Raw genomic sequence first — 120,334 nt, forward strand, 5'->3', positions numbered from 1 at the left:
AATGGGGAAAGAGAGAAGAGGAGGACGGGGAGGAGAATGGGGAAAGAGAGAAGAGGAGGACGGGAGGACGGGAGGAGAATGGGGAAAGAGAGAAGAGGAGGATGGGAGGATGGGAGGAGAATGGGGAAAGAGAGAAGAGGAGGATGGGAGGACGGGAGGAGAATGGGGAAAGAGAGAAGAGGAGGATGGGAGGACGGGAGGAGAATGGGGAAAGAGAGAAGAGGAGGATGGGAGGACGGGAGGAGAATGGGGAAAGAGAGAAGGGGAGGATGGGAGGACGGGAGGAGAATGGGGAAAGAGAGAAGGGGAGGATGGGAGGACGGGAGGAGAATGGGGAAAGAGAGAAGAGGAGGACGGGAGGACGGGAGGAGAATGGGGAAAGAGAGAAGAGGAGGACGGGAGGACGGGAGGAGAATGGGGAAAGAGAGAAGAGGAGGACGGGAGGACGGGAGGAGAATGGGGAAAGAGAGAAGAGGAGGATGGGAGGACGGGAGGAGAATGGGGAAAGAGAGAAGAGGAGGATGGGAGGACGGGAGGAGAATGGGGAAAGAGAGAAGAGGAGGATGGGAGGACAGGAGGAGAAAGAGGGAACACAATCCATAGAACCAGCTATGTTGTTATGTGTCAAATAAGACAGAAAAAGTCTTAAATAAATATTATCTAAGGTTTTTATGTTGTTTTTTTTTAAATTATTTTTATTTAAATACAATTCTCAAGTATTTTCCTCTTCCTGCATCACTTGAATGTAGTGTTAGGGAATAATTAGCGAGCGAATATGTGGGTAGTAACAGGGCTGTAGTCTGTAGTTATTGTGGGTAGTAACAGGGCTGTAGTCTGTAGTTATTGTGGGTAGTAACAGGGCTGTAGTCTGTAGTTATTGTGGGCAGTAACAGGGCTGTAGTCTGTAGTTATTGTGGGGTAGTAACAGGGCTGTAGTCTGTAGTTATTGTAGGGCAGTAACAGGGCTGTAGTCTGTAGTTATTGTGTGGCAGTAACAGGGCTGTAGTCTGTAGTTATTGTAGGGCAGTAACAGGGCTGTAGTCTGTAGTTATTGTGGGGCAGTAACAGGGCTGTAGTCTGTAGTTATTGTGGGGCAGTAACAGGGCTGTAGTCTGTAGTTATTGTGGGGCAGTAACAGGGCTGTAGTCTGTAGTTATTGTATGGCAGTAACAGGGCTGTAGTCTGTAGTTGTTGTGGGGCAGTAACAGGGCTGTAGTCTGTAGTTATTGTGGGGCAGTAACAGGGCTGTAGTCTGTAGTTATTGTGGGGCAGTAACAGGGCTGTAGTCTGTAGTTATTGTGGGCAGTAACAGGGCTGTAGTCTGTAGTTATTGTGGGGTAGTAACAGGGCTGTAGTCTGTAGTTATTGTATGGCAGTAACAGGGCTGTAGTCTGTAGTTATTGTGGGGCAGTAACAGGGCTGTAGTCTGTAGTTATTGTGGGGTAGTAACAGGGCTGTAGTCTGTAGTTATTGTGGGGCAGTAACAGGGCTGTAGTCTGTAGTTATTGTGGGGCAGTAACAGGGCTGTAGTCTGTAGTTATTGTGGGGTAGTAACAGGGCTGTAGTCTGTAGTTATTGTGGGGCAGTAACAGGGCTGTAGTCTGTAGTTATTGTGGGGTAGTAACAGGGCTGTAGTCTGTAGTTATTGTGGGGTAGTAACAGGGCTGTAGTTATTGTATGGCAGTAACAGGGCTGTAGTCTGTAGTTATTGTATGGCAGTAACAGGGCTGTAGTATAGTTATTGTGGGGCAGTAATAGGGCTGTAGTCTGTAGTTATTGTGGGGCAGTAACAGGGCTGTAGTCTGTAGTTATTGTGGGGCAGTAACAGGGCTGTAGTCTGTAGTTATTGTGGGGCAGTAACAGGGCTGTAGTCTGTAGTTATTGTGGGGCAGTAACAGGGCTGTAGTCTGTAGTTATTGTATGGTAGTAACAGGGCTGTAGTCTGTAGTTATTGTGGGGTAGTAACAGGGCTGTAGTTATTGTATGGCAGTAACAGGGCTGTAGTCTGTAGTTATTGTATGGCAGTAACAGGGCTGTAGTCTGTAGTTATTGTGGGGCAGTAACAGGGCTGTAGTCTGTAGTTATTGTGGGGCAGTAACAGGGCTGTAGTCTGTAGTTATTGTGGGGGCAGTAACAGGGCTGTAGTCTGTAGTTATTGTGGGGCAGTAACAGGGCTGTAGTCTGTAGTTATTGTGGGGCAGTAACAGGGCTGTAGTCTGTAGTTATTGTGGGGCAGTTACAGGGCTGTAGTCTGTAGTTATTGTGTGGCAGTAACAGGGCTGTAGTCTGTAGTTATTGTGGGGCAGTAACAGGGCTGTAGTCTGTAGTTATTGTGGGGCAGTTACAGGGCTGTAGTCTGTAGTTATTGTGGGGCAGTAACAGGGCTGTAGTCTGTAGTTATTGTGGGGCAGTAACAGGGCTGTAGTCTGTAGTTATTGTGGGGCAGTAACAGGGCTGTAGTCTGTAGTTATTGTGGGGGCAGTAACAGGGCTGTAGTCTGTAGTTATTGTGGGGCAGTTACAGGGCTGTAGTCTGTAGTTATTGTGGGGGCAGTAACAGGGCTGTAGTCTGTAGTTATTGTGGGGCAGTAACAGGGCTGTAGTCTGTAGTTATTGTAGGGCAGTAACAGGGCTGTAGTCTGTAGTTATTGTGGGGCAGTAACAGGGCTGTAGTCTGTAGTTATTGTAGGGCAGTAACAGGGCTGTAGTCTGTAGTTATTGTGGGGCAGTAACAGGGCTGTAGTCTGTAGTTATTGTGGGGGCAGTAACAGGGCTGTAGTCTGTAGTTATTGTGGGGCAGTAACAGGGCTGTAGTCTGTAGTTATTGTGGGGTAGTAACAGGGCTGTAGTCTGTAGTTATTGTGGGGCAGTAACAGGGCTGTAGTCTGTAGTTATTGTGGGGCAGTAACAGGGCTGTAGTCTGTAGTTATTGTGGGGGCAGTAACAGGGCTGTAGTCTGTAGTTATTGTGGGGGCAGTAACAGGGCTGTAGTCTGTAGTCAGTCATATCTACAGTATAGTAGTTAATTGGTCAGTTAATTGTGAACTGAATTGACCGTAGCTAATTGGTCAGTTAATTGTGAACTGAATTGACAGTAGTTAAACAGCCAACAGAAGAACGATGTCTCAGCGGTGGTAGGAGACGATACGGATATTTGAGAGAAGCTTTTTATATTTTTGCTTAATTACAAAACGGGTACATTTTGATAATGTGCTAATCACATCAGATTCCCCCCCAAAATAAAGAAAACATTTTCATTAGCATAACCTGAAGCCTGCCTATGGTTTCATTGGTATAATCCACATGCATCAATTGTTTAGGGGATAGACTACAGTATATGGGATCATTTGGGTTAATGATAAATTAATTTATTACCCTCCCCCCCCCTTCACACACACTAATAAATCCCCCCATCTGTATTTATTTATTTGTAATCCAGAGCACATCATGAGCATCCTGGTGCTGCTTCCATTCATTCCATGTCCAGGATTTTCTTCAAATAAAAACTCATCTGTATTCATAATGCTGCTGCATTACGTTTCCTACCCCACTAGTGAAATTTCATTTTCAGATCATTCCCAGAGACCCACGTTGTGAGATAAGACGTACAGTATTGCGTGGATGTTTTTGGAGTCTAGTTCATCCTATGTGAGTATGGAGGTAGGTGCGTATCAGTGGCGGCTGGTGGCAGGGGCTATAGGAGGACGGGTTCATTGAAATGTCTGGAATGGAATACATGTAACAGAGTTTTGATGTGTTTAATACCATCCAGTGAGCACTTCCTCCTATAGTTCCTCCCACCAGCCTCCTCTGGTGCATATCGTCGTTATAATCTAAAGTAGCGTCGTTAGAGAAAGTAGCATAGCACTTTATCACCGCCTGCTGGTCAAAGAAAAAGGCCAATCTAATAGTGTATGAAATCAACCGCTAGAGGGAAGCAGACACCTGTTCAATCACAGAGAGACCCGGGCAGTACCGAGCAACACACTGACAAGGAACGGACACCTGCGTCATAATATCCCGGAAGTCAAGCCGCACCGGGAGCAGGATTTGAAATGGTATACGTTGAATATTATGGAGCAGCGTGTTTTGTTTTGTTGTTGCTCACCAGTGCAGTTCTTCTAAAGAAGAAACAACGATACAATGGAGCCTAAACCACATTGTTTGCAAACTGCACGGATGTGAGGTTTGTTTCCCTATAGAAGCACTGGTTCTCTTACCTTTATATTCCAGGTTTCATGTCATATTTAAGGGCATATCGGATGGTCTGCTCCTCCTGTAATAGTAACGCCAACCAGGGTTATACTATAAGATTGAAATGGGGGGGAAAACTATGAAATAGCTCCTCAATAACCGTCTGATGTATATATTTAATGTATTAAATTAATAGTGACCACAACCCTTCCGAAAGTACATTTTAAATCGTGTTTAAAATGCGATTTTTATCCATTTATTCCATTTCCAATTTTAACTTCCAGTGCAGTGCGGCTTTAACTTTCTGGGTTATAGTGACGCATCTGGCAATGCCTTCTCTGTATATTCCCAAAGCTCAGAGTGCTTTCTGGGGAAAAAAACTGGGGAACTCGGAAACATACCACGTTCAATCGTGACGTCAGTCAATTCCCGATTTAGAAACGGATGAAAGTTTGAAACGATTTTCCCCCCTGTCGGAAAAAAATAAATATATAATAAAAATAATAATAATAATAAATAAATAAAATCCCGAGTTCCCATTTTGTCGTGAACGTCTGAATTCGGTGATTTCCGAGTTCCCAGTTGTTTATGAACGCAGCATGTGACGTCACCAGCACGAAGCGTCCAACTTGCGAACTACACGAGTTGGCAACACTCAAAATGTGTCACTTTTTTTTGTAAAGCGACACGCTTTTTAAATGTTTTCTGTTGAAGTGTGTTTTTTTCCCCCTCCCAGTTTAAAGAAGAATTGGCTCTTTTTTTGTTGTTGTTGACGAAGACGTGTCGCGTTCAAAGCCACAGTGACTTTTCGTCAGTTTTCAGAATTTCAACTTGGTGAGTCTGATTTTTTTGTAGTTTTCTCCCACCGAGCTAACATTATTAGCACGCTTTTCATAAAAAAAATGTTTTGTCAACAAGCTATTTTATTTATTTGACAACAGGTCAAAAACACAGGTAGCTAAAGTTGTTTATTTCCATGATAACTCACAATTTTTAAGTAACGTCATTGATAGTTTTTATAAAAACTATCTGGTCTACAGGCTAACGGTACTAGCTAGCTGGCTAACTAAATACTGTTAACGTTAGCTAGCTGGCTAACTAAATACTGTTAACAGTAACTGGCTAACTAAATACTGTTAACGTTAGCTAGCTGGCTAACTAAATACTGTTAACGTTAGCTAGCTGGCTAACTAAATACTGTTAACGTGCACATTAACGTGCTAACTGGCTAGTAAATACTGTTAACGTTAGCTAGCTGGCTAACTAAATACTGTTAACGTTAGCTAGTTATGCTATGTTATATCCATTTAACCAACACGTTGTTCTAAGCGGCTGTCTTTATAACTTGATAATGTGATTTATGAATTGGTGTAAGTTACAGCAGAAGTGTTTAGTTAACAGGTTGTGTAGTGTGAGTTAGCTAGTTAGCCACATTTTGAACTGGGTGGTTAAGGCCAGTATTGACTGTTGAGTCTGCAGACTGTTATATTCACATAACCTTATTTATTACCAGCTTGTCACTGTTATAAAGTACTTAAGTAGAAATACTTTAAAGTACTACTTGGCTAAGTAGTTTTTTTGAGGGGGGGTGTATCTGTACTTTAATTGTATTTTTTTTTTTTTAAGGATTTTAGTTTTTCTTTTGATACTTAAGTATATTTTAAAATAAATACTTTTTAGACTTTTACTCAAGTAGTATTTTACTAGGGTGACTTTCACTTTTACTTGAGTCATGTTCTATGAAGATGTCTTTTGCTGTTACTCAAGTATGACGACTGGGGGCTTTTTCCCACCACTGCAGGTCGTTGGTCGTTAGAGGGTCGATGCACATGATTTGATGATAACCTGTTAAAAAACGTTAACCTGGGGTTGTCTGCAAAGATGACAACCACTGGGCCTTTTTTCATTTGGGCTGATCTCGTTCCCCAGACACGTCCGTCCATCTGCAGTTAAACCCCTGGGGACAAGGTTAGAGTCAATATAATAGATAGTCTTTGGTTCTAGCTAGCTACATGCTTAACACATGCCATGCTGTTATCATAGCAGATGGACACCAGTAGGGATGGCTGGTCTCATAGCAGATGGAGACCAGTAGGGATGGCTGTTCTCATAGCAGATGGAGACCAGTAGGGATGGCTGTTCTCATAGCAGATGGAGAGCAGTAGGGATGGCTGTTCTCATAGCAGATGGAGACCAGTAGGGATGGCTGGTCTCATAGCAGATGGAGACCAGTAGGGATGGCTGGTCTCATAGCAGATGGAGACCAGTAGGGATGGCTGGTCTCATAGCAGATGGAGACCAGTAGGGATGGCTGGTCTCATAGCAGATGGAGACCAGTAGGGATGGCTGGTCTCATAGCAGGTGGAGACCAGTAGGGATGGCTGGTCTCATAGCAGGTGGAGACCAGTAGGGATGGCTGGTCTCATAGCAGATGGAGACCAGTAGGGATGGCTGGTCTCATAGCAGATGGAGACCAGTAGGGATGGCTGGTCTCATAGCAGATGGAGACCAGTAGGGATGGCTGGTCTCATAGCAGATGGAGACCAGTAGGGATGGCTGGTCTCATAGCAGATGGAGACCAGTAGGGATGGCTGTTCTCATAGCAGATGGAGACCAGTAGGGATGGCTGGTCTCATAGCAGATGGAGACCAGTAGGGATGGCTGTTCTCATAGCAGATGGAGACCAGTAGGGATGGCTGGTCTCATAGCAGATGGAGACCAGTAGGGATGGCTGTTCTCATAGCAGATGGAGACCAGTAGGGATGGCTGGTCTCATAGCAGATGGAGACCAGTAGGGATGGCTGTTCTCATAGCAGATGGAGACCAGTAGGGATGGCTGGTCTCATAGCAGATGGAGACCAGTAGGGATGGCTGTTCTCATAGCAGATGGAGACCAGTAGGGATGGCTGTTCTCATAGCAGATGGAGACCAGTAGGGATGGCTGGTCTCATAGCAGATGGAGACCAGTAGGGATGGCTGGTCTCATAGCAGGTGGAGACCAATAGGGATGGCTGTTCTCATAGCAGGTGGAGACCAGTAGGGATGGCTGGTCTCATAGCAGATGGAGACCAGTAGGGATGGCTGGTCTCATAGCAGATGGAGACCAGTAGGGATGGCTGTTCTCATAGCAGGTGGAGACCAGTAGGGATGGCTGTTCTCATAGCAGGTGGAGACCAGTAGGGATGGCTGGTCTCATAGCAGATGGAGACCAGTAGGGATGGCTGGTCTCATAGCAGATGGAGACCAGTAGGGATGGCTGTTCTCATAGCAGATGGAGACCAGTAGGGATGGCTGGTCTCATAGCAGATGGAGACCAGTAGGGATGGCTGGTCTCATAGCAGATGGAGACCAGTAGGGATGCCTGGTCTCATAGCAGATGGAGACCAGTAGGGATGGCTGTTCTCATAGCAGATGGAGACCAGTAGGGATGGCTGGTCTCATAGCAGATGGAGACCAGTAGGGATGGCTGGTCTCATAGCAGATGGAGACCAGTAGGGATGGCTGTTCTCATAGCAGATGGAGACCAGTAGGGATGGCTGGTCTCATAGCAGGTGGAGACCAGTAGGGATGGCTGTTCTCATAGCAGGTGGAGACCAGTAGGGATGGCTGGTCTCATAGCAGATGGAGACCAGTAGGGATGGCTGGTCTCATAGCAGATGGAGACCAGTAGGGATGGCTGTTCTCATAGCAGATGGAGACCAGTAGGGATGGCTGGTCTCATAGCAGATGGAGACCAGTAGGGATGGCTGGTCTCATAGCAGATGGAGACCAGTAGGGATGGCTGGTCTCATAGCAGATGGAGACCAGTAGGGATGGCTGTTCTCATAGCAGATGGAGACCAGTAGGGATGGCTGGTCTCATAGCAGATGGAGACCAGTAGGGATGGCTGTTCTCATAGCAGGTGGAGACCAGTAGGGATGGCTGTTCTCATAGCAGGTGGAGACCAGTAGGGATGGCTGTTCTCATAGCAGGTGGAGACCAGTAGGGGATGGCTGGTCCCATAGCAGATGGAGACCAGTAGGGATGGTTGGTCTCATAGCAGATGGAGACCAGTAGGGATGGCTGGTCTCATAGCAGATGGAGACCAGTAGGGATGGCTGGTCTCATAGCAGATGGAGACCAGTAGGGATGGCTGGTCTCATAGCAGATGGAGACCAGTAGGGATGGCTGGTCTCATAGCAGATGGAGACCAGTAGGGGATGGCTGGTCTCATAGCAGATGGAGACCAGTAGGGATGGCTGGTCTCATAGCAGATGGAGACCAGTAGGGATGGCTGTTCTCATAGCAGATGGAGACCAGTAGGGATGGCTGTTCTCATAGCAGATGGAGACCAGTAGGGATGGCTGGTCTCATAGCAGATGGAGACCAGTAGGGATGGCTGTTCTCATAGCAGATGGAGACCAGTAGGGATGGCTGGTCTCATAGCAGATGGAGACCAGTAGGGATGGCTGGTCTCATAGCAGATGGAGACCAGTAGGGATGGCTGTTCTCATAGCAGATGGAGACCAGTAGGGATGGCTGGTCTCATAGCAGATGGAGACCAGTAGGGATGGCTGTTCTCATAGCAGGTGGAGACCAGTAGGGATGGCTGTTCTCATAGCAGGTGGAGACCAGTAGGGATGGCTGTTCTCATAGCAGGTGGAGACCAGTAGGGATGGCTGGTCTCATAGCAGGTGGAGACCAGTAGGGATGGCTGGTCTCATAGCAGGTGGAGACCAGTAGGGATGGCTGTTCTCATAGCAGGTGGAGACCAGTAGGGATGGCTGTTCTCATAGCAGGTGGAGACCAGTAGGGATGGCTGGTCTCATAGCAGGTGGAGACCAGTAGGGATGGCTGTTCTCATAGCAGATGGAGACCAGTAGGGATGGCTGTTCTCATAGCAGATGGAGACCAGTAGGGATGGCTGGTCTCATAGCAGATGGACACCAGTAGGGGATGGCTGGTCTCATAGCAGATGGAGACCAGTAGGGATGGCTGGTCTCATAGCAGATGGAGACCAGTAGGGATGGCTGTTCTCATAGCAGATGGAGACCAGTAGGGATGGCTGGTCTCATAGCAGATGGAGACCAGTAGGGATGGCTGGTCTCATAGCAGATGGAGACCAGTAGGGATGGCTGTTCTCATAGCAGATGGAGACCAGTAGGGATGGCTGGTCTCATAGCAGGTGGAGACCAGTAGGGATGGCTGTTCTCATAGCAGGTGGAGACCAGTAGGGATGGCTGGTCTCATAGCAGGTGGAGACCAGTAGGGATGGCTGGTCTCATAGCAGATGGAGACCAGTAGGGATGGCTGGTCTCATAGCAGATGGAGACCAGTAGGGATGGCTGGTCTCATAGCAGATGGAGACCAGTAGGGATGGCTGTTCTCATAGCAGATGGAGACCAGTAGGGATGGCTGGTCTCATAGCAGATGGAGACCAGTAGGGATGGCTGGTCTCATAGCAGATGGAGACCAGTAGGGATGGCTGGTCTCATAGCAGATGGAGACCAGTAGGGATGGCTGGTCTCATAGCAGATGGAGACCAGTAGGGATGGCTGGTCTCATAGCAGATGGAGACCAGTAGGGATGGCTGGTCTCATAGCAGATGGAGAACAGTAGGGATGGCTGGTCTCATAGCAGAGCTGGTTCCCCACCTGGTTTTCTGTTTAACTCCAAGACAGCAGCGTTTTAAAAGGTACATCCCAAATGGCACACTATTCCCGATGTCGTGCACTACTTTTGGCCAGGCTCTGAGAGTCAGAAGAAGTGCACTAAATTTATAATAGTGATAAGCTAGTAGAGGTGTGTTCTGTGGTGCTTGTGTTGGCATCGAGACACGATAGGCTCACCTGTCTTTTCACAGAACGTCATCCTGTGATGTTTGACTGGGGTTGGTTGGTGCTCTCTGCTCTGTCCTCCTGTCGTAGCCTGACCCGGCCTGACAGGGTTATTGGTGACTGATCAGTCTGGCTGACAGGGTTATTGGTGACTGATCAGTCTGGCTGACAGGGTTATTGGTGACTGATCAGTCTGGCTGACGAGGGTTATTGGTGACTGATCAGTCTGGCTGACGAGGGTTATTGGTGACTGATCAGTCTGGCTGACGAGGGTTATTGGTGACTGATCAGTCTGGCTGACAGGGTTATTGGTGACTGATCAGTCTGGCTGACGAGGGTTATTGGTGACTGATCAGTCTGGCTGACAGGGTTATTGGTGACTGATCAGTCTGCCTGATGAGGGTTATTGTATGTGACAGTCCAGGGCAGGTTAGGGCTCCAGGTCAATAGGTCACAGTCTGACCTAAAGGCCCATCTGACCTGGACCTCGCTGTATCACTCACTGGCCAGGACCCAATGGCACCCTATTCCCTATATAGTGCACTACTTTACCCGGGACCCTGTATAGGGCACTACTTTAGCGTTCCATTAGCCAGGAGGGATTGGGGTTCTGTACTGTATTACCAGGAGGGATTGGGTTCTGTGCTGTATTACCAGGAGGGATTGGGGTTCTGTGCTGTATTACCAGGAGGGATTGGGGTTCTGTGCTGTATTACCAGGAGGGATTGGGGTTCTGTGCTGTATTACCAGGAGGGATTGGGTTCTGTATTGTATTACCAGGAGGGATTGGGGTTCTGTGCTGTATTACCAGGAGGGATTGGGGTTCTGTGCTCTATTACCAGGAGGGATTGGGGTTCTGTGCTGTATTACCAGGAGGGATTGGGGTTCTGTGCTGTATTACCAGGAGGGATTGGGTTCTGTATTGTATTACCAGGAGGGATTGGGGTTCTGTGCTGTATTACCAGGAGGGATTGGGGTTCTGTGCTGTATTACCAGGAGGGATTGGGGTTCTGTGCTGTATTACCAGGAGGGATTGGGGTCTGTGCTGTATTACCAGGAGGGATTGGGTTCTGTGCTGTATTACCAGGAGGGATTGGGTTCTGTGCTGTATTACCAGGAGGGATTGGGTTCTGTACTGTATTACCAGGAGGGATTGGGGTTCTGTGCTGTATTACCAGGAGGGATTGGGGTTCTGTGCTGTATTACCAGGAGGGATTGGGTTCTGTATTGTATTACCAGGAGGGATTGGGGTCTGTGCTGTATTACCAGGAGGGATTGGGGTTCTGTGCTGTATTACCAGGAGGGATTGGGGTTCTGTGCTGTATTACCAGGAGGGATTGGGTTCTGTGCTGTATTACCAGGAGGGATTGGGGTTCTGTGCTGTATTACCAGGAGGGATTGGGGTTCTGTGCTGTATTACCAGGAGGGATTGGGGTTCTGTGCTGTATTACCAGGAGGGATTGGGGTTCTGTGCTGTATTACCAGGAGGGATTGGGGTTCTGTATTGTATTACCAGGAGGGATTGGGGTCTGTGCTGTATTACCAGGAGGGATTGGGGTTCTGTGCTGTATTACCAGGAGGGATTGGGTTCTGTGCTGTATTACCAGGAGGGATTGGGGTTCTGTGCTGTATTACCAGGAGGGATTGGGTTCTGTGCTGTATTACCAGGAGGGATTGGGGTCCTGTACTGTATTACCAGGAGGGATTGGGGTTCTGTGCTGTATTACCAGGAGGGATTGGGGTTCTGTGCTGTATTACCAGGAGGGATTGGGGTTCTGTGCTGTATTACCAGGAGGGATTGGGTTTCTGTGCTGTATTACCAGGAGGGATTGGGTTCTGTATTGTATTACCAGGAGGGATTGGGGTTCTGTGCTGTATTACCAGGAGGGATTGGGGTTCTGTGCTGTATTACCAGGAGGGATTGGGGTTCTGTGCTGTATTACCAGGAGGGATTGGGGTTCTGTGCTGTATTACCAGGAGGGATTGGGGTTCTGTGCTGTATTACCAGGAGGGATTGGGGTTCTGTGCTGTATTACCAGGAGGGATTGGGGTTCTGTGCTGTATTACCAGGAGGGATTGGGTTCTGTGCTGTATTACCAGGAGGGATTGGGGTTCTGTGCTGTATTACCAGGAGGGATTGGGGTTCTGTATTGTATTACCAGGAGGGATTGGGTTCTGTGCTGTATTACCAGGAGGGATTGGGGTTCTGTGCTGTATTACCAGGAGGGATTGGGGTTCTGTGCTGTATTACCAGGAGGGATTGGGGTTCTGTGCTGTATTACCAGGAGGGATTGGGTTGCCATGGTAATTTCTGAACCAGGACACCTGAGGAATAAGGTGTGTCTCTTCCTCCACCAGGTGCTGTTGTCTGTAACATCCAGGTGAGCTCACCTGTGGCTGTGGGAGGACATCACTTACCTGACCCATCAGACTCACCTGCAGGACAGACAGAACCACGCCCCCAGAGCAGACACAACTCACCTGCAGGACAGACAGAACCACGCCCCAGAGCAGATACAACTCACCTGGACAGACAGAACCACGCCCCAGAGCAGATACAACTCACCTGGACAGACAGAACCACGCCCCAGAGCAGACACAACTCACCTGGACAGACAGAACCACGCCCCAGAGCAGATACAACTCACCTGGACAGACAGAACCACGCCCCAGAGCAGATACAACTCACCTGGACAGACAGAACCACGCCCCAGAGCAGACACAACTCACCTGGACAGACAGAACCACGCCCCAGAGCAGATACAACTCACCTGGACAGACAGAACCACGCCCCAGAGCAGATACAACTCACCTGGACAGACAGAACCACGCCCCAGAGCAGATACAACTCACCTGCAGGACAGACAGAACCACGCCCCAGAGCAGATACAACTCACCTGCAGGACAGACAGAACCACGCCCCAGAGCAGACACAGCTCACCTGGACAGAAGACCCAGCTCACCTGGACAGAAGACCCAACTCACCTGGACAGAAGACCCAGCCCACCTGCAGTCCTGAAGGTATCCCAGAGTTCCACCAGGTAAGGACTAGACACACAGATCTGTAACCACCAAGCTGTGGGTTTGCCTGTCTCTCCTCTGAGCCTCTACTACTGTGGGTTTGCCTGTCTCTCCTCTGAGCCTCTACTCCTGTGGGTTTGCCTGTCTCTCCTCTGAGCCTCTACTCCTGTGGGTTTGCCTGTCTCTCCTCTGAGCCTCTACTCCTGTGGGTTTGCCTGTCTCTCCTCAGAGCCTCTACTCCTGTGGGTTTGCCTGTCTCTCTGAGCCTCTACTGCTGTGGGTTTGCCTGTCTCTCCTCTGAGCCTCTACTCCTGTGGGTTTGCCTGTCTCTCCTCAGAGCCTCTACTCCTGTGGGTTTGCCTGTCTCTCTGAGCCTCTACTACTGTGGGTTTGCCTGTCTCTCCTCTGAGCCTCTACTACTGTGGGTTTGCCTGTCTCTCCTCTGAGCCTCTACTGCTGTGGGTTTGCCTGTCTCTCCTCTGAGCCTCTACTACTGTGGGTTTGCCTGTCTCTCCTCTGAGCCTCTACTCCTGTGGGTTTGCCTGTCTCTCCTCTGAGCCTCTACTACTGTGGGTTTGCCTGTCTCTCCTCAGAGCCTCTACTCCTGTGGGTTTGCCTGTCTCTCTGAGCCTCTACTACTGTGGGTTTGCCTGTCTCTCCTCTGAGCCTCTACTACTGTGGGTTAGACTTTCTCTCCTCTGAGCCTCTACTACTGTGGGTTTGCCTGTCTCTCTGAGCCTCTACTCCTGTGGGTTTGCCTGTCTCTCTGAGCCTCTACTACTGTGGGTTTGCCTGTCTCTCCTCTGAGCCTCTACTACTGTGGGTTAGACTTTCTCTCCTCTGAGCCTCTACTACTGTGGGTTTGCCTGTCTCTCTGAGCCTCTACTACTGTGGGTTTGCCTGTCTCTCTGAGCCTCTACTACTGTGGGTTTGCCTGTCTCTCTGAGCCTCTACTGCTGTGGGTTTGCCTGTCTCTCTGAGCCTCTACTACTGTGGGTTTGCCTGTCTCTCCTCTGAGCCTCTACTGCTGTGGGTTTGCCTGTCTCTCCTCTGAGCCTCTACTACTGTGGGTTTGCCTGTCTCTCCTCTGAGCCTCTACTACTGTGGGTTTGCCTGTCTCTCCTCTGAGCCTCTACTACTGTGGGTTTGCCTGTCTCTCCACTGAGCCTCTACTACTGTGGGTTTGCCTGTCTCTCCTCTGAGCCTCTACTACTGTGGGTTTGCCTGTCTCTCTGAGCCTCTACTACTGTGGGTTTGCCTGTCTCTCCTCTGAGCCTCTACTACTGTGGGTTTGCCTGTCTCTCCTCTGAGCCTCTACTCCTGTGGGTTTGCCTGTCTCTCCTCTGAGCCTCTACTGCTGTGGGTTTGCCTGTCTCTCTGAGCCTCTACTCCTGTGGGTTTGCCTCTCTCTCCTCTGAGCCTCTACTCCTGTGGGTTTGCCTGTCTCTCCTCTGAGCCTCTACTACTGTGGGTTTGCCTGTCTCTCCTCTGAGCCTCTACTCCTGTGGGTTTGCCTGTCTCTCCTCTGACTCTCTACTGCTGTGGGTTTGCCTGTCTCTCCTCTGAGCCTCTACTCCTGTGGGTTTGCCTGTCTCTCTGAGCCTCTACTACTGTGGGTTTGCCTGTCTCTCCTCTGAGCCTCTACTCCTGTGGGTTTGCCTGTCTCTCCTCTGAGCCTCTACTACTGTGGGTTTGCCTGTCTCTCTGAGCCTCTACTACTGTGGGTTTGCCTGTCTCTCCTCTGAGCCTCTACTACTGTGGGTTTGCCTGTCTCTCCTCTGAGCCTCTACTACTGTGGGTTTGCCTGTCTCTCCTCTGAGCCTCTACTACTGTGGGTTTGCCTGTCTCTCTGAGCCTCTACTACTGTGGGTTTGCCTGTCTCTCCTCTGAGCCTCTACTCCTGTGGGTTTGCCTGTCTCTCTGAGCCTCTACTACTGTGGGTTTGCCTGTCTCTCTGAGCCTCTACTACTGTGGGTTTGCCTGTCTCTCTGAGCCTCTACTACTGTGGGTTTGCCTGTCTCTCTGAGCCTCTACTCCTGTGGGTTTGCCTGTCTCTCCTCTGAGCCTCTACTCCTGTGGGTTTGCCTGTCTCTCTGAGCCTCTACTACTGTGGGTTTGCCTGTCTCTCTGAGCCTCTACTCCTGTGGGTTTGCCTGTCTCTTCTCTGAGCCTCTACTCCTGTGGGTTTGCCTGTCTCTCTGAGCCTCTACTACTGTGGGTTTGCCTGTCTCTCTGAGCCTCTACTCCTGTGGGTTTGCCTGTCTCTCTGAGCCTCTACTACTGTGGGTTTGGTTTCCCATCAGCCTGTTGTCCTGATCTATTTGTTAGGGTCCGCCTCTCGATCTCCCTTTCCACCAATGCCGTTGGCCGTGTTAGGGCCCGCCTCTCGTTCTCCCTTTCCACCAATGACACTGACCCAGTTAGGGTCCGCCTCTCCTTCTCCCTTTCCACCAATGACACTGAGCCAGTTAGGGTCCGCCTCTCCTTCTCCCTTTCCACCAATGACACTGAGCCAGTTAGGGTCCGCCTCTCCTTCTCCCTTTCCACCAATGACACTGAGCCAGTTAGGGTCCGCCTCTCGTTCTCCCTTTCCACCAATGACACTGACCCAGTTAGGGTCCGCCTCTCGTTCTCCCTTTCCACCAATGACACTGACCCAGTTAGGGTCCGCCTCTCGTTCTCCCTTTCCTCCAATGGCACTGACCCAGTTAGGGTCCGCCTCTCCTTCTCCCTTTCCACCAATGACACTGACCCAGTTAGGGTCCGCCTCTCGTTCTCCCTTTCCACCAATGACACTGACCCAGTTAGGGTCCGCCTCTCGTTCTCCCTTTCCACCAATGACACTGAGCCAGTTAGGGTCCGCCTCTCGTTCTCCCTTTCCACCAATGACACTGACCCAGTTAGGGTCCGCCTCTCGTTCTCCCTTTCCACCAATGACACTGACCCAGTTAGGGTCCGCCTCTCCTTCTCCCTTTCCACCAATGACACTGACCCAGTTAGGGTCCGCCTCTCGTTCTCCCTTTCCACCAATGACACTGACCCAGTTAGGGTCCGCCTCTCGTTCTCCCTTTCCACCAATGACACTGACCCAGTTAGGGTCCGCCTCTCGTTCTCCCTTTCCACCAATGACACTGACCCAGTTAGGGTCCGCCTCTCGTTCTCCCTTTCCACCAATGACACTGAGCCAGTTAGGGTCCGCCTCTCGTTCTCCCTTTCCACCAATGACACTGACCCAGTTAGGGTCCGCCTCTCGTTCTCCCTTTCCACCAATGACACTGACCCAGTTAGGGTCCGCCTCTCGTTCTCCCTTTCCACCAATGACACTGAGCCAGTTAGGGTCCGCCTCTCGTTCTCCCTTTCCACCAATGACACTGACCCATTTAGGGTCCGCCTCTCGTTCTCCCTTTCCACCAATGACACTGAGCCAGTTAGGGTCCGCCTCTCATTCTCCCTTTCCACCAATGACACTGACCCAGTTAGGGTCCGCCTCTCATTCTCCCTTTCCACCAATGACACTGAGCCAGTTAGGGTCACTGCTTCTAATAATAACAATGCAGGTCTATCGATACACTTTTCACCTCATTCATTACTGTTGACAGCTCTGAGTGGGACAAAGGACAAAGGCACGTGTTGACAGGGCTGAGTGGGACGAAGGACAAAGGCACGTGTTGACAGGGCTGAGTGGGACGAAGGACGAAGGCACGTGTTGACAGGGCTGAGTGGGACGAAGGACGAAGGCACGTGTTGACAGGGAGGAGTGGACGAAGGACAAAGGCACGTGTTGACAGCTCTGAGTGGACGAAGGACGAAGGCACGTGTTGACAGGGGAGGAGTGGGACGAAGGACGAAGGCACGTGTTGACAGGGCTGAGTGGGACGAAGGACGAAGGCACGTGTTGACAGGGATGAGGAGGGACGAAGGACGAAGGCACGTGTTGACAGGGATGAGGAGGACGAAGGACGAAGGCACGTGTTGACAGGGGAGGAGTGGACGAAGGACGAAGGCACGTGTTGACAGGGCTGAGTGGGACGAAGGACGAAGGCACGTGTTGACAGCTCTGAGTGGGACGAAGGACGAAGGCACGTGTTGACAGCTCTGAGTGGGACGAAGGACGAAGGCACGTGTTGACAGCTCTGAGTGGGACGAAGGGACGAAGGCACGTGTTGACAGCTCTGAGTGGGACGAAGGACGAAGGCACGTGTTGACAGCTCTGAGTGGGACGAAGGACGAAGGCACGTGTTGACAGCTCTGAGTGGGACGAAGGACGAAGGCACGTGTTGACAGCTCTGAGTGGGACGAAGGACGAAGGCACGTGTTGACAGCTCTGAGTGGGACGAAGGACGAAGGCACGTGTTGACAGCTCTGAGTGGGACGAAGGACGAAGGCACGTGTTGACAGCTCTGAGTGGGACGAAGGACAAAGGCACGTGTTGACAGCTCTGAGTGGGACGAAGGACAAAGGCACGTGTTGACAGCTCTGAGTGGGACGAAGGACAAAGGCACGTGTTGACAGCTCTGAGTGGGACGAAGGACAAAGGCACGTGTTGACAGCTCTGAGTGGGACGAAGGACGAAGGCACGTGTTGACAGTCTCTCTCTCTCTCTCTCTCTAGTCATGGGTTTTAAACGTTTTGGCGATGGACCAGTCGGCGACCACAAGCTCTATAGGATCTAGCAGCACCTTCATCCACAACTTTCTGGAGTTTTTTTTTCTCCCACTTCTTTCTCTCTGACGTTCTCTATTCGCCGCAGAGCTCTCGCTGCTTAGCAACAGCCGCCAGACAGAGTGCCATCGGGGAGTGCGGTTATGAACTTCTCCTTGAAGCGTATAGGCTTGTCCTGCTGTGGACATAATCTCAACCGAGCTTTCAGAGGATCCTTTCTCAGACTCTGTAGAGTTAAAGGGTTGAGTTATGACATAAAGGACCGATTGGTGGGGGGGGAAGAGAGAGTCGATAGGTTAGAAGGAAGGACAAGAATAATTTTTAACGCTGCTTTAGGTTATGTATGATATATTAGGAGAAGTATATGCCACAAATTGAAACTGGAAACGCTTATCTCCCTCACTAGCTTTAAGCACCAGCTGTCAGAGCAGCTCACAGATCACTGCACCTGTACACAGCCCATCTATAATTTAGCCCCAAACAATTACCTCTTCCCCTACTGTATTTATTTATTTAGCTCCTTTGCACCCCATTATTTCTATTTGTACTTTGCACTTTCTTCCACTACAAATCTACCATTCCAGTGTTTTACTTGCTATATTGTATTTACTTTGCCACCATGGCCTATTTATTGCCTTTACCTCCCTTATCTCACCTCATTTGCTCACATTGTATATAGACTTATTTTTCTACTGTATTATTGACTGTATGTTTGTTTTACTCCATGTGTAACTCTGTTGTTGTTGTATGTTGTCAAACTGCTTTGCTTTATCTTGGCCAGGTCGCAATTGTAAATGAGAACTTGTTCTCAACTAGCCTACCTGGTTAAATAAAGGACTTGTTCTCAACTAGCCTAGCTGGTTAAATAAAGGACTTGTTCTCAACTAGCCTACCTGGTTAAATAAAGGACTTGTTCTCAACTAGCCTACCTGGTTAAATAAAGGACTTGTTCTCAACTAGCCTAACCTGGTTAAATAAAGGACTTGTTCTCAACTAGCCTACCTGGTTAAATAAAGGACTTGTTCTCAACTAGCCTAGCTGGTTAAATAAAGGACTTGTTCTCAACTAGCCTACCTGGTTAAATAAAGGACTTGTTCTCAACTAGCCTAGCTGGAGTTAATCTATTCCTGGGTCGCATGTTTCGTCATTATATTGTTTTGAACGTTTTGTTTTGGACTGATGCCCGACCTGAGCATTCTACTCAATGCATCGTCAATGAGCGCTGGTGAAGATTTCATTAAAAGTGTGTATTAGTGGCTTGGAAATACAATGACATTCAAAAGGAAGCAAATAATTAGTAAGAAAAACCTTTTGTCATTATTTTTGATGTTGCCAGATTAACTTTAGATGCAGTATAATGTTAGCTAGCTATCGAAGATTGAGGGGAGGCCACCAGATTGACTTTAGATGCAGTATAACGTTAGCTAGCTAGCGAAGATTGAGGGGAGGCCACCAGATTGACTTTAGATGCAGTATAACGTTAGCTAGCTAGCGAAGATTGAGGGGAGGCCACCAGATTGACTTTAGATGCAGTATAACGTTAGCTAGCTATCGAAGATTGAGGGGAGGCCACCGGATTGACTTTAGATGCAGTATAATGTTAGCTAGCTAGCTAGCGAAGATTGAGGGGAGGCCACCGGATTGACTTTAGATGCAGTATAACGTTAGCTAGCTAGCGAAGATTTAGGGGAGGCCACCAGATTGACTTTAGATGCAGTATAACGTTAGCTAGCTAGCGAAGATTGAGGGGAGGCCACCAGATTGACTTTAGATGCAGTATAACGTTAGCTAGCTAGCGAAGATTGAGGGGAGGCCACCGGATTGACTTTAGATGCAGTATAACGTTAGCTAGCTAGCTAGCGAAGATTTAGGGGAGGCCACCAGATTGACTTTAGATGCAGTATAACGTTAGCTAGCTAGCTAGCGAAGATTTAGGGGCGGCCACCAGATTGACTTTAGATGCAGTATAACGTTAGCTAGCTAGCGAAGATTTAGGGAGGCCACCAGATTGACTTTAGATGCAGTATAACGTTAGCTAGCTAGCTATCGAAGATTGAGGGAGGCCACCAGATTGACTTTAGATGCAGTATAACGTTAGCTAGCTAGCTATCGAAGATTGAGGGGAGGCCACCAGATTGACTTTAGATGCAGTATAACGTTAGCTAGCTAGCTAGCGAAGATTGAGGGGCGGCCACCAGATTGACTTTAGATGCAGTATAACGTTAGCTAGATAGCTAGCGAAGATTGAGGGGCGGCCACCAGATTGACTTTAGATGCAGTATAATGTTAGCTAGCTAGCTAGCGAAGATTGAGGGGCGGCCACCAGATTGACTTTAGATGCAGTATAACGTTAGCTAGCTAGCTAGCTATCGAAGATTGAGGGGAGGCCACCAGATTGACTTTAGATGCAGTATAACGTTAGCTAGCTAGCGAAGATTGAGGGGAGGCCACCAGATTGACTTTAGATGCAGTATAACGTTAGCTAGCTAGCTATCGAAGATTGAGGGGCGGCCACCAGATTGACTTTAGATGCAGTATAACGTTAGCTAGCTAGCTAGCTAGCTATCGAAGATTGAGGGGAGGCCACCAGATTGACTTTAGATGCAGTATAACGTTAGCTAGCTAGCTAGCGAAGATTGAGGGGCGGCCACCAGATTGACTTTAGATGCGGTATTCAGTGCATTCGGAAAGTATTCAGACCCCTTGACTTTTTCCACATTTTATGTTACAGCCATATTCGAAAATGGACTAAATACAAAATATTATCAGCAATCTACACACAGTGCCTCATAATGACATAAACAGGTTAAGAATCGAACCCACAACGCTGGCGTTGCAAACACCATGCTCTACCAACTGAGCCACAGGGACTCTAAACTGAGCTCAGGTGCATCCTGTTTCCATTGAACATCCTTAATGTTTCTACACCCTGATTGGAGTCCACCTGTGGTAAATTCAATTGATTAGACATGATTTGGAAAGGCACACACCTGTCTATATAAGGTCCCACAGTTGACAGTGCATGTCAGAGTAAAAACCAAGCCATGAGGTCAAAGGAATTGTACTTAGAGCAGTATTGTGTCGAGGCACAGGTCTGGGGAAGGGCACCAAAACATTTCTGCTGCATTGAAGGTCCCCAAGTACACAGTGGCCTCCATCATTCTGAAATGGAAGAAGTTTGGAACCACCAAGACTCTTCCTAGAGCTGGCCGCCCGGCCAAACTGAGCAATCGGGGGGAGAAGGGCCTTGGTCAGGGAGGTGACAAAAACCCGATGGTCACTCTGACAAAGCGCCAGAGTTCCTCTGTGGAGATGGGAGAACCTTCCAGAAGGACAACCATCTCTGCAGCACTCCACCAATCAGGTCTTTATGGTAGAGTGGCCAGACGGAAGCCACTCCTCAGTAAAAGGCACATGACAGCCCACTTGGAGTTTGCCAAAAGGCACCTAAAGGACTCTGAGACCATGAGAAACAAGATTCTCTGGTCTGATGAAACCAAGATTGAACTCTTTGGCCTGAATGCCAAGGGTCACGTCTGGAGGAAACCTGGCACCATCCCTATGGTGAAGCAATGGTGGTGGTGGCAGCATCATGCTGTGGGGATGGTTTTCAGAGGCAGGGACTGAGAGACTAGTCAGGATCGAAGGAAAGATGAACGGAGCAAAGTACAGAGATCCTTGATGAAAACCTGCTCAGGACCTCAGACTGGGGTGAAGGTTCACCTTCCAACAGGACAACGACCCTAAACACACAGCCAAGACAACACAGGAGTGGCTTCGGGACAAGTCTCTGAATGTCCTTGAGTGTCCCAGCCAGAGCCCGGACTTGAACCTGATCGAACATCTCCGGAGAGACCTGAAAATAGCTGTGCAGCGACGCTCCCCATCCAACCTGACAGAGCTTGAGAGGATCAGCAGAGAAGAATGGGAGAAACTCCCAAATACAGGTTTTCCAAGTTTGTAGCGTCAAACCCAAGAAGACTAGAGGATGTAATCGCTGCCAAAAGGTGCTTCAACAAAGTACTGAGTAAAGGGTCTGAATACTTATGGAAATGTGATATTTAATTTTTTTCTCTAAAAATCTTTTTTTGCTTTGTCATTATGTGGTATTAAATGATTTAATCAATTGTATGGTCCTATCCAAGCTTCAGCCCACGGACCCTTATGGTCCCGGCCGAGCTTCGCCCACGGACCCTTGTGGTCCCGGCCGAGCTTCGCCCACGGACCCTTGTGGTCCCGGCCGAGCTTCGGCCCACGGACCCTTGTGGTCCCGGCCGAGCACACGTGAAGCCACAGCCTGTTGTTACTGGCTGGGATAGACCTGTAGCTGGGAGGGTTCTATCTAGTGCACTATATAGGGAAGAGGGTGCTGTTTAGGACGCTGGCTGTGTTTGTCTGGCCTCTTGGTGACTGATCCCATACAACAGCTGCTTAGCATCACTAGGAGGCCTGTGGAGCCCTGTCAGTCCTCTCCCTGAGACTGCAGCCTCTCCCTCCCACACACTGCAGCATTTAAACACTCTTCAAATGCTGCAGAGAGCCCAGGTTAAAGGCTAAACGCCATCAGATTCCATCTGCCCGTCTCTCCATAAACACTACGATAGCTGATGTCTGCTTGGGAGTGCTTTGAGTTCACTGGTCTGTAACAGACTAGACCAGGGCTGGGTAGACTAGACCGGGGCTGGGTAGACTAGACCGGGGCTGGGTAGACTAGACCGGGGCTGGGGTAAACTAGACCAGGGCTGGGTAGACTAGACCGGGGCTGGGTAAACTAGACCGGGGGCTGGCTGGGTAGACTAGACCGGGGGCTGGCTGGGTAGACTAGACCGGGGGCTGGCTGGGTAGACTAGACCGGGGGCTGGCTGGGTAGACTAGACCGGGGGCTGGCTGGGTAGACTAGACCGGGGGCTGGCTGGGTAGACTAGACCGGGGCTGGCTGGGTAGACTAGACCGGGGGCTGGCTGGGTAGACTAGACCGGGGCTGGCTGGGTAGACTAGACCGGGGGCTGGCTGGGTAGACTAGACCGGGTGCTGGCTGGGTAGACTAGACCGGGTGCTGGCTGGGTAGACTAGACCGGGTGCTGGCTGGGTAGACTAGACCGGGTGCTGGCTGGGTAGACTAGACCGGGTGCTGGCTGGGTAGACTAGACCGGGGCTGGGGTAAACTAGACCGGGGCTGGGGTAAACTAGACCGGGGCTGGGGTAAACTAGCCCGGGGCTGGGGTAAACTAGACCGGGGCTGGGGTAAACTAGACCGGGGCTGGGGTAAACTAGACCGGGGCTGGGGTAAACTAGACCGGGGCTGGGGTAAACTAGACCGGGGCTGGGGTAAACTAGACCGGGGCTGGGGTAAACTAGACCGGGGCTGGGGTAAACTAGACCGGGGCTGGGGTAAACTAGCCCGGGGCTGGGGTAAACTAGCCCGGGGCTGGGGTAAACTAGCCCGGGGCTGGGGTAAACTAGCCCGGGGCTGGGGTAAACTAGCCCGGGGCTGGGGTAAGCTAGACCGGGGCTAGGGTAAACTAGACCAGTGCTGGGTAGACTAGACCGGGGGCTGGCTGGGTAGACTAGACCGGGGGCTGGCTGGGTAGACTAGACCGGGGGCTGGCTGGGTAGACTAGACCGGGGGCTGGCTGGGTAGACTAGACCGGGGGCTGGCTGGGTAGACTAGACCGGGGGCTGGCTGGGTAGACTAGACCGGGGCTGGGGTAAACTAGACCGGGGCTGGGGTAAACTAGACCGCGGCTGGGGTAAACTAGACCGGGGCTGGGGTAAACTAGACCGGGGCTGGGGTAAACTAGACCGGGCTGGGGTAAACTAGACCGGGGGCTGGGGTAACTAGACCGGGGCTGGGGTAAACTAGACCGGGGGCTGGGGTAAACTAGACCGGGGCTGGGGTAAACTAGACCGGGGGCTGGGGTAAACTAGACCGGGGCTGGGGTAAACTAGACCGGGGCTGGGGTAAACTAGACCGGGGCTGGGGTAAACTAGACCGGGGCTGGGGTAAACTAGCCCGGGGCTGGGGTAAACTAGCCCGGGGCTGGGGTAAACCAGCCCGGGGCTGGGGTAAGCTAGACCGGGGCTAGGGTAAACTAGACCAGTGCTGGGTAGACTAGACCGGGGCTGGCTGGGTAGACTAGACCGGGGGGCTGGCTGGGTAGACTAGACCGGGGGCTGGCTGGGTAGACTAGACCGGGGCTGGCTGGGTAGACTAGACCGGGGCTGGCTGGGTAGACTAGACCGGGGCTGGCTGGGTAAACTAGACCGGGGCTGGGGTAAACTAGACCGGGCTGGGGTAAACTAGACCGGGCTGGGGTAAACTAGACCGGGGCTGGGGTAAACTAGACCGGGGCTGGGGTAAACTAGACCGGGGCTGGGGTAAACTAGACCGGGGCTGGGGTAAACTAGACCCGGGGCTGGGGTAAACTAGACCGGGGCTGGGGTAAACTAGACCGGGCTGGGGTAAACTAGACCCGGGGCTGGGGTAAACTAGACCGGGGCTGGGGTAAACTAGACCGGGGCTGGGGTAAACTAGACCGGGGCTGGGGTAAACTAGACCGGGGGCTGGCTGGGGTAAACTAGACCGGGGCTGGCTGGGGTAAACTAGACCGGGGGCTGGCTGGGGTAAACTAGACCGGGGGCTGGCTGGGGTAAACTAGACCGGGGCTGGCTGGGGTAAACTAGACCGGGGCTGGCTGGGGTAAACTAGACCGGGGGCTGGCTGGGGTAAACTAGACCGGGGGCTGGCTGGGGTAGACTAGACCGGGGGCTGGCTGGGGTAGACTAGACCCGGGGGCTGGCTGGGTAGACTAGACCGGGGCTGGCTGGGTAGACTAGACCGGGGGCTGGCTGGGTAGACTAGACCGGGGGCTGGCTGGGTAGACTAGACCGGGGCTGGCTGGGTAGACTAGACCGGGGGCTGGCTGGGTAGACTAGACCGGGGGCTGGCTGGGTAGACTAGACCGGGGGCTGGCTGGGTAGACTAGACCCGGGGCTGGCTGGGTAAACTAGACCCGGGGCTGGGTAAACTAGACCGGGGGGCTGGCCGGGTAGACTAGACCGGGGGCTGGCCGGGTAGACTAGACCGGGGCTGGCCGGGTAGACTAGACCCGGGGGCTGGCCGGGTAGACTAGACCCGGGGGCTGGCCGGGTAGACTAGACCCGGGGCTGGCCGGGTAGACTAGACCGGGGCTGGCCGGGTAGACTAGACCGGGGGCTGGCCGGGTAGACTAGACCCGGGGGCTGGCCGGGTAAACTAGACCGGGGGCTGGCCGGGTAGACTAGACCCGGGGCTGGCCGGGTAAACTAGACCGGGGTTGGGTAAACTAGACCGGGGGCTGGCCGGGTAGACTAGACCCGGGGGCTGGCCGGGTAGACTAGACCCGGGGGCTGGCCGGGTAGACTAGACCCGGGGCTGGCCGGGTAGACTAGACCCGGGGGCTGGGTGGGTAGACCGGGGCTGGGTAAACTAGACCGGGGCTGGGTAAACTAGACCGGGGGCTGGGTGGGTAGACCCGGGGCTGGGTGGGTACACCGGGGGCTGGGTAAACTAGACCGGGGCTGGGTAAACTAGACCGGGGGCTGGGTAAACTAGACCGGGGGGCTGGGTAAACTAGACCGGGGGTTGGGTAAACTAGACCGGGGGTTGGGTAAACTAGACCGGGGCTGGGCGGGTAGACTAGACCGGGGGCTGGGGTAAACTAGACCGGGGTTGGGTAAACTAGACCGGGGTTGGGTAAACTAGACCGGGGTTGGGTAAACTAGACCGGGGCTGGGGTAAACTAGACCGGGGTTGGGTAAACTAGACCGGGGCTGGGGTAAACTAGACCGGGGGCTGGCTGGGTAAACTAGACCGGGGGCTGGCTGGGTAGACTAGACCGGGGGCTGGCTGGGTAGACTAGACCGGGGTTGGGTAAACTAGACCGGGGGCTGGGTAGACTAGACCGGGGGGCTGGGTAAACTAGACCGGGGCTGGGTAGACTAGACCGGGGGCTGGGTAAACTAGACCGGGGGCTGGGTAAACTAGACCGGGGTTGGGTAAACTAGACCGGGGGCTGGGTAAACTAGACCGGGGGGCTGGGTAAACTAGACCGGGGCTGGGTAAACTAGACCGGGGTTGGGTAAACTAGACCGGGGGGCTGGGTAAACTAGACCGGGGCTGGGTAAACTAGACCGGGGGCTGGGTAAACTAGACCGGGGGTTGGGTAAACTAGACCGGGGCTGGGTAAACTAGACCGGGGCTGGGTAAACTAGACCGGGGCTGGGTAAACTAGACCGGGGGCTGGGTAAACTAGACCCGGGGCTGGGTAAACTAGACCGGGGGTTGGGTAGACTAGACCGGGGGCTGGGTAAACTAGACCGGGGGTTGGGTAAACTAGACCGGGGGTATCTCAGTCTCCTCTAGATGGACGTTCTGTTCTCTGTTCTGGGTTTGCTGGTGGTTTCTAAACGTTGCAGTTTGGGCTGGGTTTGCTGGTGGTTTCTAAACGTTGTAGTTTGGGCTGGGTTTGCTGGTGGTTTCTAAACGTTGCAGTTTGGGCTGGGTTTGCTGGTGGTTTCTAAACGTTGTAGTTTGGGCCGGGTTTGCTGTTGGTTTCTAAACGTTGCAGTTTGGGCCGGGTTTGCTGGTGGTTTCTAAACGTTGCAGTTTGGGCTGGGTTTGCTGTTGGTTTCTAAACGTTGCAGTTTGGGCCGGGTTTGCTGGTGGTTTCTAAACGTTGCAGTTTGGGCGGGTTTGCTGGTGGTTTCTAAACGTTGCAGTTTGGGCCGGGTTTGCTGGTGGTTTCTAAACGTTGCAGTTTGGGCCGGGTTTGCTGGTGGTTTCTAAATGTTGTAGTTTGGGCCGGGTTTGCTGTTGGTTTCTAAACGTTGCAGTTTGGGCCGGGTTTGCTGGTGGTTTCTAAACGTTGCAGTTTGGGCTGGGTTTGCTGTTGGTTTCTAAACGTTGCAGTTTGGGCCGGGTTTGCTGGTGGTTTCTAAACGTTGCAGTTTGGGCGGGTTTGCTGGTGGTTTCTAAACGTTGCAGTTTGGGCCGGGTTTGCTGGTGGTTTCTAAACGTTGCAGTTTGGGCCGGGTTTGCTGGTGGTTTCTAAACGTTGCAGTTTGGGCCGGGTTTGCTGGTGGTTTCTAAACGTTGTAGTTTGGGCTGGGTTTGCTGGTGGTTTCTAAACGTTGTAGTTTGGGCTGGGTTTGCTGGTGGTTTCTAAACGTTGTAGTTTGGGCTGGGTTTGCTGGTGGTTTCTAAACGTTGTAGTTTGGGCTGGGTTTGCTGGTGGTTTCTAAACGTTGTAGTTTGGGCTGGGTTTGCTGGTGGTTTCTAAACGTTGTAGTTTGGGCTGGGTTTGCTGGTGGTTTCTAAACGTTGTAGTTTGGGCTGGGTTTGCTGGTGGTTTCTAAACGTTGTAGTTTGGGCTGGGTTTGCTGGTGGTTTCTAAACGTTGTCTTGTAGTTTGGGCTGGGTTTGCTGGTGGTTTCTAAACGTTGTAGTTTGGGCTGGGTTTGCTGGTGGTTTCTAAACGTTGCAGTTTGGGCTGGGTTTGCTGGTGGTTTCTAAACGTTGTAGTTTGGGCTGGGTTTGCTGGTGGTTTCTAAACGTTGCAGTTTGGGCTGGGTTTGCTGGTGGTTTCTAAACGTTGTAGTTTGGGCTGGGTTTGCTGGTGGTTTCTAAACGTTGTAGTTTGGGCTGGGTTTGCTGGTGGTTTCTAAACGTTGTAGTTTGGGCTGGGTTTGCTGGTGGTTTCTAAACGTTGTAGTTTGGGCCGGGTTTGCTGGTGGTTTCTAAACGTTGTAGTTTGGGCTGGGTTTGCTGGTGGTTTCTAAACGTTGTAGTTTGGGCTGGGTTTGCTGGTGGTTTCTAAACGTTGTAGTTTGGGCTGGGTTTGCTGGTGGTTTCTAAACGTTGTAGTTTGGGCTGGGTTTGCTGGTGGTTTCTAAACGTTGCAGTTTGGGCCGGGTTTGCTGGTGGTTTCTAAACGTTGCAGTTTGGGCCGGGTTTGCTGGTGGTTTCTAAACGTTGCAGTTTGGGCCGGGTTTGCTGGTGGTTTCTAAACGTTGCAGTTTGGGCCGGGTTTGCTGTTGGTTTCTAAACGTTGCCTTGTAGTTTGGGCTGGGTTTGCTGGTGGTTTCTAAACGTTGCAGTTTGGGCTGGGTTTGCTGGTGGTTTCTAAATGTTGCCTTGTAGTTTGGGCCGGGTTTGCTGGTGGTTTCTAAATGTTGTCTTGTAGTTTGGGCTGGGTTTGCTGGTGGTTTCTAAACGTTGCAGTTTGGGCTGGGTTTGCTGGTGGTTTCTAAACGTTGCAGTTTGGGCTGGGTTTGCTGGTGGTTTCTAAACGTTGTCTTGTAGTTTGGGCCGGGTTTGCTGGTGGTTTCTAAACGTTGTCTTGTAGTTTGGGCCGGGTTTGCTGGTGGTTTCTAAACGTTGCAGTTTGGGCCGGGTTTGCTGGTGGTTTCTAAACGTTGTAGTTTGGGCTGGGTTTGCTGGTGGTTTCTAAACGTTGTAGTTTGGGCCGGGTTTGCTGGTGGTTTCTAAACGTTGTAGTTTGGGCTGGGTTTGCTGGTGGTTTCTAAACGTTGCCTTGTAGTTTGGGCCGGGTTTGCTGGTGGTTTCTAAACGTTGCAGTTTGGGCTGGGTTTGCTGGTGGTTTCTAAACGTTGTAGTTTGGGCTGGGTTTGCTGGTGGTTTCTAAACGTTGCAGTTTGGGCTGGGTTTGCTGGTGGTTTCTAAACGTTGCAGTTTGGGCTGGGTTTGCTGGTGGTTTCTAAACGTTGCAGTTTGGGCTGGGTTTGCTGGTGGTTTCTAAACGTTGCAGTTTGGGCCGGGTTTGCTGGTGGTTTCTAAACGTTGCAGTTTGGGCCGGGTTTGCTGGTGGTTTCTAAACGTTGTAGTTTGGGCTGGGTTTGCTGGTGGTTTCTAAACGTTGTAGTTTGGGCTGGGTTTGCTGGTGGTTTCTAAACGTTGTAGTTTGGGCTGGGTTTGCTGGTGGTTTCTAAACGTTGTAGTTTGGGCTGGGTTTGCTGGTGGTTTCTAAACGTTGTAGTTTGGGCTGGGTTTGCTGGTGGTTTCTAAACGTTGTAGTTTGGGCTGGGTTTGCTGGTGGTTTCTAAACGTTGTAGTTTGGGCTGGGTTTGCTGGTGGTTTCTAAACGTTGTAGTTTGGGCTGGGTTTGCTGGTGGTTTCTAAACGTTGTCTTGTAGTTTGGGCTGGGTTTGCTGGTGGTTTCTAAACGTTGTAGTTTGGGCTGGGTTTGCTGGTGGTTTCTAAACGTTGCAGTTTGGGCTGGGTTTGCTGGTGGTTTCTAAACGTTGTAGTTTGGGCTGGGTTTGCTGGTGGTTTCTAAACGTTGTAGTTTGGGCTGGGTTTGCTGGTGGTTTCTAAACGTTGCAGTTTGGGCTGGGTTTGCTGTTGGTTTCTAAACGTTGTAGTTTGGGCTGGGTTTGCTGGTGGTTTCTAAACGTTGCAGTTTGGGCCGGGTTTGCTGGTGGTTTCTAAACGTTGCAGTTTGGGCTGGGTTTGCTGGTGGTTTCTAAACGTTGCAGTTTGGGCCGGGTTTGCTGGTGGTTTCTAAACGTTGCAGTTTGGGCGGGTTTGCTGTTGGTTTCTAAACGTTGCCTTGTAGTTTGGGCTGGGTTTGCTGGTGGTTTCTAAACGTTGCAGTTTGGGCTGGGTTTGCTGGTGGTTTCTAAATGTTGCCTTGTAGTTTGGGCCGGGTTTGCTGGTGGTTTCTAAATGTTGTCTTGTAGTTTGGGCTGGGTTTGCTGGTGGTTTCTAAACGTTGCAGTTTGGGCTGGGTTTGCTGGTGGTTTCTAAACGTTGCAGTTTGGGCTGGGTTTGCTGGTGGTTTCTAAACGTTGTCTTGTAGTTTGGGCCGGGTTTGCTGGTGGTTTCTAAACGTTGTCTTGTAGTTTGGGCCGGGTTTGCTGGTGGTTTCTAAACGTTGCAGTTTGGGCCGGGTTTGCTGGTGGTTTCTAAACGTTGTAGTTTGGGCTGGGTTTGCTGGTGGTTTCTAAACGTTGTAGTTTGGGCCGGGTTTGCTGGTGGTTTCTAAACGTTGTAGTTTGGGCTGGGTTTGCTGGTGGTTTCTAAACGTTGCCTTGTAGTTTGGGCCGGGTTTGCTGGTGGTTTCTAAACGTTGCAGTTTGGGCTGGGTTTGCTGGTGGTTTCTAAACGTTGTAGTTTGGGCTGGGTTTGCTGGTGGTTTCTAAACGTTGCAGTTTGGGCTGGGTTTGCTGGTGGTTTCTAAACGTTGCAGTTTGGGCTGGGTTTGCTGGTGGTTTCTAAACGTTGCAGTTTGGGCTGGGTTTGCTGGTGGTTTCTAAACGTTGCAGTTTGGGCCGGGTTTGCTGGTGGTTTCTAAACGTTGTAGTTTGGGCTGGGTTTGCTGGTGGTTTCTAAACGTTGCAGTTTGGGCTGGGTTTGCTGGTGGTTTCTAAACGTTGTAGTTTGGGCCGGGTTTGCTGGTGGTTTCTAAACGTTGTAGTTTGGGCCGGGTTTGCTGGTGGTTTCTAAACGTTGTAGTTTGGGCCGGGTTTGCTGGTGGTTTCTAAACGTTGTCTTGTAGTTTGGGCTGGGTTTGCTGTTGGTTTCTAAACGTTGCAGTTTGGGCCGGGTTTGCTGGTGGTTTCTAAACGTTGTAGTTTGGGCCGGGTTTGCTGGTGGTTTCTAAACGTTGTAGTTTGGGCTGGGTTTGCTGGTGGTTTCTAAACGTTGCAGTTTGGGCTGGGTTTGCTGGTGGTTTCTAAACGTTGCAGTTTGGGCTGGGTTTGCTGGTGGTTTCTAAACGTTGCAGTTTGGGCCGGGTTTGCTGGTGGTTTCTAAACGTTGCAGTTTGGGCCGGGTTTGCTGGTGGTTTCTAAACGTTGTCTTGTAGTTTGGGCCGGGTTTGCTGGTGGTTTCTAAACGTTGTCTTGTAGTTTGGGCCGGGTTTGCTGGTGGTTTCTAAACGTTGTAGTTTGGGCCGGGTTTGCTGGTGGTTTCTAAACGTTGCAGTTTGGGCTGGGTTTGCTGGTGGTTTCTAAATGTTGCCTTGTAGTTTGGGCCGGGTTTGCTGGTGGTTTCTAAATGTTGTCTTGTAGTTTGGGCTGGGTTTGCTGGTGGTTTCTAAACGTTGCAGTTTGGGCTGGGTTTGCTGGTGGTTTCTAAACGTTGCAGTTTGGGCTGGGTTTGCTGGTGGTTTCTAAACGTTGTCTTGTAGTTTGGGCCGGGTTTGCTGGTGGTTTCTAAACGTTGTCTTGTAGTTTGGGCCGGGTTTGCTGGTGGTTTCTAAACGTTGCAGTTTGGGCCGGGTTTGCTGGTGGTTTCTAAACGTTGTAGTTTGGGCTGGGTTTGCTGGTGGTTTCTAAACGTTGTAGTTTGGGCCGGGTTTGCTGGTGGTTTCTAAACGTTGTAGTTTGGGCTGGGTTTGCTGGTGGTTTCTAAACGTTGCCTTGTAGTTTGGGCCGGGTTTGCTGGTGGTTTCTAAACGTTGCAGTTTGGGCTGGGTTTGCTGGTGGTTTCTAAACGTTGTAGTTTGGGCTGGGTTTGCTGGTGGTTTCTAAACGTTGCAGTTTGGGCTGGGTTTGCTGGTGGTTTCTAAACGTTGCAGTTTGGGCTGGGTTTGCTGGTGGTTTCTAAACGTTGCAGTTTGGGCTGGGTTTGCTGGTGGTTTCTAAACGTTGCAGTTTGGGCCGGGTTTGCTGGTGGTTTCTAAACGTTGTAGTTTGGGCTGGGTTTGCTGGTGGTTTCTAAACGTTGCAGTTTGGGCTGGGTTTGCTGGTGGTTTCTAAACGTTGCAGTTTGGGCTGGGTTTGCTGGTGGTTTCTAAACGTTGCAGTTTGGGCTGGGTTTGCTGGTGGTTTCTAAACGTTGCAGTTTGGGCCGGGTTTGCTGGTGGTTTCTAAACGTTGCAGTTTGGGCCGGGTTTGCTGGTGGTTTCTAAACGTTGTCTTGTAGTTTGGGCCGGGTTTGCTGGTGGTTTCTAAACGTTGTCTTGTAGTTTGGGCCGGGTTTGCTGGTGGTTTCTAAACGTTGTAGTTTGGGCCGGGTTTGCTGGTGGTTTCTAAACGTTGTAGTTTGGGCCGGGTTTGCTGGTGGTTTCTAAACGTTGTCTTGTAGTTTGGGCTGGGTTTGCTGGTGGTTTCTAAACGTTGTAGTTTGGGCCGGGTTTGCTGGTGGTTTCTAAACGTTGTAGTTTGGGCTGGGTTTGCTGGTGGTTTCTAAACGTTGTAGTTTGGGCTGGGTTTGCTGGTGGTTTCTAAACGTTGCAGTTTGGGCCGGGTTTGCTGGTGGTTTCTAAACGTTGCAGTTTGGGCTGGGTTTGCTGGTGGTTTCTAAACGTTGCAGTTTGGGCCGGGTTTGCTGGTGGTTTCTAAACGTTGCAGTTTGGGCCGGGTTTGCTGGTGGTTTCTAAACGTTGTCTTGTAGTTTGGGCTGGGTTTGCTGGTGGTTTCTAAATGTTGCAGTTTGGGCTGGGTTTGCTGGTGGTTTCTAAACGTTGTCTTGTAGTTTGGGCTGGGTTTGCTGGTGGTTTCTAAACGTTGCAGTTTGGGCCGGGTTTGTGTTAGAATGTTTTTTCAGTCGTGAGTCATGCAGACACTCGCTTTCAGATTTCAATCATGGACGGAGTGGTTCTTCACGTGTGTGTGTGTGTGTGTGTGTGTGAGACAGCTCCATACTGTACATAATAGACTGTGGAGCACATGGAGAGTAGGAGAGAGCTGACAGCAGCCTGGAGCGACGGAACCAGTGGGAGGAGAATCGTGACAGCCGGTCTGCCGCAAGTAATATGGAGAGGGAGCTGGAGACGGAGAGAGACTGAAATGAGAGAGGGAAGGAAGGAGACTGGAGGAGAGAGGGATGAAGGAAGGAGACTGGATGAGAGGGATGAAGGAAGGAGGAGAGGGAAGGAATGAGACTGAATGATGGAGGGAAGGAAGGAAGGAGGCTGGAGGAGAGAGGGATGGAGGAAGGAGAGCAGATGTAGGAGTGCATGCAGAATCCATCACGCGCTGCCAAGCTGAGGCCCATCCAGTCTGTTTCTGTGTCTACGCGACTGGTGTCTCATGTCCTCTACACCAGAGTGGGGGAGACTGGTGTCTCATGTCCTCTACAACAGAGAGGTACGAGTCCTGTTGTCCTCATTCTGACACCTCATATATCTACCCCAGAGGGGGACGAGTCCTGTTGTCCTCATACTGACGTCATATATCTACCCCAGAGGGGGACGAGTCCTGTTGTCCTCATTCTGACACCTCATATATCTACCCCAGAGAGGTACGAGTCCTGTTGTCCTCATACTGACACCTCATATATCTACCCCAGAGAGGCACGAGTCCTGTTGTCCTCTCATATATCTACCCCAGAGAGGGACGAGTCCTCTCATACTGACACCTCATATATCTACCCCAGAGGGGGACGAGTCCTCTCATACTGACACCTCATATATCTACCCCAGAGAGGGACGAGTCCTCTCATACTGACACCTCATATATCTACCCCAGAGAGGTACGAGTCCTCTCATACTGACGTCATATATCTACCCCAGAGAGGTACGAGTCCTGTTGTCCTCATACTGACACCTCATATATCTACCCCAGAGAGGTACGAGTCCTGTTGTCCTCTCATACTGACACCTCATATATCTACCCCAGAGAGGTACGAGTCCTGTTGTCCTCTCATATATCTACCCCAGAGGGGGACGAGTCCTCTCATACTGACACCTCATATATCTACCCCAGAGAGGTACGAGTCCTGTTGTCTCTCTCATATATCTACCCCAGAGAGGTACGAGTCCTGTTGTCCTCTCATATATCTACCCCAGAGAGGTACGAGTCCTGTTGTCCTCTCATATATCTACCCCAGAGAGGTACGAGTCCTGTTGTCCTCTCATATATCTACCCCAGAGAGGTACGAGTCCTGTTGTCCTCTCATATATCTACCCCAGAGAGGTACGAGTCCTGTTGTCCTCTCATATATCTACCCCAGAGAGGTACGAGTCCTGTTGTCCTCTCATATATCTACCCCAGAGAGGGACGAGTCCTGTTGTCCTCTCATATATCTACCCCATAGAGGTACGAGTCCTGTTGTCCTCTCATATATCTACCCCAGAGAGGTACGAGTCCTGTTGTCCTCTCATATATCTACCCCAGAGAGGTACGAGTCCTGTTGTCCTCTCATATATCTACCCCAGAGAGGTACGAGTCCTGTTGTCCTCTCATATATCTACCCCAGAGAGGGACGAGTCCTGTTGTCCTCTCATATATCTACCCCAGAGAGGTACGAGTCCTGTTGTCCTCTCATATATCTACCCCAGAGAGGTACGAGTCCAGCCTTTTTTCTCTGCATCTTTCTCCTGTTTTTATTTGAAGCTCTGATTTCCTGTTTTCTCCGACCTGTTGCACGAACACCGTGCGTTACCATGGTATCGGCTGGTTCAGTTATTTATTTATTATTGCGTACGACTCTGGGGATAAATGTTCCAGTCCGTACAGGGCTGATGGTTCAGGAAACCTCTCTCTCTTAGCAGGCTGAATGTTCCAGTCCGTACAGGGCTGATGGTTCAGGAAACCTCTCTTAGCAGGCTGAATGTTCCAGTCCGTACAGGGCTGATGGTTTAGGAAGCCTCTCTCTCTTAGCAGGCTGAATGTTCCAGTCCGTACAGGGCTGATGGTTTAGCCCATAACCTTCAGTCTGGATCTGCTCTAATCTCTACAGTAACCTTTAGTCTGGATCTACTGTAATCTCTACAGTAACCTTCAGTCTGGATCTACTGTAATCTCTACAGTAACCTTTAGTCTGGATCTACTGTAATCTCTACAGTAACCTTCAGTCTGGATCTACTGTAATCTCTACAGTAACCTTCAGTCTGGATCTACTGTAATCTCTACATTAACCTTTAGTCTGGATCTACTGTAATCTCTACAGTAACCTTCAGTCTGGATCTACTGTAATCTCTACAGTAACCTTCAGTCTGGATCTACTGTAATCTCTACAGTAACCTTCAGTCTGGATCTACTGTAATCTCTACAGTAACCTTTAGTCTGGATCTACTGTAATCTCTACATTAACCTTCAGTCTGGATCTACTGTAATCTCTACAGTAACCTTCAGTCTGGATCTGCCGTAATCTCTACAGTAACAGTAACCTTTAGTCTGTATCTACTGTAATCTCTACAGTAACCTTCAGTCTGGATCTACTGTAATCTCTACAGTAACCTTCAGTCTGGATCTACTGTAATCTCTACAGTAACCTTCAGTCTGGATCTACTGTAATCTCTACAGTAACCTTTCATTGTGAAGTCTTCCCCGAAGAGGACAATAACAGATTTGATGTTTTCAATTATCTTTCATCCCCTTTTAATAATATCACATTTCTGACGCTCGAATTTCCCATTTTACCAAACTGCTATTCTGACCAGCAGGCCGTATAAAGCCTCCCTCTCTCACCCTTTTGGTTTCTGGACGCAGGATATGCCTGTTAACCTGTCATGGCTATAGGGGGCAGCATTTATGTCTAAGATGTAAGAGGTTAAACAGGGAGAAGAACATTCAATCGTTCGGTGTCTTACTGCGACTTGGACAGAGACACCGCTGCCTGCTAGGACTGACTTGAGACGGACAGAACTTCCTGCCAGCTGAAGTAGGCAGGCAGGCAGGCAGACAGGCGGGCAGGCAGACAGGCGGGCAGGCAGGCAGACAGGCAGGCAGGCAGACAGGCAGACAGACAGACAGACAGACAGACAGACAGACAGACCAGCGTGTCTTGGCGACAGGCTGGGGGAGACAGGCAGACAGGCGGGCAGGCAGACAGGCAGGCAGGCAGGCAGACAGGCAGACAGACAGACCAGCGTGTCTTGGCGACAGGCTGGGGGAGACAGGCAGGCAGACAGACAGACAGACAGACAGACAGACAGACAGACAGACCAGCGTGTCTTGGCGACAGGCTGGGGAAGACAGACAGGCAGGCAGACAGACAGACAGACAGACAGACAGACAGACAGACAGACAGACAGACCAGCGTGTCTTGGCGACAGGCTGGGGAAGACAGGCTTAGTGATGAGGGCGTTAGAGGGCACACCGGCCCTGCCAGTCCTCGCCCCCAGCAGCAGGCCGTGGCATATAAGACCATTAGCACCTCACAGGTTGTACATCCTGTTGTCACTGTGTCTCTGTCTGTCTGTCTGTCTGTCTGTCTGTCTGTCTGTCTGTCTGTCTGTCTGTCTGTCTGTCTGTCTGTCTGTCTGTCTGTCTGTCTGTCTGTCTGTCTCTGTCGTCTGTCTGTCTGTCTGTCTGTCCACCTGGTCCTTTTTCTGTCCAGCTGTTTAAGCAGAGTAGCAGGAGGCTCTCTCATTTGTCCTAGTATGGCCTTTAACAAGCATTTTCCCTCCCTTTTTCTGTCTCTCTCTCTCTCCTTCCTCTGCCCTGGCCCCTCTCTCTCTCTCTCTCTCTCTCTCTCCTACCTCTGCCCTGGCCCCTCTCTCTCTCTCTCTCCTTCCTCTCCCTCTCTCTCCTTCCTCCCCCTCTGCCCTGGCCTCTCTCTCCTTCCTCTGCCCTGGCCCCTCTCTCTCTCTCTCTCCTTCCTCTCCTCTCTCTCCTTCCTCCCCCTCTGCCCTGGCCTCTCTCTCCTACCTCTGCCCTGGCCCCTCTCTCTCTCTCTCTCTCTCTCTCTCTCTCTCCTTCCTCTGCCCTGGCCCCTCTCTCTCTCTCTCTCTCTCTCTCTCTCTCTCTCCTACCTCTGCCCTGGCCTCTCTCTCCTTCCTCTGCCCTGGCCCCTCTCTCTCTCTCTCTCTCCTTCCTCCCCCTCTCTCTCCTTCCTCCCCCCTCTCCCTCTATTCAGCAGGCCAACGATGCTATTCTTCTATTCTAATGACTCATATGGAAGAAGTGTCTATCTAGTTGAACCTGTCTGGGTAGGGGGATGGGGACAGAGAGGGGGATGGGGACAGAGAGGGGGGGATGGGGACAGAGAGGGGGGATGGGGACAGAGAGGGGGGATGGGGACAGAGAGGGGGGATGGGGACAGAGAGGGGGGGTGGGGACAGAGAGGGGGGATGGGACAGAGAGGGGGGGGATGGGGACAGAGAGGGGGGATGGGGACAGAGAGGGGGATGGGGACAGAGAGGGGGGGATGGGGACAGAGAGGGGGGATGGGGACAGAGGGGGGATGGGGACAGAGAGGGGGGGATGGGGACAGAGAGAGGGGGATGGGGACAGAGAGAGGGGTCCCTAAACACACGTCTGATGTGACCTCTTTTGTTTGGTGTATTTATTTGAAAAGCGGTGTGTCCTAGAAAACCCTGAGCCAACAACACCACCATATAGCTGTCTGGGGTATACAACACCACCATATAGCTGTCTGGGGTATACAACACCACCATATAGCTGTCTGGGGTATACAACACCACCATATAGCTGTCTGGGGTATACAACACCACCATATAGCTGTCTGGGGTATACAACACCAACACCACCATATAGCTGTCTGGGGTATACAACACCAACACCACCATATAGCTGTCTGGGGTATACAACACCAACACCACCATATAGCTGTCTGGGGTATACAACACCAACACCACCATATAGCTGTCTGGGGTATACAACACCAACACCACCATATAGCTGTCTGGGGTATACAACACCAACACCACCATATAGCTGTCTGGGGTATACAACACCATCACCAACATATAGCTGTCTGGGGTATACAACACCACCATATAGCTGTCTGGGGTATACAACACCAACACCACCATATAGCTGTCTGGGGTATACAACACCAACACCACCATATAGCTGTCTGGGGTATACAACACCAACACCACCATATAGCTGTCTGGGGTATACAACACCAACACCAACATATAGCTGTCTGGGGTATACAACACCACCATATAGCTGTCTGGGGTATACAACACCAACACCAACATATAGCTGTCTGGGGTATACAACACCAACACCACCATATAGCTGTCTGGGGTATACAACACCAACACCAACATATAGCTGTCTGGGGTATACAACACCAACACCACCATATAGCTGTCTGGGGTATACAACACCATCACCACCATATAGCTGTCTGGAGTATACAACACCACCATATAGCTGTCTGGGGTATACAACACCAACACCACCATATAGCTGTCTGGGGTATACAACACCAACACCACCATATAGCTGTCTGGGGTATACAACACCAACACCAACATATAGCTGTCTGGGGTATACAACACCAACACCACCATATAGCTGTCTGGGGTATACAACACCATCACCACCATATAGCTGTCTGGAGTATACAACACCACCATATAGCTGTCTGGGGTATACAACACCACCACCACCATATAGCTGTCTGGGGTATACAACACCAACACCACCATATAGCTGTCTGGGGTATACAACACCAACACCACCATATAGCTGTCTGGGGTATACAACACCACCATATAGCTGTCTGGGGTATACAACACCAACACCACCATATAGCTGTCTGGGGTATACAACACCATCACCACCATATAGCTGTCTGGGGTATACAACACCAACACCACCATATAGCTGTCTGGGGTATACAACACCACCATATAGCTGTCTGGGGTATACAACACCACCATATAGCTGTCTGGGGTATACAACACCACCATATAGCTGTCTGGGGTATACAACACCACCATATAGCTGTCTGGGGTATACAACACCAACATATAGCTGTCTGGGGTATACAACACCAACACCACCATATAGCTGTCTGGGGTATACAACACCAACACCACCATATAGCTGTCTGGGGTATACAACACCACCATATAGCTGTCTGGGGTATACAACACCACCATATAGCTGTCTGGGGTATACAACACCACCATATAGCTGTCTGGGGTATACAACACCAACACCACCATATAGCTGTCTGGGGTATACAACACCAACACCAACATATAGCTGTCTGGGGTATACAACACCACCACCACCATATAGCTGTCTGGGGTATACAACACCACCACCACCATATAGCTGTCTGGGGTATACAACACCACCACCACCATATAGCTGTCTGGGGTATACAACACCACCACCACCATATAGCTGTCTGGGGTATACAACACCACCACCACCATATAGCTGTCTGGGGTATACAACACCACCATATAGCTGTCTGGGGTATACAACACCAACACCAACATATAGCTGTCTGGGGTATACAACACCAACACCAACATATAGCTGTCTGGGGTATACAACACCACCATATAGCTGTCTGGGGTATACAACACCACCATATAGCTGTCTGGGGTATACAACACCACCATATAGCTGTCTGGGGTATACAACACCACCATATAGCTGTCTGGGGTATACAACAACAACACCACCATATAGCTGTCTGGGGTATACAACAACAACACCACCATATAGCTGTCTGGGGTATACAACACCAACACCACCATATAGCTGTCTGGGGTATACAACACCACCATATAGCTGTCTGGGGTATACAACACCAACACCACCATATAGCTGTCTGGGGTATACAACACCATCACCACCATATAGCTGTCTGGGGTATACAACACCAACACCACCATATAGCTGTCTGGGGTATACAACACCACCATATAGCTGTCTGGGGTATACAACACCAACATATAGCTGTCTGGGGTATACAACACCAACACCACCATATAGCTGTCTGGGGTATACAACACCAACACCACCATATAGCTGTCTGGGGTATACAACACCACCATATAGCTGTCTGGGGTATACAACACCAACACCAACATATAGCTGTCTGGGGTATACAACACCAACACCACCATATAGCTGTCTGGGGTATACAACACCACCATATAGCTGTCTGGGGTATACAACACCAACACCACCATATAGCTGTCTGGGGTATACAACACCAACACCAACATATAGCTGTCTGGGGTATACAACACCAACACCACCATATAGCTGTCTGGGGTATACAACACCATCATATAGCTGTCTGGGGTATACAACACCATCATATAGCTGTCTGGGGTATACAACACCAACACCACCATATAGCTGTCTGGGGTATACAACACCACCATATAGCTGTCTGGGGTATACAACACCAACACCACCATATAGCTGTCTGGGGTATACAACACCAACACCAACATATAGCTGTCTGGGGTATACAACACCAACACCACCATATAGCTGTCTGGGGTATACAACACCACCATATAGCTGTCTGGGGTATACAACACCACCATATAGCTGTCTGGGGTATACAACACCAACACCACCATATAGCTGTCTGGGGTATACAACACCACCATATAGCTGTCTGGGGTATACAACACCACCATATAGCTGTCTGGGGTATACAACACCACCATATAGCTGTCTGGGGTATACAACACCACCATATAGCTGTCTGGGGTATACAACACCACCATATAGCTGTCTGGGGTATACAACACCAACACCACCATATAGCTGTCTGGGGTATACAACACCAACACCAACATATAGCTGTCTGGGGTATACAACACCATCACCACCATATAGCTGTCTGGGGTATACAACACCATCACCACCATATAGCTGTCTGGGGTATACAACACCATCACCACCATATAGCTGTCTGGGGTATACAACACCATCACCACCATATAGCTGTCTGGGGTATACAACACCATCACCACCATATAGCTGTCTGGGGTATACAACACCAACACCACCATATAGCTGTCTGGGGTATACAACACCAACACCACCATATAGCTGTCTGGGGTATACAACACCACCATATAGCTGTCTGGGGTATACAACACCAACACCACCATATAGCTGTCTGGGGTATACAACACCAACACCACCATATAGCTGTCTGGGGTATACAACACCATCACCACCATATAGCTGTCTGGGGTATACAACACCACCATATAGCTGTCTGGGGTATACAACACCACCATATAGCTGTCTGGGGTATACAACACCAACACCAACATATAGCTGTCTGGGGTATACAACACCACCACCACCATATAGCTGTCTGGGGTATACAACACCAACACCAACATATAGCTGTCTGGGGTATACAACACCACCACCACCATATAGCTGTCTGGGGTATACAACACCAACACCACCATATAGCTGTCTGGGGTATACAACACCAACACCACCATATAGCTGTCTGGGGTATACAACACCACCATATAGCTGTCTGGGGTATACAACACCACCATATAGCTGTCTGGGGTATACAACACCAACACCACCATATAGCTGTCTGGGGTATACAACACCACCATATAGCTGTCTGGGGTATACAACACCACCACCACCATATAGCTGTCTGGGGTATACAACACCAACACCACCATATAGCTGTCTGGGGTATACAACACCACCATATAGCTGTCTGGGGTATACAACACCACCATATAGCTGTCTGGGGTATACAAACACCACCATATAGCTGTCTGGGGTATACAACACCACCATATAGCTGTCTGGGGTATACAACACCACCATATAGCTGTCTGGGGTATACAACACCACCACCACCATATAGCTGTCTGGGGTATACAACACCACCACCACCATATAGCTGTCTGGGGTATACAACACCAACACCACCATATAGCTGTCTGGGGTATACAACACCACCATATAGCTGTCTGGGGTATACAACACCAACACCACCATATAGTATTTGTTTTAGGAAGCCAATCAGAGTGTGAGATCCCTGTGTTTTAGGAAGCCAATCGGGGGATGAGATCCCTGTGTTTTTAGAAAGCCAATCAGAGTGTGAGATCCCTGTGTTAGGAAGCCAATCGGAGGGTGAGATCCCTGTGTTTTAGAAAGCCAATCGGAGGAGGAGATCCCTGTGTTTTTAGGAAGCCAATCGGAGGAGGAGATCCCTGTGTTTTAGGAAGCCAATCGGAGGAGGAGATCCCTGTGTTTTTAGGAAGCCAATCGGAGGAGGAGAGCCCTGTGTTTTAGGAAGCCAATCAGAGGAGGAGATCCCTGTGTTTTTAGGAAGCCAATCAGAGTGTGAGATCCCTGTGTTTTTAGAAAGCCAATCAGAGTGTGAGATCCCTGTGTTTTAGGAAGCCAATCAGAGGAGTGAGATCCCTGTGTTTTTAGGAAGCCAATCAGAGAGTGCGATCCCTGTGTTTTAGGAAGCCAATCAGAGTGTGAGATCCCTGTGTTTTAGAAAGCCAATCAGAGGAGGAGATCCCTGTGTTTTAGGAAGCCAATCAGAGGAGGAGATCCCTATGTTTTTAGGAAGCCAATCAGAGTGTGCGATCCCTGTGTTAGAAAGCCAATCAGAGTGTGCGATCCCTGGATGAAACCTGGCCTGCTACTTCCCCAACTCTTTGTTTTTATCCAAAGATCTTTATTCCAGTTCAAATAGTGACTTCACTGTCACAACAATGACATTGTATTTTTTATAAAACGCAGGGCCACGTTCCAACCGATCCAGCCAGAAAACATTTAGTATGTTGAAGACAGCCTGAACTTGGAACAAATCTGTTTCTACTCGATCCCCGACCCGAAGATGGGTTTAGTGATATAATGAGCTGAGAAGGCACAGCGTATCCTGTCATTCTCCCTACAGCCAATGGGATTGGGTTTTACGTCACCTAACTAAGAGGGAAGCTAAAACCATTAGTGGCGATGTGATCATTGAGGCTCACCGGCTTTTGTAAAGTTGTATAATTCTACTTGGCTTTGAATCTGTTGGCTGAACAAGCTATTATCCAACATAACAGACAGACTGTTGGGCTGTAGTCCCTCACCAGGACCAGGACCAGTGTTGGGCTGTAGTCCCTCACCAGGACCAGGACCAGTGTTGGGCTGTAGTCCCTCACCAGGACCAGTGTTGGGCTGTAGTCCCTCACCAGGACCAGGACCAGTGTTGGGCTGTAGTCCCTCACCAGGACCAGTGTTGGGCTGTAGTCCCTCACCAGGACCAGTGTTGGGCTGTAGTCCCTCACCAGGACCAGGACCAGTGTTGGGCTGTAGTCCCTCACCAGGACCAGGACCAGTGTTGGGCTGTAGTCCCTCACCAGGACCAGGACCAGTGTTGGGCTGTAGTCCCTCACCAGGACCAGGACCAGTGTTGGGCTGTAGTCCCTCACCAGGACCAGGACCAGTGTTGGGCTGTAGTCTCTCACCAGGACCAGGACCAGTGTTGGGCTGTAGTCTCTCACCAGGACCAGGACCAGTGTTGGGCTGTAGTCCCTCACCAGGACCAGTGTTGGGCTGTAGTCCCTCACCAGGACCAGTGTTGGGCTGTAGTCCCTCACCAGGACCAGTGTTGGGCTGTAGTCCCTCACCAGGACCAGTGTTGGGCTGTAGTCCCTCACCAGGACCAGTGTTGGGCTGTAGTCCCTCACCAGGACCAGTGTTGGGCTGTAGTCCCTCACCAGGACCAGTGTTGGGCTGTAGTCCCTCACCAGGACCAGTGTTGGGCTGTAGTCCCTCACCAGGACCTGTGTTGGGCTGTAGTCCCTCACCAGGACCTGTGTTGGGCTGTAGTCCCTCACCAGGACCAGTGTTGGGCTGTAGTCCCTCACCAGGACCAGTGTTGGGCTGTAGTCCCTCACCAGGACCAGTGTTGGGCTGTAGTCCCTCACCAGGACCAGTGTTGGGCTGTAGTCCCTCACCAGGACCAGTGTTGGGCTGTAGTCCCTCACCAGGACCAGTGTTGGGCTGTAGTCCCTCACCAGGACCAGTGTTGGGCTGTAGTCCCTCACCAGGACCAGTGTTGGGCTGTAGTCCCTCACCAGGACCAGTGTTGGGCTGTAGTCCCTCACCAGGACCAGTGTTGGGCTGTAGTCCCTCACCAGGACCAGTGTTGGGCTGTAGTCCCTCAGACCAGGACCAGTGTTGGGCTGTAGTCCCTCACCAGGACCAGTGTTGGGCTGTAGTCCCTCACCAGGACCAGTGTTGGGCTGTAGTCCCTCACCAGGACCAGGACCAGTGTTGGGCTGTAGTTCAGGCATGTCCCTCACCAGGACCAGACCAGTGTCCCTCACCAGAACCAGGACCAGTGTTGGGCTGTAGTTCAGGCATGTCCCTCACCAGGACCAGTGTCCCTCACCAGGACCGGGACCAGTGTTGGGTTGTAGTCCAGGCATGTCCCTCATCAGGACCGGACCAGTGTTGGGCTGTAGTTCAGGCATGTCCCTCACCAGGACCAGTGTCCCTCACCAGAACCAGGACCAGTGTTGGGTTGTAGTCCAGGCATGTCCCTCACCAGAACCAGGACCAGTGTTGGGTTGTAGTCCAGGCATGTCCCTCACCAGGACCGGGACCAGTGTTGGGCTGTAGTTCAGGCATGTCCCTCACCAGGACCAGACCAGTGTCCCTCACCAGGACCAGTGTTGGGCTGTAGTCCCTCACCAGGACCAGGACCAGTGTCCCTCACCAGGACCAGACCAGTGTCCAGCAGCAGGACGTCTTACATGAAGGTCGTCTTCAGACCACTTGACTCTAGGTGCTGTAGTTGGATTGGTCTTCTCCTCAGTAATACATGTTTTCTGAACAATCCCAATGTAAATCTGCCAACACCCTGCTCATAAGATCGTTCAGTCTTCTTCTAAATGTAACTTTTATTTAACTATGCAATTTATTTTTATTTAACTACTGCGTGTGGTTCAGTAGTTTAGCTGAGAAGATCAGACCTGCGTGTGGTTCAGTAGTTTAGCTGAGAAGATCAGTCCTGCGTGTGGTTCAGTAGTTTAGCTGAGAAGATCAGACCTGCGTGTGGTTCAGTAGTTTAGCTGAGAAGATCAGACCTGCGTGTGGTTCAGTAGTTTAGCTGAGAAGATCAGTCCTGCGTGTGGTTCAGTAGTTTAGCTGAGAAGATCAGACCTGCGTATAGTATGGAAACGAAGTGGCCGAAACCCAAACCTCCTTCCCTCTTTTTCATGTGACTCAGTCGTCCAGTTTTTAAAAAACGAGACCTTTTTTTTTAACTCTGCAGGCTTGTTGTTTAATAACATGTGTCTGGATCTCTCTGTCCTGCTGTGGACTGTATTTCCCAGCCCTGGCTGCTGCTGTTATAGATGACCTATTGAAACGGCTTTCAGCAGTAGCTCCCGCCCCCAGCCCCCCCTCACGGTCTACTGTTACCAGGGCAACGCCTTTCATAGAACCATGTCATGTGACCGCCGGGGGGGGAGAGAGAGAGAGAGAGAGAGTGAGAGAGAGAGAGAGAGAGAGAGAGAGAGAGAGAGAGAGAGAGAGAGAGAGAGAGAGAGAGAGAGAGAGAGAGAGAGAGAAGCAGCTGTGGGGGCTTGTGGGACTCCTCCTCCTTCTTGGGTTTTTTGGGTGTCGCTAGTTGTTGTCACTGCTGCCTGGTCCAGTCGAGCGTCTTTCTCTGTCCCTGTTTACTGCTGTTCTGTTAGCGAGATACTCTGCTGGTTACCGCTGCCTGGTCCAGTCGAGCGTCCTAGTCGAGCCTCTCTCTCTGTCCCCCTGCTGTTCTGTTAGCTGGATACTCTCCTGTCGTCCCCGCTGCCAGGTCCAGTACAGCCTCCTAGTCGAGCCTCTCTCTCTGTCCCCCTGCTTCCTGCTGTTCTGTTAGCTGGATACTCTCCTGTCGTCCCCGCTGCCAGGTCCAGTCCAGCCTCCTAGTCGAGCCTCTCTCTGTCCCCCTGCTTCCTGCTGTTCTGTAGTTGGCGCTGCTGTCATTATGGACTGTTAGCAGATCTACATTTACTACACACCAAGTGAGGTAAGATCTCTGGTCTTGTCTTTTTTGTGTGAGAAACGTTTTTCATGTTTTGTTAAATGATTTGCTATTTCTTTAATAAGCTCAGCAACGAACACACTTCTCATATGCCTTTTTTTTGTTGCAATGTTTTGAGAGCTGCGCGTTTGACCACAAGCAACAGGCATCAGAACCATTTGCATTGTGTTGGTTTGAATAAGGAACTGTGAAGGGCTATGAAATACTACTTTCCCATCAGCCCAGAGACGGAGTTAGAATACTGTTGGATAGAGGGGGTTAGATAGAGGGGGGTTAGAATACTGTTGGATAGAGGGGGTTGGATAGAGGGGGTTAGAATACTGTTGGATAGAGGGGGTTAGATAGAGGGGTTAGAATACTGTTGGATAGAGGGGTTGGATAGAGGGGGTTAGAATACTGTTGGATAGAGGGGGTTGGATAGAGGGGGTTAGAATACTGTTGGATAGAGGGGGTTGGATAGAGGGGGTTAGAATACTGTTGGATAGAGGGGGTTGGATAGAGGGGGTTAGAATACTGTTGGATAGAGGGGGTTGGATAGAGGGGGTTAGAATACTGTTGGATAGAGGGGGTTAGATAGAGGGGGTTAGAATACTGTTGGATAGAGGGGGTTAGAATACTGTTGGATAGAGGGGTTGGATAGAGGGGTTGGAATACTGTTGGATAGAGGGGGTTGGATAGGGGTTAGAATACTGTTGGATAGAGGGGGTTAGAATACTGTTGGATTAGAGGGGGTTAGAATACTGTTGGATAGAGGGGTTGGATAGAGGGGTTAGAATACTGTTGGATAGAGGGGTTGGGATAGAGGGGGTTAGAATACTGTTGGATAGAGGGGTTAGATAGAGGGGGTTAGAATACTGTTGGATTAGAGAGGGGTTAGAATACTGTTGGATAGAGGGGTTGGATAGAGGGGGTTAGAATACTGTTGGATAGAGGGGTTGGATAGAGGGGTTAGAATACTGTTGGATAGGGGGGTAGAGAGGGGGTTAGAATACTGTTGGATAGAGGGGGTTGGATAGGGGGTTAGAATACTGTTGGATAGAGGGGGTTGGATAGAGGGGGTTAGAATACTGTTGGATAGAGAGGGGTTAGAATACTGTTGGATAGAGGGGGTTAGAATACTGTTGGATAGAGACGGAGTTAGAATACTGTTGGATAGAGGGGGTTGGATAGAGGGGTTAGAATACTGTTCGATAGAGAGAGGGGGTTAGAATACTGTTGGATAGAGGGGGTTGGAGAGGGGGTTAGGATACTGTTGGATAGAGGGGTTGGATAGAGGGGGTTAGAATACTGTTGGATAGAGGGGGGTTGGATAGAGGGGTTAGAATACTGTTGGATAGAGGGGGTTGGATAGAGGGGTTAGAATACTGTTGGATAGAGGGGGTTGATAGAGGGGGTTAGAATACTGTTGGATAGAGGGGGTTGGATAGAGGGGTTAGAATACTGTTGGATAGAGGGGGTTAGAATACTGTTGGATAGAGAGGGTTGGATAGAGGGGGTTAGAATACTGTTGGATAGAGGGGGTGGATAGAGGGGTTAGAATACTGTTGGATAGAGGGGGTTGGATAGAGGGGGTTAGAATACTGTTGGATAGAGGGGTTAGATAGGGGGTTAGAATACTGTTGGATTAGAGGGGGTTAGAATACTGTTGGATAGAGAGGGGGTTAGAATACTGTTGGATAGAGAGGGGGTTAGAATACTGTTGGATAGAGAGGGGGTTAGAATACTGTTGGATAGAGAGGGGGTTAGAATACTGTTGGATAGAGAGGGGGTTAGAATACTGTTGGATAGAGAGGGGGTTAGAATACTGTTGGATAGAGAGGGGGTTAGAATACTGTTGGGTAGAGAGGGGGTTGGAATACTGTTGGGTAGAGAGGGGGGTTAGAATACTGTTGGATAGAGAGGGGGTTAGAATACTGTTGGGTAGAGAGGGGGTTAGAATACTGTTGGATAGAGAGGGGGTTAGAATACTGTTGGATAGAGAGGGGGTTAGAATACTGTTGGATAGAGAGGGGGTTAGAATACTGTTGGATAGAGAGGGGGTTAGAATACTGTTGGATAGAGAGGGGGTTAGAATACTGTTGGATAGAGAGGGGGTTAGAATACTGTTGGATAGAGAGGGGGGTTAGAATACTGTTGGATAGAGAGGGGGTTAGAATACTGTTGGATAGAGAGGGGGTTAGAATACTGTTGGATAGAGAGGGGGTTAGAATACTGTTGGATAGAGGGGGTGGAGGGGGTTAGAATACTGTTGGATAGAGAGGGGGTTGGAATACTGTTGGATAGAGAGGGGGGTTAGAATACTGTTGGGTAGAGAGGGGGTTAGAATACTGTTGGGTAGAGAGGGGGTTGGAATACTGTTGGGTAGAGAGGGGGGTTAGAATACTGTTGGGTAGAGAGGGGGTTTAGAATACTGTTGGGTAGAGAGGGGGTTAGAATACTGTTGGATAGAGAGGGGGTTAGAATACTGTTGGATAGAGAGGGGGTTGGAATACTGTTGGATAGAGAGGGGGTTAGAATACTGTTGGATAGAGAGGGGGGTTGGAATACTGTTGGATAGAGAGGGGGTTGGAATACTGTTGGATAGAGAGGGGGTTAGAATACTGTTGGATAGAGAGGGGGTTAGAATACTGTTGGATAGAGAGGGGGTTAGAATACTGTTGGATAGAGAGGGGGTTAGAATACTGTTGGATAGAGAGGGGTTAGAATACTGTTGGATAGAGAGGGGGTTAGAATACTGTTGGGTAGAGAGGGGGTTAGAATACTGTTGGATAGAGAGGGGGTTAGAATACTGTTGGATAGAGAGGGGGTTAGAATACTGTTGGATAGAGAGGGGGGTTAGAATACTGTTGGATAGAGAGGGGGTTAGAATACTGTTGGGTAGGGAGGGGGTTAGAATACTGTTGGATAGAGAGGGGGTTAGAATACTGTTGGGTAGAGAGGGGGTTGGAATACTGTTGGATAGAGAGGGGGTTAGAATACTGTTGGATAGAGAGGGGGGTTAGAATACTGTTGGATAGAGGGTGGATAGAGGGGTTAGAATACTGTTGGATAGAGAGGGGGTTGGAATACTGTTGGATAGAGAGGGGGGTTGGAATACTGTTGGATAGAGAGGGGGTTAGAATACTGTTGGATAGAGAGGGGGGTTAGAATACTGTTGGGTAGAGAGGGGGGTTGGAGAGGGGTTGGAATACTGTTGGATAGAGAGGGGGCTACCAAAGCGTTATAATGTCAGTGGGCTGGAGGTGGAGGTTGGGGCTGGGGTTAGAGGGGGGGGGAGTTCAGGGGTCAAGCAGCTGCCTCAGAGGAGGGGATGGGGTTAGAGGAGGGGGAGGAGGGGATGGGGTTTTAAGGGAGGGAGAGGGGGAGATCCAGCAGCCTGTGGGGACCAGAGATAAAGAGAGGGGGGGTACATATCTCCTCTACAGACACACTGACATGTTCTCTTCTCCCTCGCTCACTGGCTCATCCCTCGCTTTATCTTTCCCTCTTTCTCTCTCTGCTCTAAACAGCTTAATAATAACAGCTTAATACAGCAGTGGTAGGAGTCTCTCTCAGCAACAGGTCTTTCTATCTGAGTAAGGTGTAGCAGGTTAAGATGATATTGAGGTAGTTCAGGATGTAGACTGGTGACCCGGGGTCCATTCCTCTGAGATGATATTGAGGTAGTTCAGGATGTGGACTGGTGACCTGGGGTCCGTTCATCTGAGATGATATTGAGGTAGTTCAGGATGTAGACTGGTGACCTGGGGTCCGTTCATCTGAGATGATATTGAGGTAGTTCAGGATGTAGACTGGTGACCTGGGGTCCGTTCCTCTGAGATGATATTGAGGTAGTTCAGGATGTAGACTGGTGACCTGGGGTCCGTTCCTCTGAGATGATATTGAGGTAGTTCAGGATGTGGACTGGTGACCTGGGGTCTGTTCCTCTGAGATGATATTGAGGTAGTTCAGGATGTAGACTGGTGACCTGGGGTCCGTTCCTCTGAGATCATATTGAGGTAGTTCAGGATGTAGACTGGTGACCTGGGGTCCGTTCCTCTGAGATGATATTGAGGTAGTTCAGGATGTAGACTGATGACCTGGGGTCCATTCCTCTGAGATGATATTGAGGTAGTTCAGGATGTAGACTGGTGACCTGGGGTCCATTCCTCTGAGATGATATTGAGGTAGTTCAGGATGTAATGACCTGGGGTCCATTCCTCTGAGATGATATTGAGGTAGTTCAGGATGTAGACTGGTGACCTGGGGTCCATTCCTCTGAGATGATATTGAGGTAGTTCAGGATGTAGACTGATGACCCGGGGTCCATTCCTCTGAGATGATATTGAGGTAGTTCAGGATGTAATGACCCGGGGTCCATTCCTCTGAGCTAAAAGCCCTCATCTCACAGTGGAATGTAATTGCTGTTGCTTCTTCATGGGTAATTCACGTCCCGTGATGATGACACGTCACGTTGGTGTTCAGCTGTCTGTGTTGTTGCTGCTGCTGCTGTCTGGACGACACGGGGACGGGTGAGCTCACCTCACGGAAGTGTGTGTTTCCCAGAGGACGTTTTAAAGAGGGTGATTTTAGACGAGAGGACGGACAGCGAAACAACGGTTGACAAACGACGGTAGAAACAAGAGACACTTGTGTCGGTTTCAGCTCTTTTCGTTCCAGTTTTAACCAGCTCCAAACGGGCCAATCGCTGCAGTCTCAACGGAGCCTCTTCCTGTTGTGAAACGGGCTGTAGAAATACAGGCTCTCTGTCTCTGCACAGGCAAGGAGGAGGCCCTTTGGAGGGAGAAGAAGAAGGGTTAACTGGGAGATTGATCTCTCTCTATATCTCTGTCTCTCTGTATGTATCTCTTTTGCTGTATACGTCTCTCTCTGTATATCCTCTCTCTCTCTCTCTGTATATTCTCTCTCTCTCTCTGTATATCTCTCTCTCTCTCTGTATATCTCTCTCTGTATCTCTGTATATCTCTCTCTCTCTCTGTATATCTCTCTCTCTCTCTGTATCGCTCTCTCTCTGTATCGCTCTCTCTCTGTATCTCTCTCTCTCTGTATCTCTCTCTCTCTCTCTCTGTATCTCTCTCTCTCTCTCTGTATCTCTGTCTGTATCTGGGGAGGCAGGTAGTCTAGTGGTTAGAGCGTTTGGCCAGTAACCGGAAGGTTGCAAGATCGAATCCCCCGAGCTGACAAGGTAAAAATCTGTCGTTCTGCCCCCTGAACAAGGCAGTTAACCCACTGTTCCCTGGTAGGCTGTCATTATAAATAAGAATTTGTTCTTAACTGACTTGCCTGGTTAAATAAAAGTAAGAAATAAAACAATTGTCTCTCTGTCGCTCTGTCTTTCTGTCTCGATTGAATTAAATTTGCTTTATTGGCATGATGTAACAATGTACAGTACCAGTCAAAAGTTTGGACACACCGACTCATTCAAGGGTTTTTCTTTATTTTTACTATTTTCTACATTGTAGAATAATAGTGAAGACATCAAAAATATGAAATAACACATATGGAATCATGTAGTAACCAAAAAAGGGTTAAACAATTCAAAATATATTTTATTTTCTTCAAAGTAGCCACCCTTTGCCTTGATGACAGCTTTGTACACTCTTGGCATTCTCTCAACCAGCTTCACCTGGAATGCTTTTCCAACAGTCTTGAAGAAGTTCCCACATATGCTGAGCACTTGTTGGCTGCTTTTCCTTCACTCTGCGGTCCAACTCATCTCAAACCATCTCAATTGGGTTGAGGTTGGGTGATTGTGGAGGCCAGGTGATCTGATGCAGCACTCCATCACTCTCCTTCCTGGTCAAATAGCCCTTACACAGCCTAGAGGTGTGTTGGGTCATTGTCCTGTTGAAAAACAAATGATAGTCCCACTAAGCGCAAACCAGATGGGATGGCGTATCGCTGCAGAATGCTGTGGTAGCCATGCTGGTTAAGCGTGCCTTGAATTCTAAATAAATCAGTGTCAACAGCAAAGCACCCCCACACCATCACACCTCCTCCTCCTCCATGCTTCACGGTGTGAACCACACATGCAGAGATCATCCGTTCACCTACTCTGAGTCTCACAAAGACACAGCGGTTAGAACCAAAAATATCAAATTTGGAATCATCAGACCAAAGGACAGATTTCCACCGGTCTAATGTCCATTGCTCGTGTTTCTCGGCCCAAGCAAGTCTCTTCTTCTTATTGGTGTCCTTTAGTAGTGGTTTCTCTGCAGCAATTCAGCCATGAAGGTCTGATTCACACAGTCTCCTCTGAACAGTTGATGTTGAGATGTGTCTGTTACTTGAACTCTGTGAAGCATTTATTTGGGCTGCAATTTCTGAGGCTGGTAACTCTAATGAACTTATCCTCTGCAGCAGAGGTAACTCTGGGTCTTCCTTTCCTGTGGCGGTCCTCATGAGAGCCAGTTTCATCATAGTGCTTGATGGTTTGTGCGACTGCACTTGAAGAAACTTTCAAAGTTCTTAATGTTCCGTATTGACTGACCTTCATGTCTTAAAGTAATGATGGACTGTCGTTTCTCTTTGCTTATTTGAGCTGTTCTTGCCATAATATGGACTTGGTCTTTAACCAAATAGGGCCATCTTCTGTATACCACCCCTACCTTGTCACAACACAGCTGATTGGCTCAAACGCATTAAGAAGGAAAGAAATTCCACAAATTAACAAGGCACACCTGTTAATTGAAATGCATTCCAGGTGACTACCTCACGAAGCTGGTTGAGAGAACGCCAAGAGTGTGCAAAGCTGTCGTCAAGGCAAAGGGTGGCTAATTTGAATCTCAAATATAAAATTGGTTACTACAAATCCCATATGTTTTGATGTCTTCACTATTATTCTACAATGTAGAATAATATTAAACAAGTAAGAAAAAAACCTTGAATGAGTCCAAACTGTTGACTGGTACTGTACATAATGCCAAAAGCTTACTCTGGAGATTTACAATATTAACAGAATTAAAATATTAATTAAGACATTCAACGGGACAACAGCAATAATCAAGGGTCAAAATAAACATACTTTGATGAATGACAATAAGCGTAGAGGACATGATTGGTCTGTCAGACACTGTCCCTCATCTTATGGCAGGAAGCAATGTAGTGCGCTGCCAAGCCACAGCTCTCTGCGTCCTCCCCCAACAGGACGGGTAGCCTATCCTCATCAGAGAGGTCTTTTGAAACCTTGAATAAGGGTTTCAAATTTGGGGAAATGACACTCTCTAATTGTTTTATATTTTTGACATTTTGTCAGGAAATGCAGCTCCGTCTCAGGTTCTGCTGTGGTGCAGTGGTTGCACAGCCTTTCCTCTACAGGGAGCCAGGTTTTCCTGTGTCTACCCTTCTCAATAGCAAGGCTGTGCTCACTGAGCCTGTACTTTGTCAATGTTTTTCTAAGGTTTTGATCAGTAACCATGGTGAAATATTTAGCCACGGTGTACTGTCGATTTAGGGCCAGATAGCACTGCATCTTGCTTTGTGTTTGTGTTTCCCAATAAGCAATGTAGTTTTGTTTTGACTGTGTTGTAATTTGGTTTATTCTGATTGATTGGATGTTCTGGTCCTGAGGCTTCAGTGTGTTAGTAGAACAGGTTAGTGAACTCAGCCCCAGGACCAGCTGGATGAGGGTCCTGAGGCTTCAGTGTGTTAGTAGAACAGGTCAGTGAACTCAGCCCCAGGACCAGCTGGATGAGGGTCCTGAGGCTTCAGTGTGTTAGTAGAACAGGTCAGTGAACTCAGCCCCAGGACCAGCTGGATGAGGGTCCTGAGGCTTCAGTGTGTTAGTAGAACAGGTTAGTGAACTCAGCCCCAGGACCAGCTGGATGAGGGTCCTGAGGCTTCAGTGTGTTAGTAGAACAGGTCAGTGAACTCAGCCCCAGGACCAGCTGGATGAGGGTCCTGAGGCTTCAGTGTGTTAGTAGAACAGGTTAGTGAACTCAGCCCCAGGACCAGCTGGATGAGGGTCCTGAGGCTTCAGTGTGTTAGTAGAACAGGTTAGTGAACTCAGCCCCAGGACCAGCTGGATGAGGGTCCTGAGGCTTCAGTGTGTTAGTAGAACAGGTTAGTGAACTCAGCCCCAGGACCAGCTGGATGAGGGTCCTGAGGCTTCAGTGTGTTAGTAGAACAGGTTAGTGAACTCAGCCCCAGGACCAGCTGGATGAGGGGACTCTTTTCTTTGCTCAGCTCTTGGCATTGCAGGGCTTGGTAATGATATGAGAGGGGGGTCACTGTATTTTAGATGTTTCCAGAACTTAATTGCTTTCTCTCTCAGTTCATTCACTTCCTCATTATGGTGTCCAGTTGAGCTTATTTTAACCTCAGTATTTGTAGTGTGTACAGTACTATATATATTTAAACCTCAGTAATTGTAGTGTGTACAGTACTATATATATTTAAACCTCAGTAATTGTAGTGTGTACAGTACTCTATATATTTAAACCTCAGTAATTGTAGTGTGTACAGTACTCTATATATTTTGTACCAGTTGAGAACTTTGGTCTAATTCCCTGAGATCTGGATCTTCTCTGGAAAATCATTATTTTAGTATTTTTGGGGTTTACTGCCAGGGCCCAGGTCTGACAGTACCGCTCTAGCAGGTCCAGGCTCTGCTGTAGGCCAGGTGATGTGGGGGTTTACTGCCAGGGCCCAGGTCTGGCAGTACTGCTCTAGCAGGTCCAGGCTCTGTTGTAGGCCAGGTGCTGTGGGTGACAGCAGGCACAGGTCATCTGCGAAGAGTAGGCATTTAACCTCTGAATGGAGACTTAACACCAGGGGCTGAGGATTTATCTAGAATAATGTCCAATTCATAATGTAAATATTGAAGAGTGCAGGGCTCAGATTGCAACCCTGGCGAAAGCCCCGCCCCGGGTAAAGAATCATTATTGTTTTGCCAGTTTTGATGCTGAGCGTATTGCCAGTATACATTGATTTAATTATGTCATGTTTTACCCCCTACACCACTTTCAATAACTTTGTAGAACAGTCCTGTTTGCCCAATAAAATCAAATGCTTTTTGGAAGTCGATAAAGCGAGCGTATATTTTGGTATTATTTTGGTGGACATGTTTATCTATCAGGGTCTAAATATTATCGGTCCTGTGACGTTTTGGTATAAATCCCAATTTGGCTTTTACTCAAGACATTTATAATACTACAGAAAACCTTCCCCAAGTTACTGTTCACACAAATGCCTCTGTAATTGTGTCAAATTTCGTCTCCGTTCTTAAAGGTTGGGGTTATGAGTCCTTGATTCCAGATGTCAGGGAAATAACCTACACTCAGGATCAAATGAAACAGTTTTAATATAACCAGTTGACATTTTGCAGTAGTGAGTTTGAGCATCTCATTTAGGATGCCATCAGGTCTGCATGCTTTTATTTGGTCCTTTATAGCTTTCAACTTCTCATGAATTTGGCGTTCTGCGTTTGCATCAATGTGGACGGTGGTGTAGAGTGGTGTAAATGGGTCGTCCATCAATGTGGACGGTGATGTAGAGTGGTGTAAATGGGTCGTCCATCAATGTGGACGGTGATGTAGAGTGGTGTAAATGGGTCGTCCATCAACGTGGACGGTGGTGTAGAGTGGTGTAAATGGGTCGTCCATCAACGTGGACGGTGGTGTAGAGTGGTGTAAATGGGTCGTCCATCATTGTGGACGGTGGTGTAGAGTGGTGTAAATGGGTCGTCCATCAACGTGAACGGTGGTGTAAATGGGTCGTCCATCAATGTGGACGGTGATGTAGAGTGGTGTAAATGGGTCGTCCATCAACGTGGACGGTGATGTAGAGTGGTGTAATGGGTCGTCCATCAACGTGGACGGTGATGTAGAGTGGTGTAATGGGTCGTCCATCAACGTGGACGGTGATGTATGAGTGGTGTAAATGGGTCGTCCATCAACGTGGACGGTGATGTAGAGTGGTGTAAATGGGTCGTCCATCAACGTGGACGGTGGTGTAGAGTGGTGTAAATGGGTCGTCCATCAACGTGGACGGTGGTGTAGAGTGGTGTAAATGGGTCGTCCATCAACGTGGACGGTGGTGTAGAGTGGTGTAAATGGGTCGTCCATTTTGTATCTCTAATTCCTCTAGTTTCCATTTTAGTTGTTTGTGTTTATGAACTTTATGAATATTACAATCTGCATAAAACCAGTTTTCTATTTATTTTAATTTGTTTTTGATCAATTTCAGTTGTGCTTCTTTTGCTGTTTGCTTGAATATATAATAAATGGTTTTGTTCTGATATATTGACGTCTTCTTTACTGGGAGTGAATGTGGTCTCCAGAAAGTTATCTAAGAGTATTTTAATATTTTGACTCCCAAGTTGCTGTCTGGTATTTTTTCAGTGCTGTTTTGGGCCCAATCTGTATGAATTCATGATGTTGTACAGATTACTGGGCTGTGAATGTCTGGGTGTTTCCAGGTCTGTTCTTTAGAGGGACAACGTAATCTGGCTGTGATCAGACGAGAGGTGTTAGTGGGCTTGACGGTGAGAGAGAGAGTGAGTGAGAGATGCAGAGAGAGAGAGATACAGAGAGAGAGAGAGAGAGAGAGATACAGAGAGGGAGAGAGATACAGAGAGAGAGAGAGATGAGAGAGAGAGAGAGAGAGATACAGAGAGAGAGAGAGAGATACAGAGAGAGAGAGAGAGATACAGAGAGAGAGAGAGAGAGATACAGAGAGAGAGAGATACAGAGAGAGAGAGAGAGATACAGAGAGAGAGATACAGAGAGAGAGAGAGAGAGAGAGAGATACAGAGAGAGAGAGAGAGATACAGAGAGAGAGAGAGAGATACAGAGAGAGAGAGAGAGATATACAGAGAGAGAGAGAGATACAGAGAGAGAGAGATACGAGAGAGAGAGAGAGATACAGAGAGAGAGAGAGATACAGAGAGAGAGAGAGATACAGAGAGAGAGAGAGAGATACAGAGAGAGAGAGAGATACAGAGAGAGAGAGAGATACAGAGAGAGAGAGAGATACAGAGAGAGAGAGAGATACAGAGAGAGAGATACAGAGAGAGAGAGAGATACAGAGAGAGAGAGAGAGATACAGAGAGAGAGAGAGATACAGAGAGAGAGAGAGATACGGAGAGAGGAAGAGAGAGATACGAGAGAGAGAGAGAGGATACAGAGAGAGAGAGATACGAGAGAGAGAGAGAGAGAGAGAGTCCATGTCTGTGATAACAGCACCACTTTACTGTGGCCAAGAGGAGAGCAGTAGGTGAATCTCCCCAGAGTCCGTCCCTCCCGGTAACCTCCCGGTAACCTACCATTTGACAGAATACAGACCCAGACTTCTACAGAGCTGCAACAGATCCCTTCTGTTGTTGTTGACGCTGCCGTCACTGTGGTTTCTATGGGGAGATGGAGACAGTTAAACACTATGGCCTGTAATAACGCTGAGGGGGAGGTGGAGACAGTTAAACACTATGGCCTGTAATAACGCTGAGGGGGGGGTGGAGACAGTTAAACACTATGGCCTGTAATAACGCTGAGGGGGGAGGTGGAGACAGTTAAACACTATGGCCTGTAATAACGCTGAGGGGGGAGATGGAGACAGTTAAACACTATGGCCTGTAATAACGCTGAGGGGGAGGTGGAGACAGTTAAACACTATGGCCTGTAATAACGCTGAGGGGGGGGGTGGAGACAGTTAAACACTATGGCCTGTAATAACGCTGAGGGGGGAGATGGAGACAGTTAAACACTATGGCCTGTAATAACGCTGAGGGGGGGGTGGAGACAGTTAAACACTATGGCCTGTAATAACGCTGAGGGGGAGTGGAGACAGTTAAACACTATGGCCTGTAATAACGCTGAGGGGGAGGTGGAGACAGTTAAACACTATGGCCTGTAATAACGCTGAGGGGGGTGGAGACAGTTAAACACTATGGCCTGTAATAACGCTGAGGGGGAGGTGGAGACAGTTAAACACTATGGCCTGTAATAACGCTGAGGGGGGGGGTGGAGACAGTTAAACACTATGGCCTGTAATAACGCTGAGGGGGAGGTGGAGACAGTTAAACACTATGGCCTGTAATAACGCTGAGGGGGAGATGGAGACAGTTAAACACTATGGCCTGTAATAACGCTGAGGGGGAGGTGGAGACAGTTAAACACTATGGCCTGTAATAACGCTGAGGGGGAGGTGGAGACAGTTAAACACTATGGCCTGTAATAACGCTGAGGGGGGAGGTGGAGACAGTTAAACACTATGGCCTGTAATAACGCTGAGGGGGGGGTGGAGACAGTTAAACACTATGGCCTGTAATAACGCTTGAGGGGGAGGTGGAGACAGTTAAACACTATGGCCTGTAATAACGCTGAGGGGGGGGTGGAGACAGTTAAACACTATGGCCTGTAATAACGCTGAGGGGGGGTGGAGACAGTTAAACACTATGGCCTGTAATAACGCTGAGGGGGGAGGTGGAGACAGTTAAACACTATGGCCTGTAATAACGCTGAGGGGGAGGTGGAGACAGTTAAACACTATGGCCTGTAATAACGCTGAGGGGGAGGTGGAGACAGTTAAACACTATGGCCTGTAATAACGCTGAGGGGGAGGTGGAGACAGTTAAACACTATGGCCTGTAATAACGCTGAGGGGAGGTGGAGACAGTTAAACACTATGGCCTGTAATAACGCTGAGGGGGAGGTGGAGACAGTTAAACACTATGGCCTGTAATAACGCTGAGGGGGAGGTGGAGACAGTTAAACACTATGGCCTGTAATAACGCTGAGGGGGAGGTGGAGACAGTTAAACACTATGGCCTGTAATAACGCTGAGGGGGAGGTGGAGACAGTTAAACACTATGGCCTGTAATAACGCTGAGGGGGAGGTGGAGACAGTTAAACACTATGGCCTGTAATAACGCTGAGGGGGAGGTGGAGACAGTTAAACACTATGGCCTGTAATAACGCTGAGGGGAGGTGGAGACAGTTAAACACTATGGCCTGTAATAACGCTGAGGGGAGGTGGAGACAGTTAAACACTATGGCCTGTAATAACGCTGAGGGGGAGGTGGAGACAGTTAAACACTATGGCCTGTAATAACGCTGAGGGGAGGTGGAGACAGTTAAACACTATGGCCTGTAATAACGCTGAGGGGGGGGGTGGAGACAGTTAAACACTATGGCCTGTAATAACGCTGAGGGGGAGGTGGAGACAGTTAAACACTATGGCCTGTAATAACGCTGAGGGGGAGGTGGAGACAGTTAAACACTATGGCCTGTAATAACGCTTGAGGGGGAGGTGGAGACAGTTAAACACTATGGCCTGTAATAACGCTGAGGGGGGAGGTGGAGACAGTTAAACACTATGGCCTGTAATAACGCTTGAGGGGGGGTGGAGACAGTTAAACACTATGGCCTGTAATAACGCTGAGGGGGGGTGGAGACAGTTAAACACTATGGCCTGTAATAACGCTGAGGGGGGGTGGAGACAGTTAAACACTATGGCCTGTAATAACGCTGAGGGGGGAGGTGGAGACAGTTAAACACTATGGCCTGTAATAACGCTGAGGGGGGTGGAGACAGTTAAACACTATGGCCTGTAATAACGCTGAGGGGGGGGTGGAGACAGTTAAACACTATGGCCTGTAATAACGCTGAGGGGGGAGGTGGAGACAGTTAAACACTATGGCCTGTAATAACGCTGAGGGGGAGGTGGAGACAGTTAAACACTATGGCCTGTAATAACGCTGAGGGGGGGTGGAGACAGTTAAACACTATGGCCTGTAATAACGCTGAGGGGGGGTGGAGACAGTTAAACACTATGGCCTGTAATAACGCTGAGGGGGGAGGTGGAGACAGTTAAACACTATGGCCTGTAATAACGCTGAGGGGGGTGGAGACAGTTAAACACTATGGCCTGTAATAACGCTTGAGGGGGGAGGTGGAGACAGTTAAACACTATGGCCTGTAATAACGCTGAGGGGAGGTGGAGACAGTTAAACACTATGGCCTGTAATAACGCTGAGGGGGAGGTGGAGACAGTTAAACACTATGGCCTGTAATAACGCTGAGGGGGAGGTGGAGACAGTTAAACACTATGGCCTGTAATAACGCTGAGGGGGGTGGAGACAGTTAAACACTATGGCCTGTAATAACGCTGAGGGGGAGGTGGAGACAGTTAAACACTATGGCCTGTAATAACGCTGAGGGGGGGTGGAGACAGTTAAACACTATGGCCTGTAATAACGCTGAGGGGGAGGTGGAGACAGTTAAACACTATGGCCTGTAATAACGCTGAGGGGGGGATGGAGACAGTTAAACACTATGGCCTGTAATAACGCTGAGGGGGGGGTGGAGACAGTTAAACACTATGGCCTGTAATAACGCTGAGGGGAGGTGGAGACAGTTAAACACTATGGCCTGTAATAACGCTGAGGGGGGGTGGAGACAGTTAAACACTATGGCCTGTAATAACGCTGAGGGGAGGTGGAGACAGTTAAACACTATGGCCTGTAATAACGCTGAGGGGGGGTGGAGACAGTTAAACACTATGGCCTGTAATAACGCTTGAGGGGGAGGTGGAGACAGTTAAACACTATGGCCTGTAATAACGCTGAGGGGGAGATGGAGACAGTTAAACACTATGGCCTGTAATAACGCTGAGGGGGAGATGGAGACAGTTAAACACTATGGCCTGTAATAACGCTGAGGGGGGGGTGGAGACAGTTAAACACTATGGCCTGTAATAACGCTGAGGGGAGGTGGAGACAGTTAAACACTATGGCCTGTAATAACGCTGAGGGGGAGATGGAGACAGTTAAACACTATGGCCTGTAATAACGCTGAGGGGGGGGGTGTTGGGGGTGTATGTTGCGGGGGTATATGTTGTGGGTGTATATGGTGCGGGTGTATGTTGGGGGTGTATGTTGAAGGTGTATATTGCGGGTGTATGTATTGCGGGTGTATGTTGTGGGTGTATATTGCGGGTGTATGTATTGCGGGTGTATGTGTTGTGGGTGTATATTGTGCGGGTGTATGTATTGAGGGTATGTATTGCGGGTGTATGTTGGGGGTGTATATGGTGCGGGTGTATGTATTGCGGGTGTATGTATTGCGGGTGTATGTTGCGCAAAGGAACACACATTTTTCTGTCCGTTTTAACCTCATGTGATATTTACCCATTTTGAGGGGATCCGTTAGATTTTGTAGTTGGGATTTGTACCAAATCAATCCTCCAGAGTCTCTGCCTCTATTGACAGAGCTGTGTTTCTGTGACGACACAATGACTCTTTACCCTCCCCACAATGCCTCGCTCTCTTTACCCTCCCCACAATGCCTCGCTCTCTTTACCCTCCCCACAATGCCTCGCTCTCTTTACCCTCCCCACAATGCCTCTTTACCCTCCCCACAATGCCTCGCTCTCTTTACCCTCCCCACAATGCCTCGCTCTCTTTACCCTCCCCACAATGCCTCTTTACCCTCCCCACAATGCCTCGCTCTCTTTACCCTCCCCACAATGCCTCGCTCTCTTTACCCTCCCCACAATGCCTCGCTCTCTTTACCCTCCCCACAATGCCTCGCTCTCTTTACCCTCCCCACAATGCCTCGCTCTCTTTACCCTCCCCACAATGCCTCGCTCTCTTTACCCTCCCCACAATGCCTCGCTCCCTTTACCCTCCCCACAATGCCTCGCTCTCTTTACCCTCCCCACAATGCCTCGCTCTCTTTACCCTCCCCACAATGCCTCGCTCTCTTTACCCTCCCCACAATGCCTCGCTCTCTTTACCCTCCCCACAATGCCTCGCTCTCTTTACCCTCCCCACAATGCCTCGCTCTCTTTACCCTCCCCACAATGCCTCGCTCTCTTTACCCTCCCCACAATGCCTCGCTCTCTTTACCCTCCCCACAATGCCTCTTTACCCTCCCCACAATGCCTCGCTCTCTTTACCCTCCCCACAATGCCTCGCTCTCTTTACCCTCCCCACAATGCCTCTTTACCCTCCCCACAATGCCTCGCTCTCTTTACCCTCCCCACAATGCCTCGCTCTCTTTACCCTCCCCACAATGCCTCGCTCCCTTTACCCTCCCCACAATGCCTCGCTCTCTTTACCCTCCCCACAATGCCTCGCTCTCTTTACCCTCCCCACAATGCCTCGCTCTCTTTACCCTCCCCACAATGCCTCGCTCTCTTTACCCTCCCCACAATGCCTCGCTCTCTTTACCCTCCCCACAATGCCTCGCTCTCTTTACCCTCCCCACAATGCCTCGCTCTCTTTACCCTCCCCACAATGCCTCGCTCTCTTTACCCTCCCCACAATGCCTCTTTACCCTCCCCACAATGCCTCTTTACCCTCCCCACAATGCCTCGCTCTCTTTACCCTCCCCACAATGCCTCGCTCTCTTTACCCTCCCCACAATGCCTCGCTCTCTTTACCCTCCCCACAATGCCTCTTTACCCTCCCCACAATGCCTCTCTCTCTTTACCCTCCCCACAATGCCTCGCTCTCTTTACCCTCCCCACAATGCCTCGCTCTCTTTACCCTCCCCACAATGCCTCGCTCTCTTTACCCTCCCCACAATGCCTCGCTCCCTTTACCCTCCCCACAATGCCTCGCTCTCTTTACCCTCCCCACAATGCCTCGCTCCCTTTACCCTCCCCACAATGCCTCGCTCTCTTTACCCTCCCCACAATTCCTCGCTCTCTTTACCCTCCCCACAATGCCTCGCTCTCTTTACCCTCCCCACAATGCCTCGCTCTCTTTACCCTCCCCACAATGCCTCGCTCTCTTTACCCTCCCCACAATGCCTCTTTACCCTCCCCACAATGCCTCTTTACCCTCCCCACAATGCCTCTTTACCCTCCCCACAATGCCTCTTTACCCTCCCCACAATGCCTCGCTCTCTTTACCCTCCCCACAATGCCTCGCTCCCTTTACCCTCCCCACAATGCCTCGCTCTCTTTACCCTCCCCACAATGCCTCGCTCTCTTTACCCTCCCCACAATGCCTCGCTCTCTTTACCCTCCCCACAATGCCTCGCTCTCTTTACCCTCCCCACAATGCCTCGCTCCTTTACCCTCCCCACAATGCCTCGCTCTCTTTACCCTCCCCACAATTCCTCGCTCTCTTTACCCTCCCCACAATGCCTCGCTCTCTTTACCCTCCCCACAATGCCTCGCTCTCTTTACCCTCCCCACAATGCCTCGCTCTCTTTACCCTCCCCCCTCTGTGTGTGTGTGTGTGTGTGTGTGTGTGTGTGTGTGTGTGTGTGTGTGTGTGTCCAGCTGGGTTAGTCTAGCATGCGCTGGCCAGCGGGGGAGTTGTCGTCTCAGAGGAAGGATGACACAAGTGTTGTCAGAGGAACAGGCTAACAGCAGGGACACAGGGCCAGTCCTGGTCAGAGAGACTAACAGCAGGGACACAGGGCCAGTCCTGGTCAGAGAGACTAACAGCAGGGACACAGGGCCAGTCCTGATCAGAGAGACGAACAGCAGGGACACAGGGCCAGTCTGTTGGTCAGAGAGACTAACAGCAGTGTCGTGCCAGGTGGGTGGTTAATGTGTGGGTGGAAGTAGATAGCTAGTGTCCCTCCGTGTGTGTCGTGCCAGGTGGGTGGTTAATGTGTGGGTGGAAGTAGATAGCTAGTGTCCCTCCGTGTGTGTCGTGCCAGGTGGGTGGTTATTGTGTGGGTGGAAGTAGATAGCTAGTGTCCCTCCGTGTGTGTCGTGCCAGGTGGATGGTTATTGTGTGGGTGGAAGTAGATAGCTAGTGTCCCTCCGTGTGTGTGTGTCGTGCCAGGTGGGTGGTTAATGTGTAGGTGGAAGTAGATAGCTAGTGTCCCTCCGTGTGTGTGTGTCGTGCCAGGTGGGTGGTTAATGTGTGGGTGGAAGTAGATAGCTAGTGTCCCTCCGTGTGTGTCGTGCCAGGTGGGTGGTTAATGTGTGGGTGGAAGTAGATAGCTAGTGTCCCTCCGTGTGTGTCGTGCCAGGTGGGTGGTTAATGTGTGGGTGGAAGTAGATAGCTAGTGTCCCTCCGTGTGTCGTGCCAGGTGGGTGGTTAATGTGTGGGTGGAAGTAGATAGCTAGTGTCCCTCCGTGTGTGTCGTGCCAGTGTGGGTGGAAGTAGATAGCTAGTGTCCCTCCGTGCGTGTGTGTCGTGCCAGGTGGGTGGTTAATGTGTGGGTGGAAGTAGATAGCTAGTGTCCCTCCGTGTGTCGTGCCAGGTGGGTGGTTAATGTGTGGGTGGAAGTAGATAGCTAGTGTCTCTCCGTGTGGGTGGTTAATGTGTGGGTGGAAGTAGATAGCTAGTGTCCCTCCGTGTGTGTCGTGCCAGGTGGGTGGTTATTGTGTGGGTGCTAGTAGATAGCTAGTGTCCCTCCGTGTGTGTCGTGCCAGGTGGGTGGTTATTGTGTAGGTGGAAGTAGATAGCTAGTGTCCCTCCGTGTGTCGTGCCAGGTGGGTGGTTAATGTGTGGGTGGAAGTAGATAGCTAGTGTCCCTCCGTGTGTCGTGCCAGGTGGGTGGTTATTGTGTGGGTGCTAGTAGATAGCTAGTGTCCCTCCGTGTGTGTCGTGCCAGGTGGGTGGTTATTGTGTAGGTGGAAGTAGATAGCTAGTGTCCCTCCGTGTGTCGTGCCAGGTGGGTGGTTAATTGTGGGTGGAAGTAGATAGCTAGTGTCCCTCCGTGTGTGTGTGTCGTGCCAGGTGGGTGGTTAATGTGTGGGTGGAAGTAGATAGCTAGTGTCCCTCCGTGTGTGTCGTGCCCGGTGGGTGGTTAATGTGTGGGTGGAAGTAGATAGCTAGTGTCCCTCCGTGTGTGTCGTGCCAGGTGGGTGGTTAATGTGTGGCTGGAAGTAGATAGCTAGTGTCCCTCCGTGTGTGTCGTGCCAGGTGGGTGGTTAATGTGTGGGTGCTAGTAGATAGCTAGTGTCCCTCCGTGTGGGTGGTTAATGTGTGGGTGCTAGTAGATAGCTAGTGTCCCTCCGTGTGGGTGGTTATTGTGTGGGTGGAAGTAGATAGCTAGTGTCTCTCCGTGTGGGTGGTTAATGTGTGGGTGGAAGTAGATAGCTAGTGTCCCTCCGTGTGGGTGGTTAATGTGTGGGTGCTAGTAGATAGCTAGTGTCCCTCCGTGTGTGTGTGTCGTGCCACGTGGGTGGAAGTAGCTAGCTAGTGTCCCTCCGTGTGGGTGGTTAATGTGTGGGTGCTAGTAGATAGCTAGTGTCTCTCTGTGTGTCGTGCCAGGTGGGTGGTTAATGTGTGGGTGCTAGTAGATAGCACCCACACATTAATGTCCCTCCGTGTGTCGTGCCAGGTGGGTGGTTAATGTGTAGGTGGAAGTAGATAGCTAGTGTCTCTCTGTAAATCCAATCTAATATCTCTTTATGTTTTTCCATGCTTTCTTCTTAGGCTAGTTTATTTAACGTGGCAGTCACACAGTCCCCAAATTAGTACTTATCCAGTCTGATAAGCCTCTCTGTGTGTTTGTGTAGAGCGGCTGGATGTAAGACATGGAGTCAGCTTACCGTCCCTCTCCTTACGGTAGCATCTCCTTACGGTAGTGTCCCTCCGTGTGGGTGGTTAATGTGTGGGTGGAAGTAGATAGCTAGTGTCCCTCCGTGTGTGTCGTGCCAGGTGGGTGGTTAATGTGTGGGTGGAAGTAGATAGCTAGTGTCCCTCCGTGTGTGTGTGTGTCGTGCCAGGTGGGTGGTTAATGTGTGGGTGGAAGTAGATAGCTAGTGTCTCTCTGTGTGGGTGGTTAATGTGTGGGTGCTAGTAGATAGCTAGTGTCTCTCCGTGTGGGTGGTTAATGTGTGGGTGGAAGTAGATAGCTAGTGTCCCTCCGTGTGTCGTGCCAGGTGGGTGGTTATTGTGTAGGTGGAAGTAGATAGCTAGTGTCCCTCCGTGTGTGTCGTGCCAGTGTGGGTGGAAGTAGATAGCTAGTGTCCCTCCGTGTGTCGTGCCAGGTGGGTGGTTAATGTGTGGGTGGAAGTAGATAGCTAGTGTCCCTCCGTGTGTCGTGCCAGGTGGGTGGTTAATGTGTGGGTGCTAGTAGATACCTAGTGTCCCTCCGTGTGGGTGGTTAATGTGTGGGTGCTAGTAGATAGCTAGTGTCCCTCCGTGTGGGTGGTTAATGTGTGGGTGCTAGTAGATAGCTAGTGTCCCTCCGTGTTGGTGGTTAATGTGTGGGTGCTAGTAGATACCTAGTGTCCCTCCGTGTGGGTGGTTAATGTGTGGGTGCTAGTAGATAGCTAGTGTCCCTCCGTGTGGGTGGTTAATGTGTGGGTGCTAGTAGATAGCTAGTGTCCCTCCGTGTGGGTGGTTAATGTGTGGGTGCTAGTAGATAGCTAGTGTCCCTCCGTGTGGGTGGTTATTGTGTGGGTGGAAGTAGATAGCTAGTGTCTCTCCGTGTGGGTGGTTAATGTGTGGGTGCTAGTAGATAGCTAGTGTCCCTCCGTGTGTGTGTGTCGTGCCAGGTGGGTGGTTAATGTGTGGGTGGAAGTAGATAGCTAGTGTCCCTCCGTGTGTGTCGTGCCAGGTGGGTGGTTATTGTGTAGGTGGAAGTAGATAGCTAGTGTCTCTCTGTAAATCCAATCTAATATCTCTTTATGTTTTTCCATGCTTTCTTCTTAGGCTAGTTTATTTAACGTGGCAGTCACACAGTCCCCAAATTAGTACTTATCCAGTCTGATAAGCCTCCCTCTGTGTGTTTGTGTAGAGCGGCTGGATGTAAGACATGGAGTCAGCTTACCGTCCCTCTCCTTACGGTAGCATCCAGCGTTGTAGCGCCACAGGAAGACGTCGACAACACGAACCCCCAAAACCGCTCTCCAGCTCGGCTTGAACTGAAACAAAGCCAGGTTATGGAATGCTGGTTAGGAGTTTGAGGTTACCCAGGGGCATTCTGGGGAATCAGCCACTCTCTCTGAAACACACACACACACACACACACACACTCCCCTATGATTGGACCTGAAATAATGGCCCGCTTTTTAGAGGGTGCAGGTTCGGTCCAGAACGCCTCCCTGTCGGGGCCCTGGTCGGTCCAGAACGCCTCCCTGTCGGGGCCCTGGTCGGTCCAGAACGCCTCCCTGTCGGGGCCCTGGTCGGTCCAGAACGCCTCCCTGTCGGGGCCCTGGTCGGTCCAGAACGCCTCCCTGTCGGGGCCCTGGTCGGTCCAGAACGCCTCCCTGTCGGGGCCCTGGTCGGTCCAGAACGCCTCCCTGTCGGGGCCCTGGTCGGTCCAGAACGCCTCCCTGTCGGGGCCCTGGTCGGTCCAGAACGCCTCCCTGTCGGGGCCCTGGTCGGTCCAGAACGCCTCCCTGTCGGGGCCCTGGTCAGAATAAATGCAGTAAATGAGCAATAAGGATGCAGTCGCAAGAGTTGAACCTTGTAACACTATCAGTGGAAGCAGCTGTAGTTTTTTGGGGGGGTGATATGGAAGAGGGATTATTTGTCCAGCAGAGAGAACTCTGGCTGTGTTACATGTCTGAATGTCAAGCTGTTATCTGCTCTGCTCTCTGTGTTCTGTAAAGCGGGGCTCTCGCCGTAAAGCGGGGCTCTCGCCGTAAAGCGGCTCTCCTCGCCGTAAAGCGGCTCTCGCTGTCACGATGACTGGCGGCTTTAGAGGGTTCTTTCTGAACGGAACCACTTCCACTGTTCCCACCAGAATCTTTCTTCTGAACCGGTTCCTTTGAATGTGGAACTTTGAATGTCTTTTTTATCTATCTATCTATCTATCTATCTATCTATCTATCTATCTATCTATCTATCTATCTATCTATCTATCTATCTATCTATCTATCTAACAAGTTTCTGCTTGCAGACCGGCACCAGAATTTAAAAAAACACCTATTACCTGTTTGTAGTTAATAAATCCAATGTGATATCTAGGCCTATTGTATCCTTAACTAGCATTGAAAAGGGAATCCATTCTTCTCTAGCTAATTTAACATTGTCTCTCCCGATCTTCTGAATAATGCTGGTAACATCCGTACCTGCTCTGCTTCGTAGGGGGAAGGTAGCCTAAACACACGCGCACACACTGGCTAAGACTTTCAGCTGTTCGGCACACACTGGCTAAGACTTTCAGCTGTTCGGCAGACACTGACTAAGACTTTCAGCTGTTCGGCAGACACTGGCTAAGACTTTCAGCTGTTCGGCAGACACTGGCTAAGACTTTCAGCTGTTCGGCAGACACTGGCTAAGACTTTCAGCTGTTCGGCAGACACTGGCTAAGACTTTCAGCTGTTCGGGCAGACACTGGCTAAGACTTTCAGCTGTTCGGCAGACACTGGCTAAGACTTTCAGCTGTTCGGCAGACACTGGCTAAGACTTTCAGCTGTTCGGCACACACTGGCTAAGACTTTCAGCTGTTCGGCAGACACTGGCTAAGACTTTCAGCTGTTCGGCACACACTGGCTAAGACTTTCAGCTGTTCGGCAGACACTGGCTAAGACTTTCAGCTGTTCGGCAGACACTGGCTAAGACTTTCAGCTGTTCGGCAGACACTGGCTAAGACTTTCAGCTGTTCGGCAGACACTGGCTAAGACTTTCAGCTGTTCGGCAGACACTGGCTAAGACTTTCAGCTGTTCGGCAGACACTGGCTAAGACTTTCAGCTGTTCGGCAGACACTGGCTAAGACTTTCAGCTGTTCGGCAGACACTGGCTAAGACTTTCAGCTGTTCGGCAGACACTGGCTAAGACTTTCAGCTGTTCGGCAGACACTGGCTAAGACTTTCAGCTGTTCGGCAGACACTGGCTAAGACTTTCAGCTGTTCGGCAGACACTGGCTAAGACTTTCAGCTGTTCGGCACACACTGGCTAAGACTTTCAGCTGTTCGGCAGACACTGGCTAAGACTTTCAGCTGTTCGGCACACACTGGCTAAGACTTTCAGCTGTTCGGCAGACACTGGCTAAGACTTTCAGCTGTTCGGCAGACACTGGCTAAGACTTTCAGCTGTTCGGCAGACACTGGCTAAGACTTTCAGCTGTTCGGCAGACACTGGCTAAGACTTTCAGCTGTTCGGCAGACACTGGCTAAGACTTTCAGCTGTTCGGCAGACACTGGCTAAGACTTTCAGCTGTTCGGCAGACACTGGCTAAGACTTTCAGCTGTTCGGCAGACACTGGCTAAGACTTTCAGCTGTTCGGCAGACACTGGCTAAGACTTTCAGCTGTTCGGCAGACACTGGCTAAGACTTTCAGCTGTTCGGCAGACACTGGCTAAGACTTTCAGCTGTTCGGCAGACACTGGCTAAGACTTTCAGCTGTTCGGCAGACACTGGCTAAGACTTTCAGCTGTTCGGCAGACACTGGCTAAGACTTTCAGCTGTTCGGCAGACACTGGCTAAGACTTTCAGCTGTTCGGCAGACACTGGAATAAGTCCTTTATTTAACCAGGTAGGCCAGTTGAGAACAAGTCCTTTATTTAAACAGGTTAGGCCAGTTGAGAACAAGTCCTTTATTTAACCAGGTTAGGCCAGTTGAGAACAAGTCCTTTATTTAACCAGGTTAGGCTAGTTGAGAACAAGTCCTTTATTTAACCAGGTTAGGCTAGTTGAGAACAAGTCCTTTATTTAACCAGGTAGGCTAGTTGAGAACAAGTCCTTTATTTAAACAGGTTAGGCTAGTTGAGAACAAGTCCTTTATTTAACCAGGTAGGCTAGTTGAGAACAAGTCCTTTATTTAACCAGGTTAGGCTAGTTGAGAACAAGTCCTTTATTTAACCAGGTAGGCCAGTTGAGAACAAGTCCTTTATTTAACCAGGTAGGCCAGTTGAGAACAAGTCCTTTATTTAACCAGGTAGGCCAGTTGAGAACCAGTCCTTTATTTAACCAGGTAGGCTAGTTGAGAACAAGTCCTTTATTTAACCAGGTATAGTGTGTACAGCTTCCAATAATATTTCAGTAGTCTCTGTTATCAGCCTAGTCCGTTCAGCTGTGTTGCAGCAGGCAGGATGGTGTGAAGGTCTCTGTTATCAGCCTAGTCCGTTCAGCTGTGTTGCAGCAGGCAGGATGGTGTGAAGGTCTCTGTTATCAGCCTAGTCCGTTCAGCTGTGTTGTAGCAGGCAGGATGGTGTGAAGGTCTCTGTTATCAGCCTAGTCCGTTCAGCTGTGTTGTAGCAGGCAGGATGGTGTGAAGGTCTCTGTTATCAGCCTAGTCCGTTCAGCTGTGTTGTAGCAGGCAGGATGGTGTGAAGGTCTCTGTTATCAGCCTAGTCCGTTCAGCTGTGTTGTAGCAGGCAGGATGGTGTGAAGGTCTCTGTTATCAGCCTAGTCCGTTCAGCTGTGTTGTAGCAGGCAGGATGGTGTGAAGGTCTCTGTTATCAGCCTAGTCCGTACAGCTGTGTTGTAGCAGGCAGGATGGTGTGAAGGTCTCTGTTATCAGCCTAGTCCGTTCAGCTGTGTTGTAGCAGGCAGGATGGTGTGAAGGTCTCTGTTATCAGCCTAGTCCGTTCAGCTGTGTTGTAGCAGGCAGGATGGTGTGAAGGTCTCTGTTATCAGCCTAGTCCGTACAGCAGTGTTGCAGCAGGCAGGATGGTGTGAAGGTCTCTGTTATCAGCCTAGTCCGTACAGCTGTGTTGCAGCAGGCAGGATGGTGTGAAGGTCTCTTATCAGCCTAGTCCGTTCAGCTGTGTTGTAGCAGGCAGGATGGTGTGAAGGTCTCTGTTATCAGCCTAGTCCGTTCAGCTGTGTTGTAGCAGGCAGGATGGTGTGAAGGTCTCTGTTATCAGCCTAGTCCGTTCAGCTGTGTTGCAGCAGGCAGGATGGTGTTAAGGTCTCTGTTATCAGCCTAGTCCGTTCAGCTGTGTTGTAGCAGGCAGGATGGTGTGAAGGTCTCTGTTATCAGCCTAGTCCATTCAGCTGTGTTGTAGCAGGCAGGATGGTGTGAAGGTCTCTGTTATCAGCCTAGTCCGTTCAGCTGTGTTGTAGCAGGCAGGATGGTGTGAAGGTCTCTGTTATCAGCCTAGTCCGTACAGCTGTGTTGCAGCAGGCAGGATGGTGTGAAGGTCTCTGTTATCAGCCTAGTCCATTCAGCTGTGTTGTATCAGGCAGGATGGTGTGAAGGTCTCTGTTATCAGCCTAGTCCGTACAGCAGTGTTGCAGCAGGCAGGATGGTGTGAAGGTCTCTGTTATCAGCCTAGTCCATTCAGCTGTGTTGTAGCAGGCAGGATGGTGTGAAGGTCTCTGTTATCAGCCTAGTCCGTTCAGCTGTGTTGCAGCAGGCAGGATGGTGTGAAGGTCTCTGTTATCAGCCTAGTCCGTACAGCTGTGTTGCAGCAGGCAGGATGGTGTGAAGGTCTCTGTTATCAGCCTAGTCCGTTCAGCTGTGTTGTAGCAGGCAGGATGGTGTGAAGGTCTCTGTTATCAGCCTAGTCCGTACAGCTGTGTTGCAGCAGGCAGGATGGTGTGAAGGTCTCTGTTATCAGCCTAGTCCGTTCAGCTGTGTTGCAGCAGGCAGGATGGTGTGAAGGTCTCTGTTATCAGCCTAGTCCATTCAGCTGTGTTGCAGCAGGCAGGATGGTGTGAAGGTCTCTGTTATCAGCCTAGTCCGTACAGCTGTGTTGTAGCAGGCAGGATGGTGTGAAGGTCTCTGTTATCAGCCTAGTCCGTTCAGCTGTGTTGCAGCAGGCAGGATGGTGTGAAGGTCTCTGTTATCAGCCTAGTCCGTTCAGCTGTGTTGCAGCAGGCAGGATGGTGTGAAGGTCTCTGTTATCAGCCTAGTCCGTTCAGCTGTGTTGCAGCAGGCAGGATGGTGTGAAGGTCTCTGTTATCAGCCTAGTCCGTACAGCTGTGTTGTAGCAGGCAGGATGGTGTGAAGGTCTCTGTTATCAGCCTAGTCCGTACAGCTGTGTTGCAGCAGGCAGGATGGTGTGAAGGTCTCTGTTATCAGCCTAGTCCGTTCAGCTGTGTTGCAGCAGGCAGGATGGTGTGAAGGTCTCTGTTATCAGCCTAGTCCATTCAGCTGTGTTGCAGCAGGCAGGATGGTGTGAAGGTCTCTGTTATCAGCCTAGTCCGTACAGCTGTGTTGTAGCAGGCAGGATGGTGTGAAGGTCTCTGTTATCAGCCTAGTCCGTTCAGCTGTGTTGCAGCAGGCAGGATGGTGTGAAGGTCTCTGTTATCAGCCTAGTCCGTTCAGCTGTGTTGTAGCAGGCAGGATGGTGTGAAGGTCTCTGTTATCAGCCTAGTCCATTCAGCTGTGTTGCAGCAGGCAGGATGGTGTGAAGGTCTCTGTTATCAGCCTAGTCCGTACAGCTGTGTTGTAGCAGGCAGGATGGTGTGAAGGTCTCTGTTATCAGCCTAGTCCGTTCAGCTGTGTTGCAGCAGGCAGGATGGTGTGAAGGTCTCTGTTATCAGCCTAGTCCGTTCAGCTGTGTTGTAGCAGGCAGGATGGTGTGAAGGTCTCTGTTATCAGCCTAGTCCGGGGAGCCGGGTCCTTTACGGCCGGGGAGCCGGGTCCTTTACGGCCGGGGAGCCGGGTCCTTTACGGCCGGGGAGCCGGGTCCTTTACGGCCGGGGAGCCGGGTCCTTTACGGCCGGGGAGCCGGGTCCTTTACGGCCGGGGAGCATGCCGGTTCAGGTGTGAGAAAGCAGGAAGCTCCATCACTGGTTTGTTTAACATCACTTACCTTTTTTGAAGAGTATTTCCTAAAAGGAATAAAAAACTGTGAGTGTCTGAGTGGTGCTATTTGAATTGGTTTCCTAGTCAAAATAAATGAAAGGTCTTTTGTGAAAACTAAGGAGCACGTTGTTCTCCTTCCAGGAATGTAAAGCATGTCCTCTGGTCGTCCGTGTGGTGCAGAGACTGTCCCATACATGGAACATGTGGTGATTTCCATTAGCACTCTGCTACTAGATACTGTATGACAGTACTGAGTCCTCACACCCACACAACTAGTCCACAGGCTTCACACATTATCACCGCTTTCCTGCGCGCGTGTGTGTGTGTGTGTGTGTGTGTGTGTGTGTGTGTGTGTGTGTGTGTGTGTGTGTGTGTGTGTGTGTGTGTGTGTGTGTGTGTGTGCACGTTCTTTGTGCAGCTGCTGACCTTTTCTGTGTGATGGATGTTGGACGTGTCTCAGCCTTGTCTTACTGACAGCCAGGTTCCTCTCTCCTTCCCTAGCAGCCCTCAGCCTTGTCCTACTGACAGCCAGGTTCCTCTCTCCTTCCCTAGCAGCCCTCAGCCTTGTCCTACTGACAGCCAGGTTCCTCTCTCCTTCCATAGCAGCCCTCAGCCTTGTTCTACTGACAGCCAGGTTCCTCTCTCCTTCCCTAGCAGCCCTCAGCCTTGTCCTACTGACAGCCAGGTTCCTCTCTCCTTCCCTAGCAGCCCTCAGCCTTGTTCTACTGACAGCCAGGTTCCTCTCTCCTTCCATAGCAGCCCCTCAGCCTTGTCCTACTGACAGCCAGGTTCCTCTCTCCCTCCCTAGCAGCCCTCAGCCTTGTTCTACTGACAGCCAGGTTCCTCTCTCCTTCCCTAGCAGCCCTCAGCCTTGTCCTACTGACAGCCAGGTTCCTCTCTCCTTCCCTAGCAGCCCTCAGCCTTGTTCTACTGACAGCCAGGTTCCTCTCTCCTTCCCTAGCAGCCCTCAGCCTTGTCCTACTGACAGCCAGGTTCCTCTCTCCTTCCCTAGCAGCCTTCAGCCTTGTTCTACTGACAGCCAGGTTCCTCTCTCCTTCCCTAGCAGCCCTCAGCCTTGTCCTACTGACAGCCAGGTTCCTCTCTCCTTCCCTAGCAGCCTTCAGCCTTGTCCTACTGACAGCCAGGTTCCTCTCTCCTTCCATAGCAGCCCTCAGCCCAGGTCCTAACACTGCTTATCAAACACACGGTGTTACCCAGGTCCTAACGCTGCTTATCAAACACGCGGTGTTACCCAGGTCCTAACACTGCTTATCAAACACGCGGTGTTACCCAGGTCCTAACACTGCTTATCAAACACGCGGTGTTACCCAGGTCCTAACACTGCTTATCAAACACGCGGTGTTACCCAGGTCCTAACACTGCTTATCAAACACACGGTGTTACCCAGGTCCTAACGCTGCTTATCGCGGTGTTACCCAGGTCCTAACACTGCTTATCAAACACACGGTGTTACCCAGGTCCTAACACTGCTTATCAAACACGCGGTGTTACCCAGGTCCTAACGCTGCTTATCGCGGTGTTACCCAGGTCCTAACACTGCTTCTGACAGGATTGACATTCATTACTAAACATTCTCATTCGGTCTTATCGTTGGAAACAAACAGCGAGACAGGAAGTGAGCTCCCCTGAGGGAATTATCAGGCGTTCTGATTGGATCCCAGTCAGCTCCCCTGAGGGAATTATCAGGCGTTCTGATTGGATCCCAGTCAGCTGCCCCCTGAGGGAATTATCAGGCGTTCTGATTGGATCCCAGTCAGCTCCCCTGAGGGAATTATCAGGCGTTCTGATTGGATCCCAGTCAGCTCCCCTGAGGGAATTATCAGGCGTTCTGATTGGATCCCAGTCAGCTCCCCTGAGGGAATTATCAGGCGTTCTGATTGGATCCCAGTCAGCTCCCCTGAGGGAATTATCAGGCGTTCTGATTGGATCCCAGTCAGCTCCCCTGAGGGAATTATCAGGCATTTGATTGGATCCCAGTCAGCTCCCCCAGAGGGAATTATCAGGCGTTCTGATTGGATCTCAGCGTTGATGATTATCACCACTCAGAGTGGGTCGTCGTGCCCGGGTCGTCCGTTCTGTCTTTAACCTGCTGGGTGGGAAGCCCTGAGAGAGTGGTGTGAATACTTTATCATGGTGCCACCCTGGTCAGAGTTAAACGTCTTGTCTTTAACCACGAGGCATTGTGTTGAGAGAGAGAGAGAGAACCAGTTCCTGTCTGTGTCTACAGCTGATTGTCCACATTAGACCTGTCCTGCACCTCCTCCAGAGTTACTGTATCAGGAAGTCAGAGGAGGACGAAGACCTGGTGAAGACATCTGACCGCTGCTCTGTTTCAGAGGAGGAGGACGAAGACCTGGTGAAGACATCTGACCGCTGCTCTGTTTCAGAGGAGGACGAAGACCTGGTGAAGACATCTGACCGCTGCTCTGTTTCAGAGGAGGACGAAGACCTGATGAAGACATCTGACCGCTGCTCTGTTTCAGAGGAGGACGAAGACCTGATGAAGACATCTGACCGCTGCTCTGTTTCAGAGGAGGAGGACGATGACCTGGTGAAGACATCTGACCGCTGCTCTGTTTCAGAGGAGGACGAAGACCTGGTGAAGACATCTGACCGCTGCTCTGTTTCAGAGGAGGACGATGACCTGGTGAAGACATCTGACCGCTGCTCTGTTTCAGAGGAGGAGGACGATGACCTGGTGAAGACATCTGACCTTGTTTCAGAGGAGGATGAAGACCTGATGAAGACATCTGACCGCTGCTCTGTTTCAGAGGAGGACGATGACCTGATGAAGACATCTGACCGCTGCTCTGTTTCAGAGGAAGAGGACGAAGACCTGGTGAAGACATCTGACCGCTGCTGCTGTCATGGAAACATTTCATCAGCCATCTTTTACTGTTTCCCGCCGCTTCAGGAAGGAGTTTTCTGTGACTGTATTCAGACGGTAACGGCAGTTGACGAGTCAGCTCAACCCCCTTGAGCTCTGACTTCCTGTACCTTGTCCTGATGCTACTTTCTCTTTGTTTGTTATTTTCCATTATGTCATATCCTGTTGCTATATTTCCGTCTGACCACAGGAAGTGGGGCTGGGTTAGTTTGGACCCCAGGGCTGCAGGGCATGTCCCTGGAGACCCTCATTATACCAGCATGGGTATGCTGCTGCAGTACAACTCGACTGATGAGGTTTAGAGTGCTGTCTGTCTGTCCTGATGAGTTGGAGAGGGCTGGCTGGCTGGCTGGCTGGCTGGCTGGCTGGCTGGCTGGCTGGCTGGCTGGCTGTCTGTCTGTCTGTCTGTCTGTCTGTCTGTCTGTCTGTCTGTCTGTCTGTCTGTCCTGATGAGGTCTAGAGGGCTGTCTGTCTGTCTGTCTGTCCTGATGAGGTGGAGGGGGCTGTCTGTCTGTCCTGATGAGGTCTAGAGGGCTGTCTGTCTGTCTGTCTGTGCTACAGCTCTCAGACGTGTTGTTCTGTATTGTCTTTAAGAGTTGAACACACCAGATAACATTCGTCTTGGCTGAACGGCCGTTCCGTAGTGATTGGTTCACAGCCACCCTGCTGGAAGACTTGGTTTTACCAGACCTGGTTTGTCCTCAGGCTCAGCGGACATGGCTTGTTATCATGTTGCTGATGCCACAGTGAGCAGACTGAACCAGGTAATACCAGGTAATACCAGGTAATAGCAGGTAATACCAGGTAATACCAGGTAATACCAGGTAATACCAGGTAATACCAGACAGACGTGCTCTCCTCTCTGCTGAGCCCTGGAGGAGGTTAGATGGTCCTCCTTCCTGACAGTTACCTTCTGATGGATTTAAGGATGAGGAAACATCACAAGGAAATGAACACATTGGTCACCCCCCCCAGCCCCCTCCCCCCAGCCCTCTCTCCCCCCAGCCCTCCCCCAGCCCTCTACCCCCCAGCCATCCCCCCAGCCCTCTCCCCCCCAGCCCTCCCCAGCCCCCTCCCCCAGCCCCCTCCCCCAGCCCCCTCCCCAGCCCTCTCTCCCCAGCCCTCTCTCCCCCAGCCCTCTCTCCCCCAGCCCTCTCTCCCCCCCAGCCCTCTCCCCTCCAGCCCTCCCCAGCCCTCTCTCCCCCCAGCCCTCTCTCTCCCCCCAGCCCTCCCCCAGCCCTCTCTCCCCCAGCCCTCTCTCCCCCCCAGCCCTCCCCCCCAGCCCTCTCTCCCCCAGCCCTCCCCAGCCCTCCCCAGCCCTCTCCCCCAGCCCTCTCCCCCCCAGCCCCTCTCCCCCCCAACCCAGCCCTCCCCAGCCCTCTCTCCCTCCCCCAGCCCTCTCCCCCAGCCCTCCCCCAGCCCCCTCCCCCCAGGCCTCCCCCCCAGCCCTCCCCTCCAGCCCTCCCCCCAGCCCTCCCCCAGCCCCCTCCCCCAGCCCTCCCCCAGCCCCCTCCCCCAGCCCTCTCCCCCAGCCCCTCCCCCAGCCCTCCCCCAGCCCCTCCCCAGCCCCCTCCCCAGCCCCCTCCCCCCAGCCCTCCCCCCAGCCCCCTCCCGCCCTCCCCCAGCCCTCCCCCCAGCCCTCCCCCCCAGCCCTCCCCCCCAGCCCTCCCCCCAGCCCTCCCCCAGCCCCCTCCCCCAGCCCTCCCCCCCAGCCCTCCCCCCAGCCCTCCCCCCAGCCCTCCCCCAGCCCCTCCCCCAGCCCTCCCCCAGCCCCCTCCCCCAGCCCTCCCCCAGCCCCTCCCCCAGCCCTCCCCCAGCCCCTCCCCCAGCCCTCCCCCCCAGCCCCCTCCCCCCAGCCCTCCCCCAGCCCTCCCCCCCAGCCCTCCCCCAGCCCTCCCCCCCAGCCCTCCCCCAGCCCCCAGCCCCTCCCCCAGCCCTCCCCAGCCCTCCCCCAGCCCTCTCCCCCAGCCCTCCCCAGCCCTCTCTCCCTCCCCAGCCCAATAACAGCGTTGTGCGTTTAGTTGGATGATTCGTTGAGGAGAAAACAAAATGTCTTCTTGATTTTTCTTCTCATTTTGATTTATTATTGTTGTTGTTCTTCTTCTGTATCAATGACTCGGCGCGCCGAGTCTGTTGCCGTGGCAACGTAATGAAGGAGCGGGCCGTTTTTTAAAGACTGAACGGAAAAGCCATTAAAAAACAGCCCTGTAGCTGGATAATGGAGCAGAGCTCTCACCAGGAGAGGCATCAAACCGTACGTGTTGTTGGACAATAGGCTGAAGACATGTTGGAGTGACGGGTACGATTCCTTTCAAACACTGATTCAGATCCTCGAGTTGATTCCTTTCAAACACTGATTCAGATCCTCGAGTTGATTCCTTTCAAACACCGATTCAGATCCTCTAGTTGTTGACTCCTTTTAAACACTGATTCAGATCCTCGAGTTGTTGACTCCTTTTAAACACTGATTCAGATCCTCGAGTTGTTGATTCCTTTCTCCTTTCAAACACTGATTCAGATCCTCGAGTTGATTCCTTTCAAACACTGATTCAGATCCTCTAGTTGTTGATTCCTTTTAAACACTGATTCAGATCCTGGAGTTGATTCCTTTTAAACACTGATTCAGATCCTCTAGTTGTTGACTCCTTTTAAACACTGATTCAGATCCTCGAGTTGTTGACTCCTTTTAAACACTGATTCAGATCCTCTAGTTGATTCCTTTTAAACACTGATTCAGATCCTCGAGTTGTTGATTCCTTTCTCCTTTCAAACACTGATTCAGATCCTCGAGTTGTTGACTCCTTTTAAACACTGATTCAGATCCTCTAGTTGTTGACTCCTTTTAAACACTGATTCAGATCCTCGAGTTGTTGACTCCTTTTAAACACTGATTCAGATCCTCTAGTTGATTCCTTTTAAACACTGATTCAGATCCTTTAGTTGACTCCTTTTAAACACTGATTCAGATCCTCTAGTTGTTGACTCCTTTCTCCTTTTAAACACTGATTCAGATCCTGTAGTTGATTCCTTTTAAACACTGATTCAGATCCTCTAGTTGTTGACTCCTTTTAAACACTGATTCAGATCCTGGAGTTGATTCCTTTTAAACACTGATTCAGATCCTGGAGTTGGTTCCTTTTAAACACTGATTCAGATCCTCTAGTTGTTGACTCCTTTTAAACACTGATTCAGATCCTGGAGTTGATTCCTTTTAAACACTGATTCAGATCCTGGAGTTGATTCCTTTTAAACACTGATTCAGATCCTGGAGTTGATTCCTTTTAAACACTGATTCAGATCCTCTAGTTGTTGACTCCTTTTAAACACTGATTCAGATCCTCTAGTTGTTGACTCCTTTTAAACACTGATTCAGATCCTCTAGTTGTTGATTCCTTTTAAACACTGATTCAGATCCTGGAGTTGATTCCTTTTAAACACTGATTCAGATCCTCCCTCCACTCAGCTTGGGTGCCAGTGGATGGTTTAGGCAGGGTTGGGGTACATTAGAGTGGACCTGGGGAGTGTCTCGCTCCTCCTCCCTCTCCTCCTCTTCCTCCTCCCTCTCCTGCTCCTCCTCTTCCTCCTCCTCCCTCTCCTCTTCCTCCTTTTCTTCCCTCTCCTCCTCTTCCTCCTCTTCCTCCTCCCTCTCCTGCTCCTCCTCTTTCTCCTCCCTCTCCTGCTCCTCCTCTTTCTCCTCCCTCTCCTCCTCTTCGTCCTCCTCTTCCTCCTCCCTCTCCTGCTTCTCCTCCTCTTCCTCCTCCTCCTCTTCCTCCCTCTCCTCCTCTTCCTCCTCCTCCTCTTCCTCCCTCTCCTCTTCCTCCCTCTCCTCCTCTTCCTTCCTCTCCTCCCTCTCCACCTCTTCTTCCTCCCTCTCCTCCTCTTCCTCCTCCTCCTCTTCCTCCCTCTCCTCCTCTTCCTCCTCCTCCCCTTCGTCCTCCTCTTCCTCATCTTCTATGTGAGTGTTTGCAGCTTATCGTAGAGTATCAGAGGTTAATGAAGTGCCTGAGCGGAGTCCCCACATCCGGTTTTCAGGGGAAAGGGAAGCCAGGCTGAAGATACCGTCCCTGAAAACCGGATGCATCCTGTTTGTTTCTGAGTCTTAAGGGCGGCTGCAGCTGGACATTCCCCCACAGAGCAGCTGCCGCAGCAGGGGAGGTGTGTGTGTGTGTGTGTGTGTGTGTGTGTGTGTGTGTGTGAGAGAGGGGGTGCTTTGTTATCTCAATTGCTTTCACTCCTCTAAGCTGGAAATATGAAGTGTCTTACCGTCCAGAAAGTCTATTATTGTCCTGGTTAACGTGTTGTAGTCGTCCGTCCGACCAGCGAGGATATCATGTTACCAGAAGGTTTCCGCTACTCCAGAAATCCCACTCCACCCAAGTGCAGCTTGTAGTAACCTTAACACACCCCACTCCCCCCCACTAACCACCAGGCCCCACTCTCCCCCCCCACTAACCACCAGGCCCCACTCTCCCCCCACTAACCACCAGGCCCCACTCTCCCCCCCACTAACCACCAGGCCCCACTCCTCCCCTCCACTAACCACCAGGCCCCACTCTCCCCCCACTAACCACCAGGCCCCACTCTCCCCCCCACTAACCACCAGGCCCCACTCTCCCCCCCCACTAACCACCAGGCCCCACTCTCCCCCCCCACTAACCACCAGGCCCCACTCTCCCCCCCCCACTAACCACCAGGCCCCACTCTCCCCCCCCACTAACCACCAGGCCCCACTCTCCCCCCCCACTAACCACCAGGCCCCACTCTCCCCCCCACTAACCACCAGGCCCCACTCTCCCCCCCACTAACCACCAGGCCCCACTCTCCCCCCCCCACTAACCACCAGGCCCCACTCTCCCCCCCCCCCACTAACCACCAGGCCCCACTCTCCCCCCCACTAACCACCAGGCCCCACTCTCCCCCCACTAACCACCAGGCCCCACTCTCCCCCCCCACTAACCACCAGGCCCCACTCTCCCCCCCCCACTAACCACCAGGCCCCACTCCCCCCCCCACTAACCACCAGGCCCCACTCCCCCCCACTAACCACCAGGCCCCACTCTCCCCCACTAACCACCAGGCCCCACTCTCCCCCCACTAACCACCAGGCCCCACTCCCCCCCCACTAACCACCAGGCCCCACTCCCCCCCACTAACCACCAGGCCCCACTCCCCCCCCACTAACCACCAGGCCCCACTCCCCCCCCCCACTAACCACCAGGCCCCACTCCCCCCCCCACTAACCACCAGGCCCCACTCCCCCCCCACTAACCACCAGGCCCCCACTCCCCCCCCACTAACCACCAGGCCCCACTCTCCCCCACTAACCACCAGGCCCCACTCTCCCCCACTAACCACCAGGCCCCACTCCCCCCCACTAACCACCAGGCCCCACTCCCCCCCCACTAACCACCAGGCCCCACTCCCCCCCACTAACCACCAGGCCCCACTCCCCCCCCACTAACCACCAGCCCCCACTCTCCCCCCCACTAACCACCAGGCCCCACTCCCCCCCCACTAACCACCAGCCCCCACTCTCCCCCCCTCACTAACCTCCAGGCCCCACTCTCCCCCCCCACTAACCACCAGGCCCCACTCCCCCCCCACTAACCACCAGGCCCCACTCCCCCCCACTAACCACCAGCCCCCACTCTCCCCCCCACTAACCACCAGGCCCCACTCTCCCCCCACTAACCTCCAGGCCCCACTCTCCCCCCCACTAACCACCAGGCCCCACTCCCCCCCCACTAACCACCAGCCCCCACTCTCCCCCCTCACTAACCACCACTCTTCTCCCCCCCCCACTCTCTCAGTGCATCAGTGAGTCACTACAAGGGAGAGTTGAGAAAGTACTACCCCTCCCTCTCTCCCTACCTCCTCTCTCACTCCATACCTCCTCTCTCTCTCTCTCTCCAGATCCTCTCTCCCTCCGTATCTCCTCTCTCCCTCCAGATCCTCTCTCCCTCCATACCTCCTCTCTCTCCCTCCATACCTCCCTCTCTCCATACCTCCTCTCTCTCTCCAGATCCTCTCTCTCTCTCCCTCCAGATCCTCTCTCTCTCCCTCCATACCTCCTCTCTCTCTCCATACCTCCTCTCTCTCTCTCTCCATACCTCCTCTCTCTCTCCCTCCAGATCCTCTCTCTCTCTCCCTCCATACCTCCTCTCTCTCTCCATACCTCCCTCTCTCTCTCCCTCCAGATCCTCTCTCTCTCTCCCTCCATACCTCCTCTCTCTCTCCATACCTCCTCTCTCTCTCCCTCCAGATCCTCTCTCTCTCTCCCTCCATACCTCCTCTCTCTCTCTCCATACCGCCTCTCTCTCTTCCTCCATACCTCCTCTCTCTCTCCATATCTCCTTCCTCTCTCTTTCCTCTCTCCCTCCATATCTCCCCCCTTCCTCTCTCCCTCCATAACTCCTCCATATCTCCTTCCTCTCTCCTTCCTCTCTCCCTCCAGATCCTCTCTCTCTCTCAGGGTGTTTCTACAGCGTATCAATGGTCTCTAGTCTGTGCTGGAGGTTTCCATGGCAACTACTGAGAGAATCAGGCGGCAGCTTAAAGGTCTCCAGAAGATGTGTATCTCTCTAGAGGAGGAGGAGAGGTCCTAACAGGTGTACTGTGGGATGGACAGTGTATCTCTCTAGGGGAGAGGTCCTAACAGGTGTACTGTGGGATGGACAGTGTATCTCTCTAGAGGAGGAGGAGAGGTCCTAACAGGTGTACTGTGGGATGGACAGTGTATCTCTCTAGAGGAGGAGGAGAGGTCCTAACAGGTGTACTGTGGGATGGACAGTGTATCTCTCTAGGGGAGGAGGAGAGGTCCCTAACAGGTGTACTGTGGGATGGACAGTGTATCTCTCTAGGGGAGAGGTCCTAACAGGTGTACTGTGGGATGGACAGTGTATCTCTCTAGGGGAGAGGTCCTAACAGGTGTACTGTGGGATGGACAGTGTATCTCTCTAGGGGAGAGGTCCTAACAGGTGTACTGTGGGATGGACAGTGTATCTCTCTAGAGGAGAGGTCCTAACAGGTGTACTGTGGGATGGACAGTGTATCTCTCTAGGGGGAGAGGTCCTAACAGGTGTACTGTGGGATGGACAGTGTATCTCTCTAGGGGAGAGGTCCTAACAGGTGTACTGTGGGATGGACAGTGTATCTCTCTAGAGGAGGAGGAGAGGTCCTAACAGGTGTACTGTGGGATGGACAGTGTATCTCTCTAGGGGAGAGGTCCTAACAGGTGTACTGTGGGATGGACAGTGTATCTCTCTAGGGGAGGAGGAGAGGTCCTAACAGGTGTACTGTGGGATGGACAGTGTATCTCTCTAGAGGAGAGGTCCTAACAGGTGTACTGTGGGATGGACAGTGTATCTCTCTAGGGGAGAGGTCCTAACAGGTGTACTGTGGGATGGACAGTGTATCTCTCTAGGGGAGAGGTCCTAACAGGTGTACTGTGGGATGGACAGTGTATCTCTCTAGGGGAGAGGTCCTAACAGGTGTACTGTGGGATGGACAGTGTATCTCTCTAGGGGAGAGGTCCTAACAGGTGTACTGTGGGATGGACAGTGTATCTCTCTAGGGGAGGAGGAGAGGTCCTAACAGGTGTACTGTGGGATGGACAGTGTATCTCTCTAGAGGAGGAGGAGAGGTCCTAACAGGTGTACTGTGGGATGGACAGTGTATCTCTCTAGGGGAGTGGTCCTAACAGGTGTACTGTGGGATGGACAGTGTATCTCTCTAGAGGAGAGGTCCTAACAGGTGTACTGTGGGGATGGACAGTGTATCTCTCTAGGGGAGAGGTCCTAACAGGTGTACTGTGGGATGGACAGTGTATCTCTCTAGGGGAGAGGTCCTAACAGGTGTACTGTGGGATGGACAGTGTATCTCTCTAGAGGAGAGGTCCTAACAGGTGTACTGTGGGATGGACAGTGTATCTCTCTAGGGGAGAGGTCCTAACAGGTGTACTGTGGGATGGACAGTGTATCTCTCTAGGGGAGAGGTCCTAACAGGTGTACTGTGGGATGGACAGTGTATCTCTCTAGGGGAGAGGTCCTAACAGGTGTACTGTGGGATGGACAGTGTATCTCTCTAGGGGAGGAGGAGAGGTCCTAACAGGTGTACTGTAGGATGGACAGTGTATCTCTCTAGAGGAGAGGTCCTAACAGGTGTACTGTGGGATGGACAGTGTATCTCTCTAGAGGAGAGGTCCTAACAGGTGTACTGTGGGATGGACAGTGTATCTCTCTAGGGGAGAGGTCCTAACAGGTGTACTGTGGGATGGACAGTGTATCTCTCTAGACGAGGAGGAGAGGTCCTAACAGGTGTACTGTGGGATGGACAGTGTATCTCTCTAGGGGAGAGGTCCTAACAGGTGTACTGTGGGATGGACAGTGTATCTCTCTAGGGGAGAGGTCCTAACAGGTGTACTGTGGGATGGACAGTGTATCTCTCTAGGGGAGAGGTCCTAACAGGTGTACTGTGGGATGGACAGTGTATCTCCTCTCCAGTCTCTGTCCATGTCTCCTCTCCAGTCTCATTACTGATGAGAGACATGACCTCTGGCAGAGAGAGAGAGACATGACCTTGTGTGCGGCTGCTCTGCCATGGAAACCCATTTCATGAAGCTCCAGACCAACAGTTGTTGTGCTGACGTTGCTTCCAGAGGCAGTTTGGAACTCGGTAGTGGAGTGTTGCAACCGAGGACAGAGGATTTTTACGCGATTCGGCGCTCGGCGGTCCCGTTATGTGAGATTGTGTTGCCTACCACTTCACGTCTGAGCCGTTGTTGCTCCTAGAGGTTTCCACTTCACAATAACAGCACTTACAGTTGACCAGGACAGAAATTTGCCCGAACTGACTTGTTGGAAAGGTGGCATCCTATGACGGTGCCACGTTGAAAGTCACTGAGCTCTTCAGTCAGGGCCATTCTACTGCCAATGTTTGTCTATGGAGATTGCATGGATGTGTGCTCGATTTTTATACACCTGTCAGCAACGGGTGTGGCTGAAATAGCCGAATCCACTAATTTGAAGGGGTGTCCACATACTTTTGTGTATATATAGTTTGTTTCCCATGCCAATAAAGCACTTTGAATGGAACTGAATTGAGAGATGACCTCTGAATCTCGCAGAGAGAGAGACCTCTGAATCTCGCAGAGAGAGAGACCTCTGAATCTCGCAGAGAGAGAGACCTCTGAATCTCGCAGAGAGAGAGAGACCTCTGAATCTCGCAGAGAGAGAGAGACCTCTGAATCTCGCAGAGAGAGAGAGACCTCTGAATCTCGCAGAGAGAGAGAGACCTCTGAATCTCGCAGAGAGAGAGAGACCTCTGAATCTCGCAGAGAGAGAGACCTCTGAATCTCGCAGAGAGAGATGACCTAGCAGAAAGAGAGAGAGATGACCTAGCAGAAAGAGAGAGAGGGGAAACTCACTTCCTGTTGCAGTAAATGTCAGAGAGTGCCTCCCGAGTGGCTCAGTGATCTAAGACATCGCAGTGCTGTGCCACTAGAGATTCTGGGTTTGAGTCCAGCCGGCCGCGACCGGGAGACCCATGGGGCGGCGCACAATTCGCCTCTCCCGAGTCCGTACTGGAGTTACAGCGATATGAGACAAGACAGTTAACTACCCAATTGGATACCAGGAAATTGGGGAGAAAAAAGGGGCTATTTTTTTAAAGTTTTTTTTTAAAGGAAATGTCAGAGACGTTGTGATATGAGACAGACTTTCCGGCCGCTGAGAGGACGATGAACACATTCTCCTGACGACGTACTCCCCTACTCTGCAGCTGTCTGGTACAAACAGTTGAAGTCGGAAGTTTACATACACCTTAGCCAGTTATTCACAATTCCTGACATTTAATCCTAGTAAAAAAATCCCTGTCTTCGGTCAGTTAGGCTCCCCACTTTATTTTAAGAACGTGGAATGTGGCCCCATGGTGTTTATACTTGCGTACTATTGTTTGTACAGATGAACGTGGTACCTTCAGGCGTTTGGAAATTGCTTCCAAGGATGAACCAGGCTTGTGGAAGTCTATAATTTTTTTTGTCTGAGGTCTTGGCTGATTTCTTTTGATTTTCCCAGGATGTCAAGCAAAGAGGCACTGAGTTTGAAGGTAGGCCTTGAAATACATCCACAGGTACACCTCCAATTGACTCAAATGATGTCAATTAGCCTATCAGAAGCTTCTAAAGCCATGACATCATTTTCTGGAATTTTCCAAGCTGTTTAAAGGCAACTTAGTGTATGTAAACTTCTGACCCACTGGAATTGTGATACAGTGAATTTTATAAGTGAAATAATCTGTCTGTAAACAATTGTTGGAAAAATTACTTGTCATGCACAAAGTAGATGTCCTAAGCGATTTGCCAAAACTATAGTTTGTTAACAAGAAATTTGTGGAGTGGTTGAAAAACGAGTTTTTAATGACTTCAACCTAAGTGTATGTAAACTACCGACTTCAACTGTAGTAGACCTTCTTCAAGCCCTTTCTCTAGAGCTGCACTGTGTCAGGTCTCAGCTCTGTCTGGTACATAGTAGACATTCTTCAAGCCCTTTCTCCAGAGCTGCACTGTGTCAGGTCTCAGCTCTGTCTGGTACATAGTAGACCTTCTTCAAGCCCTTTCTCTAGAGCTGCACTGTGTCAGGTCTCAGCTCTGTCTGGTACATAGTAGAGACCTTCTTCAAGCCCTTTCTCTAGAGCTGCACTGTGTCAGGTCTCAGCTCTGTCTGGTACATAGTAGAGACCTTCTTCAAGCCCTTTCTCTAGAGCTGCACTGTGTCAGGTCTCAGCTCTGTCTGGTACATAGTAGAGACCTTCTTCAAGCCCTTTCTCTAGAGCTGCACTGTGTCAGGTCTCAGCTCTGTCTGGTACATAGTAGACTAGACCTTCTTCAAGCCCTTTCTCCAGAGCTGCACTGTGTCAGGTCTCAGCTCTGTCTGGTACATAGTAGACCTTCTTCAAGCCCTTTCTCTAGAGCTGCACTGTGTCAGGTCTCAGCTCTGTCTGGTACATAGTAGAGACCTTCTTCAAGCCCTTTCTCTAGAGCTGCACTGTGTCAGGTCTCAGCTCTGTCTGGTACATAGTAGACCTTCTTCAAGCCCTTTCTCCAGAGCTGCACTGTGTCAGGTCTCAGCTCTGTCTGGTACATAGTAGAGACCTTCTTCAAGCCCTTTCTCTAGAGCTGCACTGTGTCTGGTCTCAGCTCTGTCTGGTACATAGTAGAGACCTTCTTCAAGCCCTTTCTCTAGAGCTGCACTGTGTCAATCACTTAGGAACTTGATGAAGTTGGGTTTGGAGCTGAACTTAGCTAGTGTGTCGTGTTTCTCTCGAGCGGTAAATCACTTATGAGCTTTGTTAAGTTGAGTTTGTTTATGAAGTGTGTCTTGAAGTGCTGAAGTGGTGGATTATGGGGATTAACGTCTCTGGTCTCATGGCGAGGAGGGAGCCAGGTAGCTTTTAGCGGTGGCTTATGACTCATCGCTCTGTTATAGTTCTGTAGTACGATGGCAGCACCTTTCTCAGTCCACTCAGCGTGTTCTCAAGGCAAGCTAGGCGTTCAGTAGTGTCTGTCTCCCCAATGCAAGCTAGCGTTCAGTAGTGTCTGTCTCCCCAATGCAAGCTAGCGTTCAGTAGTGTCTGTCTCCCCAAGGCAAGCTAGCGTTCAGTAGTGTCTGTCTCCCCAAGGCAAGCTAGCGTTCAGTAGTGTCCATCTCCCCAAGGCTAGCTAGCGTTCAGTAGTGTCTGTCTCTCCAAGTGTTCTCAAGACAAGCTAGCGTTCAGTAGTGTCTGTCTCCCCAAGGCTAGCTAGCGTTCAGTAGTGTCTGTCTCCCCAAGTGTTCTCAAGGCTAGCTAGCGTTCAGTAGTGTCTGTCTCCCCAAGGCAAGCTAGCGTTCAGTAGTGTCTGTCTCCCCAAGGCTAGCTAGCGTTCAGTAGTGTCTGTCTTCCCAAGGCTAGCTAGCGTTCAGTAGTGTCTGTCTCCCCAAGTGTTCTCAAGGCTAGCTAGCGTTCAGTAGTGTCTGTCTCCCCAAGGCAAGCTAGCGTTCAGTAGTGTCTGTCTCCCCAAGGCAAGCTAGCGTTCAGTAGTGTCTGTCTCCCCAAGGCTAGCTAGCGTTCAGTAGTGTCTGTCTCTCCAAGGCAAGCTAGCGTTCAGTAGTGTCTGTCTCCCCAAGGCAAGCTAGCGTTCAGTAGTGTCTGTCTCCCCAAGGCTAGCTAGCGTTCAGTAGTGTCTGTCTCCCCAAGGCTAGCTAGCGTTCAGTAGTGTCTGTCTCCCCAAGGCAAGCTAGCATTCAGTAGTGTCCGTCTCCTCAAGGCTAGCTAGCGTTCAGTAGTGTCTGTCTCTCCAAGTGTTCTCAAGACAAGCTAGCGTTCAGTAGTGTCTGTCTCCCCAAGGCTAGCTAGCGTTCAGTAGTGTCCGTCTCCCCAAGGCTAGCTAGCGTTCAGTAGTGTCCGTCTCCCCAAGGCTAGCTAGGCGTTCAGTAGTGTCTGTCTGTCTGCTGCATGGAATATTCCATCACTTCAGACATAATATGTTTGGTTACATTGAGCATGTGAACATTCCTGGGCACAGTGAAGTACACTTCTCCCTCGTTCCACCATGAGGGATCCTCAGAAGTATACAGGCACAGCGGTGGAGAGATACTGCTCTGTCTGCTTACTTTTACTGCTCTGATAACTAACTAGTCTTTTAATGAAGCTTTCTGTGATATGCAAACAACCAAACATACGTTTTTTGGGTCCTTTTTTTTCTTCTCCTGTGTCATGTAGGATGGTGCATCTCTAATTTCTCTGTATAGCTGTTATCTTCGTTTTCGGTACTAGTGGACATCTTTCCTCTCCCCTTTCTCAGTTCCTCTCTCTCTCTCTCTCTCTCTCTTTCTTCCAGCTGTTACTATAGTAACCACCAGCCATGGGGAAGCAGAACAGCAAACTCCGCCCGGAGGTGATGCAGGATCTGCTGGAGAGCACGGACTTCACAGAGCACGAGATCCAGGAGTGGTATAAGGGCTTCCTGAGAGACTGCCCCAGCGGGAACCTCTCCATGGAAGAGTTCAAGAAGATCTACGGTAACTTCTTCCCTTACGGAGACGCCTCCAAGTTCGCGGAGCACGTCTTCCGCACCTTCGACGCCAACGGGGACGGGACGATAGACTTCCGGGAGTTCATCATCGCTCTGAGCGTCACGTCGCGGGGCAAACTGGAGCAGAAATTAAAGTGGGCCTTCAGCATGTACGACCTGGACGGGAATGGATATATCAGCAAGTCTGAGATGCTGGAGATCGTACAGGTGAGGCAGGAACAGAGAGGTGGGATTTGTAGTTCTGGTGTGAGTTATTTTGTAGGCACATTATGGACGGGAACAGACACATGAGGATGTCTGAGATGCTGGAGATCGTACAGGTGAGGCAGGAACAGAGAGGTGGGATTTGTAGTTCTGGTGTGAGTTATTTTGTAGGCACATTATGGACGGGAACAGACACATGAGGATGTCTGAGATGCTGGAGATCGTACAGGTGAGGCAGGAACAGAGAGGTGGGATTTGTAGTTCTGGTGTGAGTTATTTTGTAGGCACATTATGGACGGGAACAGACACATGAGGATGTCTGAGATGCTGGAGATGGTACAGGTTGAGGCAGGAAGAGATGAAACATGGGCATGTCTAATGCTGGAGATGGTACAGGTTGAGGCAGGAAGAGATACATGGGCATGTCAGAGATGGTACAGGTGAGGCAGGAAGAGATACATCAGCATGTCAGAGATGGTACAGGTGGGGATTGACCTTCAGTAGTGTTGACCAACTGGTTGTCCTCTGTAGCATGGTTCATGTTGACTGATTTATTTGTTGATCAGCAACATGATCTTACTGTTGGATTTCACTCCTGTACAAACTACATCTAAAATGCTCAGGCTACCTACACGTACCGATGTCTACTGGTCCCAGACCAGTCCTAGCTCCCAGACCAGTCCTAGCTCCCAGTCCCAGACTAGTCCTAGCTCCCAGTCCCAGACCAGTCCTAGCTCCCAGTCCCAGACCAGTCCTAGCTCCCAGTCCCAGACCAGTCCTAGCTCCCAGTCCCAGACCAGTCCTAGCTCCCAGTCCCAGACCAGTCCTAGCTCCCAGTCCCAGACCAGTCCTAGCTCCCTGTCCCAGACCAGTCCTAGCTCCCAGTCCCAGACCAGTCCAAGCTCCCAGTCCCAGACCAGTCCTAGCTCCCAGTCCCAGACCAGTCCTAGCTCCCAGTCCCAGACCAGTCCTAGCTCCCAGTCCCAGACCAGTCCTAGCTCCCAGTCCCAGACCAGTCCTAGCTCCCAGTCCCAGACCAGTCCTAGCGTCCCAGACCAGTCCTAGCTCCCAGTCCCAGACCAGTCCTAGCTCCCAGTCCCAGACCAGTCCTAGCTCCCAGTCCCAGACCAGTCCTAGCTCCCAGTCCCAGACCAGTCCTAGCTCCCAGTCCCAGACCAGTCCTAGCTCCCAGTCCCAGACCAGTCCTAGCTCCCAGTCCCAGACCAGTCCTAGCTCCCTGTCCCAGACCAGTCCTAGCTCCCAGTCCCAGACCAGTCCTAGCTCCCAGTCCCAGACCAGTCCTAGCTCCCAGTCCCAGACCAGTCCTAGCTCCCAGTCCCAGACCAGTCCTAGCTCCCAGTCCCAGACCAGTCCTAGCTCCCAGTCCCAGACCAGTCCTAGCTCCCAGTCCCAGACCAGTCCTAGCTCCCAGTCCCAGACCAGTCCTAGCTCCCAGTCCCAGACCAGTCCTAGCTCCCAGTCCCAGACCAGTCCTAGCTCCCAGTCCCAGCTCCCAGTCCCAGACCAGTCCTAGCTCCCAGTCCCAGACCAGTCCTAGCTCCCAGTCCCAGACCAGTCCTAGCTCCCAGTCCCAGACCAGTCCTAGCTCCCAGTCCCAGACCAGTCCAAGCTCCCAGTCCCAGACCAGTCCAAGCTCCCAGTCCCAGACCAGTCCAAGCTCCCAGTCCCAGACCAGTCCAAGCTCCCAGTCCCAGACCAGTCCAAGCTCCCAGTCCCAGACCAGTCCTAGCTCCCAGTCCTAGCTCCCAGTCCCAGACCAGTCCTAGCTCCCAGTCCCAGACCAGTCCTAGCTCCCAGTCCCAGACCAGTCCTAGCTCCCAGACCAGTCCTAGCTCCCAGACCAGTCCTAGCTCCCAGTCCCAGACTAGTCCTAGCTCCCAGTCCCAGACCAGTCCTAGCTCCCAGACCCAGACCAGTCCTAGCTCCCAGTCCCAGACCAGTCCTAGCTCCCAGTCCCAGACCAGTCCTAGCTCCCAGTCCCAGACCAGTCCTAGCTCCCAGTCCCAGACCAGTCCTAGCTCCCAGTCCCAGACCAGTCCTAGCTCCCAGACCAGTCCTAGCTCCCAGTCCCAGACCAGTCCTAGCTCCCAGTCCCAGACCAGTCCTAGCTCCCAGTCCCAGACCAGTCCTAGCTCCCAGTCCCAGACCAGTCCTAGCTCCCAGTCCCAGACCAGTCCTAGCTCCCAGTCCCAGACCAGTCCTAGCTCCCAGTCCCAGACCAGTCCTAGCTCCCAGTCCCAGACCAGTCCCAGCTCCCAGTCCCAGACCAGTCCCAGCTCCCAGCTCCCAGTCCCAGACCAGTCCTAGCTCCCAGCTCCCAGTCCCAGACCAGTCCTAGCTCCCAGTCCCAGACCAGTCCTAGCTCCCAGTCCCAGACCAGTCCAAGCTCCCAGTCCCAGACCAGTCCAAGCTCCCAGTCCCAGACCAGTCCTAGCTCCCAGACCCAGACCAGTCCTAGCTCCCAGACCCAGACCAGTCCTAGCTCCCAGTCCCAGACCAGTCCAAGCTCCCAGTCCCAGACCAGTCCTAGCTCCCAGTCCCAGACCAGTCCAAGCTCCCAGTCCCAGACCAGTCCTAGCTCCCAGTCCCAGACCAGTCCTAGCTCCCAGTCCCAGACCAGTCCTAGCTCCCAGTCCCAGACCAGTCCTAGCTCCCAGTCCCAGACCAGTCCTAGCTCCCAGTCCCAGACCAGTCCTAGCTATTATTCTCCAGGATATCTGTGTGTTTATTCTCCAGGATATCTGTGTTTTATTCTCCAGGATATCTGTGTGTTTATTCTCCAGGATATCTATAAGATGGCATCTGTGTGTTTTTATTCTCCAGGCGATCTATAAGATGGTGTCGTCTGTGATGAAGATGCCAGAAGATGAGTCTACTCCAGAGAAGAGAACAGAGAAGATCTTCAAACAGATGGACACCAACAGAGACGGTAGGTCTCATCTCATCCACCTCCAACACATTACAGCCTACAGTGGCAGCCGATAGTGGGAGTGGGAGTGTACTGGTATAGGGTATACCGCCCCAGCTATTGAGAAGCCGATAGAGGGAGTGTACTGGTATAGGGTATACCGCCCCAGCTATTGAGAAGCCGATAGAGGGAGTGTACTGGTATAGGGTATACCGCCCCAGCTATTGAGAAGCCGATAGAGGGAGTGTACTGGTATACCGCCCCAGCTATTGAGAAGCCGATAGAGGGAGTGTTAGTGTACTGGTATAGGGTATACCGCCCCAGCTATTGAGAAGCCGATAGTGGGAGTGTATTGGTATAGGGTATACCGCCCCAGCTATTGAGAAGCCGATAGAGGGAGTGTACTGGTATAGGGTATACCGCCCCAGCTATTGAGAAGCCGATAGAGGGAGTGTACTGGTATACCGCCCCAGCTATTGAGAAGCCGATAGAGGGAGTGTTAGTGTAGTGGTATAGGGTATACCGCCCCAGCTATTGAGAAGCCGATAGAGGGAGTGTACTGGTATAGGGTATACCGCCCCAGCTATTGAGAAGCCGATAGAGGGAGTGTACTGGTATACCGCCCCAGCTATTGAGAAGCCGATAGAGGGAGTGTTAGTGTACTGGTATAGGGTATACCGCCCCAGCTATTGAGAAGCCGATAGTGGGAGTGTATTGGTATAGGGTATACCGCCCCAGCTATTGAGAAGCCGATAGAGGGAGTGTACTGGTATAGGGTATACCGCCCCAGCTATTGAGAAGCCGATAGAGGGAGTGTACTGGTATACCGCCCCAGCTATTGAGAAGCCGATAGAGGGAGTGTTAGTGTACTGGTATAGGGTATACCGCCCCAGCTATTGAGAAGCCGATAGAGGGAGTGTATTGGTATAGGGTATACCGCCCCAGCTATTGAGAAGCCGATAGAGGGAGTGTACTGGTATACCGCCCCAGCTATTGAGAAGCCGATAGAGGGAGTGTTAGTGTACTGGTATAGGTTATACCGCCCCAGCTATTGAGAAGCCGATAGAGGGAGTGTATTGGTATAGGGTATACCGCCCCAGCTATTGAGAAGCCGATAGAGAGAGTGTACTGGTATAGGGTATACCGCCCCAGCTATTGAGAAGCCGATAGAGGGAGTGTACTGGTATAGGGTATACCGCCCCAGCTATTGAGAAGCCGATAGAGGGAGTGTACTGGGTATACCGCCCCAGCTATTGAGAAGCCGATAGAGGGAGTGTACTGGTATAGGGTATTCCGCCCCAGCTATTGAGAAAATGCCACACGCTGGTCTTTCAATACTGTCAAAACTATTTATTTGAAGATTTTTTTATACAAATGTGAATGTTTGTAGCTTCTTTTTAAGTTAATACCTGCAGTCCAGTACGTTAGGAGATAAATCAGATTGCATTCTTCATTTGACCTGCAACATTATTTTCCGTTATGAAGCTTAACGTAGTTCCCCAGTCCAGGCGTTTGTTTGTAAATGGCACAATGGGAGACTCTTCAGTCCACAGCGTTCTATATCTACCGTCAAGTCTCTGTTGTACGGCGCACCTGAGGTGATGAACTTACAGCTAAATGTTTACCATCTGGTGTCTTAGAACGGCTTTCTGACATAACTCATCCAGAGCTCTTTGACTTATCTGTACAGCTGCCATTTTGTCCCTTTGTGCTTCCTACTGGTGTTTATTTCCTCCTCCGTTCTTCTCCCCTCTGCTCCATGTAGACATGCTGCTGTTCTTCTCCCCTCTGCTCCATGTAGACATGCTGCTGTTCTTCTCCCCTCTGCTCCATGTAGACATGCTGCTGTTCTTCTCCCCTCTGCTCCATGTAGACATGCTGCTGTTCTTCTCCGTTCTTCTCCCCTCTGCTCCGTTTACACATGCTGCTGTTCCTCCTCCGTTCTTCTCCCCTCTGCTCCATGTAGACATACTGCTGTTCCCCCTCCGTTCTTCTCCCCTCTGCTCCATGTAGACATGTTGCTGTTCCTCCTCCGTTCTTCTCCCCTCTGCTCCATGTAGACATGCTGTTCTTCTCCCCTCTGCTCCGTGTGGACATGCTGCTGTTCCTCCTCCGTTCTTCTCCCCTCTGCTCCATGTAGACATGCTGCTGTTCCTCCTCCGTTCTTCTCCCCTCTGCTCCATGTAGACATGCTGTTCTTCTCCCCTCTGCTCCATGTAGACATGCTGCTGTTCTTCCTTCAGAAAAGCATCACAACTTTGTTCATTTGCACAATTTCTCTTTCACTTGTAAATGTCCACCTTCACCATAAATTACATCTGGTAGATACTAGCTATGCTGGTATAACTTTACATCTGGTAGATACCAGCTATGCTGGTATAACTTTACATCTGGTAGATACCAGCTATGCTGGTATAACTTTACATCTGGTAGATACCAGCTATGCTTGTATAACTTTACATACTCTAGATACTAGCTATGTTTGTATAACTTTACACCTGGTAGATACTAGCTATGCTTGTATAACTTTACATACTCTAGATACTAGCTATGCTTGTAAAACTTTACATCTGGTAGATGCTAGCTATGCTTGTAAAACTTTACATCTGGTAGATGCTAGCTATGCTGGTATAACTTTACATATGGTAGATACCAGCTATGCTGGTATAACTTTACATATGGTAGATACTAGCTATGCTTGTATAACTTTACATACGGTAGATACTAGCTATGCTTGTATAACTTTACATATGGTAGATACTAGCTATGCTTTTATAACTTTACACCTGGTAGATACTAGCTATGCTTGTATAACTTTACATACTCTAGATACTAGCTATGCTTGTAAAACTTTACATCTGGTAGATGCTAGCTATGCTGGTATAACTTTACATCTGGTAGATACCAGCTATGCTGGTATAACTTTACACCTGGTAGATACCAGCTATGCTGGTATAACTTTACATCTGGTAGATGCCAGCTATGCTGGTATAACTTTACATCTGGTAGATGCCAGCTATGCTGGTATAACTTTACATCTGGTAGATACCAGCTATGCTGGTATAACTTTACATCTGGTAGATGCCAGCTATGCTGGTATAACTTTACATCTGGTAGATACCAGCTATGCTGGTATAACTTTACATCTGGTAGATACCAGCTATGCTGGTATAACTTTACATCTGGTAGATACCAGCTATGCTGGTATAACTTTACATCTGGTAGATGCCAGCTATGCTGGTATAACTTTACATCTGGTAGATACCAGCTATGCTGGTATAACTTTACATCTGGTAGATACCAGCTATGCTGGTATAACTTTATGAGATGGATTTGTTTGTCTTTGCAATTTAGTTTATGTACGTTTTCGCTTGTTAGCATTTAGCTAACAGCGTCCATGTGATTTTGCTATTGGTTTGTGGTAATTTGGTTAGCGTTCTGGTAATAGAGGCCCAATGGGCTTTTCTTGCTTTTTTAGCGCCCCCTTCTGTGCTAAACCGGTAATAACCCAAATCCCGGGATGAGAGAAGGGACGATATGAAAACGTGGATACTGCGTTACCGCCTGTTAATAATCCCACATCTGACTGCTAGCGTTACCGCCTGTTAATAATCCCACATCTGACTACTAGCATTACCGCCTGTTAATAATCCCACATCTGACTACTAGCGTTACCGCCTGTTAATAATCCCGCATCTGACTACTAGCGTTACCGCCTGTTAATAATCCCTCATCTGACTACTAGCGTTACCGCCTGTTAATAATCCCACATCTGACTACTAGCGTTACCGCCTGTTAATAATCCCACATCTGACTACTGGCGTTACCGCCTGTTAATAATCCCTCATCTGACTACTAGCGTTACCGCCTGTTAATAATCCCACATCTGACTGCTAGCGTTACCGCCTGTTAATAATCCCGCATCTGACTACTAGCGATACCGCCTGTTAATAATCCCTCATCTGACTACTAGCGTTACCGCCTGTTGGGGACCTACTTACTCAGTGGTTTTCAGCTCGTTGTCCAAACTTCAAACTCTCTATTTGATCATTATTATACACTCATATAGCTAGTGTTTACCTGACTGTTTCCTGTTTGTCCAGGTAAACTGTCTCTGGAAGAGTTCATTAAAGGTTAATCTAACATGACTGTTTCCTGTTTCCTGTTTGTCCAGGTAAACTGTCTCTGGAAGAGTTCATTAAAGGTTAATCTAACCTGACTGTTTCCTGTTTCCTGTTTGTCCAGGTAAACTGTCTCTGGAAGAGTTCATTAAAGGAGCTAAAAGTGACCCCTCCATCGTACGTCTGTTACAGTGTGATCCCAGCAGCGCTGGACAGTTCTAAACCGATCCTACCTTGGGGGTCAAGACAATGTAAGGCTGCTACTCTATTCCTTTCTCTGTCTCTGTCTCACCCCTAGTGTGATTCCCGTCTCTGTCTCACCCCTAGTGTGAGATCGAACACGGTTGCTCTGTAGTACCTGATTAATAGAGAGAGGACTGAATATCTGAACCAGGACTAGAGTGGATCGCTAACTGGTCTGTTAGGTCCACCAACCTCCACTAACCAGTCTGTTAAGGCCACCAACCTCCACTAACCGGTCTGTTAGGTCCACTAACCAGTCTGTTAGGTCCACCAACCTCCACTAACCAGTCTGTTAGGGCCACCAACCTCCACTAACCAGTCTGTAAGGTCCACTAACCAGTCTGTTAGGTCCACCAACCTCCACTAACCGGTCTGTTAGGGCCACTAACCTCCACTAACCGTGTCTGTTACCTACACTAACCAGTCTGTTACGTCCACTAACTAGTCTGTTAGGGCCACCAACCTCCGCTAACCAGTCTGTTACCTCCACTAACCTCCACTAACCAGTCTGTTACCTCCACCAACCTCCACTAACTAGTCTGTTAGGTCCACCAACCTCCACTAACCAGTCTGTTACCTCCACTAACCTCCACTAACCTCCACTAACCAGTCTGTTAGGTCCACCAACCTCACTAACCAGTCTGTTAGGTCCACCAACCTCCACTAACCAGTCTGTTAGGTCCACCAACCTCCACTAACCAGTCTGTTAGGTCCACCAACCTCCACTAACCAGTCTGTTAGGTCCACCAACCTCCACTAACCAGTCTGTTAGGTCCACTAACCTCCACTAACCAGTCTGTTAGGTCCACTAACCTCCACTAACCAGTCTGTTAGGTCCACCAACCTCCACTAACCAGTCTGTTAGGTCCACCAACCTCCACTAACCAGTCTGTTACCTCCACTAACCAGTCTGTTACGTCCACTAACCTCCACTAACCAGTCTGTTACCTCCACCAACCTCCACTAACCAGTCTGTAACCTCCACTAACCAGTCTGTTACCTCCACCAACCTCCACTAACCAGTCTGTAACCTCCACTAACCAGTCTGTTACCTCCACCAACCTCCACTAACCAGTCTGTTACCTCCACCAACCTCCACTAACCAGTCTGTTACGTCCACCAACCTCCACTAACCAGTCTGTTACCTCCACTAACCTCCACTAACCAGTCTGTTACCTCCACTAACCAGTCTGTTACCTCCACTAACCTCCACTAACCAGTCTGTTACCTCCACTAACCTCCACTAACCAGTCTGTTACCTCCACTAACCTCCACTAACCAGTCTGTTACCTCCACTAACCTCCACTAACCAGTCTGTTACCTCCACTAACCTCCACTAACCAGTCTGTTACCTCCACTAACCAGTCTGTTACCTCCACCAACCTCCACTAACCAGTCTGTTAGGTCCACCAACCTCCACTAACCGGTCTGTTAGGTCCACTAACCAGTCTGTTAGGTCCACCAATCTCCACTAACCAGTCTGTAAGGTCCACTAACCTCCACTAACCAGTCTGTTAGGTCCACCAACCTCCACTAACCGGTCTGTTAGGGCCACTAACCTCCACTAACCAGTCTGTTACGTCCACTAACTAGTCTGTTAGGGCCACCAACCTCCGCTAACCAGTCTGTTACCTCCACTAACCTCCACTAACCAGTCTGTTACCTCCACTAACCTCCACTAACCAGTCTGTTACCTCCACTAACCTCCACTAACCAGTCTGTTACCTCCACTAACCTCCACTAACCAGTCTGTTACCTCCACTAACCAGTCTGTTACCTCCACCAACCTCCACTAACCAGTCTGTTAGGTCCACCAACCTCCACTAACCGGTCTGTTAGGTCCACTAACCAGTCTGTTAGGTCCACCAATCTCCACTAACCAGTCTGTAAGGTCCACTAACCTCCACTAACCAGTCTGTTAGGTCCACCAACCTCCACTAACCGGTCTGTTAGGGCCACTAACCTCCACTAACCAGTCTGTTACGTCCACTAACTAGTCTGTTAGGGCCACCAACCTCCGCTAACCAGTCTGTTACCTCCACTAACCTCCACTAACCAGTCTGTTTTCCTCCACCAACCTCCACTAACTAGTCTGTTAGGTCCACCAACCTCCACTAACCAGTCTGTTACCTCCACTAACCTCCACTAACCAGTCTGTTAGGTCCACCAACCTCACTAACCAGTCTGTTAGGTCCACCAACCTCCACTAACCAGTCTGTTAGGTCCACCAAACTCCACTAACCAGTCTGTTAGGTCCACCAACCTCCACTAACCAGTCTGTTAGGTCCACCAACCTCCACTAACCAGTCTGTTAGGTCCACCAACCTCCACTAACCAGTCTGTTAGGTCCACCAACCTCCACTAACCAGTCTGTTAGGTCCACCAACCTCCACTAACCAGTCTGTTACCTCCACCAACCTCCACTAACCAGTCTGTTACCTCCACTAACCAGTCTGTTACGTCCACTAACCTCCACTAACCAGTCTGTTACCTCCACCAACCTCCACTAACCAGTCTGTTAGGTCCACCAACCTCCACTAACCAGTCTGTAACCTCCACTAACCAGTCTGTTACCTCCACCAACCTCCACTAACCAGTCTGTAACCTCCACTAACCAGTCTGTTACCTCCACCAACCTCCACTAACCAGTCTGTTACCTCCACTAACCTCCACTAACCAGTCTGTTACCTCCACTAACCTCCACTAACCAGTCTGTTACCTCCACCAACCTCCACTAACCAGTCTGTTAGGTCCACCAACCTCCACTAACCAGTCTGTTACCTCCACTAACCAGTCTGTTTTGTCCACCAACCTCCACTAACCAGTCTGTTACCTCCACTAACCAGTCTGTTACCTCCACCAACCTCCACTAACCAGTCTGTTACCTCCACTAACCAGTCTGTTACCTCCACTAACCTCCACTAACCAGTCTGTTACCTCCACTAACCAGACCTCCACTAACCAGTCTGTTACCTCCACTAACCAGTCTGTTACCTCCACTAACCAGTCTGTTACCTCCACTAACCAGTCTGTTACCTCCACCAACCTCCACTAACCAGTCTGTTACCTCCACTAACCAGTCTGTTACGTCCACTAACCTCCACTAACCAGTCTGTTACCTCCACTAACCAGTCTGTTCACCTCCACTAACCAGTCTGTTACCTCCACTAACCAGTCTGTTACCTCCACCAACCTCCACTAACCAGTCTGTTAGCACTCCACTAACCAGTCTGTTACCTCCACTAACCAGTCTGTTACCTCCACTAACCAGTCTGTTACCTCCACTAACCAGTCTGTTACCTCCACTAACCAGTCTGTTACCTCCACTAACCAGTCTGTTACCTCCACTAACCAGTCTGTTACCTCCACTAACCAGTCTGTTACCTCCACTAACCAGTCTGTTACCTCCACTAACCAGTCTGTTACCTCCACTAACCAGTCTGTTACCTCCACTAACCAGTCTGTTACCTCCACTAACCTCCACTAACCAGTCTGTTACCTCCACTAACCAGTCTGTTACCTCCACTAACCAGTCTGTTACCTCCACTAACCAGTCTGTTACCTCCACTAACCAGTCTGTTACCTCCACTAACCAGTCTGTTACCTCCACTAACCAGTCTGTTACCTCCACTAACCAGTCTGTTACCTCCACTAACCAGTCTGTTACCTCCACTAACCAGTCTGTTACCTCCACTAACCAGTCTGTTACGTCCACCAACCTCCACTAACCAGTCTGTTACCTCCACTAACCAGTCTGTTACCTCCACTAACCAGTCTGTTACCTCCACTACCTCCACTAACCAGTCTGTTACCTCCACTAACCTCCACTAACCAGTCTGTTACCTCCACTAACCAGTCTGTTACCTCCACTAACCAGTCTGTTACCTCCACTAACCAGTCTGTTACCTCCACTAACCAGTCTGTTACCTCCACTAACCAGTCTGTTACCTCCACTAACCAGTCTGTTACCTCCACTAACCAGTCTGTTACCTCCACTAACCAGTCTGTTACCTCCACTAACCAGTCTGTTACCTCCACTAACCAGTCTGTTACCTCCACTAACCAGTCTGTTACCTCCACTAACCAGTCTGTTACCTCCACTAACCAGTCTGTTACCTCCACTAACCAGTCTGTTACCTCCACTAACCAGTCTGTTACCTCCACTAACCAGTCTGTTACCTCCACTAACCAGTCTGTTACCTCCACTAACCAGTCTGTTACCTCCACTAACCAGTCTGTTACCTCCACTAACCAGTCTGTTACCTCCACTAACCAGTCTGTTACCTCCACTAACCAGTCTGTTACCTCCACTAACCAGTCTGTTACCTCCACTAACCAGTCTGTTACCTCCACTAACCAGTCTGTTACCTCCACTAACCAGTCTGTTACCTCCACTAACCAGTCTGTTACCTCCACTAACCAGTCTGTTACCTCCACTAACCAGTCTGTTACCTCCACTAACCAGTCTGTTACCTCCACTAACCAGTCTGTTACCTCCACTAACCAGTCTGTTACCTCCACTAACCAGTCTGTTACCTCCACTAACCAGTCTGTTACCTCCACTAACCAGTCTGTTACCTCCACTAACCAGTCTGTTACCTCCACTAACCAGTCTGTTACCTCCACTAACCAGTCTGTTACCTCCACTAACCAGTCTGTTACCTCCACTAACCAGTCTGTTACCTCCACTAACCAGTCTGTTACCTCCACTAACCAGTCTGTTACCTCCACTAACCAGTCTGTTACCTCCACTAACCAGTCTGTTACCTCCACTAACCAGTCTGTTACCTCCACTAACCAGTCTGTTACCTCCACTAACCAGTCTGTTACCTCCACTAACCTCCACTAACCAGTCTGTTACCTCCAAACCTCCACTAACCAGTCTGTTACCTCCACTAACCAGTCTGTTACCTCCACTAACCAGTCTGTTACCTCCACTAACCAGTCTGTTACATACTCCACTAACCAGTCTGTTACCTAACCTCCACTAACCAGTCTGTTAGTCCACCAACCTCCACTAACCAGTCTGTTACCTCCACTAACCAGTCTGTTACCTCCACCAACCTCCACTAACCAGTCTGTTACCTCCACTAACCAGTCTGTTACCTCCACTAACCAGTCTGTTACCTCCACTAACCAGTCTGTTACCTCCACTAACCAGTCTGTTACCTCCACTAACCAGTCTGTTACCTCCACTAACCAGTCTGTTACCTCCACTAACCAGTCTGTTACCTCCACTAACCAGTCTGTTACCTCCACTAACCAGTCTGTTACCTCCACTAACCAGTCTGTTACCTCCACTAACCAGTCTGTTACCTCCACTAACCAGTCTGTTACCTCCACTAACCAGTCTGTTACCTCCACTAACCAGTCTGTTACCTCCACTAACCAGTCTGTTACCTCCACTAACCAGTCTGTTACCTCCACTAACCAGTCTGTTACCTCCACTAACCAGTCTGTTACCTCCACTAACCAGTCTGTTACCTCCACTAACCAGTCTGTTACCTCCACTAACCAGTCTGTTACCTCCACTAACCAGTCTGTTACCTCCACTAACCAGTCTGTTACCTCCACTAACCAGTCTGTTACCTCCACTAACCAGTCTGTTACCTCCACTAACCAGTCTGTTACCTCCACTAACCAGTCTGTTACCTCCACTAACCAGTCTGTTACCTCCACTAACCAGTCTGTTACCTCCACTAACCAGTCTGTTACCTCCACTAACCAGTCTGTTACCTCCACTAACCAGTCTGTTACCTCCACTAACCAGTCTGTTACCTCCACTAACCAGTCTGTTACCTCCACTAACCAGTCTGTTACCTCCACTAACCAGTCTGTTACCTCCACTAACCAGTCTGTTACCTCCACTAACCAGTCTGTTACCTCCACTAACCAGTCTGTTACCTCCACTAACCAGTCTGTTACCTCCACTAACCAGTCTGTTACCTCCACTAACCAGTCTGTTACCTCCACTAACCAGTCTGTTACCTCCACTAACCAGTCTGTTACCTCCACTAACCAGTCTGTTACCTCCACTAACCAGTCTGTTACCTCCACTAACCTCCACTAACCAGTCTGTTACCTCCACTAACCAGTCTGTTACCTCCACTAACCAGTCTGTTACCTCCACTAACCAGTCTGTTACCTCCACTAACCAGTCTGTTACCTCCACTAACCAGTCTGTTACCTCCACTAACCAGTCTGTTACCTCCACTAACCAGTCTGTTACCTCCACTAACCAGTCTGTTACCTCCACTAACCAGTCTGTTACCTCCACTAACCAGTCTGTTACCTCCACTAACCTCCACTAACCAGTCTGTTACCTCCACTAACCAGTCTGTTACCTCCACTAACCAGTCTGTTACCTCCACTAACCAGTCTGTTACCTCCACTAACCAGTCTGTTACCTCCACTAACCAGTCTGTTACCTCCACTAACCAGTCTGTTACCTCCACTAACCTCCACTAACCAGTCTGTTACCTCCACTAACCAGTCTGTTACCTCCACTAACCAGTCTGTTACCTCCACTAACCAGTCTGTTACCTCCACTAACCAGTCTGTTACCTCCACTAACCAGTCTGTTACCTCCACTAACCAGTCTGTGTCATTCCATTTCCAGTGCTTGTTTGGGTGAATCCAAATAGCCCCTCCCCCCCCCTCCACCTTTGGAGCAAACTGATGAAGAAGACAAGCCACGCCTTCAAATGATGACACTGAAGACAACGGGCCAATGAGAGCCAGCCATGTTCTCCTGACTCCTCCTCTGACCACTCCCAGCAGCAACGTGACATCATCCCCAGGCTCTCATGATGTCATCCAGTCCACTCGCCATGTATTTGATAAGTCCTAGGGGCCCGCGTCCCAAATCACACCCCTATTCTCTGTATTAAGCAGTACTTTTAAGCCCTGTAGGCCCTGGTCTGCAGTAGTGCACTACATGGGGAATAGGATGCTGTTTTAAAACTGTAAACTGGGCTCTCTGTTTGGTTGGTTGTCGGTGTTCTCAACGCTCCGTACTGGACACACCCACTGCCCTCAACTAGGTCCTCCTAGTTCTGGTGTCTATCAGTAAACAGTTTGAGAGAGAGGGAATAGAGAGAGAGAGAGAGAGAGAGGTGAATGAGAGAGAGAGAGAGAGAGAGGGGAATGAGAGAGAGGGGGAATGAGAGAGAGAGAGAGAGAGGGGGAATGAGAGAGAGGGAATGAGAGAGAGGGAATGAGAGAGAGGGAATGAGAGAGAGGGATGAGAGAGAGGGGAATGAGAGAGAGAGAGAGAGAGGGAGAGAGAGAGAGAGAGAGAGAGGGAATGAGAGAGAGAGAGGGAATGAGAGAGAGAGAGGGGAATGAGAGAGAGAGAGAGAGAGAGAGAGAGAGAGGGAATGAGAGAGAGAGAGAGAGGGGGGAATGAGAGAGAGGGGGAATGAGAGAGAGGGAATGAGAGAGGGGAAGAGAGAGAGGGGAATGAGAGAGAGGGGAATGAGAGAGGGGGGAATGAGAGAGAGGGAATGAGAGAGAGGGGAATGAGAGAGAGGGGAATGAGAGAGAGGGAGAGAGAGAGGGGGAATGAGAGAGAGAGAGAGAGAGAGATGAGAGAGAGAGAGAGAGAGGGGGAATGAGAGAGAGAGAGCTAGAGAGGGGGAATGAGAGAGAGGGGGAATGAGAGAGAGAGAGAGGGGGAATGAAAGAGAGAGAGAGAGAGAGAGGGGGAATGAGAGAGAGAGAGAGGGGGAATGAGAGAGAGGGAGAGAATGAAAGACATGGAGAGAGAATTGTTTTGAGTTATTTTACTGTTAGAATGTGGATGTTTGTGTTGATGTGTTTTTCAAGCTTGATACACTTGTGTTTAAGTTGTAATATTTTGAATTGAATATTTGTGCTGGTATTTTTCAGACTCAAGTTAAAGACGGGCGTCTCCATGTAGTACTATGCAGATACTGTTAAAGGCCTTTAGTAATGGTTTGAAATACAGGAAGAGGACGTGTCCCCAGGGACGTGTCCCAAAGGGCACCCTATCCCCTATTATAGTGCACTACTTTAGACCAGGACCCCATAGGGAAACCCATAAGGGCTCTGGTCCCTGTGGTCTGCAGTAGTGCACTATTATAGGGAATAGACTTCCCTTTTGGGACACTTCCTGTCACAGATAATGTGGTTATTAATGTTAACTACCTGTTTGTTTTTTTTGACATGTTTCTCTTAAATACATTTGTTTTTATAAAAAAACATTTTACAGAAAGACTTTTTAAAATGGTAAATTGCATTTCAAATTTTAAAATGTTAGAAATGATCCTTAAGCAGAGCCTTCAAGACATTTGTTCACAGCCTTGTGGGCTGTTAATAAGTTAAACGAGATTTCCCCCCCTCCAGAATGTAGTCATGGTTACAGAACAGACGTTATGGGATGTGTTTCCATTAGAAGTTGTTTAAAGGATATCAAGCATGCAATTCTGTTGTATTTCTCATCTACTGTTGTGAAGAGAAACAACGTCAACATTTTATATTTTTTTAGATGTTTTAACTGGCGCATGTTAAACACGTTTCAATCAGGGAGGGGGGGTTTTGTTTTGGAACAGGTTCCTGTACGTACGGTGCATGTCTGTGTTCATGTGCTGATGGTTTTCAGTGGTGATTTGACTAGCTTGTGGGCCTCCCCCCCTTTGTCCAGTGATGTTGTGAAAGTCACTGTGTTATTATGAATAACCAACATTTTTCTCTGGTTTGTCGACAGCAGCAAAGCTTTGTAGAGAGAGCAGCTCCTATGACCAGCTCAAACCCTGCCGCTGGCCATAGACCACCACACACCGAGATGTGCCCTGTTGAATGGGGTACAGCACTGTACCTTACTAGATGTGTTGTGCTGTCTTAGTTATATTCAACCACAACACAACCCCCTAGCCACCCCCTAGCAACCCCCTAGCCACCCCCTAGCCACAACACAACCCCCTAGCAACCCCCTAGCGACAACACAACCCCTTAGCAACACCCTAGCAACAGCACAACCCCTAGCAACCCCTAGCCACCTCCTAGCCACAACACAACCCCCTAGCAACCCCTAGCAACCTCCTAGCCACCCCCTAGCCACAACACAACCCCCTAGCAACCCCTAGCGACAACACAACCCCTAGCAACACCCTAGCAACAGCACAACCCCTAGCAACCCCCTAGCCACCTCCTAGCCACAACACAACCCCCTAGCAACCCCCTAGCAACCTCCTAGCCACCCCCTAGCCACAACACAACGCCCTAGCAACCCCCTAGCGACAACACAACCCCCTAGCAACCCCCTAGCGACAGCACAACCCCTAGCAACCCCCTAGCCACCTCCTAGCCACAACACAACCCCCTAGCAACCCCCTAGCGACAACACAACCCCTAGCAACCCCCTAGCGACAGCACAACCCCATAGCAACCCCTAGCGTCAACACAACCCCCTAGCAACCCCCTAGCGACAGCACAACCCCATAGCAACCCCCTAGCGACAGCACAACCCCATAGCAACCCCCTAGCGACAGCACAACCCCATAGCAACCCCCTAGCGACAGCACAACCCCATAACATCTGGCCCTGAGTCATATGTGTATATACACACGTACAATACCCTCTAGCGACAGCACAACCCCATAGCAACTCCCTAGCGACAGCGCAACTCCCTAGCGACAGCCCCATAGCAACTCCCTAGCGACAGCCCCATAGCAAGTCCCTAGCGACAGCGCAACCCCGTAGCAACCCCCTAGCGACAGCGCAACCCCATAGCAACCCCCTAGCGACAGCGCAACCCCCTAGCGACAGCCCCATAGCAACTCCCTAGCGACAGCCCCATAGCAACTCCCCTAGCGACAGCGCAACCCCGTAGCAACCCCTGGCGACAGCGCAACCCCTAGCGACAGCGCAACCCCATAGCAACCCCTAGCGACAGCGCAACCCCCTAGCGACAGCGCAACCCCATAGCAACCCCATAGCGACAGCGCAACCCCGTAGCAACCCCCTAGCGATAGCGCAACCCCATAGTGGCAAAGCAAAAACAGGTTTTTAGACATTTTTAAAACTGTATTCAGATTGGAAATATCACATTTCCATAAGTATTCAGACCCTTTACTCAGTACTTTGTTGAAGCACCTTTGGCAGCGATTACAGCCCCGAGTCTTCTTGGGTATGACGCTACAAGCTTGGCACACCTGTATTTGGGGAGTTTCTCCCATTCTTCTCTGCAGATCCTCTCAAGCTCTGTCAGGTTGGTTGGGGAGCGTCGCTGCACAGCTATTTTCAGGTCTCTCCAGAGATGTTCGATCAGGTTCAAGTCCGGGCTCTGGCTGGGCTACTCAAGGACATTCAGAGACTTGTCCCGAGGCCACTCCTGCGTTGTCTTGGCTGGGTGCTTAGGGTCGTTGTCTTGTTGGAAGGTGAACCTTCACCCCAGTCTGAGGTCCTGAGTTCTCTGGAGCAGGTTTTCATCAAGGATCTCTCTGTACTTTACTCCGTTCATCTTTGCCTCGATCCTGACTAGTCTCCCAGTCCCTGCTGCTGAAAAACATCCCCACAGCATGATGCTGCCACCACCATGCTTCACCGTAGGGATGGTGCCTTGTTTCCTCCAGACGTGACGCTTGGCTTTCAGGCCAAAGAGTTCAATCTTGGTTTCATCAGACCAGAGAATCTCGTTTCTCATGGTCTCAGAGTCCTTTAGGTGCCTTTTGGCAAACTCCAGGTGGGCTGTCATGTGCCTTTTACTGAAGAATGGCTTCCGTCTGGCCACTCTACCATAAAGGCCTGATTGGTGGAGTGCTGCAGAGATGGTTGTCCTTCTGGAAGGTTCTCCCATGTCCATAGAGGAACTCTTCTCCCTCGATTGCTCAGTTTGGCCGGGCGGCCAGCTCTAGGAAGAGTCTTGGTGGTTCCAAACTTCTTCCATTTAAGAATGATGGAGGCCACTGTGTTCTTGGGGAGCTTCAATGATGCAGACATTTTTTGGTACCCTTCCTCAGATCTGTGCTTCAACACAATCCTGTCTCTGAGATCTACGGACAATTCCTTCAACCTCATGGCTTGGTTTTTACTCCGACATGCTCTGTCAACTGTGGGACCTTATATAGACAGGTGTGTGCCTTTCCAAATCATGTCCAATCAATTGAATTTACCACAGGTGGACTCCAATCAAGTTGTAGAAACATTTCAAGGATGATCAATGGAAACAGGATGCACCTGAGCTCAGTTTCGAGTCTCATAGCAAAGGGTCTGAATACTTATGTAAATAAGGTATCTGTTTTTGTTGTAAATAAATGTGCAAAAATTCTGAAAAACCTGTTTTCGCTTTGTCATTATGGAGTATTGTGTCCATTTTAGAATAAGGCTGTAATGTAGAAAAAGTGAAGGGGTCTGAATACTTTCAGAATGCACTGTGTGTGATATAGATAGATATATACAGTATAGATCTATCTCTATGTATATATATCTATACACGCAGTTGAAGTCGGAAGTTTACATGCACCATAGCCAAATACATTTAAAACTCAGTTTTTACACAATTCCTGACATTTAATCCTAGTAAACATTTCCATGTTTTAGGTCAGTTAGGATCACCACTTTATTTTCAGAATGTGAAATGTCAGAATAATAGTAGAGAGATTTGATTTATTTCAGCTTTTATTTCTTTCATCACATTCCCAGCGGGTCAGAAGTTTACATACACTCTATTAGTATTTGGTAGCATTGCCTTTAAATTGTTTAACTTGGGTCAAACGTTTCGGGTAGCCTTCCACAAGCTTCCCACAATAAGTTGGGTGAATTTTGGCCCATTCCTCCTGACAGAGCTGGTGTAACTGAGTCAGGTTTGTAGGCCTCCTTGCTCCCACACGCTTTTTCAGTTCTGCCCACAAATTTTCTATTGGATTGAGGTCAGGGCTTTGTGATGACCACTCCAATACCTTGACTTTGTTGTCATTAAGTCATTTTGCGACAACTTTGGAAGTATGCTTGGGGTCATTGTCCATTTTGTTAACAAGAAATTTGTGGAGTGGTTGAAAATCGAGTTTTAATGACTCCAACCTAACTGTATGTAAACTTCCGACTTCAACTGTGTGTATATGTATATATTACAAAAGTATGTGGACACCCCTTCAAATTAGTGGATTTGTCTATTTCAGCAACACTGTTGCTGACAGGTGTATAAAATCGAGCACACAGCCATGCAATCTCCATAGACAAACATTGGCAGTAGAATGGCCTGACTGAAGAGCTCAGTGACTTTCAACGTGGCACCGTCATAGGATGCCACCTTTCCAACAAGTCAGTTCGTCAAATTTCTGCCCTGCTAGAGCTGCCCCGGGTCAACTGTAAGTGCTGTTATTGTGAAGTGGAAACGTCTAGGAGCAACAACGGCTCAGCCGTGAAGTGGTAGGCCACACAAACTCACAGAACGGGACCGCCGAGCGCCGAATCGCGTAAAAATCATCTGTCCTCGGTTGCAAAACTCCACTACCGAGTTCCAAACTGCCTCTGGAAGCAACGTCAGCACAACAACTGTTGGTCTGGAGCTTCATGAAATGGGTTTCCATGGCCGAGCAGCCGCACACAAGCCTAAGATCACCATGCGCAATGCCAAGCGTCAGCTGGAGTGGTGTAAAGCTCGCCGCCATTGGACTCTGGAGGAGTGGAAACATCTTCTCTGGAGTGATGAATCACGCTTCACCATCTGGCAGTCCGACGAACGAATCTGGATTTGGCGGATGCAAGGAGAACGCTACCTGCCCTAATGCATAGTGCCAACTGTAAAGTTTGGTGGAAGAGGAATAATGGTCTGGGGCTGTTTTTCATGGTTTGGGCCATGACATTCTAGACGATTCTGTTCTTCCAACTTTGTGGCAACAGTTTGAGGAAGGCCCTTTCCTGTTTCATCATGACAATGCCCCCCCGTGCACAAAGCGAGGTCCATACAGAAATGGTTTATCGAGATCGGTGTGTGAAGAACTTGACTGGCCTGCACGGAGCCCTGACCTCAACCCCATCGAACACCTTTGTGATGAATTGGAACGCCGACTGCGAGCCAGGCCAAATCACCCAACATCAGTGCCCCGACCTCGCTAATGCTCCTGTGGCTGAATGGAAGCAAGTCCCCCGCAGCAATGTACCAACATCTAGTGGAAAGCCTTCCCAGAAGAGAGGAAGGAGGCTGTTATAGCAGCAATGTTCCAACATCTAGTGGAAAGCCTTCCCAGAAGAGTGGAGGCTGTTATAGCAGCAATGTTCCAACATCTAGTGGAAAGCCTTCCCAGAAGAGTGGAGGCTGTTATAGCAGCAATGTTCCAACATCTAGTGGAAAGCCTTCCCAGAAGAGAGGAAGGAGGCTGTTATAGCAGCAATGTTCCAACATCTAGTGGAAAGCCTTCCCAGAAGAGTGGAGGCTGTTATAGCAGCAATGTTCCAACATCTAGTGGAAAGCCTTCCCAGAAGAGTGGAGGCTGTTATAGCAGCAATGTTCCAACATCTAGTGGAAAGCCTTCCCAGAAGAGAGGAAGGAGGCTGTTATAGCAGCAATGTACCAACATCTAGTGGAAAGCCTTCCCAGAAGAGTGGAGGCTGTTATAGCAGCAATGTTCCAACATCTAGTGGAAAGCCTTCCCAGAAGAGTGGAGGCTGTTATAGCAGCAATGTTCCAACATCTAGTGGAAAGCCTTCCCAGAAGAGTGGAGGCTGTTATAGCAGTAAAAGGGGGGGGACCAACTCCATATTAACGGCCATGATTTTGGAATGAGACGTTTGACTAGCAGGTGTCCACATACTTTTGGTCATTTAGTGACCAATGTACACACACACACACACACACACACACACACACACACACAGAGAGTGTATGTAGCGTACAGTGTATATGTCATGAGTCATCTCCATATACAGTACATACAATATTGGACATCCTCTCAGAGCTCACGGACCGTTCTCCTCCCCCTCCCCCCTCCCCCAGCAGTCAGTCTTGCATCACTTCCTGGATCAGTCAGGAACCCATTGAATTGACCCTTCCGTCTCCTGCTAATTGAATGTAACTGAGGCCCCAGATCAGTGGTTTCAGTTGGCTTAGTGTTCATTGGACAAATCTTTTTTTTTTTAATTTTTTATTATAATAACTGCTGTTTTTATAAAGAAAAGTACATTTAAAAAAAATATTAATAATAACTGAGGGATCACAACTACTGCAATGATTTTCACATCGGAATTGCTTTTATTGTATTTCTAAATTGTTTTTAGCTGTCAGGTGTAACGTGCCAAATAAACACCAACAGTATTGTATACATTTATACGGTAAAATTAACTGTCCAACAAAAATGTTTGTACTCGTTTGGATTTCTGTAGATGTTGTATTTGGTGTCCTGTATTTACTGAGCTTTGTAGTTTCTTTTAACACAGGAATTATTTTTTTGTTTTTGGTCAACTTTAAAAAAAAAAAATATTAAAAATTAAAATTAAATTTTCAAGTTTTCTGAGTGAATGTTGAAATATCGTGTCTTTTTTTTTTTTTTTTTCTTCCCAAGTCTCATGTTTGTTGTTTCCAATAGGATGCAACTGCTCAGTAATTACAGGCAGGCCAGAGCCAAGTATTTCATTATGATGCATTTACGTGACTCTACAGCATTCTACGGCGGCCATTTTAACTCCCCATTAACGTTACATGGGGGAATATTTAAACGATGATATGTATCTGAATGTCTAGATTTACAACAATATAAAAATAAAAACACATTATAAAAGTTGGGCCCAACTCTAAATATCTTGTCTCTGAGCTGGGATTTCATACAGCGCAGGAATCCCTCTGTATTGAGAGGTCCTGTCTAAATGTGACTCTGAGCTGGGATTTCATACAGCAGGAATCCCTCTGTATTGAGAGGTCCTGTCTAAATGTGTCTCTGAGCTGGGATTTCATACAGCAGGAATCCCTCTGTATTGAGAGGTCCTGTCTAAATGTGTCTCTGAGCTGGGATTTCATACAGCACAGGAATCCCTCTGTATTGAGAGGTCCTGTCTAAATGTGTCTCTGAGCTGGGATTTCATACAGCGCAGGAATCCCTCTGTATTGAGAGGTCCTGTCTAAATGTGACTCTGAGCTGGGATTTCATACAGCAGGAATCCCTCTGTATTGAGAGGTCCTGTCTAAATGTGTCTCTGAGCTGGGATTTCATACAGCAGGAATCCCTCTGTATTGAGAGGTCCTGTCTAAATGTGTCTCTGAGCTGGGATTTCATACAGCGCAGGAATCCCTCTGTATTGAGAGGTCCTGTCTAAATGTGACTCTGAGCTGGGATTTCATACAGCAGGAATCCCTCTGTATTGAGAGGTCCTGTCTAAATGTGTCTCTGAGCTGGGATTTCATACAGCGCAGGAATCACTCTGTATTGAGAGGTCCTGTCTAAATGTGTCTCTGAGCTGGGATTTCATACAGCAGGAATCCCTCTGTATTGAGAGGTCCTGTCTAAATGTGTCTCTGAGCTGGGATTTCATACAGCAGGAATCCCTCTGTATTGAGAGGTCCTGTCTAAATGTGACTCTGAGCTGGGATTTCATACAGCAGGAATCCCTCTGTATTGAGAGGTCCTAGGAGCTGTTGAGGAGGAAAACATTATGGATCTATACTCTACTTCTACTCTTCATTGAATAAATATTTGTTTCTTTCCTGGAAACTGAACATAGCCTCTGTAGAGAACAGTCAGTCAGGGACAGAGTAAACAGTCAGTCAGTCAGGGACAGAGTAAACAGTCAGTCAGGGACAGAGTAAACAGCCAGCCCAGTCAGTCAGTCAGGGACAGAGTAAACAGCCAGCCAAGTCAGCCAGTCAGTCAGGGACAGAATAAACAGTCAGTCAGGGACAGAGTAAACAGCCAGTCAGTCAGGGACAGAGTAAACAGCCAGCCAAGTCAGTCAGTCAGGGACAGAATAAACAGTCAGTCAGGGACAGAGTAAACAGCCAGTCAGTCAGGGACAGAGTAAACAGCCAGCCAAGTCAGTCAGTCAGGGACAGAATAAACAGTCAGTCAGGGACAGAGTAAACAGCCAGTCAGTCAGGGACAGAGTAAACAGCCAGCCAAGTCAGTCAGTCAGGGACAGAATAAACAGTCAGTCAGGGACAGAGTAAACAGCCAGTCAGTCAGGGACAGAGTAAACAGCCAGCCAAGTCAGCCAGTCAGGGACAGAGTAAACAGCCAGTCAGGGACAGAGTAAACAGCCAGCCAAGTCAGTCAGTCAGGGACAGAGTAAACAGCCAGCCAGGGACAGAGTAAACAGTCAGCCAGGGACAGAGTAAACAGCCAGCCAGGGACAGAGTAAACAGCCAGTCAGTCAGGGACAGAGTAAACAGCCAGCCAAGTCAGTCAGTCAGGGACAGAGTAAACAGCCAGCCAAGTCAGTCAGTCAGGGACAGAGTAAACAGCCAGCCAGTCAGGGACAGAGTAAACAGCCAGTCAGGGACAGAGTAAACAGCCAGCCAAGTCAGTCAGTCAGGGACAGAGTAAACAGCCAGTCAGGGACAGAGTAAACAGCCAGTCAGGGACAGAGTAAACAGCCAGTCAGGGACAGAGTAAACAGTCAGTCAGGGACAGAGTAAACAGCCAGTCAGGGACAGAGTAAACAGCCAGCCAGCCAGGGACAGAGTAAACAGCCAGTCAGGGACAGAGTAAACAGCCAGTCAGGGACAGAGTAAACAGTCAGTCAGGGACAGAGTAAACAGCCAGCCAGGGACAGAGTAAACAGTCAGTCAGGGACAGAGTAAACAGACAGTCAGGGACAGAGTAAACAGCCAGTCAGGGACAGAGTAAACAGCAGCCAGTCAGGGACAGAGTAAACAGCCAGCCAGTCAGGGACAGAGTAAACAGCCAGCCAGTCAGGGACAGAGTAAACAGCCAGCCAGGGACAGAGTAAACAGCCAGCCAAGTCAGTCAGTCCTAACTGCAACCTCTGACAGACCAGACAGGGTCTACGTCCCAAATGGAATCCCTATATAGTGCACTACTTTCGACCAGAGACCTATGGGCCCCTGTCAAATGTAGGGCACTAAAATAGGGTGCCATTTGGGACGCAAGCGCCTCCTGCTGGTCATTACAACACACGGGAAGCATGTTGTTCAGAGCCCCTGAGTTCTCCTGGACCGGGCAACCTCGTTACAAGGTGTTATTTATTAGTTCCAATCGTAGCAAAAATGTTTTGCAACAAAAACATGTTTCTATTGGACTAATTCAGGAAGGCCCCTCCTCCCCATTTGCTTCCGTCTGCTTTGTAGGGAATGTTCCCCCTAACCCTAACCTGATCTGGAGAAGACTAGTCCACATCAGATATCATATCTAACTACTGAACTGGAGAAGACTAGTCCACATCAGATAATATCATATCTATCTACTGAACTGGAGAAGACTAGGCCACATCAGATAATATCATATCTAACTACTGAACTGGAGAAGACTAGTCCACATCAGATAATATCATATCTAACTACTGATCTGGAGAAGACTAGGCCACATCAGATAATATCATATCTAACTACTGAACTGGAGAAGACTAGTCCACATCAGATAATATCATATCTAACTACTGAACTGGAGAAGACTAGTCCACATCAGATATCATATCTAACTACTGAACTGGAGAAGACTAGTCCACATCAGATAATATCATATCTAACTACTGAACTGGAGAAGACTAGTCCACATCAGATAATATCATATCTAACTACTGAACTGGAGAAGACTAGTCCACATCAGCTAATATATCTAACTACTGAACTGGAGAAGACTAGTCCACATCAGATAATATCATATCTAACTACTGAACTGGAGAAGACTAGGCCACATCAGATAATATCATATCTAACTACTGAACTGGAGAAGACTAGTCCACATCAGATAATATCATATCTAACTACTGAACTGGAGAAGACTAGGCCACATCAGATAATATCATATCTAACTACTGAACTGGAGAAGACTAGGCCACATCAGATAATATCATATCTAACTACTGAACTGGAGAAGACTAGGCCACATCAGATAATATCATATCTAACTACTGAACTGGAGAAGACTAGTCCACATCAGATAATATATCTAACTACTGAACTGGAGAAGACTAGTCCACATCAGATAATATCATATCTAACTACTGAACTGGAGAAGACTAGTCCACATCAGATAATATATCTAACTACTGAACTGGAGAAGACTAGTCCACATCAGATAATATCATATCTAACTACTGAACTGGAGAAGACTAGTCCACATCAGCTAATATCATATCTAACTACTGAACTGGAGAAGACTAGTCCACATCAGCTAATATCATATCTAACTACTGAACTGGAGAAGACTAGTCCACATCAGATAATATCATATCTAACTACTGAACTGGAGAAGACTAGTCCACATCAGATAATATCATATCTAACTACTGAACTGGAGAAGACTAGGCACATCAGATAATATCATATCTAACTACTGAACTGGAGAAGACTAGGCCACATCAGATAATATCATATCTAACTACTGAACTGGAGAAGACTAGTCCACATCAGCTAATATAATATCTAACTACTGAACTGGAGAAGACTAGTCCACATCAGCTAATATCATATATAACTACTGAACTGTAGAAGACTAGTCCACATCAGATAATATCATATCTAACTACTGAACTATAGAAGACTAGTCCGCATCAGCTAATATCATATCTAACTACTGAACTGGAGAAGACTAGTCCGCATCAGCTAATATCATATCTAACTACTGAACTGGAGAAGACTAGTCCGCATCAAATAATATCATATCTAACTACTGAACTGGAGAAGACTAGTCCACATCAGCTAATATCATATCTAACTACTGAACTGGATAAGACTAGTCCACATCAGCTAATATCATATCTAACTACTGAACTGGAGAAGACTAGGCCACATCAGATAATATCATATCTAACTACTGAACTGGAGAAGACTAGTCCACATCAGATAATATCATATCTAACTACTGAACTGGAGAAGACTAGTCCACATCAGATAATATCATATCTAACTACTGAACTGGAGTAGACTAGTCCACATCAGATAATATCATATCTAACTACTGAACTGGAGAAGACTAGTCCACATCAGCTAATATCTTATCTAACTACTGAACTGGAGAAGACTAGTCCACATCAGCTAATATCATATCTAACTACTGAACTGGAGAAGACTAGTCCACATCAGATAATATCATATCTAACTACTGAACTGGAGAAGACTAGTCCGCATCAGATAATATCATATCTAACTACTGAACTGGAGAAGACTAGTCCACATCAGCTAATATCAGATCTAACTACTGAACTGGAGAAGACTAGTCCACATCAGATAATATCATATCTAACTACTGAACTGGAGAAGACTAGTCCACATCAGCTAATATCATATCTAACTACTGAACTGGAGAAGACTAGTCCACATCAGCTAATATATCTAACTACTGAACTGGAGAAGACTAGTCCACATCAGCTAATATCATATCTAACTACTGAACTGTAGAAGACTAGTCCACATCAGCTAATATCATATCTAACTACTGAACTGGAGAAGACTAGTCCACATCAGCTAATATCATATCTAACTACTGAACTATCGAAGACTAGTCCACATCAGCTAATATCATATCTAACTACTGAACTGGAGAAGACTAGTCCACATCAGATAATATCATATCTAACTACTGAACTGGAGAAGACTAGTCCACATCAGCTAATATATCTAACTACTGAACTGGAGAAGACTAGTCCACATCAGCTAATATCATATCTAACTACTGAACTATAGAAGACTAGTCCACATCAGCTAATATCATATCTAACTACTGAACTGGAGAAGACTAGTCCACATCAGCTAATATCATATCTAACTACTGAACTGGAGAAGACTAGTCCACATCAGCTAATATCATATCTAACTACTGAACTGGAGAAGACTAGTCCACATCAGCTAATATATCTAACTACTGAACTGGAGAAGACTAGTCCACATCAGCTAATATCATATCTAACTACTGAACTGGAGAAGACTAGTCCACATCAGCTAATATCATATCTAACTACTGAACTGGAGAAGACTAGTCCACATCAGATAATATCATATCTAACTACTGAACTGGAGAAGACTAGTCCACATCAGCTAATATCATATCTAACTACTGAACTGGAGAAGACTAGTCCACATCAGATAATATCATATCTAACTACTGAACTGGAGAAGACTAGTCCATTCCCGTTGGTAAGACACACCAACCCACTTGCTCCCAAAATAAATGAAGCAAATTCGGTTTTGAACACAGGAAATGGTTTGTTCCAATAGATTCTGTGAAGTTCCCAAATGCTCAGATTGCTGTTGATCTGGTCATTATCCCCAGACGGCGTAAACAGTCTTCACGGTGCGATGAGGCGATTATACACAAGAGGAAGAGATATGATTGATTAATAACCTTGAGAATCAACTCCCCCCAATGAGACAATTTAATTTAATAAATATGCATCAAACCAGGACAGTCATCAGAGTTAGAAACATCGCTGTGGTTGATTATCTCCTCACTGGTTGTGGACAATTTCCTGTTTGATCCTAAAGAAATGTTTGAAAAGCCTGGACAACAAAATGAGGATTTCACTGGGGAGGGTTTTTTTTTGTATCTGTTGTCATTCTCAGTAAATAAAGGAGAGCGGTTATCCAATCAGAAAAGACCTGGCAAACTGGGTCTGTTTAGTTCAACATCCTGGTGTAAAAATACATCAAACTCTGATTGGCTGTTTTCAAACTGCACCATCGTGAAACACTTCTTTAAAGTTAAATCCACTAAAGAGGAACAACGGGTAAATACTGAAGAACATGCTCATCCCCAGAATATTTATACGCGTCTGTTTTCACAGGATGAAGCTGAGAACATCAACAATATGGAACACTATAGAACACTATAACAATATGGAACACTATAGAACACTATAACAATATGGAACACTAACAAAATGGAACACTATAGAACACTATAGAACACTATAACAATATGGAACACTGGAACAATATGGAACACTGTAACAATATGGAACACTATAGAACACTATAGCAATATGGAACACTGGAACAATATGGAACACTGTAACAATATGGAACACTATAGAACACTAACAATATGGAACACTGTAACAATATGGAACACTGTAACAATATGGAACACTATAGAACACTAACAATATGGAACACTGTAACAATATGGAACACTAACAAAATGGAACACTATAGAACACTAAAACGATATGGAACACTATAGAACACTGTAACAATATGGAACACTTTAGAACACTAAAACGATATGGAACACTGTAACAATATGGAACACTATAGAACACTAACAATATGGAACACTGTAACAATATGGAACACTATAGAACACTAACAATATGTAACACTGTAACAATATGTAACACTATAGAACACTTAAACAATATGGAACACTGTAACAATATGGAACACTATAGAACACTATAACAATATGGAACACTAACAAAATGGAACACTATAGAACACTAAAACGATATGGAACACTATAGAACACTGTAACAATATGGAACACTATAGAACACTAAAACGATATGGAACACTGTAACAATATGGAACACTGTAACAATATGGAACACTATAGAACACTAACAATATGGAACACTGTAACAATATGGAACACTATAGAACACTAACAATATGGAACACTGTAACAATATGTAACACTATAGAACACTTAAACAATATGGAACACTGTAACAATATGGAACACTGTAACAATATGGAACACTATAGAACACTAAAACAATATGGAACACTGTAACAATATGGAACACTGTAACAATATGGAACACTGTAACAATATGGAACACTATAGAACACTAACAATATGGAACACTGTAACAATATGGAACACGGTAACAATATGGAACACTAAAACAATATGGAACACTGTAACAATATGGAACACTATAGAACACTATAACAATATGTAACACGGTAACAATATGGAACACTATAGAACACTAAAACAATATGTAACACTATAGAACACTATAACAATATGGAACACTATAGAACACTAAAACGATATGGAACACTGTAACAATATGGAACACTGTAACAATATGGAACACTATAGAACACTAACAATATGGAACACTAACAATATGGAACACTGTAACAATATGGAACACTATAGAACACTAACAATATGGAACACTGTAACAATATGGAACACTATAGAACACTGTAACAATATGGAACACTAAAACATCAAAAACTTCATAGTTAAGAACACTGTAACAATATGGAACACTGTAACAATATGGAACACTATAGAACACTAACAATATAGAACACTAAAACAATATGGAACACTGTAACAATATGGAACACTATAGAACACTGTTAACAATATGGAACACTATAACAATATGGAACACTATAGAACACTGTAACAATATGGAACACTAACAATATGGAACACTATAGAACACTAAAACAATATGGAACACTAACAATATGGAACACTATAGAACACTGTTAACAATATGGAACACTAACAATATGGAACACTGTAACAATATGGAACACTGTAACAATATGGAACACTATAGAACACTATAACAATATGGAACACTATAGAACACTGTAACAATATGGAACACTATAACAATATGGAACACTAACAATATGGAACACTATAGAACACTAAAAATATGGAACACTGTAACAATATGGAACACTAAAACAATATGGAACCCTAACAATATGGAACACTAACAATATGGAACACTGTAACAATATGGAACACTAACAATATGGAACACTGTAACAATATGGAACACTGTAACAATATGAGAACACTAACAATATGGAACACTTTAACAATATGGAACACTAAATTAACAATATGGAACACTATAGAACACTGTAACAATATGGAACACTATAACAATATGGAACACTGTTAATAACAATATGGAAGAAAATGAAACGTATTCTAGAAGAACCAATATCCCTCCCTAGAAAAACACACCCTTCTGGAACAATCCTTGGATAGCTTTTCACAATCCACTGATAAATGGGTCCACATGGGGAGACTAAAGGCATAGAAACCATAAATGACTTGATAATAAGAAATACATTTATTTCCATGACTGCAGTAAAAAAAAAAAGCCATTTTGGACTGACCAATGTAGATATTTTCAAATACTGTACATCCAACTTAAACGTTTTACATCAGAGAATTTCAATGTTTAAATATTGTGGACATGAGAGCCATCTTGAAGGGAATCCTATTTGAGAAGAGAAAATGATATTCATATATAGGTCAGCTATACAAAAACTTACAGAGATCCTATCCAACTGACTATCTCTTTTAGATAGAAATATGAACTACTGGAAACGAGCTTTAAGAAGAACTGATGTCGGCACAAGACGGAGGGAATGATGGAACATAACTGAAGAGATTACAGTTCATGAGAACGTACGCTTAATCCAGTATAAATTTAATGTTTAAAATGTTTTATACAAGAGACAAAATTCACAAATTGTACAGAACAACGACAGAGTCGTGTCTGAAGAGTAAAACTACCAATGACTCAATAATCCATGTCTTCTCGGGAAATGTTATAAAGTCCAAAAGTTACGGGCGGAGATGGAAAGATGGCTGCCAGAAGTGTTACAATTGTCAATTTACTTTAAATTCGTCTGTCTGCATATATCAAGACATGGCATATGAGGATGCAGTGAGAAATCCCGATGGGTTGGACAATACTTTTCTCATCAATTATCTTAAAAAAAAATGTTTACCTAAAAATGTAAATCAACTTCTGCTGTTCAGGCAACAGAAAGGGCAAATGATTTCAAAACATGTAAAGTTTGTGGGTGACGGAGAGAAACAAAATGGTGCCGTTTGAGGCCATGTGGTGAAAAATGATACAGGAGCTGGAGAGAAGGGTGGGGGATAGTGGGTCTGGGGAGGAGGGATATAGGGGTGGGGAGGAGGGATATAGGGGTGGGTCTGGGGAGGAGGGATATAGGGGTGGGGAGGAGGGATATAGGGGTGGGGAGGAGGGATATAGGGGTGGGGAGGAGGGATATAGGGTGGGGGATAGTGGGTCTGGGGAGGAGGGATATAGGGGTGGGGAGGAGGGATATAGGGGTGGGGAGGAGGGATATAGGGGTGGGGAGGAGGGATATAGGGGTGGGGAGGAGGGATATAGGGGTGGGGGATAGTGGGTCTGGGGAGGAGGGATATAGGGGTGGGGAGGAGGGATATAGGGGTGGGGAGGAGGGATATAGGGGTGGGGAGGAGGGATATAGGGGTGGGTCTGGGGAGGAGGGATATAGGGGTGGGGAGGAGGGATATAGGGGTGGGGAGGAGGGATATAGGGGTGGGGAGGAGGGATATAGGGGTGGAGGATAGTGGGTCTGGGGAGGAGGGATATAGGGGTGGGGGAGTGGGTCTGGGGAGGAGGGATATAGGGGTGGGGGATAGTGGGTCTGGGGAGGAGGGATATAGGGGTGGGGAGGAGGGATATAGGGGTGGGGAGGAGGGATATAGGGGTGGGGAGGAGGGATATAGGGGTGGGGAGGAGGGATATAGGGGTGGGGGATAGTGGGTCTGGGGAGGAGGGATATAGGGGTGGGGAGGAGGGATATAGGGGTGGGGAGGAGGGATATAGGGGTGGGGAGGAGGGATATAGGGGTGGGTCTGGGGAGGAGGGATATAGGGGTGGGGAGGAGGGATATAGGGGTGGGGAGGAGGGATATAGGGGTGGGGAGGAGGGATATAGGGGTGGGGAGGAGGGATATAGGGGTGGGGG

At 49.5% G+C, this 120,334-nt stretch overlaps 1 protein-coding gene across 5 annotated transcripts; it reads left to right on the forward strand.

The window, feature by feature from the left end:
* Positions 1-4,037: 4,037 nt before the first annotated feature.
* Positions 4,038-102,625, forward strand: LOC106596094 (neurocalcin-delta A). 5 transcript variants are annotated; one of them, XM_045712130.1, is made up of 8 exons: positions 4,043-4,185; positions 4,930-5,027; positions 12,368-13,050; positions 45,292-45,410; positions 87,773-88,174; positions 91,016-91,121; positions 95,346-95,472; positions 102,084-102,624. In XM_045712130.1, exons 5-7 carry the CDS (start codon positions 87,797-87,799, stop codon positions 95,441-95,443), a joined length of 582 nt encoding a protein of 193 aa, XP_045568086.1. In that variant the 5' UTR covers positions 4,043-4,185; positions 4,930-5,027; positions 12,368-13,050; positions 45,292-45,410; positions 87,773-87,796; the 3' UTR covers positions 95,444-95,472; positions 102,084-102,624. The 5 variants fall into 5 exon arrangements, with proteins under 5 accessions (XP_045568087.1, XP_045568086.1, XP_045568088.1 ...); XM_045712131.1 differs by lacking the exon at positions 4,930-5,027 and having other exon boundaries at positions 4,038-4,185; XM_045712128.1 differs by lacking the exon at positions 4,043-4,185 and having other exon boundaries at positions 4,738-5,027; positions 102,090-102,624.
* Positions 102,626-120,334: the final 17,709 nt, after the last annotated feature.

This window comes from Salmo salar, unplaced genomic scaffold (assembly GCF_905237065.1).
Source record: "Salmo salar unplaced genomic scaffold, Ssal_v3.1, whole genome shotgun sequence".
In the NCBI taxonomy this organism is placed as follows: domain Eukaryota; kingdom Metazoa; phylum Chordata; class Actinopteri; order Salmoniformes; family Salmonidae; genus Salmo; species Salmo salar.

Coding starts and splice junctions, on each gene's coding strand:
- LOC106596094 (XM_045712131.1), top strand. CDS start 87,797: ATGGGGAAGCAGAACAGCAAACTCCGCCCGGAGGTGATGCAGGATCTG. Junction 88,175..91,015: donor AGATGCTGGAGATCGTACAG/GTGAGGCAGGAA, acceptor TTTATTCTCCAG/GCGATCTATAAGATGGTGTC. Junction 91,122..95,345: donor GATGGACACCAACAGAGACG/GTAGGTCTCATC, acceptor CTGTTTGTCCAG/GTAAACTGTCTCTGGAAGAG.